The sequence below is a fragment of the Dreissena polymorpha genome, chromosome 5 (genome assembly GCF_020536995.1).
Source record: "Dreissena polymorpha isolate Duluth1 chromosome 5, UMN_Dpol_1.0, whole genome shotgun sequence".
NCBI classification, from domain to species: Eukaryota; Metazoa; Mollusca; class Bivalvia; order Myida; family Dreissenidae; genus Dreissena; species Dreissena polymorpha.
Window position 1 is genome coordinate 111,726,828 of NC_068359.1, and position 144,179 is coordinate 111,871,006.

Genomic DNA, 144,179 nt, shown 5'->3' on the forward strand with positions numbered 1-144,179 from the left:
CTTAATAAAACATTTACATGTTGTTTTTTCTAAATTGTTTGTTAAACAGTTCATAGTGATCACTTATGCCAAAAATAAAAAGTTTTGATTTTTCACTGCTTTTTTTGTTGTTAGCCACTTCACATTTTTCCTTGTTTAGCTATTTATAAGTACAGTGCACAATCTTATGCCAGTAACTAACAGGTATTCTACTATAAGTAGAGCTAGGTGGAGAATGGTCATAGAAATAATTTCACAATCAATCACCAGACAAGTAATGACCCCCGCCCTCTACCAACTCAGCTTACTGGCTCCATAAAATTCTGATGTTATTGGAACAGTTTATATTTAAAACAATATCTGTCAATATCTGTCAACAGCTTGTAATTATTATAATTATTATTTAATTGCTGTTTTTAATATATGCAATCAATCTAACATATTACCATCCAACAATTGATGTCTTATGCATTAACATAATGATATGAAGAATAAACAAGAGCACCGCATAACGGGTGCCCCGCTCGGCTGCGAAAGCTTGTCAGAATTATTTTTTTTAGAGGTCTTGACCTTTGACCTAGTGACCCAACAAGAGATGTGTTTGTCAGAAACACAATGCCCCCTACTGCGCCACTTTGAAATAAAATTTCTATTTATCATTTGGCAGGTATAGACATCATCTCCCTTGAAAGCTTTATTACTTCCCTTGGATTTTGTCCAATCCAACTGGGGGGGGGGAGGGAGGAGGAGGTCTGTAGACAGTCAAAAATGACTGAGTCAGACATCACTGACAACCAAGGCCTGTGGTTTATCAAAGAGATCATAGCAAGAGTTCATCATTTATGTATTGACATAAGTCCACTGGTATTTAATGAAAACTAGCATTCACAAATTAGGACAGGTAAAAAATGATAATTATATCAAGAGATGTGTTCGTCAGAAACACAATGCCTCCTATTGCGCAGCTTTGAAATAAAATTGCTATTTATCATTTTGCAGGTATAGAAATCATCTCCCTTTCAAGCTAATTACTTCCCTTGAATTATGTCCGATCCATCCGGGGGGGGGGGGGGGGGGGGGGGGGGGGGGGGGGTCTCACAGTCAATTATGACCATGTCAGACATCACTGACAACCAAGGCCTGTGGTTTAAAAGAGATCATAGCCAGAGTTGTTGATCATGTATCTATGGACATAAGTCCACACATATGTAATGAACATCAAAGAAATTATATCATTAAAAAAAACTTTGACAAATAAATCAGTTGAGTTATAAATAATCAAAATAATAAATCTGTACAGTAACTGTGAAAAGAACTTCAATTCTTGGTAAGGAAATATTTAATATGACATTTATAATTATATAAATTACTTCCCTTGAAAATAATTGTCTCTAACAATTCTCTATTTTTAGTAGCAAATAATTAAAAGCCACTACCGTGACTGTGATTGACCGCTCGAAATGTGCAGCTCCATGAGATACACATGCATGCCAAATATATAAAGTGGCAATATTGAATTATTTTCTCCCTTTTTAAAGCTTATTACTTCCCTTAAATTTGTATTTTTTACCGTAGACCGTAAAGGATGACCTTGACCTTTTACCACAATGTGTTTGTCAGAAACACAATGCCGCCTACTGCGCCGCTTTGATTTATTTAACAAAAATATATACGTGGGCAGGTCAGATAACTAGGTCAGATAACTATGTCCATTTAAAGCTTATAACTACCCTTTACTTTGTTTTTTCGACCCTAGACATTGAAGGATGATGTTCACCTTGAAATTTTACCACTCAAAATGTGCAGTTCCATGAAATACACATGCATGCCAAATATCAAGGTGCTATCTTCAATATTTAAAAAGTTATGGCCAATGTTAAGGTTTTAGCACGACGCCTACGGCAGACGTCGGACGATGAGCTGGCTATGACAATAGCTCGGGTTTTCTCCAAAATCAGCCTCGCTAAAAAACTAAGTATGAATTAAATATATCATTGAATCAGTAATTTACGCAAAAAGAGATCACAATGGACCAAATTCACCAACAAATGTGTAGACTGAAGTCCAAAAGTAAAGAATATTCTTTGATCTTTAATCTCCATGTTGTGTGATACAGTTTAATATAACATGGAAGTCAAAACGTCAGCATGTAACTACACATATCGTAATTAACAAGAGATGTGTTTGTCAGAAACACAAAGCCCCCTTCTGCGCCCCTTTGAAGCCATATATTTGACCTTTGACCTTGAAGGATGACCTTGACCTTTCACCAATCAAAATGTGCAGCTCCATGAGATACACATGCATGCCAAATATTAAGTAGTTATCTCCAATAATGCAAAAGTTATGACCAATGTTTAAGTTTTCAGACAGACTGATGGACAGTTAAAAAACTATATGCCACCCGTCTGGGGCATAAAAACAAAACATACGCAACTAAGTAGACTAGCATGTATAAACATGTATATTTAAAGCTGATTTTTTTCCTTCATCCATGTCTACTCTTTATTCTTAATACTAAGAATACTGGCCGAGATTAACTAGCTATAAAGACTGAATCAAGCGAGGAGTCTGACCTCTCTGTGCCCTTCTCCTGTGTGACCTTGTACTGTATAGGTGTCAGTCGCTCGCGCAGTTCATCTTTTGGGAATGACACAGGGCATGTTGCAGTGTCCTTACATGACTCTGAAATTGTATGAGACTGACTCATTTTGCAGTACAAAGTGACTGATCTCAGAAATTCAACTGTTCCTGCATGTGTCTGAACTTGAATGAGATACATATTGTAGTACAAAGTGACTGAACTAAGAAACGTTAACTCAAAGTTCTCAAGCAATAATACAATAGAGTCGTGTTCTGAGAAAACATGGCAGACGACACTTTCCGCTTTTATGACATTTTTCATTTAAATGAAGTCCCTTCTTAGCAAAAATTCAATTTAGGCGGAAAGTGTCGTCCCTGATTAGCCTGTGTGGACTGCACAGGCTAATCTGAGACAACACTTTACGCACATACATTATGCCCAGTTTTCTCAGAACACGACTCAATAATTAAAGTAAATTGACAAATAGAAACACAGTGAGACAGACCTTTGAGTTTCTGTATTTTAGGGGATTCCTCCTTTTTAGATGATATCAGATGCAGAATGTTCATGAAGACATGTAGGTGTATGATCACATGCATGGACAAAACCCCTGAAACGACAAAAAAACACACCCTAATATTAATCTCATTCGAGGCAAACAAGCCAATGCATGTGAGTGAAGTCTGCACATGCTATTCTGGATTTTTTTGTTTAAAGAAAATCTCTTAAAAACATACTCCAGTCTAGGCAGAAAGTATCGTCCCTGATTAGCCAGTATGAAATGCATAGGCTTATCTGAAGCAATACTTTAGGCACATGCATTAAAATAAGCCTACTTTTCCCAGACCCAAGCTTATATGTTAACTATGTAATGAATCCACAGGTGTGTGATTGAGGTGAAGTCCAAGGGGAAGGAAAATTCTGTCGACTAATTTTTACTACACCATTCACATGGATAATGCAATGACAAACCTAAAAACAGACATTTAAACAGGGCTTTCCTTAGACCTCAAATCTCAAGAGTCAAGGACTCTTGGGACCATATTTTCAAGAGTCAAAATCAAACTTCTGAGAGTCCTAATAATAACGCTGGAGAGTCAATGATTTTTTGCAATTTAAGCAAATGACTGAGATATTATATATAAAAAGCAACGAATAAAAAGATATATGTATGTTAACATTTATTTCTTACATTTTACTGTCACTACAACACTATGCATTTAAACACAATATTTCAATGATTAATAAATACAAAACATGTATTCTAATACAACATTAACTTCATGTATACAGCAGAGTAATATGTCATATGTTCTTAACAACATTTCAAAGAGTAATATGTCATATCATGTCTTACACAACATCTCAGAGAGCAATATGTCATATGTCCTACACAACATCTCAAAGTTTACATACAAAATATGTATTCTCATACAACATTTACTTCATGTATACAGCAAAACAATGTGTCATATGTTCTACAAACCAACAATCATTTGAGCAAATAAATAAATCATTCATGCATTTAAAGAGTGATCTCATTGTGTGTCCTAGTAAAGAAAATGTAATAAAACAACACTATGACTACACACACACACACAACTAGCATAAAACCAGCAAACAATCACTTTCTTCTCTTGCAAATGTCCTGAAACCTGCGCAGCACATTCTGGGATGGAAAGTCACTCACTGCGGGACCTTCCTCTATGATCCGGATAAGCTTGGCGACTTTTTCATGGGACATACCTGGTCTTGCTTTAGTTTTTAGTCTGTTCTGCATGGAAAACCCACGCTCACAAGCAACACTGATGAGCGGTGCTGTCAGCAGGTACTTTGCCAGGATGCAAAAGGTTTCTCTGCGACATTTTCCGAATGCACAAGCACAATTACACTTTGCACAATTACACTTTATCCAATAACTTTGTTTGACCGTTTCGCGTGGCAATTAAATTAAGAATGAAATACAAAATGTGAAAAAAAAACACATTTCCGCTAGCTATCACAAAAAAAACAACAACATACGGGTGGTACCTAAACACAATAGCCTATATAAATCAGTAAACTATAAAAGGAAATTATTTCTACATGCCGATAAAGGTGCCTCCGTATTTAATCCCATCAAAAATGCCGACGCCCTTTAATTATTTCATGTGCCATCTTCACTGAAGACGTGCGACAAACACGCCGTTTTCTATGCCTTCTCAAACGGTCAATTATTACGCCTACATGTTTTTTGTAATCAATTAGCTCATGCAAAAATTGTCACTTTGCCACAAGGTCAGTTATATCAGTTCTATAGTTATTTTTAACAACGTGTGCAAAGCGTGTAATTTGACGTTGTAGACAGTACATATGCCAGCATAACTTTCGCGCGTCTTTGGACTGAGCAATCATGAAGTAAAACAGTGATGGGTGCATTCAGCTTTGGAAATACATTCTGACATACTCTGGAAATATCTCAAAATATGCTTTATGTTGTTCTGTGGATATGGATGTTATTATTTTATATTGAATATTATTAAAACTGACGCGGATGAGTCCATTCTGTTTTGGTGGGTTTATAGTTCTTCTTAAATGCATTGAGCTTTTATGAGTACATATGTACAGCTCAGAGGGTCAATAGCTGGGAGTTGGATTATTGCAACTAGGTGGGTTTAATACACGTCTTTTCCGCAAACAGCTCATAACAAACGCTATGATAAATAATGGAAAGTTAATACATCGAACCAGCAGTGTTTTAATTGGTCAATACTAGATTTCTTAATTAACCAAACCCCGCCTACTGGGTGGACTTGTGCTTCGATGATTGGAAAGGACGTTAACGTTTAGCGTGTACTAAATGAGTTACTCCGCCCCAAGCCAATTATCGCCTAGTCTTAACAACTTTTGATCTCGTTGACGCAAGTCGGTATATTCCCCCGGGTCAAATGTGACGCATGACGTAATTTTCTCAAGAGTCAAAAAGGGGTCTTCTGTAATTTTCAAGCGTCAAAACCCGGGAGCTCGGGTCAAAGGAAAGCCCTGTTTAAATGAAAACCTTCTTAAACTTCATAAATAGATTTATTTATGAACACCTTTAAACTTGACATTTATCATATTAATTATTGTGCAAGGTAAACAGCTAGTGATAAACACAATATCAATATATTAAACACGAAAAAACAAAGTTCTGACAAACCATTCAAAGTTACAATCAATAACGTATATAACAATTTAAATATATGGATTTTAAGACATCAAATAAAATAAATATCACAGTTATTTTCAAGCAATGTCTGATTTTTTGGTTACGGTTACGGCAATTAACTGAAATATAATCAAGAGCACCGCATAACGGGTAACGCACGCTAGGCTGCGAGTGCATTTTTGAAGAAATAAAAGCTTGTCAGAAATTTTTTTTTTTTTTTAGAGGTCACAGTGACCTTGACCTTTGACCTAGTGACCCAAATATGGGTGTGGCGTGTAGAACTCATCAAGGTGCAGCTACATATGAAGTTTAAACGTTGTAGGTGGATCGCATTTTGATTTTAGAGCCAATGTTCAAAACCTTGACAAAATGTTAAGGTTTTAACACGACGCAGACGGCGGACACGACACAACGACGAACACAACACGACGAGCTGGCTATGACAATACCTCGGGTTTTCTCCAAAAACAGCCGCACTAAAAATTCAAATATTGTAAACTTTAAAGTCAGGGTTCGACATAAACTTTTTTTACAGCAAGACCGTCGGACCAGTTCCTCTTAAAATGTACTAGCCCGAACCTGATGTCTACTAGACCACAAATGACATAGCAAATAAACACAATTGTGTAATGTAACTGTTTAATCAGGATTTATCAGTAAATAATCAGTGAACACCAGATTTTTTTTATGCATAGAGTAAAACAATAAAATAAAACTTGTTTTTGCTTTTCTCCGTCAAATTCAATCCATGAGAACTGACTCGATTTTCCATCTAGGACGTTTTGGTGTTTCTTCATATTTACGTTTCGTGTTAGTTTCGGCGTCGGAATCTTTTTTATTAACTGATTTGTCGGACGAAAATCCGAACTTTAACAAAGCCATTCTTTAAATTACATTCTCTTGTCTGCTACGCAAAAATGTTTACATTGACGATACCAATTTTGGATAGAAGTCGTTAAATCATGCTCTACAGATTTACGACACTGCAGAAAATAAATAATATTCATGACAACTTGACCAATGGAAACAAGCAATTTCTGCAGGAAGCTCTCCTTTGTGTCTAAAAATAGCGACGAATCATGTGAATGCTCCGCGTTTATTTAAATACACTAGTTTTGTTTTAATGTGAATAACGGATATGAGAGTAATGTTACACATTAAAAATAAAGGTTTTCACAGCAGTTAGTTATAGTTATATGAATCAGTATAGATTTTTTTATGTACGACCAGTCGGACAAGCTAGCCTGCAGTTTTACTAGCCCCGACCACCGATCTTACTAGACAATGTCTGTCTGAGGTGCCTTAGTGTCGAACCCTGAAAGTATGACTTTTACGACATTTAATTACCAAAGATCGATTCATACTGGTAGTGAGAGATGTTTTCTGTCAGATTTGACAAGTAGGTCACGCAGATTGGTTTATTAACAAAAGTCAAAACCCAGAGAACGCTAATGAAATACCGTGAGTTAACCCGACCTGCAAGTTAACCGGGTTGGAGTATACATCCAATACATCAATTGAGATGTAACACTGGCCAGATCATGTAATGAGCATCATTATCCCACTGTTGCTCGAGTCTGTTATTATTTTTTTTGTATGAATTAGCAGACACTACTTCGTAAGTTAAATTATTCCATTAAGTTATGATTCTTCAAATTCATTTTTTTTTGCAATTTTGGAATTAGCTAAAGAAACTTCAGCATACAGTTTATATAGTATTGACATACCTGTCGCGCCAGTCAAAAATCATAAAAAGCGACATTTAAAGTTATGGTAGCCAGAACTATTATGGAATAAAAAGAAAATTACCAAATTAGGATATGTTGAAATACAATATCCGAAATAACAGACTAAATTGGCATTAATTTTACGAGGTCAATAGCAAAAGAAATGTGCTGAATACGTTGACAGAGAGAAACCTGTGGCCACAATACCGACCTTCTTTGGTAGAAATCAAAACAAGTGTTAAAAAAAAACGTATATACGATCGGGTAATTATTTACTTGGGCACCGGTTACATAGAAGTTGCCTGCTAAAAACAACGTTGTCGATATCTACACAAACACACCCAAAGCTTTAACGGATTTTACAAAATCATCGTCAATGAATATATATACATTCACTTTTTTACGTTTAAAACAAATATATACACTTATTGTGATTGTGTCTTAACGTCACTATCCTTCTTTATGTAAAAACTGCGTTTACAACAATTTGCCCAAGTTAAATCAAAGGTCAAAACGCAGGCCCGTAGCCAGGGGTTTGAAAAGGCGGGTGCGAATTATCCCATCAACGATTATTATTGAGCAACGAAGTGGCGAAAGGGGTAGTTGCGGGAGGGATGCCCCCTCCTGCAATGGGGGGGGGGGGGGGGGGTTGGAGGTTCTCCTACTAGAAATTTTTGAAAATTAAACGTAAAATCCTGCATTCTGTTGACAGTGACTTTTTATCTGTTTTTAGAGACTGAAGTTATAGAGCATTTTTATAAGAAATTTCACTTTCATTAACCATACTCAGTGACTGATCGACATGAATATGATATAACATACATGTATTCCCCATTACCGTTTTTCAATAACCACCTTTTCGATCAGTCACGGTAATACATCATTTAATACGGTGTTTAACCCGACACTAGTATGCGCACACACGTTGTTTACATATGCAACACCAATTTTATAGAATGTAAAATCAACAATAAGAACGGTATAAAATATCATTATTTGTTAGAATCTTGGAATCTTGATAAAATTGGTGTGTTTTACCATTCCAAACTTCTACCATTCATAAATCGAGCAAATTAAATGGAAACATTTGACTTTTTTTCAAATAAATTGCTTGTCTGCTACTATGGATAGTATCAGAGGTCTAGCATTGCTCTAAACGTGCTAATAGTGTATTGTACAACAAACACTGATGAACAAAACTGGGCCTTCTCTAATCTGCATCAATACTTAACATAAATCAGAACGATATAACTGGTTACTTTATTTTTTTTCAAACTATTTTTAACAAATTAGTATATCTTTTTCTAAACGAATTTAAGAAACATATAACAATTAAGGCTACAACCACAAACTACTGGCTCTATGGTCTCAAGTCAATTATATACGTACATAGATGGTGACGTCGATACGTTATTGTCAGTAAGACCGATGTGTACACAATGCTCAAAGTCCTTAACACTGTATACCAGGACGTTAAAGAAAAATGATGGACTTATTTGCCCATTATGCTCAAGATCCGTCACAGTTAACGCACATTAAACGTTAACGACCACCTGATCATATGTTATAACGTTTTAAATCCATTATAACAACTGTTTAAGAGCAGGACATATTTTCTAGTGTCAAGTTTGACATCATTAAAACATTCTGGAAAGTTCTGTATGTGGAGCAGAACAGATTCCATTAAGTGTTGGTAAACTACAAAAAAGGCTACATTGCTTTGTAGAAATGATTTGTTTTCTTGTCATTCAACAAAAAATATCCTGTCTTGAGCATAGGTGATATTGTTTTGCTGAAAAACCCTTTGGGGGATCCGAAAATGGTTGTACGGGGATATAACAAAAAGACAACGCAGTCTGTCAAAATGCTATGCACAATGTGTAATTGTTATAAATCGTGGTATAATGCAAAATTATTATAAACCAGTGACTAATTAATCTCCGGCAATAGTCGACAGGGTGTCTTTTGATTTCAGTCATTTTCGGAAGCTGACATAACATTCCATTAATTATCAGAACAGAACAGAACAGAATAGTTTATTTTTGACTTAAGCATGTGAAGCTCATCGTCATTAACATACATATAAATAACAGCATGCGTTGAAGTACACACAAAAACACACATCATTTTAAAGAATAAATAATCTAAATAAACACGAAATAAACATAGTTCGTGAACATATTTCGTGAGAATGGTACATGGATGGGTTTAACACACAGTGGTCACACAATGTTATGCATATTGGTTTACAAATATAGGTGTAATTACATATTTATGACCTTATTTTTTTGTAAAAATGTATTTCTATTTAACACTACATATATATATGACATTTTCTCTTATTTTAAAGCATGTTAAACAATACATGGCTAGCTTTCTTAATACAGTTTTGTTTGAGCTATTAAGTAGTTTAATAAACTTGAACATATTTGGCCGGATTCTATAATATTTCGGAATAAATGCATTCCTAACATCATTATAATAAGGACATTTAGGAACAAAGTGAAATTCATCCTCGATGTCATTAAGGTTACATAATATACATTTGCGTTGATCTCTGTCAATATTCTGGTGTCTGCCCGTTTCTATGGATAATTTGTGAGAGGACAAACGTAATTTTGCAATAATGTTCCTATGTTTTTTGTTGTCAACAATATCAAGATACGATGATCTTTCAAAAACCGGTTTGAGTTCCTTATATAGGATCATTGAGCTACACGACGTCACACTGACATCCCAGTTGGTAATATACTGGTCTCGTAATCTGTTTTTGAATAACGGGATAAAGTGATCATTGTTAACAGATTCGGGGAATAGCCATACATTATCATCTAATATGTATTTCCTTTTTTATAAGCTTATTTATTCAAGTTAATCAAATTGTTTTTCTAGCCATTTAGATAATTGTCGAAAAGGGTTATTGGACTGGGATTTCAACCCATAATAAGTAGGTTTCATCATTATGTTATGATATCTATCACAGTTATAACTTTAACAGACATTAATGAAAAAAATTACAAAAAAAATCATTTAGTATCAAATATCTATAAATTAGTATCGATTTTATACGGATTAGAGTGAATTATACAGAAAACACATATCTGTTTATAACAAAGATTCAAATTCCATTTTGCGGGACCGGCTTCTTAGATCTTCTCACACTTTGCTGTCAAAACTTCTGTTGATTTTAACAACTCTTATGTTAAAAATTGAAAATAAAAATCACGCGCTATCTTGGAAATGACTTCATCGAGAAATTAATTATATGGTGACCTGTCGGTTGCTATATTGAATACAACATTATTGTAAAGCTTAAATACGAAAACTCACTGGGTTCCTGGAAAAGATAAATAATCGTTTTTGCGTCAAATAAAGTTGGGTGTAACTTTAAGTACAGTTTTCTTTTAATAATCAAAAAAAGTTGGGTGCCAACGAACCCAACGCACCCAACGCACCCAACGCACTCCCCCCCCCCCGGCTACGGGTATGAAACGGCGGTCTTCATTGAAGCAATTCGTAAATGGCAGTATTACACTGTATATCAATTCCGATTTCTGGATCTTCTCCTGTGTAAGAAGATTCTGCCGTGTTCCATTGATTCGGTCTTTTAAAGACGTGACATTATATTTACACGTCGGCGTCTCTGCGACATTCCGGTAAACTGTAGTTGGAATCAAGCTCCATGACCACGTCGCTCTGTCGACATTCCTGGATCGCTGTATATTATTCGTCATTATGCAATAGCGCATTTTGGCGTCTCCGTATTTGAGTCCGACAGCCTGCAATTCGTGTGTCTGTTCTTTATTCGTTTTGTTTCAAAAATTTTGTTTTTCTGACGTAATACCTTTATTTCAGATTTGTTATAAGTGGAAATTTAGTTCCTGTTTCCAATCGTACCCATTGTTCAGTCCCAATAGTTGTTCACAGACACTTTCCGTTTTCTAATTTTGCGCATAGCTCTTTCGACGCATTTTACAAAATTTATTTTTTACGTTCGTGTTATATTATGCATATATAAGTCTATAATTAAAGTAATTTAATGGAGATTGTGTGTGCAGTTCGAAGTTTATGAAGTTCTGACGTGCATGAAGCTGCATTATGAGAGAAATCGAAATGCGCCCAAGCACTCGATCCATCCTTTAACATATTCATATTAGCGCGGCTTTACTTTGTGCGGAAAACCTGTGTAACCTCCAAATAAACTCACATGCGGTTTGAGCGATAATTTATCCCAAATTGCCTTGGTGTGAATCGCGTGTACCAACCACTGTGCAAACTGGACGGCCGAATTGAGATTTAATATATATTCCTGAGTTATATACTGGTAATCGAGCGTTGTTTAAATATGAATTTGCATATTTTATCTTGACAATCGCACAGTTTGCTGATAATTATCGAATAATTGAAAAGTGCTTGATCGGAGCTATGTCTATAGGATTGTATGGTTAGTATCCTTTAGACATATGTGACGGCAGGTAATGATACATACGAAACAGATCAGAGTGTTGAAAAGTAAAACTTACCTTTTGTGTTAATTGCAAATCAGCTAGTTGTGCACGAGGCTTTAATGAATTAAACATTGACAACATAGTAATGATGGTTTGTAAAACATTTAGTTCACACAACTAGCATAATCAGATTAAAACTGCAAGAAATACACGCTTCATTGAAACTGTCCATAAATAAGAAAAAAAAAACACTATCATACACGTCTCATTTGAAATACTTAAAAATTCAAATAACCACCATATGTGCAAACATTCTTTTTATTCTAAGCTTGATCAAAAATAAGAACTCAATGATAATCGAAATACATACACTACTACTGCTACTCCTACTCCAGTCCTACTCCTACTCCTACTACTACTACTACTACTACTACTACTACTACTACTACTACTACTACTACTACTACTACTACTACTACTACTATTACTACACTACTACTACTACTACTACTACTACTACTACTACTACTACTACTACTACTACTACTACTACTACTACTACTACTACTACTACTACTACTACTACTACTAATACTACTACTACTTCGACGACGACGATGACGACTACAACTGCGACTGCGACTACGACTGCGACTGCTACTACGACCACTACTCCTACTGCAAATATCCGGATGGGAATATATCTGCATGACTGAAATTTGGCGATAAAACGAAATGACGCATGCACTTTGAAATGCAAATACCTGTGGGTTTGTGACCTCTTAAATAACAACAATGTTATATTGGGTGTCCTAGAGTGTAACGATGGGAATGCTTAGTCGATGACGATATAAAGTTTCGGAAATGAATTATGTAAACTAGAAACGAAAATGGTAAAAACATAATAAAATTCTTATTTTTTGATTTGTGTGTTGTCGATATAGTTCACCTTTGTTAACTGTCATACTATTTTTATTTCAGAATAAGTTAAAAAGTTCGCAGAGGGATAAAACTAGACAGTTTATGGCATTTACTCAGGCAACAGAACGAACGAGCATCCAGTGTCTCAGCTGTCACGATTGGAAATTGGATGTCGCAGTTGATAATTACTTTCAAAATCCAGATAAATATAACGAAAGTGTCCGTCCTACTGTGGATAGAAAACGCATCGATGCACTTTGGCTTAGATACAAAGGTACCCTGAACTAACATCCATGTCAGTGTACAAACATGCTTGAATAATGTAAAAGCACAAAGTGCTCAGTGTGAGTTGTTGCGATCATCTATGTCCGTCTGGTCCGATGTGTGGTGAGCAGCGACAACTTCTAGATTGTCATCACTGTAGAGGCAACATTTAAAATATCTTATCTTGATGAAGATACTTGATCAGAATATTTATCTGAACAATATCTTGGCGAAGTTTGAATTCAGGTCATATGTGTCAAACACTAGGTCACCAGGTCAGACAATGTGACCTTTCTACAGGGCTTTTTTTCCTTCTTTGAGACTGGCCATGGACGGACTTTTTGACATGGACAATTCATAAATGTTACAGGGCTGCGATTTAAAAAAAAAACAACGGACATTTTGTGCTCAAAACTGTCAAAAACAGACATTTCACAATTTAAATTAAGTTTCATTTCACCGTTTTTATGTCCTCCACACACTATATTGGGGGACATATTGTTTTTGCCCTGTCTGTTGGTTGGTTTGCACCAACTTTAACATTTGCAATAACTTTTGCAATATTGAAGATAGCAACTTGATATTTGGCATGCATATGTATCTCATGGAGCTGCACATTTTGAGTGGTGAAAGGTCAAGGTTTTCCTTCAAGGTCAGAGGTCAAATATATGTGGCCAAAATCGCTAATTTTATGAATACTTTTGCAATATTGAAGATAGCAACTTGATATTTGGCATGCATGTGTATCTCATGGAGCCGCACATTTTAAGTGGTGAAAGGTCAAGGTCATCCTTCAAGGTCAAAGGTAAAAAAAAAAAAGCGGCGCAGAAGGGGACATAGTGTTTTTGACAAACACATTTCTTGTTTATTTAGATTTTGCAATTTTTGTTTACTAATCGTTTAAATGGCATCGATCTTTCCATTGATTACAAACGTAATCGATTAAAAATTTAAACCGGTGCATATTAGTTTACGCGCCGCCGATCAACCTCACCATTATCCAAACAAAGTAGCGCCGCGCAACTCGCGGTACTATGCAAACAAGATAAAAAAACACACCAAATAATCCAGATTTATTGAAATTCGGCATACGGTAACAATCAAAAAACCGAATACTTCTTCAGAAGGGTAAGTGTTTTACAATGCACTATTAAAACCACAGGGGCCAGTCAAAAAAAAATAAAATAGTATATATAAGAAAAAGGTTCCTTTTTCTTATATATATGTTTTTTTTACTGGCCCCTGTGATTAAAACGGACATGGATTAAATTATGAGGGAAGTAATTTGAATTTTTTAATGCAAATGAAAGCTTACCGAGAGCGAGACTTGTTATTCTATATCTTAACCGTTTGTATCTAATTGTAAATATTGGTTCAAATAAAGTCTAACTGTAATCCATTCACATGAACATGTTGAACAGTTTCATTATTATAATGTTCTGGGAATGATATAATTAAATTAAGATACCAACTATTTCTGAAATCAAAAGTAGGTCTTTCACTCGATGTACTATATTTCAGATATGTTAAAATTCGTACATCTAAAGATAGTGATATTTATGTGTTGATTTGTTGTTGACAGTTTGTAAAAATATGTTTTGTGTTATTTCAGACAACAAGAATGAATGATGGCAAGTATCCTTGGTCTTTCTGTCAAGAATAAGATGTGAAAATTATTCATTTCATTGAACCTGGAAATTAACCACCACAGCTAACAGAACACCTTTTAACAATAGGTGTTGTTTTAAAATTTGTGAAATTTGAATAGCAGAAGTTTGATTTATAACATGTACAAATGACCAAATGTTACTGTTAAACAATTTGAATTGAGAAGCTTTATTTTCTGATGTTTGATTTATTTTTCCTTTCAGATGATGTACATTTGTGTGAATCTAGTTTTTTTATAAATAATTCTGAAACATTGATGCAGCATACTGTTACATCATTGTTAACATTATTATATTAAGTTGATTATCTGGTTAATCAAGTGGAAAAAATGTTATTTATATAAAAATAAAGCTTATTAACACTTATGAAGGTACTTATTGTTATTTATGTATTAACATTCTTCAAGTAATAAAAATATAGTCAATGCCATTATTCATTAATGTACTATGGTTCCTTTATGATTGTTTTTATTATTGAAGTCGGAATAACCGGCGGTTTTCACACCGCGATAAAGTGGCGACAACTTTTTTTGGCCAGTGAAACCCCTGAATATAGTATCCATACAAGGAAAATATTATTTTATTACATTATTTAAGGAAATTTGCATAATATTTAAGTGTTAAACAAGCTTCTACTATACTTTTGCATTGATTTCTGAATTTCACAATTTGTACAAGTTCGCGACTTGTTTTTCACAATTTTCTGAAGTTCGCGACTCATTTTTTCACAATTTTGGAAAGTTCGCGACTCATTTTTCACAAAATGAGTGGGCCAGGGCCGCTTCACAAAATCAGGAAAAAAAAGCCCTGTTCTAGAAGCAACTTGTGTGACTCAATGTGTAGAAATATTTACTCTCGAAAAGGTAATGTTCATATGCTCAGGACAACTTTCTTTTTCAAATTTAACCATAGAACAGTTGCAAAATTCCTGTCTCTATAACTTTGCCATATATTGTTTGATTTAAAAATAACTTGATACAAATGCAAACCATCATAACCTGAGTTGTGTTTTATTAAAATGCATCTAAGTTTTGTTATTCATCATTCTATTTTAAGATATCTTACTACACATTACAACCATGAGATGACTACATCGCATGTGTAACATCTGTCTTCTCAAAGTTCAAGGTCACACTTAAGAGGTCATGAGTTGAATAAGGCAATAAAGCAACTTGAAAATTCCTGTCTCAGCTATAACTTTGCCATTTTTGAATGGATATTAAATAACTTTGCAGAAGTGAAGTTCATCACAAGACAAGTGTTGCGTGTTACTTGACTCTGTGAAACATCAAAGTTGGCCATACAACTGCTTTTTTACTGTAATTTTGTCACTCATGATATATATTTTAATATAACTTCTGGTTACCACTTCTGACAACAATGAGCAGGTTTTTTTCTGCTATGTAAAAGGGCCGTAAAACGGATCTGATCCCAAAGCAAACGGACTCGATCCCAAACCGAAATTGGAGAAAAAAAAATCAATTAAAAAAAAATTTTTTTTTTTAGAAAGAAGTGTCTTATGATTATTAGATCTATATCTGAATTTTATTTTATAAACATCTCACAAAGTATATAACTATAATTTATATGATTTGTTTTCCAAAATGGCCAGGAAAAGGCCTGATGTGTAAATGTTTGTTGATTAAAAAATCCTGATATGGTCCACTTTCTCGAAAATCAATTCCCAAATTTGCCATTTTATCGATTAAAAAAATCCCAATTAGACCAAACTCCTTTTCCCAAAATGGCTAGAAAAACCCCTGATGAGGACTTTGCATTTTGTCTCCCTGTTTCTGTCTCCCTATCATATAGGTCATAGTCACACTTTCAGGCTAAATGTCATATTTGGCTGTATGTATATCAGCTTTTTCTGGCTGTAACATTTTCATTCATCATTCAATTTAAAAACAATTAACTACGAATGACTAACATGAGGAGACTGAATGTTGTTGTATCACCTGTTGTATTACCTCAAAGGTTAAGGTCACACTTTGAGTTTGATGTTAAAACTATAAAAGTCAATATTGGCCATCATCAGCTTGTGTTTGACATAAGCAGTGTTATAAGACTAAATTGGAATATGTGGGCATCCATGCCCTATGAAGACTTGTCTTGTTCATTTAGGATTATCATATTGTTCTTTTACTAGGTTTGTGCCTTTAGGCCTTTATCAGGTAAAGTCTTCAACACGCAACCTGTGCCTATGAACTCAAGTGAGCCCTTAAGGGCCATCATGGCCCTGTGGTTTTGTTAGCTCATATATTTTTTGAAAAAAAAATTATGAGCTATTGTCATCACCTTGGCGTCGGCGTTGGCGGCCGGTTAAGTTTTGCGTTTAGGTCCACTTTTCTCAGAAAGTATCAATGCTATTGCATTCAAACTTGGTACACTTACTTACTATCATGAGGGGACTAGGCAGGCAAAGTTAGATAACTCCGGCGTGCATTTTGACTGAATTATGTGCCCTTTTTATACTTAGAAAATTGAAAATTGTGGTTAAGTTTTGCGTTTAGGTCCACTTTTTTCAGAAAGTATCAATTCTATTGCATTCAAACTTGGTACACTTACTTACTATCATGAGGGGACTGGGCAGGCAAAGTTAGATAACTCTGGCGTGCATTTTGACAGAATTATGTGCCCTTTTTATACTTAGAAAATTGAAAATTTTGGTTAAGTTTTGTGTTTAGGTCCATTTTATTCCTTAAGTATCAAAGCTATTGCTTTCATACTTGCAACACTTACTAACTATCATAAGGGGACTGTGCAGGCAAAGTAATGTAACTCTGACTGGCATTTTGACAGAATTATGTGCACTTTTTATACTTAGAAAATTGAAAATTTGGTTATGTTTTGTGTTTAGGTCCACTTTATTCCTACAGTATCAAAGCTATTGCTTTCATACTTGCAACACTTGCAAACTATCATAAGGGTACAGTTAAAGGACAAGTTGCATAACTCTGGATGTCATTTTTACGGAATTATGGCCCTTTTCTGACTTAGTAACTTTGAATATATGGTTAAATTTTGTGTTTCGATTCACTTTACTTCTTAAGTATCAAGGCTATTGCTTTCAAACTTCAAATACTTTCATGCTATCATGAGGTTACTGTACCTGGCAAGTTGAATTTAACCTTGACCTTTGAATGACCTTGACTCTCAAGGTCAAATTATTAAATTTTGCTAAAATTGCCATAACTTCTTTATTTATGATTAGATTTGATTGATACTTTGACAAAACTACTCTTACCTGACATACCACAATAGACTCCACCCAAACCATCGCCTGTGCCTTCCCCCCCCCCCCCCCGAATCCCCCCCCTATTTTTTTTTTTAATTTAATCACACAAATGACCACCACACCCTCACACTATACCCCCACCCCCACCCCACCCCCTCCCCAATTTTTTTTTGTAAACGGTTAAAAAACAAAACTATTTATTTTGATTATTTTATGTTTGAAATACCGTCCAACCATCGCACCCAAGAATCCCCGCCCCCACCCCCCCTCCCACCACCGAAATCCCCCCCCCCCCCTAAATTTTTTTTTTTTTTTTTTTAAGATCATATCACAAATTACCACCACACCCTCACACTATACCCCCCCCCCCCCGCCCCCGATTTTTTTATATATTATTCGCATTTTTGGAAGATAATGTAATAAATAATAAATGAATGTGCAAAATTACTTCCAGAAATTTTTCAAATATTAAATTAATATTATTTCTTAAGCTATTTTATTATTTATTGTTAAATTAGCATATAGGATCAAATGTTTGCAATCATGTTTGCAAGTACAATATATAATTATTCCAACACTGTGGAATTAAGCTAAAATAAAAACTTCACAAGTACTACTGAAACAAGTTTAGGGTAAGCACAAAAGTTAGAGTTGCTCAAGAAAAATTAAATAAACAACTTTATATATTGCATCAGGAGTAAATTAAAAAGCAGTAGATCTTAAGCTGCAAAAATGATGCTTCAATTTGTTGATCTGTTGTGTAACGGTCTGCTTCCATACTCACAATATTGGAAATTAGTTTAACAACTGTCAGTAGAACATTTGGTTTGCTACATAAAATGTTAGTTTGGCATTAATTGGAAATTCCAATCTGTATATGAAAACAGTCAAATACATGTAGGCCAGCTAATTTCTTATCAGTGCTGAATCTGAATCATAATACAAACACTGATAATGTCTAATAGTCTAGAAATCACAGCTGTAAGTATTTTGTAGCAATCTGTGCTTATGTTTTAATATTCAATTTTCTTCAAAAAAAGTTTATTCAAATTGTGATTTTGGTATTGGATGTCATCATTACTATAATGCACCTTAATTTGAGACGTTTTTTTGAGACACATAACAAAAGAAGAATTAAGTAGGTCATTGTTATTTGAAATGATTCTAAACCTTTCGTATTTGTTAACTTCAGATCCAAATGAAGAAAACAAGATGACGGTCGATGGCGTGATGAAGTTCTTGGAGGACCTTAATTTAAGTCCCGAGTCAAGAACAGTGCTTATAATTGCGTGGAGATTTAAAGCAGCAACTCAGTGTGAATTTACTAAAGATGAATTCATGAATGGCATGATAGAGCTGGGGTAAATTTAGACACAGCATTAACTTTGGAAAATCCTTAAGCAGATATCCACTGTTTGATAAAAAAAGTCATGTCAAATGTGAGCTTTGTCCTAAATGCAGCTTTTTAACCAGGTTTTCCGAAGGAAAAAACTGGTTATTAGATTGGCGAATGCGGGCGGGCTGGCTGGCTGGCTGGCGGGCTGGCGGAACAAGCTTGTCCGGGCCATAACTATGTCGTTCATTGTCAGATTTTAAAATCATTTGGCACATTTGTTCACCATCATTAGACGGTGTGTCGCGCGTAAAAATTACGTCAATATCTCCAAGGTCAAGGTCACACTTTGAGTTCAAAGAAAAAAAATAGCCACAAATGAGCTTGTCTGGGCTATAACTATGTCATTAATTATGAGATTTTAAAATCATTTGGCACATTTGTTCACCATCATGGGACGGTTTGTCACACGAAAGAATCACGTCAATATCTCCAATGTCAAGGTCGCCACAACTAAAAATAGATTTATTTAAAACAAACTTACAAAGGGGGTTAATTTTGTTTGTTCATTTCAAAAGTTCAGTTTGAGTTGTCTCCCTTTATCAGATTTTTTTTCACAATGAAAACCTGGTTTTGTGACAATTTTGTCCCTTGTCTTGACTGTAAATTTGTAATTTACCATGCAATTTGAAAAATTCCTTCTGCATATGTCCAACATGAGGAGATTATTGGTAACATGTCATACCCTTTCTCAAAGGTAAAAGTCGAACTCAAATGTAAAAGGTCAAATTGGCCGTGCCCTGACTAAAGCATCATCATTCATCATGCAATTAAAAAAACTAATCACATATGTTCGCAATGTGGAGATGTGAGAAATGTGCATGGCTTATGACAAGTGTGCGCATGCATTTTTGGTCACATGAGTTGTTATTAGATTGGGCAAACAAATTCGTTTAACTGCCAATATGATTAGTTTTATAGAACTTTTTTAACCAGGTTTTCCGAGGGAAAAAACTGGTTATTAGATTGACGAATGTCGGCGGGCAGGCGGAACAAGCTTGTCCGAGCCATAACTTTGTCGTTCATTGTGAGATTTTAAAATCATATGGCACATTTGTTCACCATCATTGGACAATGTGTCGCCAGAAAGAATTACGTCAATATCTCGAAGGTCAAGGTCGCCACGACTAAAAATAGATTTATTTTGAAACAAATGGGTTTAATTTTAAACAATCAGTTCAGTTTGACTTGTCTCCCTTTATCAGACTTTTTTTCAAATTGAAAACCTGGTTTTGTGACAATTTTGTCCCTTGTTTTCTTTGCTTTGTAAATATAGAATTATTTGCAACCATATGGACGAAGATACAAACATTATTTGCATCCAAGTTATTATTTTATGCATATAGGAAGCAGAAATTTGTGACCCATAAAACCCTGTGTTTAAGGTAGTGCACCTCTAATGATTTCCCGCGATTTCTTCGAAGGTTGAAGAGCCTACTATTAGGTGCCGTAGCCTAGTGGTTAAGGCGATAGACTAGAAATCTTTTGGGATATCCCCGCGCAGGTTCGAATCCTGCCGACGACGTATACTTTTTTGCGACGCGTTTTATTTATTTTCTAACGTAATTTGATTTAATATGGCATATAAGCTATATTTATTGTTAAATATGTTGCAATTTTTATGCACATTCTTCAATTATTAAAATTAAAACACCGTTATGGCGAAATTGGGTGATTTACTGTTGAAAATACGAACCATGCATGTTGCATTTTTATTTTTATTTCAAAAAGTAAACGGTAAATCTGTCTATTTCTTGGTATTTTTGCTGTATAAAGTGTTTCGATAAAAACCAAGTCTAAAATATGACTTAAATGATACTATTTTGAATTTTATGACACTTTGTTTTTAACCGACCCAATTTTTACTTGGCTGAAATCACTTACATTTCATGGTGCTCTTCCATAGATAAAAATTTGTAAAAAATAAATGTCTGTAAAAGAATACTTATTTCATCTTGTTTAAACTTTAAACACCTTTACAGCATCTGTACACACCAACTGCATGCCCATATTTGGAAATTTAAATGAATTATGGAACTTTTATATACCCCAGGGGTGAAAATAAACTGGACAAAAGCCGAGCGTGGGGGTGGTTTTGAAAAAATCGGTATATTTTTTTTAAAAGCATGGAAAGCCTACCTACAAATTTGCATGTAGTTCAATGAAATGATGCTGATTAAGAAAATAATTAATTAGATTATATTTGGATATGTGCCCATTAGAGGTGCACTACCTTAAGCTGATATAAAAATCTAATTAAAAAAATCCTATGGAATCAAATTATCTACTTTTCAGGTGTGATACTCCAGAAAAATTAAAAGTCAAGTGCCCCAGTCTCGAACAAGATATACGAGATCCTTCGAGGTTTAAAGACTTTTACCAGTTCACTTTTAACTATGCCAAAAACCCTGGTCAAAAGGGGTTAGGTATGTATGAACATAGTAGTAGAATAACATAATAATCATAGTGGAATTCTAAATTACCCATGTACTTATTGGAGTTGTTACCACTCCTACTTAATTGCAAACTCTGAAACACGAAGCAGATGAAAGTTTAGTTAAGCAAGCAAAGTGGTTCCTTGTTTTTGCATTTTTCAATTTTAAGCACAGTGCCAATGCGACATCAAATATATCAACATGAGTTTAGCATCTTACAGCATTGAATAGAAGGCTTTTTTCCTGATCTGGGAATAATTCAGCTCTGAAAAAGAGGAAGGTATTGACACAATTTGTTATTCAGAACTCCAGTCTGGGTTTTTCAGATATTTGAGCACGCGCGGTAGGTACAAACAAAAGCTGACTAGCATATTTTAAAAGAGAGTGAATCAATAATTTCTCTTATCGCTGAATAGTAAACACCACTTTTTCTGCTCAAACATTCGTTATAGTTGATAAAAATACCATGATTTAATCATTTTTCTTTAGATGAACTAATCTCGATCGTGTTTAATTTGTAAGAATACTACGTAATATGATATAATGCTGCATGTACATGTAAACAGCTTCGGTCACGTAACTATGTCATTGAATATACTGTGGGTAGGCCTGGGCATACAGTTTTAATGGAAATTTGTCAAGGAAACTACCAAGACATTGACTCCATCGTATATATATTATACTATCCAAATATATTTAAAACCATACAGACAAGTAACAAACAACAAAAACCTTACTATCCTCAGTCCATTCGTAGTACTAGAACTAATATATTGTTCCGTATCAGTTGGATATTTATATGTCTACTGATATAGTTCTATTGTGATGCTTTTCTTTAATCTAATCTGAAAAGTAAAGAAATTTTTTTGCTAAAGACTAAGACCTTACAGTCTCTATAACGCTCAAAATCAACGAAGATTTCGTTAAGTATTTCGTAAAATTAAGTTAACACCTTAACAATCAGTGTTCCTTATAGCAATAGCCAAAATTTCAACGCTAGATGTGGTACATAGATTTTTGTAGATACAAAATGCTCGTTTTTATTTATTGTGGCCACAATTAATTCCCGCGAATATATCTATTCATATGACACACAAACACCATTGTAGTGTTCATGTGTCGTATGAATAGATATGCAAAACAATAATAAAAACGAGCATTTTGTATCTACAAACATCTATTGTACCAGACCACATCTGGCGTTGAAATTTCGGTAATTGCCATAAGGAACACTGATTTTTAATTGGTTAAGTTTATTTTATGAACAATTGTACGGAATTTTCGTTTATTTTGAGTTGTAATGTTACTTTAAGATTAGAAGGACATCACTAACGAGCTTTACCATGCATGACTTATTTATGCGATAAAGCATGCAGAAAAATCAAGAATATGAATAATGTTTTTCAGAAGAAATATTGCATATGTCAAGCCGTTTGTATAGGTTCCTTCATTACCATACAGCTGACAAAGTCTGTTATTCATGTCTTTTAAGGATGTTAGCTACTGGACCCATTCGTATAGGCAGCTGTACATCTGAACGGTGTATTTAGACTTTAATCCTATATTTAACATTTGACATACATGCATATCAGTATTAGATTTGTTATGTGTAATTATTAATAATAATAGTAATAACAACAAAAGACTTGAATTTTGACATTTCCTAAAAGAAACACTACTGTCGTTTAAATACTTATTATCCACTACTGAATGGGAAGCAAATCTGATATCGACGTTACTGGTCATTACTGTATTAATGACAACGTTTGTACCTCCCGCGCGTGCTCAGAAATCGGACAAAGCCACAGCGCACGAGTTCCGAATTAAATCTATTAGACAGTTGTCAATAAATATTTTAGTTGACCAATCTTTTGTATTTGTAAAGAAAGGACATGATTAAATAATCCAATAAATAAGCTGTAAACCAAGCGTCCATGGTTATCTTGAAATTTGGGATAAGTGCATTCTTTAATTGAAATTCTCTTAGATTAAGGGTCCTATATTTAATCCAACCCCTGCTTTAAACAGAAAAAAACATTCTTGCAATAAATGTATTACCTTTACATTACTTTGCAATTACTTAGCACTATTTGAGTTGTGTTCTGAGAAAACTGGAATAATGCTGACTGCACAGGCTAATCAGGGACGACACTTTCCGTGTTTATGGTGTTTTTAGTGTAAAGGAAGTCTCTTCTACACGAAAATCCAATTTAGGCGGAAAGTGTCGTCCCTGATTAGCCTGTGCAGACTTCAAAGGCTAATCTGGGACGACACTTGACACACATGCATTATGCCCAGTTTTCTCAAAACACGACACATTTTTTTATGGTTCTATTTCAGATTTAGACATGGCCATTGCATACTGGAACATAGTGCTGTCAGGGAGATTTAAATTTTTGCCATTGTGGTGTAAATATTTACAGGTACTAGTATATATGAAATGTCTTACACTCCATTATTGGATCCTATACTCCTAAATACAGACAAAGGAGAACTTATGATTTCCCTATAACCGCATGTTTAGTCCAAGTATTTTAGACCCCCCCCCCAAAAAAAAGTTTGTGATAAGATAGATGTTTCTCTGTTCGTCAGTTTGACAATTGTAAGTCTTCATAAAATGTAAGTTTGTTGCACAAACTACTTCCAAATAAATCAATTTGAAATTCAAACTTCAAATATGTCTTGACCTTGAAGTGAAGACATGTAAGAAACCTGTCTACTCTAGTCATCCACACATTCCTTATTTGCCCTTGAACATAGCTGATAAATAGATTTGGTGGTATTTGTCACATTTACATTTCTGACACAGCTATCTAAGGGTATTGTTCAAATGTACACAGTTGAAAAAAACGATAACGCGATGTTGGTAACATGTACATAGTTGACATAGTAATGTATTGGTTTCATTTATATAGCCGACAAAGCAATGTGGGGATTTTGGAAACATTTATATAGCTGACAAAGCAATGTGGGGATATTGGTTTCATTTATATATCTTACAAACAATGCAGACATATTGGTTACATTTATATAGCTGACAAAGCAATGTGGGGATATTGGTTACATTTATATAGCTGACAAACAATGTGGGGATATTGGTCACATTTATATAGCTGACAAACAATGCAGAGATATTGGTTATATTTATATAGCTGACAAACAATGCAGAGATATTGGTTACATTTATATAGCTGACAAAGCAATATGGGGATATTGGTCACATTTATATAGCTGACAAACAATGCAGAGATATTGGTTATATTTATATAGCTGACAAACAATGCAGAGATATTGGTTACATTTATATAGCTGACAAACAATGCAGAGATATTGGTTATATTTATATAGCTGACAAACAATGTGGGGATATTGGTCACATTTATATAGCTGACAAAGCAATATGGTGATATTGGTCAATTTATACAGATGACAAAGCAAAATGGTGCTATTGGTTACATATATTTATCTTAAGAAGTAATGTTGGGGTATGGGTCACATTTACATGTACTTAGCTGAAGAAGTAATGTGGGGATATTGGTTGCATTTATATAGCTACCAAACAATTTAGGGATATTGGTTTCATGTATATAGCTGACAAAGTAATGTGGGGATATTGGTTGCATTTATATAGCTACCAATCAATTTAGGGATATTGGTTTCATGTATATAGCTGAAAAAGTAATGCGGGGATATTGGTCACATTTATATAACTGACAAAGTAATGTGGGGATATTGATTACATTTATATAGCTGACACAGCAATGTATGGATATTGATTACATTTATATAGCTGACAAACAATGTAGGAATATTGATCACATTTACTTAGCTGACAAAGCAATGTGGGGATATTGGTTTCATTTATATAGCTGACAAAAAATGTAGGGCTATTGGTTACACTTATATAGCTGACAAAGTAATGTGGGGTTATTGGAAGCATTTACTTAGCTGAAAAAGTAATGTCTGGATATTGGTAAAATTTACAAAGCTTACAAAGTAATGTTGCAGTATTGGTCATCTTTACTTACACTTGTAGCTGACAAAGTAATGTGTGGGTTTTTGTCACATTTACATATCTGACAAATAGTTTCTAACGATTTGGTCAAAATTGTGACAAAGCTATCCATTTTATTTATTTAATTGCCAAGGAACACCACAAGCGTTCTATACCGAAGGACACCTGGAACCTGTTGTTGGACTTCTGCAACATGATCAATGAGGACATGAGCAACTATGATGAGGAAGGTGGGCATACGGAGGCTTATAGCAGCTTAGTTTAACCCATATTGGCCTAGTAGACTCTCCCATCCTTCTAAATTGGATCAATTTATTTCCAAAATTAGGGATGTCTAGTATATTAAGTTCTATATTTAGAAATATTTTACAGAAATTCCTTTAAGCATCATGCGGCGTCTCTTCTGAGTCTACGCTGTTTGCCAAGACCTTATTTCTAGAGGCTAGGCATAAATGGGTTAAACATGGCTTAATGCATGTGCACATAGTGTCATCCCAGATTAGTGTGTGCAGTCCACACACGCTAATCTGGGATGACACTTCACTAAGACTTGATTTTTGTTTTAAAGTAACTTCGTTTACACAAAAAATTCCATAATAGCGGTAAGTGTCGTCCCTGATTAAGCCTGTGTTGACTGCACAGGCTAAAAGGGGACACAACTTTATGCAAATGCACTACCCCCTTGCTCCAGGAGAGCAACTCATTTATAGCATGAACATTCTGTTTTGTTTCCTTTATATTATAAAGAAGTGTTAGGCTCTCAAAGAAAATGTTCTTCGAAGAAATCCAGTCCTTCCCACTATTTTAATTTATTGCCGGCCAGGAGGTCCTATAATCATGCAGCCTTTGCCGGCCCGCGCTGATCATTTCCGGCCCAAAAATAAAAATGATTATGAAGACAAAAATGCTATTTTTAGCTCGACTACTATATATGAAATATATATAGTGGAGCTATCCTACTCACCCCGGCGTCGGCGTTCCCGTTAGCGTGCAAATGTTAAAGTTTGCGTACTACCCCAAATATTTCCTATGTCCTTTGACATATTGCTTTTATATTTTGCATACTTCTTTACCAACATGACCCCAATCTATAAACAAGAGCAGACAACTGTATCAAGCATTTTGGCAGAATTATGGCCCCTTTTATACTTAGATAATTGAACATTTTGCTTAAATTGCCATAACTTCTTTATTTATAATCACATTTGATTCATACTTTGACAAAACAACACTTACCTGACAAACCACAATTCAATCCACCCAAACCATCCCCCATGCCCCACCCAAGAATCCCCCCCCCAAAAAAAAATAAAAAAATAATTATTATCAGAGGCGGAGGGATATTGTTTTGGCGTTGTCCGTCCGTCTGGCTGTCCATCGGTCCGGCACTTTTGTGTCCGGAGCCATATCTTGGAAGTGCTTTGGCGGATTTCATTGAAACTTCGTATGAGTATATATATGCATAAGAGGATGATGCACGCCAAATGGCATTGTACACCATCTGTTAAAAACAGAGTTATGGCCCTTTGTATCTTGAAAAAATGCTTTTTACTATAGGCACTTTTGTGTCCGGAGCAATATCTTGGAAGTGCTTTGGCGGATTTCATTGAAACTTGGTTTGAGTATATATATGCATAAGAGGATGATGCACGCTAAATGGCATTGTACACCATCTGTTAAAAATAGAGTTATGGCCCTTTGTATCTTGAAAAAATGCTTTTTACCATAGGCACTTTTGTGTCCGGAGCCATATCTTGGAAGTGCTTTGGTAGATTTCATTGAAATTTGGTATGAGTATATATATGCATAAGAGGATGATGCACGCCAAATGGCATTGTATACCATCTGTTAAAAACAGAGTTATGGCCCTTTGTATCTTGAAAAAATGCTTTTTACTATAGGCTCTTTTGTGTCCGGAGCCATATCTTGGAAGTGCTTTGGCAGATTTCATTGAAACTTGGTACGAGTATATATCCCCCGCCAGAGGCAGAGGGATATTGTTTTGGCGCTGTCCGTCCAGCTGTCCATCGGTCCGGCACTTTTGTGTCCGGAGCCATATCTTGGAAGTGCTTTTGCGGATTTCATTGAAACTTGGTATGAGTATATATATGGATAATAGGATGATGCACGCCAAATGGCATTGTACACACTCTGATAATAACAGAGTTATGGCCCTTTGTATCTTCAAAAAAATGCTTTTTTTAGTGTCAAATATAACACTTTTGTGTCCAGAAGTGTATAGGCGGGGGATATCAATTCAACGAATTTGCTTGTTTTCCTTATTTTTGAAAGATCATCTATTAAATGACCACACCCCCACATTATACCCCCCCCCCCCCCAACTCCATGATGGCTTACGTTATACTGTCAAGCACTCGAATAGTAGAGCGCGCTGTCCTCTGACCTCTGACAGCTCTTGTTGCTAATACTATTTAATAACAATAGTCATAAATGTCACTAACAAATAATGAAATTTAATTCCTCTTAATCAAAGAATGTACTTCTGAAAGCTTCACAATATTTATTCAATTGGAAGCAAGTTAATTTAATGAAATATTTGTTTCTATGTTTGTTTATTTAATTAATGTTACATAACTGTATTGTAACTCCTGTGTTAATGTTGACAGTTTGGAGGAATGTCACAATGACCTTTATTTATGCCCTGTTAGATAACGAATTAATCTGATAAAACGGGAACAAAAACACACATGGTAGTCAGTTTTGATTCGATTTTTCGGAATGTACTCACATAGTGATGACGTAGTGTGTTATTAGCTTGACAACGCCGAAAAAATCTTCCGATACCATATACTAGTATACACTAAGGTTATTTAGAAAATGCAACCAATGCAAAAGCGTTTTACATTATTTGAGTATTCATTAATAATTCAGTATATTTTAACTTTATAAGCTTTGAAACTTGTCAGAAAATAGCATATGGAATTCCAAATTACGTTTAGTTTTATAACCTGAAAGAAGGTCCTGCAATAATAGAATCATTTCCTGATTTGCCAAATTATTATCAGAAAAATCTGAAGACCAATGGTATTTCGAAAAAAGTGTAATTCCATACCTGCAAAATATGGAAACTTGACCTAAAGTGATAAAAGAACTGAGGGAGCTTTGACATTTTGAATTATTCAAACAGAAGTTGACTCATAATATTTAAAAATTTACATAATATATTGTATAATTTTATTGTAAATTTAAAATTACACGAATAAATAAAATATTTACGTGTAAATACCGCAACCACTTGGTTCAAATGTTATGGTTGTCTAACAATAAATTTCTGGGATATTATTATTGATAAGTTTATGTACCCGGTAACTGTCCATATTGCAATTAGCCATATGGATACATGTATTAAAACAATTAAATAACTTGAAACATGTAGCTAAACTAATGTGATTTTGAAAAAACACACACTGCTTTTGTCCCCAAAAAATTAATAGGATAAATTGTCCTTCAAAATAAATGATCTTTTGCAAGTATTTGACCCACTAGGCCACTAGGCAATGCTGGTATTGTTTTTTGTTGCAGGCGCGTGGCCGGTGTTGATTGACGAGTTTGTGGAGTACGCGCGTCCTCATATCCCAACCAAGTCCACGATCGTATAGCAGTGACCCCGTGTATATAGTGTAGTATAGAGGAGTGTAGCGGTTAGGGACAGTAACCTTGCAGCCTTTGCCAGCCACAGTGCTCCACCTATCAATGTCTCTCCCCCTCTGGTACGAAGTGGCAGCCATATACGGGTGTTTAGATTGACTGATAGTGATTCTCGGCAGTTGAAGATAATAAAGCATTCAGACTGAATCAGGTTAGGGTTTGGGGGGGGGGGGGGGTAATGGGCTGTTTCAATATTAAAACATAGTTAAATACCGTTCTCATTCTCGGTTTTCTGATGCCATTTAAATCTTCTAAGATTACTATCTATATTGTCTCCATGTGTTCTGAGACTTTCAAAAAAAGTAATTAAATAAACATGGAAACCAATTTTTGCATTATTGAAAATTTAATTAAATAAGTTTACTTCACTTAGCATCTATGGTAGGAAAGTAGGCTCCACACAAAGAGTAAAATTCTGTAGGTAATCACTATGCTGTGTCTCTGGGAAAAGATATTGATAGGTATATAAGACATCACAAATTTCCAGTGTGCAAGGTAACCAATAGTGACCACAAGGGCTCCTCATTTCGACTGCAACGTGGGTTGAAAAAACTACTGGTAGAGCCCTCATGCATGGGATCTGCATAAAAAGTTTAAAAGTTGAAAGGTTTAATTGCTGCAAGAACAAAAGAACAGTTTCACCCCGAATTGAGTGTTTCTTCTATCACATCCCTAGCATATGTAGTACTGGTAAACCTTGTTCTTTGAAATCTGGGCTAAATGCATGTGCATAGGGTGTCATCCCAGATTAGCCTGTGCAGTTCACACAGGCTTATCAGGGACACAGCTTTCTGCTTTAACTTGATTTTCATGAAGAAGAGACTTACTTTAAGAAAGGCGGAAAGTATCGTCCCTGATTAGCCTGTTGGGATTGTACAGGTAAATCTGGGATGGCACTTTTAAGTGCATGCATTTAGCCCAGATTTACCAGAACGAGTCTCTAGTATTTGTATGAAGTTGAATACTTGATTCATCCTTTAAGTTTACAGATGAGTGAGCTGTCACTGTATAACTTAATACGTTTTGATTGTGATACAAACAATTGTATTATGTTAATTTTTATTTGTAATAAGTAAAATGGAAAGTTATTCTGTTTCGACTGTACAGTTGCTTCATACTATAACCATATCAGTAGCTAGATCTTTGATTTAAAACAAAGGTTATATTGCATTTGAGTATGATTTAACGTTTTGTCTCAAATATGTATTGAATGTTTATTACTGATTATTCTGTTTAAAGTGTTTTTTTTTAGCTCGGCTGTTTTCGCCATGCTAAAACCTTAACATTGGCTCTAAAATCAAAGTGCTTCCACCTACAACTTTGAAACTTCATATGTAGATGCACCTTGATGAGTTCTACATGCCAAACCCATTTTTGGGTCACTAGGTCAAAGGTCAAGGTCACTGTGACCTTTAAAAAAATAAATTCTGACAAGCTTTCATTTATTCAAAACTGCACCCTCAGCCGAGTGTGGCACCCGTTATGCGGTGCTCTTTTTTTTCACTTTTTATTTTTTACATGTGTATCTGAAACACAAGGCAGGTTAAAAGTAGATGCTTCCCAAAACAGTTAAATTGATTTTTTTTTTATAAATTATCATTTCAACATGTTAGTGTAAGTAACATGTTAGGAGGGTAATTTTTGCGTTACAGTGGGTTGAATCAGAATTTAGGGAAACATGAATAAAAGCATACATTGTCATTTTGTGGTTATGTTCAAGCTCCTTGATCCAAGTTATACAATGCAACTCATTTATACAATTCCTTTCCAGTCCAGTGTGGTACAAATGTTAGTGTGTTTATCTTCAAAATGTGCTTCCATGTTTGATTATTCACTGCAAAACTGATTGATCAATAAAGACTATGTCTTACACTACACATCCAGAGTTTTATAAAACAAGATGTACCTTTGTTTTACCCATTTACCTGTATGCCTAGCATCTAGAAAAAAGGCCTTGGCAAACAGCGTAGACCCAGATGAGAAGCTGCATCAGGGTCTGCCCTGTTTGCTTGAAGGAATTTCTGTAAGAAATATTCTAAATATAGAAATAAATATACTAGACATCCCTAATTTTGGAAATAAATTGATCCATTTTAGACGGATGGGAGAGTCCACTAGGCATAAATGGGTTAATCTCCTATCAGCAACCCCCACAGTAGTTCAGTCACATACAGTTTTCATTTTTATTGCAGAAAATGTTTTAGGTCAAATGGGAGTCGTAATAACATTCATATTATCTTGTAATTGCTATATGTATGGCTTGTTTATATAAAATAATGATTTACTAGTATTTGACAGTATAAATTGTAATAGCTGTGTTTCATTAAGTTAAATATTGTGGACATAAAAACTATTTTCCTACCAGTGTATCAGTCCAAGTATTATTGTAAAATTGTCATCACTTGTAAGCCATTTGGAGATTAAGTTTAAATATGCTGGTGGGAAATATCACACTAGTGTATGTGTTAATTTGTTTGTGTAAGTTCCTCTTAATGTAATAGTAGTAAATGGTAATAATACGATTTTGCTATAATTATAACTTAGTAATTTTGTATCAAACAGTTTTTTAGGTTTTGAAAATTGCATTCAATAATTCAGGGTGGTGTTTGGTAATGTAACGTGAACATATTGTATCTATGATATTTTGGTTAAAATTTGGTGTATGTTATTGATGAATACATCCTTGTTTGTTGGATTTGTTATGCTTACCATACAATGAAATTAAAATGTTAATATTTTGTATTTTCATAAAAGTTAAGTTGTTGGAAATTTTGAGCTATTGCTATTGAGCTACCATCATTTATATTAAGTAACACTGCATGGGCAAGCTCACTTGAAGAGTGTTTGCGTTTGTTAATATGCATTTTCTAAGAAGGATGCAATAAAGGTATGTTTTAACTACATCTGAATTTGTTGATTTTTTTCCTCACTATTCACATTTTTAGCTCGGTGTTTTCGGAGAAAACCCAAGGTATTGTCATAGCCAGCTCGTGTCACCAGCCGTCCGCGTCGTGCTAAAACCTTAACATTTTGTTAAGGTTTTGATTTGAACATTGGCTCTAAAATCAAATTGCTTCCACCTACAACTTTGAAACTTCATATGTAGATGCACCTTGATGATTTCTACACGCCACACCCATTTTTGGGTCACTAGGTCAAAGGTCAAGGTCACTGTGACCTTTAAAAATAAATTAAAAAATTCTGACAAGCTTTTATTTATTCAAAACTGCACCTGTTGCCGAGCGTGGCACCCGTTATGCGGTGCTCTTGTTACTTATATAACCGTTCAAATGCTGTCCCAGTGAATTGAATGTTGAAGCTGATTTGTTTTATTCATAAAAGTTTTGTATAAAGTATTGTTAAATATAAGAAACTAAGCAAGGGATTTCAGTCGATTTTGAAAACCAGGAGTCAAAATGACCCATGGTCTCAAAATAATGAGTGGTCAAAATAAAAATGATAATGGTCAAAATACTTAAGTACCTTGAAATGTTCCTAAATGCAAGTTTTTGTAATAGCTTACTTATCTTAATAATGAATAAAACATTTCAAAAAAGCTTTATTATTTTCATAAAAGATCATTTCTGGTCCTTTTTTTAAGCTGGATTGTGGAAAACAAATGCGTCAAAATGATGCAAGTCTAATTTTTTGCAGGAGTCAAAAATGAGAAAATTGCAAGTTGCTTGAATCAAAATGAAGGATTCTGCTTCATTTGAAATCACTGAGCTGCTATTTATATCAACCAATCAATTGTTGCCTTGGTATCATGTGATTGTTTAATAAACTTTGTATGGGACAGTATGAGTTTAAGCGAACATTTCAGGTATTACTCGTAACATCTTCTTGACGTTTAAACTATAGACATTTGCAGATCTGAAAACACGCTATTACCAGTGGGTATAAGCAGAGCTCGAGATAAGAGTCTTATCTGCAAAATTACGCATTGAAAAAAAAAACGCATTAAAAATCGGCCCAGTACGTAACAAAACGCAATACAAATCTTGGTACATATTTTAAATCGAGTAAAGTGCGTAACCGGTTTAACCAATAATCTAATCTGGATTACCTGCCCATCATGTTTGTGCATTTAAGTGACCATTTACTTTGTCAGTTTTATATGGAAATGGAAAATACCCCTAAATATTCCTAAATACCCTTTATGGCTGAAACAAAGGAGTAAAATACGCTTTAGCAATAATATCAAGGGTTGAAATACCCTTTAGACTAAATCCTTATCTGGATCTCTGGGTATAAGTATCAAGTATAAAATTATATGCTTTATTTAGCACTCCATAATGGGCTTATACTCCAGAAATATTATGAAGCTAACAAAACACAACATCATAAATTACGTAAACACTTTAAATGTGGTATGTCAGGTGTGTAATGGTCAAACTTTTTTACTGTATTGTGCACAACACAGTTAAATGACCTATTTCTATTTTGATATATAGAAGATACAATGAATACTTTTAGATCATGACTTGCAGATAACCCGTATTGATTTTCAGGTCACTAGGTCAAAGGTCAAGGTCACGGTGACTCGAACCAGTAAAATTGTTTCCGGATGATTACTCAACAAGGCTTACGCCTAGGATCATGAAACTTCATAGGTACATTGATCATGACTGGCAGATGACCCCTATTGATTGTCAGGTCACTAGGTCAAAGGTCAAGGTCACAGTGACAAAAAACGTATTTGCACAATGGCTGCCACTGCAACTGACAGTCCATATGGGGGGCATGCATGTTTTACAAACAGCCCTTGTTTGATTTTCAAAGGAACTATAAACGCATACATATCTAAGCGGTATTTAAAAGCGTTAAACAAGATAAACATTGTGAGAACGTTGCACGTAGATCAAGTGAAGAAATGTAGCTTAGAGAGTAGTTTTTTCTAAGATTTGACATGGTTGTTTGGTTTTGATGAACCTTGGTTAGAATGTTAATCTGGACAAGATCTGGGCCCAGATCAAATCTGGGTCATATGCGTTCCAAAACTAGGTAACCAGGTCAAATCTTAGAAAAACTTTGTAGTATTGTCAAAGCCGCATTTATGAATCGATGTTGAAAAAAAACTTTTGTCAGTATGTTTATCTTAAAAATATCTAGGCCGAGATAGAATCGTGGTCATGTGCAGCCAAAAACTGTCACATGGTCAAAACCTTGTTTTACCTTTAGAGGCCATATTTATGATTCAAGCTTCATGAAACTTGTTAACCTAGACACTTTTTTTTTGCTGAGTTTGAATAGGGGTAATATGCATCAAAAATGTAGGTTATCGGGTAATGTTAGAAACCTGTTAAACACTCAAAAGGCAACATTTGAGTCAAATTTAACCCATTTATGTCTAGTGGACTCTCTTATCCTTCTAAATAGGATCAATTAATTTCCAAAATTAGGGATTTCTAGTATACTTATTTCTATATTTAGAATATTTCTTACAGAAATTCCTTTAAGCAAACAGCGCAGACCCTGATGAGACGCCGCATCATGCAGCGTCTCATCTGGGTCTACGCTGTTTGCCATGGCCTTTTTTCTAGACGCTAGGCATAAATGGGTTAATAAAACAAGGTCAGAATGTTTATCCTGACAATATCTAAGCCAAGTTTCAATACGAGTCACATCTGTCCAATAGTAGGACACCAGGTCAGAGCTAAGAAAAAACTTTTTGCATCGCTAGAAGTCAATCTTGATGAAACTTGGTAAAAATGTTTTACCTTGACAATACATCAATGTATCTAGGCCGAAATGGAATCTGGGTGATTTGTGTTTAAAATCAAGGCCATCAGGTCAAGTTTCAACTATTTATTTTCCTCGAAATCAGATAAGCGCTTCAGAGCCATTATGGCTTTCTTGTTTACTTAATTTACTGTTTATCTGCTTGGATTTGTTTCAGTATGATCATATACTAGTATACAATCAGCTAAAGCTACTGTTCTACAAAATGCTATGCATTTTTTAATGGTATCATTCTTAATGAAAAAAAATGATTATGGTTCGTAAGAAATATTTTGTATATGTTAATATTTGAAATGGCATATACACTGAACTATGTGAAAAATCAGAACGTAGTGTACTAACTAGATTTACTCCAGCTGTTGTGTGTCTTAAAATGTTGCTTTCCTTTTTTGGTCTGGAAGTATAACTTACAAAATAATTCTGCAGTGTTTTTACATCATGCAAGGGGGGTTTAATGCAATCAAGAACAGTCAATGTTTGTGTAGCTTTTAATAAGTACAAAATCAAATATACACATCAACAAGCATTAATAACAGCATAAAACACAGTACACTGGAAACAAAAGGGCCCAAATCCCCAAGTCGCTCAACTGAGACCCGAAAGAATGGAACTGTTTTGATCAGCTCTAGCCAAGTTTTAAGAAACATTTAAGAATTTTGCAAAGATAACATAAGTACAAATATTCTGAGCAAGTTTCAGGATGATTAGACAAAAATTTCTATGAAAAGCTTTTCAGTTTATTTGACTAAGCAACTCAACGATCCAGTTTCGAACTCAGCCAAGCTATAATTGGGACAAAAGCACTGAACAAGTTTTATAACAATTGGGTAATGAACGTTGTCTTTTGCATTAAAAAGCCTTTTCTTATTTGACCTAGTTAGTTATACATCCCAAGTGATTAAGTTGCATACTGGGCAGAGATATCTTTGGAATTATTATTTTCACCAAAGTTCATGAAGATTGTGCTATAAATGTGGCCGCTAGAGTGCTCACAAGCTTTTTCTTTAATGTGACCTAGTTTTTTACCATACATGATTCAGTATCAAAATCAATCAAAATATCATTGGAACTAATGTTAACAACATGTTTCAAATAGATCGGGCTTCTAGAGTATGCACATATTTTTTATTCATTGACCTTAGTGACCTTGATTTTGACCTCATGCAACCCAGTTAAGAACTCAGCCAAGATATCATTAGGACAATCGTTCAGTGGCAAAATTAATGATGATTGGGCCTGAAATGGGATCTAGAGTGGTCAGAATGTTTTATTATAGCCCTATGAGGAAAACTGCCTCACCCCCTTGCGGCAATGTTTTCCAAAGAACTCTTACCATGTTTGAACTCGGCCAAGATATCATCATAGTAAATGTTATGATATGTAAATAAAGAGTTCTAGAGTGCTGTCCCGTTGAATTGAGTTCTAGAGTGTTAACAAGGTTCACTTACGAGATAACACGAAATTAGCTCAATTGCATATAAAGGTGAAGGCTTATTTGAAACGCTCCCAAATCCGTTTCCTGGGACTAGAACCTTGGCGTCTTTGGGTGAGATCTAAAAACATCTCCCACAGTGGGGATGATGCATGATTGACTGTTCACAAACGCAAGACAAAAGGTGATCACAATAGATGTTTTAACAGACAACTATGCATAACTATCAAGTTGCAATTTAGAAAACAAGAGCACCGCATAACGGGTGCCAACGCTCGGCTGCGGGTGCAGTTTTGAATAAATGAAAGTTTGTCAGATTTTATTATTTTTAAGGTCACAGTGACCTTGACCTTTGACCTAGTGACCCAAACATGGGTGTGGCGTGTATAACTCATCAAGGTGCATCTACATATGAAGTTTCAAGTTGTAGGTGGAAGCACTTTGATTTAAGAGCCAATTCTAAGGTTTTGGCACGGCGGACGGCAGACGCTGGACGACGAGCTGGCTATGAAATACCTCGGGTTTTCTCCGAAAACAGCCAAGCTAAAAATGACATTGTGATTATCGACAATAAAATCCAGCACAAAGATGCTGAAACATAAGCCGTGTTGAAACAAGATTTAACAGGAATTCAGTAATATCCAAATCAGTGTTCTAACATAAAATCCTTTTTAACAGGAAACTGTGCTGCGGTTTAAATGCATTTTTTGCTTATGTTGAATAATTTGCTGACAATCAAAATAAAAGTTGAAGTGTTCCGTTCAAATTTTTTTATTCTGCAGCATTTCTGAACAGGGCCCTCAGTGCTCGCCTAAGTTCAAGGACCACCTTTTGTTAAAGTTATGGCCAACGTTTAAGTATTTTTTCTGGACGGACGGACGGACAGACTGACATACTGACTGAAGGACAGTTCAACTGCTATATGCCACCCTACCGGGGGTATAAAAATAAAGATTTAACCTGCTGACCTTGTTCTTTGACACACTTGACCAAGATACAAACCAGGCCTAATGATGTCAATATAAACATTCTGACCATGTAATAAAGATTCATCAATATTGCATGAAAAATATTGCTTCTTGAGAGATAAAAAAGGTAAATTTGACAATCCAATGACACACAACTCAGAACAGAGACTGATCCCAAGAGCTCACCAGGGGCACTAAGTGCTCAGGTGAACTAAAAATGCGAAAAGGTAAATTTTAACTAATTTCTGAAAGGAAACACTTTGACATTTTACAGAACACAACATATAATTAATGCTGTAAAATCCAGTATAAAAGTATTAAACTATACAGCAAATGTTCATGAACAATGGGGCCATGATGCCCCTTTAGTGCTCACCAGAGTTCAGGGACACCAATTGTTGAAAACTTTACCTGGTTATCTACTTTTTTACCCTTCTTGACCCAGATTCATTAATGGCCTTCAAGTTTTATCATGCTTAAGTCATAAATGTTACAGCTAGAGTGTTAATTTTTTAAGACTTGATATTGTGACCTAGTTTCTATCTGAATTTAAATGTTGCCTCTAGTGTATTAAAAAGGTTTTTCTAAGACTTGACCTGGCAAACTTGTTTTTCACTCACATGGACCAGATTTGAACTTTGAACTTGGTCTAGATATTGTAAGGATAAACATTCTGACAAAGTGTCATCCAGGTAGAGTCACAAATGTGGCTCCTAGTGTGGTAACAAGGTTTTTCAAAGATATTACCAGGTGACCTAGTCTTTGACCATACATGACCCAGATTCCAAGTTGGGGTAGATAATGTCAAGATAAACATTCTGGCCATGTTTAATCAAGGATGAAACATGTGATCAGTAGAGCTGTTATGAGATAAAAGTTCATGACAAATAATACACAGATGACTCACATATAATGCTGGACATAAGGTGACCACCATAGCTCACCATGAGAACTTCCTGCTCATGTGAGCTAAAATCACCCGTGTTCCATATTCTTAACAATTAATTGTCAATTTAAATTCTATACACTGTATTCTATCAAAGTATAATAAACAATACAAGTTGCCAATAACCATGACATTTTGTTTACCAATATAATACACCAAAAATCCTACTATTATGAAATAGTTTTGTAATTCAGATCTCCATAATATCAGAAAAAAGTCATCTTAAGATACAAACAAGAGATGAGTTTGTCAGAAACACAATGCCCCCTTCTGCGTCGCTTTGAAGCCATATATTTGACCTTTGACCTTGAAGGATGACCTTGACCTTTCACCACTCAAAATGTGCAGCTCCATGAGATACACATGCATGCCAAATATCAAGTTGCTATCTTCAATATTGCAAAAGTTATGACCAATGTTAAAGTTTTCAGACGGACAGACTGACGGACAGTTCAAAAACTATATGCCACCCTTCGGGGGCATAAAAATGGAGACCCATTTTATGTAGGAATGGAAATGTCATTCAGAGTAGTATCATTGATATGGTATGTGATTTTGAAAGGGTCTTTAATTGGTAAGTTTGGCGTGTAACCCCCGATAAGTGGGTGTAACCAATATGTTGCAAATTGAGGGTAAGTTATTAGAACACTTAATCTTGCATGAGTTTGTGGATTTGTTTTCACCTGATAAGTTCTCAGAGAGCTAGAACTCACTTCTAAGTACAACACCACAATAGGTCAACAATCAACTATGGCAGAAGAAAAAATTGTTGTGTTTCTTGTGAACCTGCTTTTCAGATATCTATGCATCAATGCTTTGTTGTATTAGTTTTGCATTAATAAAAATAAGAACCGCAAGTGACGTATAAAAAAATATATAGTCTTGTACTCAAAGTGGCAAACGTATCTTCTTTATCTTTAAAGTGCTTTTCATGTACTGACATCATTCCTTGTTTCTTCAAACAAATCTTGCAAAAGAATTATTTGTACAAGTAATTTAAACCCAAAACAACCACTAAACCCAACTTGGAAGTTTCAGTTGTACCACAGGAAACACAACTATTCTTGGTTCAGCCTCAATCACAGTCAGTCACAGGGACACAATCCCTGTCATTTGTCCTTCATAAACAACTTGCTGACCTTCTCATCTCCAAAGTTCACGAACATTTTCACGCACATGGCCTGTGTAAGACTCATTCTCTGGGGTGCCTTGATTTGTCGGGCCCAGCTGTCCGTTTCTGGGCTGTATCCCCACACCTCGTCCTCAGTGGCATTGTGGTGCTCGTGGCCCAGGGACATTATCACATCCTCGTGTAGCATGTAGTGACCCACGGACCGCCCACTCAGCGTACTGGACAGCAGTGTCCATTGGTTGGAAGAGTGGCTGAAGTACTCTATCGGTATCTGACCATGAAGAGGAGTTCCTGTCCGTGGAATTCCCCCTAGCACATAAACACGTTCATTGACCAACACCATGTCATGCAATCGTCGAGCGTAAAGCATCCCCGGCAAACTTTCGTAATGTCTTGAGGTAGCATGGTAACAAAGAAATGTGTTCATGGCTTGCCTGTCCGGCCCGTTTCCCATTAACACTACTCCCCCACTGAGGTATACTTTGTCCTGATACTTTATCCCAGCCATGGAATGGGTGGCACTAGGTAACGGAGGTAGGTCTTCCCACATATTTGCAGGCACATTATAGCGCTCCACTGAATCTAATATAGCAAACTGGTCCGTGAGGCCACCGAATACATAGAGGAATTTTCCCACAGCCACGAGTGCAAAGTCGAGACGTAACCGTCTCATGGGCTTCAGTTCATGACCACACAAATGCCTGGGATCAAACCTGAACACTGAGCTCATTAAACTGCCGCCACCGAAGTCTACCACCCGGCAGGTGTACAGAAAGTTATCCAGTACAGCCACTCTGCAGTCCCTGCTCCCATTCACATCACAGAACAAGCGATAGAACAGTTTGCTGCTCTTGTCGTAAGTAGTGATTTGAAATGGCATGTAGGATGAACCATAATGAACGAACACAAGTGATGCCTGGTCACTGCGAAGACTGGACACCTGCTCAATATAAGGGTGACCCTCCTTGGATTCCACGTGATACCTGAATCCCTTCGCGAGGTACTGAATACCCTGAGGACAGTGCTTAATAATGTCGCTTTCCTGTAACGTGGCAAGCTCAATGTGGGACATTAAGGGAAACCGTATGTGGGACAAAACTGCCTGCCCATTGGCCATGATTCGGGAACTGTTGTAATAAAACCATTTCTCAATGCACCTGAACAACTTGAACTCTGTCGGAGTGTTTAATGTGTCCTTTGATAAATGCTTAACAAGGTCAGCAGGGTTCATCTTGAGGAATTGCTGGGTTTGACTGAACTCGAAGAACTTGGTCTGTATCATGTGGTCCCAGTGGTCGTTGACTTTCTTCAGGGAGTAGGTGTCCGCGATGTTGAGGAAGTCTTCAGAGTTGTCAAACGTCATCAGGGAGATGATGTAATTGCTGCACAGGTCCAGGGCTGAATGAACCTTAAATATGGACAAGAAATGTAAGCAAATAAAATGTTTTTAATATTTATCTTTATTTTTAAACCTTTCCCCAATAACCCTTTCTTTTTTATCTTCATTTTTAACCCTTTCCCCAATAAAAGGCAAAGTGAAAATGGCTTTTGCAACCAGCATAAAACCAGAACAGCCGGCAAGTAACTCGCAGACTATTCAGGTTTTATGCTGTTTGCTGCTCACCAGTAACTAAGGATTGGAAATGAAGCCTTTAAAACTTGAATTTAGTAAGAAAGGTGTTTAATTAAATGAAACTTTCTAAGGGACTACAAATGCATCAAAAAACGTATCTATTTGGTAAATGGTTAATATTGTTTAGGCTTTCTTATAAATGTAGCTGATAGCTTTGCACCAGCTTGATAACACAGGCAAAAAACAGGAATGTGTGGGTCATTTGGAATGATGAGTGTCATGCACATCTACACTTCATAGTGAGGACATAACATAACTGGATGTTTAATTTCAATAATTAATTGGAATGCATGTGTGTCATTTGCTTGACAGTCTGTTACAATTTTTATGTGGACTGGCCTGCAGAAAAACTGACACAGTACCAGAATAAAAACTGGCCCAAACCAAAAACAATTTAAGTGAATATTGATGTGCACTCTTAAGTTGTCCTTTTAAAAAAGCAGAATTAAGCTGCATGTATTGTTAATGTAGTTCCATAGCAACCAACCTGCAGGTGGCTGGCTGTGTTGATGACCTCGGTGAGGTTGTCAAGGTGCAGGTACATCTCCCCGCTGTAGATGAAGTCCAGCACATGCTGAAGGCCTTCTACCGACACAGCTGGGGTCCAGAAATACATATCAGCTCAGTTATTTTGACACTAGTTCTCTTTTTGATAATGTTTTTCACAGTTTTTGGAATATACCAAGCATTCATCACAATTTTAATGAAAATAGCTTTTTCACAATTCTTTGAATAAAATTCAAAATTTGATTTAGTATGTTATTTTTTTTTTCAGCTATTTTTTTTCATAACTTGCGATATGAAGACAAAGAAAAATGTGTGAATCACACAAAGAATGCAAAGTAACGTAAATGTTGAAAGCAGGTAAGTTCATTAGTTTGACAAAGCTTGTGGTTTAGATATTGTAGTCATATCATGGAGGATAGTTAGCCTAATCACACTTTTACCCGGTAAGTCTCCACAAGAGAAGTGTTCGTCAGAAACACAATGCCCCCTATTGCGCCGCTTTGAAATAAAATTTCAATATATAATTAATCAGGTTTAGAAATTATCTCCCTTTTAAAGCTTATTACTTCCCTTGGATTGTATTTTTTTACTTTTGACCTTGAAGGATGACCTTGACCTTTCACCACTACAAATGTGCAGCTTCATGAGATACACATGCATGCCAAATATCAAGTATCTTCAATATTGCAAAAGTTAAGGCCAATGTTAAAATTTTTGGACGGACAGATGGACAGACTGACTGATGGACAGTTCAACTGCTATATGCCACCCTACCGGGGGCTTAATAAAGCTGGGTTGATCTGTGATAAGGTCTATTCGACCGCTCGACTACCACTTGATCTCACAAACCTCCACATGACTGACCGGCAATCAATCAACGTTAAGGGCCCATTAAGAGAAAACTCCGAAACACATACCTTTCAAGTCCACCAAGTTCTGCTGACTTTCTGTGTTGACACCACTTAACATCACTCGGAAATAGTCGCTGGTAGCTGCTAGTAAACACTTGTGGACCTACAGCCAAGTGATTTAAACGGCTATTGTTAGTGATATTCCATTTCTAGATTGGTGTTGCTAATATTTTTAAAATGTTACATCTAAGGGTCATATGCTGAAATAGAATTGCTTCCTGTTTTCCAGAAAAACTTGTATTAATATCCAAAACATTTACACCGTATTTCAAAGTCGATGTCCATGGATTTTTTTTGCATTCACATAAATAAACAAATCATTTGATATTTAGTTAGCTTTTTAAACAAGATTTGAAACTCCAAAAGATGTTTTGAGTAGAGTCCACAAATATCACGTGAAATATTTCCAAATACTGTAAACATAACACTTTTGTGTGAATTTGGTTAAAATTGAGAGTATAATTAAATGAATGGTCTGATGATGGTTATGAAATGCCTATTTAATATAAACATCCAGTTTGAGAAAACAATTACTTGCAGATTCAGAATGACTTAAAGCATCCTGATGCTTTAAAACCAAGGGCTTGGATAGATGGTAAAATGGTAGCATTTCGTTTATTGCATTTTGTTTGAAAACTTTACCCAAAACTGTACAAGTGAGACCCATGTTTTCACAGGAAAAGAAAACAGACACAATAATCATTTTGTTCTTCTTGCAAACAGACGAGGGACTCATACACAAATTGTTGACAACAGATACAATGATTTAGGGAAGAATAATTTTATATTTATATTTGTATTATTTAAATGCTCAATTCAAAATTTGAACAGTAAAACACCATAATAAACATATGAAATCGGTCCTTTGAACCCTATATAACTTCTAATTTTCATTGATACCTAGATTTCTTGGAAATATAAACAGCTCTTTACTAGTAATTGGAAAACAGTGCTTTATGCATGTGGCGAGATGTGCATTTAGTCTTTCAAGATGCACAGGCTTATCTGGCTCAAAACTTTCCACACATGCATTAAGCCGAGTTTTACCCACAACAATCAACACAGCTCCAATGTAGAAGAAGCTAGACAACCAACTAACCTCAAACACATTTCCATCAGCTGAGACCTTGAAGTCACAGAGCTCTGACCGTTCTCGAAGCTGACTGAGACTCTGCAGCACCGCACTGCCGTAGTTATCTGACTTGACCCTCCGTGCATCCCTGCCTTCACTCATCGTCCTGGTTACCGGTACCCAGCCAACTGGCCATACTGAGCTCTAACTGCAGTTTATAATATGCTGTTTTTTAATGATTTTATAGTTTTGAGTCCTTATAAAAATATGAAGGAAATATAAAATGTATCTCACAGGCAGCCATGCTTTTCATCAAACTAGAAGAAATTTTTAACTCCACCGAGAAGTCATAAGAACAAGTGTTCTGACTAAGTTACATTAAGATTGTACGAAAAATGTGACTTCTAGAGTGTTAACAATGTTTTACTAAAGCCATATAAGGAAAAATGTCCCGAACTATGGCCATGTTTTTGGACGAAACCATAGCCATTTTCGAACTCAGCCAAGTAATTAGAACATCTGAACAAGTTTCATATTTATATAAAGATTGGACTATAAAGGTGACTTCCAGAATGTTAACAAAGTTTAATAGCAATACAAGGAAAAATGCCCGCCCCCCTGGTGGCCATATTGTTCAATAGACCGGGACCATATTGGAATGTTACTGGCTCAACTCGTGTAAAAAGGATTTGAGGTCATGAGTGATGCACCCAAAATTTGATTTGGAACTCTCGCTATTGAAAAGATGGAGTGAACAATTGATGCCATAAGAGTATTGCCAGACTTCCTAAAACTTGATCGGATCTGAAGACATGTCGGACATAAACTTTCAAGGCAGGGTTCGACACTAAGGCACGTCCGACAGACATTGTCTAGTAAGATCGGTGGTCGGGCTAGTAAAACTGCGGGCTAGCTTGTCCGACTGGTCGTACATAAAAAAATCTATACTGATTCATATAACTATAAATAACTGCTGTGAAAACCTTTACTTTTAATGTGCAAAATTACTCTTGTATCCCTTATTTACATTAAAACAAAACTAGTGTATTTAAATAAACGCGGAGCATTCACATGATTCATCGCTGTTTTTAGACGCAAAGGAGAGCTTCCTGCAGAAATTGCTTGTTTCAATTGGTCAAGTTGTCATGAATATTAATGATTTTCTGCAGTGTCGTAAAACTGTTGAGCATGATTTTACAACTTCTATCGAAAATTGGTATCGTCAATGAACATTTTGCGTGCTTGTTCAAGTTCGGATTTTTGTCCGACAAATCAGTTAATAATAAAAAAGAATTCGACGCTTAACGGACACAAAATGTAAATATGAAGAAACACAAAAACGTCAATTTTATCCTAGATGGAAAATCGAGTCAGTTCCCATGGCTTGAATTTGACAAAGAAAAGCAAAAAAAAGGGTTATTTTATTGTTTTACTCTATGCCAACAAAAAAATCTGGTGTTCACTGAGTATTTACTGATAAATCCTGATTAAACAGTTACATGACACAATTGTGTTCATTTGCTATGTCATTTATGGTCTAGTAGACATCAGGTTTGTGCTAGTACATTTTAAGAGGAGCTGGTCCGACGGTCTTGCTGTAAAAAAAGTTAATGTCGAACCCTGCAAAGGCAGAGCGAAATTCTGAACTCTTCAGACAAAAATGTCTGATATAATATTTTCAGGTTTTCCCATGAAATTAAAAGTTTTTATAGAACATTCGCGGACTACACACTTTGCAGAACATCACATACGATTATACTTGCTGATGAGTTAACCTGCTTTTGATTGGTCCATTAGAATCTCGGCTAAAATTGGGATTATCCGACCAGAGCTCCAGATAAAAATTTGGTCAAATTCTTATTTACTATTTAAAAATTAATTCTTATTTTACCCCCTATTTATAAAATTAATTCTTATCAATATATTACCAAATAATTTTGTATTCATTGTTTTTGACACATCAACAATTCAACATTTTGGTTTATAGTAATGGAAATGGCTTTTTTTGCCTTCCACGCTTCGATACACTGCTTCGGTCATTTTGATTTTTTATGTAAAACGGTCACTGACACTTCGGCTTAGGTCATAATGGCCTTTTGGTTGCCCTTAAAGTCATATCAAAAACTATATTTAACATTTAATTTTAATGACATTTTGAATAGGTATACAGTATATTACTTGTGTATAAAAATTACGAAAAGTGTAATTAAAAAGGTACATTAAACAGTAATGACTCGCCTGCAATACTAGGAGAACAGAATTGAGACCGTTTGGCCTTTCGACCATTCTTAGGTGTGGCTCTTTCTCACAGCAAACGCTTGAGTGATGTTTACTTTAAGATGCAGTTTTAATTGAGCGCCTAGACGAGTCAGAACCGGGATGAAATGTTTACCGTATATAATTTACTACTGGAAGTTTTACGCATGTTCGAAAATTTCGAATCTGTCTTTTATTTTTTAATGCGTAACTTTAAGCAAAGATTTTAAATCTAAATCGTTATTAAAGAAATTTAATTTGTTTTTACGCCTTTAGGCATGTTATCTGGAGCACTGTATCCGACTGTGTTCTGATATTTCGTCAAATGTACCAACATTTTTTATGGAATGGTCTGATTTGGACCTGAAAAATACTGGCATATGTGCTTGAATGTTGACGGAATAATGTGATACTCCAAACATTATGATTTGGGTTAAAATGATGATAAAACCATATCTCTGAATTTTTAATGTTTTACTTTTTTTGCATGATTTCATAATTGTTATTTGGTCTGACAGAATAACCTAAGGTCTGACAGAGAACAATGACCAGTCAGACCAAATATCTGACAGAAGGCTGTTGAGTTTCAGGAAGTCTAATTGCAAGTCGCAATTTAGAATGACTAGTTAGTCGCAATAATCCAACTCCCAGCTAGTGACCCTCTGGAGCTGTTCATATGTAGCGATACTCATAAAAACACAGCACATTCAAGAAGAACTAAATGAAACATTTTCAGCTTTATTTATCAAAATCGTCTTGCAATTTCTCTTCAATACAAAGTTATTTAGAAATAAATGAAATTTTCATAACATATAGAGCTGTCAAGAAAATAAATGTCAGTGTATTATAACGTTCAATATACATTTTTAACGATTTTCGACATCTTTCCCCACCCACCGTCTGAGGCTGTTAACGAAAGTGGGTCACCATGTCTAGGTATAATATTTCAAGTGACAGCTTTGTTATTGATCGTTTGATAGCTGAATTTTGTTTATATTTGTACAATATATCTCTAGGGTTCATTACGTAAAATACAATCTTCGCAGAAGACTCATTAAATAGAAAAATATTTACCGCAAAATATTTTTATTCCAGACATGAAACCTCCAAATTAAAGACGCACGTTTACATGAGATTAAGCCTAAGAAAGAATACTAGTTTAATATTAGGCTACAAATAGTCATTAGAAATGAAGGATAGGAATTGAATATAGAACGAATATATACGGCGTCAAAGGGAAACTACACATTTTATATATTACAAGAAAGCAAATGATGCAAAGCATGATACGTGCGCAATTTAAAGTTTTCGATGCGATGAAAAAATATTATCGTATAAAAGATAATAAATCTATCAATATTCATCATGATGTGTTAATTCAAAATGACGAAAGAAACGCCCATATGTTGCAATTTAGCATGAATTTTAAATCCCGTACAGAAAAAAAACATTCAGAATGTAGCCATTAGGCTTTCATAAAAAATGTCTTTGAAAACAAACATATTGAAACAAGAGCTGTCACCATATGATGACATATGCCCCCTATAAACGCTTTGATAGAAGTTATAGCATTTTATGAAACCTAAACGCAGATTTCGAAACCTAAACGCGGACCCTAAGTTCAAGGTCAAGGTCACAGGGGTCAGAATTTGTGTGCGTATGAAAAGGCCTTGTCCATATACACATGCATACCAAATATGAAGGTTATATCTCAAGGGACATAGAAGGTATGAGCATTTTTCGAAACCTAAACGCAAAGTGTGACGGACAGACGGACGGGCAGTCCGATCACTCTATGCCCTCCTTCGGGGGCATGAAAATGGAACTTAATGTTGAAACTCAACAATTTGATGAAAGAAAGCAACACTTTACCCGGTACAACTTTATAGCGTAGAGTGTATAAATGAGATAATTAAACGAAAACTGATACAGACTGTACACTTGTTGCACTTTCAATTAAGATGTAACATGCTTTTTTAATTAGAAGATTGAGTCCTTATGATTAAATGCTCCTTGCGCATCTGAACCATTATTTTCAACAATTAATACGTCATGCTTTACACTTAAAAAAGTTAACAAGAACTGTTCCTAACATTTGAAAATGTCCTTTACTGCACTAACGGGAATTTACAATTTCACATAAACAGCTGAGAATTCAATATGTACTGGAAATAAATAAATTTACCGATATCCTCTTGTAAGCTTTTATAATTCAGTGGTTCCATTCCTACTCTAGATCATATTAACAAAATATAATGGTGTTGATTTTATGTTTCATGTTTCAATGTGTTTGTTCATTTGGCAACTACCTTGTGCACAAGTGACAGTTCCTTGTATAAATACAATCTTTCAGAATAAAAACACACAGTAGATATAACACGTTTCTGTAAGTTATCTCTTTCACCAAGATTTAAGCTAACCAATAGAACTGACTGCATGATTTTCGGTTTACTCGAGAGGCACTACTCGTGTGTTTTTATTTCACAATACCGGCATTTACAAGACGTTAGTCTTCATCTGCTTCATCTGTCGAAATGTGTTTTGTAAATGTCAGTTGTATGTTCGAACGTGTGACCAGGAATATATATATAAATATATATATATAAATATAAATATATATATATATATATATATATATATATATATATATATATATATATATATATATTTATATATATATATCTATATATCTATATATCTATATATATCTATCTATATATATCTATATATATCTATATATATATATATATATTTATATATATATATAAAATAAACATAGTTATGTCATCAAATTTTCTGTCATCACAATTTTGATAGGATGGGCTCATCGTCCTTGCAATATCGATTGCACGACGGGGATGACAATCACTACTCCAAAATAAATTGTTTCCAATACAGGATTATATAGATACATATAATAATATAAAAAAAACAATTGGTTGAAAGAAAAAAAAACACATCAATTTTAACACCAATACGTTCTTTCGGCCCAACATTCATCCGCATTTTAGTCCAGCGAGGTATTTTTTGAAAACGGTTTGCTGCGTGTTGAAAACGCTTAGCGCGAGCTCTTTTTTGGCATAATAAATTAATTGCTAATATATGAGCATTTATACGCTTTAAACATATTGCAATAAAACAACTTTCCCCGGGCCCTTATCTGGGACGACACTTTACGCACATGCATTTATCCCAGTTTTCCCTGGGCTGATATGTCTGTGGTATATCACTGATATGTCTGTGGTATATCATTGATATGTCTGTGGTATATCATTGATATGTCTGTGGTATATCATTGATATGTCTGTGGTATATCATTGATATGTCTGTGGTATATCATTGATATGTCTGTGGTATATCATTGATATGTCTGTGGTATATCACTGATATGTCTGTGGTATATCACTGATATGTCTGTGGTATATCACTGATATGTCTGTGGTATATCACTGATATGTCTGTGGTATATCACTGATATGTCTGTGGTATATCACTGATATGTCTGTGGTATATCACTGATATGTCTGTGGTATATCACTGATATGTCTGTGGTATATCACTGATATGTCTGTGGTATATCACTGATATGTCTGTGGTATATCACTGATATGTCTGTGGTATATCACTGATATGTCTGTGGTATATCACTGTTATGTCTGTGGTATATCACTGATATGTCTGTGGTATATCACTGATATGTCTGTGGTATATCACTGATATGTCTATGATATATCACTGATATGTCTGTGGTATATCACTGATATGTCTGTGGTATATCACTGATATGTCTGTGGTATATCATTGATATGTCTGTGGTATATCATTGATATGTCTGTGGTATATCACTCTTACGCTGATATGTCTGTGGCATATCACTCTTACGCTGATATGTCTGTGGTATATCACTCTTACGCTGATATGTCTGTGGTATATCACACTTACGCTGATATGTCTGTGGTATATCACTCTTACGCCTCATCGCCGTTCACGTACATAAACAAAATAAAATACAAAAACAACAACAGCAATTCCTTACGAAACATTTAAATACACCATCGTCACAGAACAAAACAGTTTCAACAATATGATTTATGATTATGACAAGGAATACATGTTAAAGTAAGGACCATTAACAAACGTAAAATAAGTATTTTAAGCAGCGCAGCTTTATGTCGTGTCTATCGTTTTAATCTCGTTTCTTACGCCCTATCAGATGTAAAGTATCATATGTCGTTGTACGGATGTGCTTTAGAACTGAAGAGCAAAGGAGAAAATTATATTGTTTTCTCGAATACGTTGTAAAAAAATGAGTGCATGTAAACACATCGAAGACACAAACAGAACGTACATGTGCAAACACGAATCATAATGTTTACACCTTCCATTAAGAGGTGGTTTAAATTGTATTCGCAATTCGAACAATAACAGAAACAGAAGTACTAGAGCTTTCGCTGAAAATGTTAAAGATGATAAATGAGTCGAGTTCTAGAAAAACTGGGCTTCATGCATGTGCGTAAAGTGTCGTCCTTGCACAAAGTTTGCAGTTTGCACAAAGGGACGACACTTTCCGTGCTTGATTTCTCGTTAACAAGATACTTCATTTAAACAAAAAATTCCATTTAAAAGGAAGTGGTTGTCCCTGATTTGCCTATGCGGACTGCGAAGACTAATCTGGGACGACACATTACACAATAGCACAGTTTTCTAAGAACGCAACTCAAATGCACCATCACCTCTTGGCACTTGATGCAGAGCTCTGAAATTACGGTATATCAAAGGTAGTCATTCGGTCTTGCACGAGATACATTTTCTTTAATACGCTTATGGTGTGGGAGTTTATTCCTAATCCGTAAATGAATGATGCCGTTTGATATCTGACATGTCATTTTGATACAAGTATGCACGAGGTTGAGTTCTACATTAATTTATATAATCGTAGAAACCGGATTCTTGTGGAATGGGCAAAGTTACAGTGGCACATATGCTTATTTTTTTAAGTAATTCGTAAGTACGATTTAGTAACTCGTGCATACGACTTGGTAAATCGATAAAATAACGAAGTCTTGGGATCGACCTGGTAATGCTTATTGAACGTGTTAGTAAGTTGTTGCCGTGACACAGCCCACCAGTGGCTACTACATAATCAGCCAATCAAAGATGCATTCATTTCTAACTCTTTCTCCTGTTGGTTCTAAGTTCATTTTGAAATAAGTAATATATGTCGTTATTGCTGGGATTAAACCAAATCCCTGACGGTATCTGCTTAACAATGACTTATAAAAGCTATAGACAATACAGTTTTCCATAGCATTTTATTCATACAAATAATATGAATAATAACATTTAAAGTAAGTGAGTTAAATATAGTCTTAGAGTTACTATCTGGGCGTGTCAATGCAAAACAGCTGGCCGTGAAGTTTTCGTCCGATATCTGGTAACGGCACAAGCTTGTTAAATGGATTCGGCTTCAAAAAAGTCCAACTGCACACGTCCTTTAGTTGCACGTGCTTCTGTCCGTGTGTGCGTTGTCCATGACGTTTCGCGGCTACAGCTGTCGCCACTTCAGGTAATTTCTGTTCACGATGGCTTTCATAACAACCTACGTTTGCGTTCGCATTTGTGTTTCCTCTCGAGACGGTTTCAGATCTTCTGTAGATCCCGAATGAAGGACTACCTAAAGCATCCCCTTGTCGTAGGCCGGTGTTTGTCTTGGATTTTACATGCCTGTATTTACTGTAATTTTGAATCCTGGTTTGAGGGATTTTCACAGCAACGTTTATAGTTTGCTTTGATATTTTCTTTGGTCTTTTTCTAGCTTGCAGACCAGTATTGGTCTCATCTGCAGAAGTCGAAAGCGTTTTCGAAGTCACAAATCTCACTTTTGGTGGCACAAAACCGAACCCAATTTTAAAACGGCTTTTATAGGCCAGTACCGCTTCTTTGCTCCGTTTCAGTCCGCTTTCAGAAGACGGGTATCTCTCGTTTCTTGGCAGCAAGCTATTGCGATCATAGTCGGTTCTTTGAACAAGTTTTGGTGGGCTAGTGTCAAAAAATGTGAATCTTATCTCGTCACGAACTGTTGAGCCGTACGGTCGAATGATTGGGTAAGGAATAAGGGTGGGCAGAGAGCGAATATTGTGACCGTGTAAATGGGATAGCGCTTTGTGTTGTTCTAGGCGCAGTTCTCGAAGCGCTGTCATGACAACGTGTTTCGTCAGCGATTCGCTGCAAGTGAAATGCAAAAAAGATCTGTAAACATCATATCGTAAACGTTTTACGAAATCATTAAACGCTTAGAATGAGCATAGCCGTGTGATAAATTTAAGCATTAACATTATTCATAAGAATTAATTTATTTTAAGGAAGGTATCCATAACCGATACACAGATAATTGAATACAATCCCAGGTACATTATAAAATGAACACAAATGTCGAATATAGAAATAATACTTACTACCAATTTAATAATATACAAGAAAGTTCATCCTAACCTGCAAACCATTAGGGCTCTTTCGCGGAATCTGTTGCTATCCTCCGGTCTCCTGGTGTAATCCTCGATGAAGAATATGAGGTCTCGAGGATTGAACGTATACAACTGTCCTGAAAAGTATTAATTCTATGTAACTCGATTGTATTATATAATGAATAGCTGTTTATGTTGTTACAATCCGTGTTAAATATGATAATGTATTTATATATTATTACATTAAACTAGTTTTAATAGTTAATGAATAAAATACCGTTTTTTGTATGCATAGAAAAATTGATATGTTGTTCTTACTACTTTTTTCTGTGTTTTTATGTATATTAATAAAAGGATCGTCTGCCAAAACATTATTTTTGGAAGCCCCGACATTTATTTCATTGTGTACATGTATTATAAGTTGCTCAACAAACTGACCTGCATCCCGTTTGATTAATTCTTTCTTCATTCCAAGTTTATTACTGAAACATAAAGGAAACTGACCAGTCATAACGTTCCTATTTGAAAGCTACAACAGCAGAATTTAAACTATACAAAGGTTATAACCCAGATTAATGATGTTGTGATAATTAATAATTAATGAAAAGTACATGGTTGTGGAATTGAACGCTGTTAATCACAATGCAACATTTCAATTAAATTATTTTCATATAAAAAATATCAAAGCTGATGGTGTTCAGATTTTTAAATTAAATTAAATTTCATTTTACCTTGGCCGACATCCCTTCCCTTGTCCTGTGTCTTTATTCAGTGTTGAATCCATCTGGCAGACCGGAACAGTCCCAGCGTTCTTCTTTGACTTTGAATCAGACGCACGGAAAGTGGCCGCACATTTCTTTTTCGAATGAAGTTCATACCCCTCCAAAGCTGTCAAATTCAAAGGTGGCACAAATGGCGGTCTGACTTGTGTCATTGGCCTCGGACAATCCTGTCCGAAATTATCTCTTGAACGATGCAGATTCACTGACCTGTCAGTGGAAAGATCAGTGCTATCATCTAACACTTCAATACATCTGTTTTCATTTCTGCCTACCGGAGAAACTACTATACTCAACCGAGGCACGTCATCAGGCCGTTTGTGAATAGCTACGGCATGTTCTTGCAATAGCTGTCTTTGTCCTGGACTAACAATTTCCGCCTCTATCCAATTCCCACCGCCATGTTTTGTAATGGTGTCACAGGGGCCATATATGAGTTCGTCGACCCGTGGTGTGGACCCCATCAAAGGGGTAAATCGGGAACCACGCGAGGTAAATGCGATCCCTTGCATACCATGTAAAGGTCCCATGGAACTCCGGGCGTATTGAATAGCATTGTCGGCATGGTTATCGCAGCTGATGTTGAGAAATCTCGGCGTGCATGCTTTTAAGTCGAGATCTATTCCACTGATGTCCGTGATCTCAACGGGCACCGGAAGGCGACGCTCGGTGCAGGGCAGTGATCGTTCACTTCCTAATGATTCAGGCTTTAATTCGATAGAAATGTCGACTTTGGCGAAATGTTTGCCACTTTTTAAGCTTGTAAGGACATTTTCAATCATGTGCTGAACTGTTGCTACAGTCCTTTTATGGCTGTCACCGTCTTTATTGATCTCTTGGTCAATCCGGCTTTTATTTTGTCGTGCATATTTCGGATTGACTTTAATTTCGAACTCAACTTTGGCAGGAGTCGAAGTACAACTTCTGGGCTCTAACGATGACTTGAAGCTAGTTTCAGACTTCATTTGATGTGCGGTTTTTGCAATGAGTGTCGACTCAGTGGTCTTGTCGGTGAAAGACGGTTTATATCGTGGGGTATTTTGTTTACTTCTCAAAGGGATGGACTTCCAAACCTTTCCGCTGTTAGGAGAACTGGTCTCGGATTCCGAATATATTGGACTCAACGCCTTCTTACCGGTTGAAGAATGGCCTAACCCTTTATCATCGTGAGTGGGTTTCATTGGACACCGGACTGTTCTCGTGCATTTTGTTCCAGTTCTAACTGGCTTTGCTGAAGTGTTCACGCTTTTCACCGGGATAGGAATCCTGGAGCGTGGTGGGTAAACACTTCTAGTTGAGCTCATTGTGGCTCTGGAACATTATTGTGCATTTGATAAATTTTGTAACATTTTTTTATTAATTTGGTTTCGCCATTTTATTAAATATAATTTCATACATGCATTTTTGTTTTAATAAAAATAAGAAAAAGTTCACATTACATTAACAAATCTTGTAAGGCTGAAAACAAAATCTTAACAGGTCCAACGCAACTGCAATTACACACACACACATATATATATATATATATATATATATATATATATATATATATATATATATATATATATATATATATATATATATATATATATACAACATGTATACCGGTATATATATTTTTTTCCGTACAGTTGCATGTTTAGCTATGAATTTCAAATAAGGAATGACGTTTTATATTGATAAATACTTAAATTTTACCTGTTTCACGCTTCGACATCATAAATCAGTATATATTACTAATCGTGGTAATTTCTTTACATATATAATTGGTTTGTCTTCAGCAAATATCGCATAGACAATGTCCTTAGCAACGTTTTACGGAAGTGACGTTTTGACGTTACGGCATGGCGTCATAAGATGATCGATTTTACGCTACGTCATGACGCCTTCACAAGAACGGTTAATTGTCACTAAACTAGCGAAATAACGATCCCCAAAATCGATTACCGGTATTCACTGTCGGCACAGATAAATTTATTTAGTATCTGGAAAACAGTGTTGGTTACACTTTGCTGGTGCAATTGTATTCATAACTGGACGAGCAGCGGATTCGGAGTAAAGGGTTCGTGTGGTTGCTTTGAGCATTTGAACCCATACTCTATGGTCTTTGCTTGGATGTGAGATTTGAAAAAAACATATATCGAAATGAAACTTGTAGATCTATTATATTTTATTTTGAAATATTTACAGATGTACAACTAGTTAACGGGATTCTTCATCAAATAACGTAAGCTTTACAGCGCGTATATATATAGGGAAGACAACCATTAAGATTAAGGTTACCCAACAACCGTTAACCCAGTAAGAAGTTGATCGTTATGAGGGTTTTTACTGTACAGTGTATATCAATCATGCACAATACAATCAGTATAAGACAAGGATTTGGACGAAATAAATGTATATCAAATAGTTATATAGTTGCTCTCGTTTGAGAAAGTTTTTTTTTTTAATTGGTAATCTTTTCAATCATACTAAATAACAAAAGATATATGCCAAATATAACAGCTATACTTGGTATACATGAAAAATGTTGATAACACATTTGAGGATGAAGGATTGTTCATGCAATGACTAGAAAATGAGTCATCGACTACTCGTGACTGTTTCCTGGATTTTTTATATATATTTTGTTTGACACGTAGACATATTTGAGAATTGTCTTTATCATCGAGATACAAACTTCCAAACATAAGTGTATCAAGGTCAAAATAGTAAGTTGTACTAGAATGTTGGTAATTACTAACTTGCAAATTTATTTGTATATGAAGAAAAGTGGTTAGATACAACAAAACAAAACGGTGTTCATTAATTGATTTGATCCTGAACCGCGTGTTTTTACTAACTCAGTTTAGTTTGGATGCAAAGATATCCAAGGATTAACTACTTTTAACAATTTCTGGTAAGATGTTCCATTTTCGGATAACGGTATTTCAAGTAATTAATTAGCACAATTATCAAAACAAAAAAATATAATACTAATATACATTTACAGAACTAAAGTATAATAACATCTCCTAGTCAGGGTAAGACACAAACATATCATTCCATAGACATGTTGTAGAATCAATGGGGTTTTCAGGGGTTTACACACGGGCTGGACAGAATAAAAACACACCGTTAAGAACTTTATTTTTTTCAAATATCTCAAGCTATTCATTCGCAAAAATCGTTAATGCATAAAAGACAGTTTTTCTTACACTTTGTACCGATCTCTTAAGGTATAAGAGTAAATCCTCGAATACGTCTGAAATCGGTGACCAAATGTCGAGTTGCGTGAAGCATAACCGTATAAATAAATGCAGTAGTTACCCTTCGATGGGTAATCATTGTTTACCCTTGTGGCGGTTCTCTATCGCCCATTATGGCATTCTGTACATTACTTGTATGTTTACATTTACCAATATGTTTTGTTTTTATATGAATGTACATATTTTATACACTATTTTGTTTGTATTACATTCATTGTTCTAGGGCATCCAGTTTTAAATGCCCTCACTTTTATGGCATTAGTAATAAATGCCCTTTTTCAATCTCTATACAGTGTTGGTTGTTTACTTCATGCCATACTACTTTCAATCGGACCTATATAACTCGCACTTTAGGAACAATACATAAAACCAAGTTTATGCACACATAAAGTTTTTTAGTGTCATTGTGATAATTTTTCTTGTTTAGTAGAAGTTCTCTTCAATACCTTTGTTAACATGCTAAACTAGTGCAGTGTTACCTTGCACGTTTAGGTATCAGCCAATCATTGTATATTTCAAAGTCATGTGATATGTTTATCCAATCAGAATGCTCCCAAATTATTTCCAGTAATATTTCGGCGTGTGCAGTTACACCGCCAAGCTTACGCTTCAAAACCATTACCTCCCCAACCTCCGCCACATATCATTATATTATGTATGTTTACGGGCGGTTTTCTCGCCCATTATGGCATTCTGTACATAACTTGTATGTTTACATTTACTATGTTTTGTTTGATATGAATGTACAGGCGGTTCTCTATCGCCCATTATGGCATTCTGTACATTACTTGTGTGTTTACATTTACCAATATGTTTTGTTTTTATATGAATGTACATATTTTAAACACTATTTTGTTTGTATAACATTCATTGTTCTAGGGCATCCAGTTTTAAATGCCCTCACTTTTATGGCATTTGTAATAAATGCCCTTTTTCAATCCCAATACTGTGTTGGTTGTTTACTTCATGCCATACTAGTTTCAATCGGACCTATATGACTCGCACTTTAGGAACAATACATAAAAATAAATGCAGTACATATATAATTTTGAACAAGAACACACGCTTATTAAATAAAGTAATTCTGGTGTATTTCACATTGCCATAAGCAGCATAACAATCTGTATTTTATGCACTAGTTGAAATTCGTAAGAATAATTGTTTGAAAAAGATATTCGAAAAAAGCACCATTGATCGGTTCCCAAAGTCACGTGATCCTTCACCATGTAGAGACCGCCGCACTGAAGTACAACGTCCAATAAATGCGGTGAGTGCAAACTAGGTCCGTGTATATACTACACGGACCAAACTATACATTTAAAAAATGAATGTTGCTGTAAGTCAATAACTACTCGGTGTTACTATCATCATTTTGCTGTGCATCGCCTGTGACATATTGTCACTTTGTCAGTTGTTTATTTAATGCCACTTGTAACTATTTGGTGTATGCGCCCGAATGAATATTACATCAATTTTATTTATTTGTACGATTCACGGTTACACCGGAAAAGGACTTCACGTTCAACCCCGGTCAGTCCGTGTGTCCGTCAATTCGTTCGAATCTCGATTCTGCGATAATTCAAAAAGCATGTTAGCAAATTTGATGACACTTGGTAAAGGGTATATATTCTTATGGGAAATATGCACGTTATTTCAGTTTTGTGATTCATATAAAAAGTGTGGTTCCTATGGTTACATAAATGATTTATAAGTACAGTGTTTACCCTGTTATGGTTTAAAAGTACATAGGCTAGGTAAATGGCACTTATGGAGATCCTGACTGTTTAGTCTGTGACGGGAATCGATTTTCTGGTTCCTGTGATAATTCCGAAAGTTTTTTAACTGGGTGGATGAAACATTGAATTTTGATAGAGAGGCATATAGGCAATATTCAGTTTATTATCCCCCGCCATAGGCGGAGGGATATTGTTTTGGCGTTGTCCGTCCGCCCGTCCGTCTTTCCGTCCGTCCGTCTTTCCGTCCGTCCGGAGCCATATCTTGGAAGTGCTTTGGCGGAATTCATTGAAACTTGGTATGAGTATATATCCTTCTTTCCTATTGTTTCATCCATTCCTATAGATTCATCCACCCCCTTATTTTGGTAAAGTTAAGTTAGTTGTGCTTATTTAAAAAAAATCTATAGATGTTGTATTTAGGTTAAACACATGTGAATTTTGATTTTTTAAGGTGAAATAAAATTTAGTTTAAAATTAAGTAAAATCGGCTACCCATGCTGTGTAAATACCAATAATTCTGAAAATATTCACGTTTTAACAGTATTTTTGTGTTTATTTGTCTATAAGAATATTTATTTATATCCAAATTACTTAACAAGTGTTATGTTTTCCTATAAAATTGATGACTGAACAGATTAATAGGAAAGATACCAACAAATCAGGGTTGCTAGGCTGTCCACCTAGAATTCGCCTGTTACTAAGGAAATACCTGCGTTGTAAATTATTTTGCCATACTTTTGTGGGGAAGATATAAAAGTTTAATTAAATGTCTCACTTGTGCTAAAAATCTTTTTATTGAGTAGAAAAAGTCAATTTCACTCTTAAGTGGCCGAATATACAGGAAAAGAGTCTATATATATATATATATATATGGATAAGAGGATGATGCACGCCAAATGGCATTGTACACCATCTGTTAATAACGGAGTTATGGCCCTTTGTATCTTGAAAAAAATGTTTTTTTGAGTGTCAATTATAACACTTTTGTATCCGGAAGCATATTGGCGAGGTATATCAATTCAACGAATTTGCTTGTTTAATTTGTGTCCGTCCGTTCATTTGTCTGTCCGTCCGAAAAATCGGGATACTGCGATAGCTCGACGCAGACAATACTAACGTTTAGTTGATGATATTCAGTATGGGAACAGGTACATATTGAGAATATTCATGTTATTTCACTTTCTTTTTGTCTGACAAAAAGCCTGATAGCTATAGCTATCGAAATAGTTTAAAGATAAAATCTTGATCCGGCGACAACTCAAAAAGTACGTAAGCCATGATAGCGATACTCGGATTGGAGATAGATGACCATCTGGTGAATCTGCAAGTCTGATATTAGATAGATGACCATCTGGTGAATCTGCAAGTCTGATAGTAGATAGATGACCATCTGGTGAATCTGCAAGTCTGATAGTAGATAGATGACCATCTGGTGAATCTGCAAGTCTGATTGTAGATAGATGACAGTATGGTGAATCTGCAAGTCTGATATTACATAGATGAACGTATGGTGAATATGCAAGTCTGATAGTAGATAGATGGCCATATGGTGAATATGCAAGTCTGATTATAGATAGATGACGGTATGGTGAATCTGCAAGTCTGTAGTAGATAGATGACCGTATGGTGAATATGCAAGTCTGTAGTAGATAGATGACCGTATGGTTAATATGCAAGTCTGATAGTAGATAGATGGCAGTATGGTGAATATGCAAGTCTGATTGTAGATAGATGACCGTATGGTGAATATGCAAGTCTGTAGTAGATAGATGACCGTATGGTGAATATGCAAGTCTGATTGTAGATAGATGACAGTATGGTGAATCTGCAAGTCTGTAGTAGATAGATGACGGTATGGTGAATCTGCAAGTCTGTAGTAGATAGATGACCGTATGGTGAATATGCAAGTCTGTAGTAGATAGATGACCGTATGGTGAATATGCAAGTCTGATTGTAGATAGATGACAGTATGGTGAATCTGCAAGTCTGATAGTAGATAGATGGCCGTATGGTGAATATGCAAGTCTGTAGTAGATAGATGACCGTATGGTGAATCTGCAAGTCTGATTGTAGATAGATGACCGTATGGTGAATATGCAAGTCTGTAGTAGATAGATGACCGTATGGTGAATCTGCAAGTCTGATAGTAGATAGATGACCGTATGGTGAATATGCAAGTCTGTAGTAGATAGATGACCGTATGGTGAATATGCAAGTCTGATAGTAGATAGATGACCGTATGGTGAATCTGCAAGTCTGATTGTAGATAGATGACCATGTGATGAATATCAAGTCTGATTGTAGATAGATGACGGTATGGTGAATATGCAAGTCTGTAGTAGATAGATGACCGTATGGTGAATATGCAAGTCTGATAGTAGATAGATGACCGTATGGTGAATCTGCAAGTCTGATTGTAGATAGATGACCATGTGATGAATATCAAGTCTGAATGTAGATAGATGGCCATATGGTGAATATGCAAGTCTGATTGTAGATAGATGGCCGTATGGTGAATTTGCAAGTCTGTAGTAGATAGATGACCATCTGGTGAATCTGCAAGTCTGATTGTAGATAGATGACCATCTGGTGAATCTGCAAGTCTGATTGTAGATAGATGACAGTATGGTGAATCTGCAAGTCTGATATTACATAGATGAACGTATGGTGAATATGCAAGTCTGATAGTAGATAGATGGCCGTATGGTGAATATGCAAGTCTGATAGTAGATAGATGACCGTATGGTGAATATGCAAGTCTGATTGTAGATAGATGACCATGTGATGAATATCAAGTCTGAATGTAGATTTGTTAAGTTAGGCTGATGACACTTAGTTTTTGGATAGAGTACCGTTTGGAGAATATTTAATAAGTTATTTCAGCCTTTTCTTTCCGTCCGTCGTCTGGATATCTGCGATATCTCGAAAAGTATTCAAGCTTAGTTGATGCATCTCGGTATAAGGGCAGAGGGTTATATTGGAAATATGCACTAATATATAGTTGGAAACATAAATCTCGATTAAGCGACAACTCAAACGTACTTGAGCTACCCCGGTAGGTTGTTAAAATTCGGAATGGGGATAGATGGCAATATGGCTAATATGCACGTTTTTTTTTCGGCGTTTCATATTATAACAACGTTGCTCTTCACGATGGGGCTTAATTTTAAAACGAGTATGCGCTCCTATGATTAATCAATATTTTGTATTTGTGCTATCTAGAGAGATATAAATGTTTAACTATACACATGTTAGACCGAGACAGCACTATTTAATTCTATATTACACAATTATTTTCAGCATTTAAGCTTTCAAGTAAATGTTAAACCAACACGTGAACATGCGCACCTCAATCATTGTTTCTGCTATTGTCTCGACATGTTCCTCGTATGATCCTTTTAGCACAAAATAATACAAATTATTTTTTTAATATAATAATTATTATAATAATAATACTAATAATAATAATGATAATGATGATGATGATGATGATGATGATGATGATAATAATAATAATAATAATAATAATAATAATAATAGTAATAATAAAAATAAATAATAATAATAATAATAATAATAATCATAATAATAATAATAATAATAATTATTATTATTATTATTATTATTATTATAATAATGAAAATAATAATGATAATAATAATAAAATATACTACTACTTCTACTACCACTACTACTACTACTACTAATAATAATAATAATGATAATAATAGCACAACAAAAACATGATTTTGTTGCGTACTCATAACAAATTGCAACTAGAGGGCTGCAAAATTAAAAACATATTTACAGCATGTACACTTGTGCATCTCTTTGATTTCTTTAAAAAAAACAACACACAGAGTTATAGTCCTTTTTAGTATCGAATGCGATTATTTGATCTTGTGTCGCGAGAAACTCAAAGATATTGCTGCTACAGTGATATTAATTATTTTCGGCAAGTGAAATTGTGAGACAGTGAGATGTGGGCTCACCTTTGTACTACGGGCACGTGACATTGTTTTAGATATGAAAGTTCAATTTCAAACTCAGTATCTGTGTTCTTATAATTTTCAACAGCTCCTTTTAGAAGAGATTTGAGCATAACAAATATATTTTTTAAATTAACATAAGCGAACGTATTTCGAGGCCTGATATCCAAATTCCAATTAAAGGGGCCTTTTTCACAGATTTTGGCATGTTTTAAAGTTTGACATTAAATGCTTTATATTGATAAATTTTAACATTGGATCTAAAGAGCTCCAGTAAAACATCAAGAATAATATTAAAAAAGAAAAAATATAGCCCGCAGCAGGGCTCGAACCAGTGACCCCCGGAGTCCTGAAGTAAAAACCAATAAGACCGCTCGGCCATCCTGCCAAATATGTATGAGAGACGTATTTTATAGTTTATATAAGCAATCTTTGTAGTTTCACAAAATTAAACGACAACAACAGAACTCTCCAATATATTCAATCGTTTCGCGTTGCAACGCTTTGTAATTTTCAGGTTTTTAAATCGTCAAAAGATGCATATAATAGCTATACTAGACTATGGTAAATGTTCAGAATTACTGTTTCCTCACAAATATCATAACTAAAGCGAAAACTTGCGAATCTAAAACAACTTTTTTTAAAAAATTTGTCAATTTACCAAAACGTGAAAAGATCCCTTTAATGTATTGGTTCTTTGAAGGTCTATTGTATATAATACATTTTGAATAACTATTGTTATGAACTTTATTGTATGCTTATTTGACTTAAAACTTTTAAAACCCCGAGGTTAATTACTTGTAAAATCGTTTATTGTATTTCAAGAATATAGGTTTACGGATAATGTATGTTTATTTACAAAAAGTAAAATTAAACGCCTGTCTATTAATGTTTACTTTTTAAATACTTTATAAAGTACATAACTTTGTAAAGTACAAAAATGATGTACTCTTCAATAATGGTCAAACGTAAGTCATTTCTGTTTTGAAATAGCATTCATTTCCTCTCCATATTAAAATGAACGTAAAATAAAATAAATTAAAAAAAGTTAAACGCCCGAGGCTCATCTGTACTCATAACATGCACATAATGGTTTATAATTATTTGTACAGTGTCCACAATTTTATTAAATTATGAAACCTTCCGGCTAGACGTTCTGACAAGTAATTGACACAAATGACTTGCGTATTGCACAATACACATACCTACCCGGAAACAAGGGTGTCTGAAGATTAGTTCCGGTAAGGTTAAATATCTGTTCCCAACTTGTAATTCTTAGTTTTCATTTTTACTCCGACGTGAAAGGTATGTTAAATCATTTTTCGTTTACAAATTATTACTATATTTTTCTCGTTTCACTTTTGATAGGTTTCTCTATTGCCTTAATGTTAGTATGCTAAGTATAATAACGACTTAGTTAATCTAGAATATTGTTTATGAATGCTATTTTTTCTTATTGTCCCCTATCAAACAGGAAATTCACTTTTTAAATTGAACAGAGATTTATAGTTTGAATGCATATATCGAAAAATCGCACTCTGCATTTACAGGAAATAATTGTTACTGATGCTAGATTACTTTTTTTATTAGAGATTCTTGAGCTTTTTTTAATTACAGAACTGAATCGTTTTGAACATGCATTTGAATTCCCTGCCATGTCTCACCATTCCCTAATTTTGCAAGTTGTTCACAAATATAACTAAGCATATACGATAAAGAAACTAATGTCATTTATAATTAATCATTAATTTTCGTTGCGCCTCTTCTTCAGTCAAATCATGCGGACGATCATCATTGTTGCCGTCTCCATGGCAATGGTTCTGGGACTGGTGCTTGGCGACGGATACGGCTCAGGCTACGGTCTCGGCTCAAGTTACGGACTTGGTTCGAGCTACGGTCTTGGTTCGAGCTACGGACTGTCAAGTGGCTATGGCTACGGGCTAGGATACGGGCTGGGTTACCCTGGAGGCAACATCAGCGGTCAACAGAACGGTGGATTTTTTCGTGAGTAGACATATCTGAATGTTATATAACTTAATGAAGTATATAATAGACATATTCCTTGACGGCGCTGCCTTTAGGAAAGTGGAATCAATCTAATGTGTACAAGGAGCGAATAAATTTTGATATGAATCATTGTAATTTACATACAAAGTGTCTTGGAAACGAATTAAACTATGGAAAAAATATCGGTGTATATTATCTCCAATACATGTTTTGTTGTACATTTGATAATAAGGATATATATGCAGGTCTCCGGGAAAGCCGGGCTTGGTACATGTGCGTTAATTGTTGACCCGCATTAAACTGTTCAGAAAAGGAAGTCTCGTCCTAACGAAAATTTAGAACAGGCGGAACGTGTCGTCCCAAATTAGCCTTTGCGAAATTCACAGGCTTATCTAGGACGACACTTTACGCAGATACCTGTTTTCCAAGATATCGACTCATATGTTTTAAAATAGGTAGGATGAAAGAAACAAATACACACACACACACACAAACGTTTTTGCGTGACTATTTCAGATCGTTCAAAGATTTGGGAACTGTTAATTTTCCGAATTTTTGCCACAGATTCCTACAGTTGAATAAAAGAATTGTTCAGCGGAGCGAAATAGCACAGTTTTATTCATAAAAAATCAATAAAAACTGAAACAATTGGTATCGTTTTAGCACGTAAGGATAGCACAAAGTCGAAAATAACAATTTCAGACATTATGATGTAGAAAATGTACATACAAATTAAGTCCAGATTTGTGATCAAGTCATGACAGATAGATTTTTATTTGTTTTTGGAAATATGGAAATAAATAATCGTAGTCACTGATTCCATGATACATACTATAATATTTGAAAATATCAAAGGGTATGCAAATTGAATATTTTAACCAATTTGTGTTGAATTTGGCGACATTCTTGCAGAAAGTTCATTTATGTATGATATTGCACTGCATTGTATAAAACTTTGGGCAAAAAACAACAGTTGTAGAACCCCTGATAAGCAATAAGTGTAATTAAAGAGTTAAGAATCATTGAATTGATTAAATTAAACTAAGCGTGATATTCTGTGTGAGTCAGAATTTTGGTCAAAGTATTCAGTGCTCCTAAAGACAGGAAACGAACGTCATACGTTATGGAACGAACGTAAGAGTCGATCGTCATCAAGTAACTTTCCTATGACGACATGGATTTATGTACGCATCGGTACAATAAATAACACAATGATACCCCACCTTAAGGGTTTCATTACGGGGTTGCATTGTGAAGCGCATGCGCAAGCAGGCCGGTTTTCCTGTCTTTCAAATCACAAGCCACACCAGTAGTTATCCATCGGTACGGTGGTGTACTCGAAAGAGTATAATTATGAACTATGTGTACTCAATTATTTGCAATAAAGGGAGGTAATATCTAAGGTAGGCCACACAACTCTTGCACGACGGTTGCATTACATTCATGTGTATGAAAGAGCATGGAACGATAACTCTGCATGGGGATTAGGTTGGTCACAGGCATATATGTATATTCCTTTACTGCAGTGGCTCTGATCGGTTTCCTGTTCATCTTCATCCTGCTCATTTCACGTACCACCACCACACCCACCAATGTCACCATCGGGTGATCTAGACGGGGTAAACGTGACCTTGTACCGTAACATTGCACCAGAGTAAGTATTAGTATTGGAAAAGTCGGGACATTATTTAACCGTATAATTTTTATTCGCTTTTGTAAGAATACCTGTTTACCGGACACAATTTATGATGATTGGACTATTAAAAAATATTGCGTTATACAGAAAAACACAAGATGAATAAGTCAGTTGCCTTCACCTGGATTTTTTAACGTTAACGAAAAATTCCTATGTGTATCTTATACACTGTAACTTGACGTGTTTTTGTGTGTAAATTTAATTAAAAAATCAATTGCGCACATTTATGATCGTATTTTTTTTCGTTTCAGAATCCTGTTCAAAAAAAATTCACACAGCCTGCACCGTGGTGTCATTTTGTGTGCTATAACCTCACTTCTGACAGCAATAAATTGTTTTACAAAGCTCATGTATTCGACTTGTGTTGCATTTTTATTGGAAAAGCTCTACGGCCTGACGACGTTCTGTAATTGTTTAACGATCTGCTAAAATACATACATGATTATGTGTACGACGGGCTAGCGGTTTATAAAATACTCGTATAATTATTAATAATCTGGACTGTGTTTTGTTGGTTTCGTGAAAATTATATGGAAGTAAATAACCGTTGTCTAATAGTTAGTCTTTGAATATGAATGATATGGTTTTGTCTCCCAGGCGAGACTTTTTTCTTTTGAATATACTTTGATCATTGGTTTCCCGTCAATTTGAGATGCTGAAGATCTAATTAACACAGTTAGATGTAGATGATAATTCAGTAATTATTACTTATTCACGTTAGTTTTGTTGTAATTTGTATACTAATAAACATATTTCCCGCGTGACTATGGCGTATAGTATCGCAGTGATTTGCATAAATCCGCGACATAACAAATATGTTGTTTCTATTTTCGTTGAGTGTCTTGCTAGCTTCGAACATAATACTGGAAATAAATAAAATCTTCTCACCAATCTATTCAATACTTACATGCAACATTTTGATTATCTCTACTATTTAAACAGAACTCTATCTCTGAGCTAATGCGAGTTGATTGTGAAACTATTTTATCTTGTGAACAAATATTCAACACATACAACAGCTTGAACTTAAGCATAGCTGTTCGCGTCATTTGGTGAATTGTAGAAAAATCCATGCTATGGCAAACATTTTGTAGGATTAAAATTAATAGTTCGCAAGCGAAAGGCTGACTGGTTAAAATGTGATGTCATATCGAGCGCGACAATCTAAACGCAGAGTTGTCGTTCCTTGCTCTCACATACAATCTCTGCCATGTTTTGTTTTGTTTAAGTATTATATTATGACAAGTAGTTTCATTTTCTTTATAATTTGAAAATAGTGTATGTTCATAAAAAAACCATATAAAAGAGTAAAAATAACAATGGTCCATTACTGTAACGCGTTGCTAGGCTATCATCACGTGGTTGGTTATGAAGGCAGAGAGTTGATCCAGCGAAGCTGGTTCCAGTCAAATCCTTGCGCTTTTCCCCCTAATACTAGCTGCAGTTTTCTGATAAAATCGATAAAAAATACACATATTTTCTGTTAACGTTTCCATTGAGTGTATTTAAAGAAATCGCCCACTACCATGAGACCTTTGGATGCCGAAGTGACGCCATAAATAATAGTGTACAATCAAAGCAAACAGCGGTTTTTTATTGAACATTTCTTTCAGAATCATTTGACTGCTACAAATTCAAGTTCCGCGCCAGATATAAGAGTCTACCGAAAGATTTTAAAAAGCATTAATGAAAACTTCTCCACTTCGTTTACGGAAACGAGATCAATTTGTTTATCAATCAGTTTTGTGTACTTTTATTAAAACATAATTTTATTTTGGAGACTATACAATATCGTACAATGTCAGGTCGCTAATAATTGAACTCAACTGTGACTTGTGTTATTTATTTATTATCATCTCTTTGATCTCAATTCGAGTTTTTCTGTACATGGTGGAAAACAAAGTACATGCGCGAGATAAAACATGAATGTCTGTGTATTTTGTTAACAACAATTTACAGCAAATGGTAGCACCAACATTGAATACATCCATGAAACAATTAATACTTTTCAAAGTTACACATCAGAAGACTTAAACTCCGCGAGTTGGATGTGTCGCCTGATGGCAGCATACCTGTGTTACTTGTTTACTATTATATCGGGGATGGGGATTAATTCTTAATGTTGTTACAATCAAACTTTTACATTTTTTGTTCTATTTAGTAACATATTGAATATAAAGCAAAACTTTTTTTAATGAATGATTAAAATAATTTTGTATGAATATTGAAAATCTAATAGCAAACAGATACAAACACACAGACAGACCAAACACAATATGCCCTCCTTTGTGCTATAATTTGTGAATTCTCTTCAATTCTAAACTGCTATCCACACAGGTTTGTGGTGGCTGCAGTACGTTTCTAGTAAGTTCACCAACATCTCTATAACTGTCAAAGTTCACAAATATCAAATTGTTTATTATTATTATTATTATTAAAAATGCTTAAAGTAAAGCTTACGACATAGTAGTTAAAAACCTTTTTTGGGTCGTGGTCGCAGATTTCGAAATATAAACGCGGACCCTAAGTTCAAGGTCAAGTTCACAGGAGTCAAAACTTTTATGCGCATGTAAAGGTCTTGTCCAGATACAGATGCGTGCTACATATGAAAGCAATATCTGAAGGGACACAGACATTATGAGCTTTTTTGAATCGCGGACGCAGATTTCGAAACCTTAACGCCGACCCCAAGTTCAAAATTTTTGATGCGCATGGAAAGGTGTTGTCCAGATACACATGCATACCAAATATGAAAGCAATATCAGCAGGGACACACTTAGGTATGAGCCTTTTTCGAATCGCAGTCGCAGATTTTGAAACATGAACGCTGACCTAAATGTCAAGGTCAAGGTCACAGAGGTCAAACATTTTATGCGCATGGAAAGGTGTTGTCATGATACACATGTATACCAAATATGAAAGCAATATCTGAAGGGACACAGTATTTATGAGCCTTTTTCGAATCGCGGTCGAAGATTTCGAAACCTGAACGCTGACCTCAAGTTCAAAGTAAAGGTCACAAGGGTAAAAAAATGTACGCGAATGGAAAAGTGTGGTCCAGATACACATGCATACCAAATATGAAAGCAATATCTGAAGGGACACAGAAGTAATGAGCCTTTTTCGAATCGCGGTCGCAGATTTTAAAACCAGAACGCTGACCTAAAGTTTAAGGTCAATGTCACTGGGGTAAAAAATATATGCGCATGGAAAGGTTTTGCCCAGATGCACATGCACACCAAATATGAAATCAATATCTGAAGGGACACAGTAGTTATGAGCCTTTTTCGATTCGCGGTCGCAGATTTTGAAACCTGAACGCTGACCTAAAGTTTAAGGTCAATGTCACAGGGGTCAAAAAATTTATGCGCATGGAAAGGTTTTGCCCATATACACATGCATACCAAATATGAAAGCAATATCTGAAGGGCCACAGAAGTTATGAACCTTTTTCGAAAAGTGTGTCGCCGCGGACGCCGACGCCGCCGAGCAAGTAACAGCTATATGTCCTCTGACCATAGTCAGGCGACACAAAAATGGGTTTGTTTCGTAGGCTAACGGTGCTTTAAATATGCAAAAACACATGTAATTACAGCTGACAGAACTGGTTGCGGAAGTATAATACCCGTCATCACTAATTGTTATATATATAGTGTACCTACTTATATCATCCAGTCATCAGGCATCAGTACCACGTGAATGTCCAATATTTCACCGTATTGGACGAACGTATTGGTTAATAGTGTAGTGTAACCTGCGTTGGGTTCACCTTTCTTTTAAGAAACAAAAAAAATTCACTTACTAACTATTCTTTTCAGCAGAGAAATCCTAAACCTCTTTGTAAGATCAGGTATTGAGGCAACTTACACAGAGTGTGCCAGTATTTTCCATTCTTACTGTCATAACAGATCTTGGCCCACACTTTGTTTTTTTGTCACGTATTTTCGCGACCTTCAAAAATTTTCTTCGACCTCTAAATTTTCGTACTTGTACGATACCTGAAGACAATTATGTCTGCATATACTCTGTGTGTGTTGGGGCTATTGCTCATCCCTCTTCATATTACAAGTGAAGACCTTGCATCTAGTTACATGAAAAATATTCATGAAGTGACAGACCCATCTCACAGTCACAGTCTTTGGTTAAACTTTGCTAAACAGATACCGACAAAGCAGGCAGTAACTTTATTGAACCAATTTTTCCAGTTAATTAACCATCATAACCCAAATCCAAATCTTAAGGTATATTTCGGGCTGTGTTCAGGTCTGCTCACTAGAAAAAAGAGGCAACTTTTTGGCATACACCGTCTCACTTTATTCTACTTATGTGTATTACTCATCCTATTAGGAAATAATACAGAATCAAATCCAGGTCCAATTAGTTCAGACTTATGTGGCACTTGTAATTCAGCAGTTAAATGGCACCCAGATAGAGGAGTCGTTTGTGAAGACTGTTATACATGGTTTCATGCAGAATGTCAGGGCATGAGTTCACTAAGATATCAGTATCATTCTGATCACTCAAATGAACCGTGGCAATGTACAAACTGTGGTGTATTTCATTTTAACTCTACTTTCTTTGATCACACAAAGTCTATGCAATCAGATCATTCATTATCACATGTCAGTACAGACAACTCATCCGTCCTTACATGTATGCAATCCCCAGGCTCTGGGCAGCAAGCACCCTTACACTGTAGCACACCAGTCAGTAAACAAACATGCATAACTACAAACTCTCATGAGACACAACAAATTACCAACTCACAAATCACAGTATGTACAACACTTAAAAATTGTGACTGTAAACTGTCAATCTGTTAAGAAGAAAAATTTAACTTTCCAATCTATGCTAGCTACTGTAAAACCTGATGTTGTTCTGGGTAATGAATCATGGCTCAAGCCTAAAATAAAAAAAATCAGAAGTGTTTCCATCTGATTACGATGTTTACAGAAATGATCGAAAAGGCAGGACAGGAGGCGGGGTTTTTGTACTTCTTTCAAATAAGTTTAGAAGTCTTGCTCCTGTGGAATTAAAATCTTCATCGGAAATTATTTGGGTAAATATAAAGCAAAATGGTAAAAAAGACCTGCTGGTCTGCAGTGCATACCAACCTGACAGGGATTTTACATGTATAGACGAGCTGGATCGTACCATCAGTCTGACTGATAAATTAAATAGTACAACCCTAATTGGGGGCGATTTTAACCTTGGGGAAATCAATTGGAAAAATAAAACTGTAGACTCTAATGCTTCACACCCAGAAGAATGTAACACAGTTTTAAACTTTGCAGTTACTCATTCATTAAACCAAATAGTTGATGAACCAACAAGACTATCTGATACCACTAAGAAATGTCTTGACCTGTTTTTCTTGTCTAATCCTTCTTTAGCCGAAACAGTTAAGGTCATTCCAGGCTTTAGTAATCACTGCATCCCTTTTGTTGATATTTTATCCTCTGCTTTAATAAATCGGAAAGAGAAACGGAAAATACTTCTGTTTGACGAGGCTAACTGGTCGGAAATCGAAACTGGTTTAATAAATTTTATAGATGTAAACAATATTAATGATATGAATGTCCAGAAGCTTTGGAACAAATTCAAAGTCTGTCTTAACACACTTGTTGAAAAATACATACCAACTAAAACTGTTTATGGCAAGCAGCATCTACCATGGCTGAATTCTGACATTAAAAAGCTAATGAAAAAACGTGACCGGAGTTATAGCAAAATGAAAAAAAACTAAAAATTACACTTAACTTCCAAAAATTAAGAAGATCATATCATTAATACAAAAGAAAATTCGTAACTCTTATTGGGACTACATGAACAACATAATATGTGATGAAACAGAACATAAACATGGGGCAACTAAACGTGTTTGAGGGTTCATAAAAAGCTTAAAAAATGACTCATGTGGTGTAGCACCCTTGAGGGATGATGGGGTCTTAAAATCTAACCCCAAGGAAAAAGCTGAAGTCTTAAATAAACAATTTTCTTCTGTTTTTACTGACACAAACAGCTCATATCCATATCTTGGTTATAACCCGTATAAAAACATGCCATCAATTAATATTACGGTAAATGGTGTTAAGAAACTCCTACTCAAACTGAATCCTTACAAGGCCGCAGGGCCAGACCAAATCAAACCCAGAATCTTACGGGAATGTGCAAATGAAATTGCACCTATTTTTACAATTCTTTTTAACAAATCACTTATTTCTGGTTTGCCCCTTCTGACTGGTCCATGGCTTTTGTAGCTCCTATTTTTAAAAAAGGTGAAAAGTACCAAGCTAGTAATTATAGACCAGTCTCATTAACATGTATTGCTTGTAAATTGCTGGAGCATATCGTTGTATCTTAGACCATCTTGACAACTTTAATATCCTGGTGGACAACCAACATGGCTTTTGAGCCCGGCGGTCTTGCGAAACCCAACATGTGGGTTTTATCCATGACTTAGCTTCTAACATGCAGAGAGACCAGATGGATGTTGCCATCATGGATTTTAGCAAAGCCTACGTTGTTGTACATCACGGTAGATTGTTGCTGAAACTAGCCCATTATGGCATCACGGGCACTACACACTCTTGGATTAAGCTTTTCTTGGTAACCGTAGTCAACAGGTTGTTGAAGATAGGGCAACTTCCACCATAGTCCCTGTAATTTCTGGCGTACCCCAGGGATCAGTTCTTGGGCCTCTTCTGTTTCTGCTCTACATTAATGATCTACTTTCGTCTGTGAAGTCAAACGTCCGTTTATTTGCGGATGACTGTGTCATGTACAGATCCATAAAAACTTTGGCTGACACTATTCAGTTTCAGAAAGATCTAGAAAGTCTATCATTGTGGGAGCTGAAATGGAAGATGTCTTTAAGCATTGAAAAATATCCTGCATGTTACGAGAAGCCGTAAACCATTAAAACAGCCTACACTCTTCACAATCAACCTCTGTCTGTTGTAAACCAAGCCACTTATCTTGGCGTTGAAGTAAGCTCAACTTTAAACTGGTCACCTCGCGTAAATAAAATTAGTAGTAAAGCAAGCCAGAGCTTAGGATTCTTAAAACGAATCATTCATTCTTCTAAAATGGAAACTAAGGCAGCGGCATATAACAGCATTGTTAGGCCATCCTTGGAATATTGCTGTAGTGTGTGGGACCCTTACCATCAGAAAGATATTGATAAAATTGAAAATGTTCAGCGTCAAGTCGCCAGATTTGTAACGAATAATTACAGCAAGACACCGGGCACGGTCACAAATATAATTAAGGATTTGAATTGGAAAACCTTGCAACCAAGAAGACAACGAGCTAGACTCATTTTGTTCTATAAAATAGTATATACAAATGTAATCATGTTGATGTCAATCACCTTCACTATCTCACTCCATACATTAGACACTCACGCCATCACCATCACATGGCATACCAAATACCACAAAGTACAGCTGATTACCACAAATTTCTTTCTTTCCAAGAACAGTTGTACAATGGAACGCACTTCCATCTTATGTAGTCAGCGCTGATACGATCCCTGGATTTAAATCAGTGCTGTCTACATCAGTGCTCCTTCCTTAGATCACACGATTTTGCTTTTATCCTGTTTTTAACTCGACTAATATTCTCACCACATGCACAGTTGTATATGTATATATTTAAGTCTTAAGGGTTTAAGGTGTTAGGTTATGCATTTTTTTATCACTGTTGATAGGATTTTCCTGAGTGGATTGAGTAACTCGGGAAACCTATCAATCTATTTCTTTTTTAACCCCCACGCATGGCCATAATGTATCAGTATTGAACATAACCATTATTATAAAAGAAGAAAAGAAGAGAAAGAACGTGCGGTCAAACATATTCCGTAATTGGAGTCAAATCCGAACGTATAATTCACGAAAAAATCTATATAAGCTACATCGTGTTTAAACTAGACATACATCTACTTATCTGTAAAAAGCTAGTTCATATGAAGTCCTATAAATAAAGCATACTTAACATAACTTTCTAACTAATCTATACTGATTTTTTTCCTCTCGCAAACGATGTTTATAACTAAAAAGACACAATAACCGAAAATGATTATACATGAGTGACACCAGAAACCTAAATAAATACAAGTCACACGTAGTTTGTAGTCAGTATCAAAAGTCAAGGAAACAAAAATGGAACAGTTTGCATGAAGAAGACTTTTTTCCCCCAATATTCCTTAAGCTTTAAATTAGTTTAGCAGAAATGTTCAATAAAGTACATGTATTGTGTAAATTTTCAGCGCTTTCGCCTGCGTCTTTTAATATGAAACAAATGTAAATAATATTTCAATTTGTTTGCACTTTTCCCCTCGAATATCTCACCATAACATCAAGTGCTTAGCGGTTAAAAAATTGTAACAAGAAATACTTGCATTTTTTGCAAAATGCTCAGGGTAATTGTAGTAATTCTTTCGGGATCCTTCCGGCCAACGTCGTCACTGATTTCAGCTGTCTGAACGCCTCGAGGAATATGACGTTTCAGACGCTTAACCGGTAGTCACGTAACATATGTGACGTGATAGTAGTTACGTAATTGTTCCTACAAACTACACGAAAAGATGATAGCGACAAGCACGACATTTCTATCGCTCAATCAGAAATTGATGTTGTTAACCTGTACTTATAAAAATGTGAAGGGGCCACTCTATTTAAAGATGTGTTATTGTCGAAGACAATTAAAAATCATTCATAATGTATATACTAAATTAACTAAATATTTTGCATGTATTGTTATTTTTAAGATGTAACGTACTTGAACTATGCTGAAAAATATTAAATAAGACGGAGGCAAGAAGACAACTTCTCAAGCGGTCACTTCGCATACACTGTTGTCATGCTGTTTATACACGCATACTTTTATGTTTACTGAATGCTCATAATACGGTGCTATTGTTGAGACGAGAACACAACTGACATATCATCTGCGGAGCCGAGTCAAGAGCTACCATGTCCGCCATTGATATCACGAAACCTTGATTCTTTAGGGTTCAGCGTAGCTTCTGGCAAGACTGCGCTATTGCGCGGGCTGGGCTAGAGCTACGCTGGCCTGATATGGCATAGAACCCATGAATCGGCTCTTATCGTTCTGCCATTTACCGGTAATAAACGATTGGTAAACATTTCAAAGGGTAATTCAATTCTTAGGTACACTTCATACGTTCAATCGACTTTAAAACGTGTACAAATAAGGCATTTGCACAGTCGTTTCCAGACGTTTACTGCATTCTTATAGCAAAAACAAATAAAAACATAAATAGAAGTTAACACAGACAATACGGCTGATTATACGATTTTAATCCATTTATGTCTAGCTCTATAAAAAAAGGCCTTGGCAAACAGCGTAGACTCAGATGAGACGCCGCATCATGCGGCGTCTCATCAGGGTCTAAGCTGTTTGCTAAAAGGAATTTCTGTAATAAATATTCTAAATATAGAAATAAATGTACTAGAAATGCATAATTTGGAAATAAATTGATCCATTGATCTTACATTTAGAAGGATGTGGGAGTCCACTATGAATAAATGGGTTCAAATAGATCAGTATTTTAGACATGAATAGTTTTACCATTTTGTTGCGCGTCATATATACGACTCAACGAGTTTGTGACGAAATATGCGGTTTTTAACCCATTTATGCCTAGTGGACTCTCCCATCCTACTAAATTGGATCAATTTATTTCCAATATTAGGGATGTCTAGTATTTTTAGTTCTATATTTAGAATATTTCGTACAGAAATTCCTTTAAGCAAACAGCGCAGACCCTGATTAGACGCAGCATCATGCGGCGTCTCATCTGGGTATACGCTGTTTGCAAAGGCCTTTTTTTCTAGACGCTGTAGGCATGAATGGGTTAATAGTGCCATACTTGACTCAGGTAAGAGCAAGCAGACTGAGTATTAAAATAAGCATTACAAGAGTCCCTAAAAACAAATATCAAACAAACATGTAGATATTAAAGAATAAACACGTAAAATGATTCCCTGAATAATTATAGAAGACAGTCAATGCTGTGTATATTATTGAGATCAAATCACAAATAATTTCAGCGAAATGTAGTGGGACTATGATTCACCAACTGCTTTATTCACCCCGTATGACTGGACACTTGATCATATTGCTGCTTTATTCACCCCGTATGACTGGACACTTGATCATATTGTTTTCGTCGAGGCGGACAATTGAACAGCCATAAGTTGCATATTAACTGGTTTGTTATCATTTTTGGCCAACTTAGTGGTATTTATGTCTTTCATTTTCATCTTCTTTGTTTGAGTGTCCTGTATATTCAGAGACAGTCTAGATCTTTGCAGCTCAAGCGCTCGTTTGGCTCCAACCAAGCTTTCCAACGATACCGCTTGTGGCACGAATAGCTCTATGGGAAGGAAACCTACTCCGTGGCAAATCTATGGAATCGGCAAGTGAGTCGTTTCTTGATAATTCAAGGTTTCCACATGTTGTTCGTGGTTCTTGACATAACAATACGGCTGTACCATGATTACTTGCGCTCAGAATAGATAGTGATCCACCCAGAACGAAAGCCCACGTGTAAGTGTTCGTGATGTCGTACATCGCACCTGAGAAAACAATAATTTGTATAATTAGCGACATTATTATTCAGATGGGGTAATCACGTGATAGTTAAAATGGCGACGTCCATGCCGAGACAGTTATGTTTCATCGTTTTATAACCTTTATTTCTGTTGTTTAATTTTAAATGATTATGACGCTCACTTTCCAGCCATATCAGTAAACATGTGATCAGAGTTTATTTCGTATTAAAATTCGCTTTATATCTCGACTTTACTCCTCGCAAATTTTCTTAGTGGAGCTTTAATTAGGTCATCTCGCTAAGAAAATTTGCAGCCAGTAAAGTCCAGATTAAGAGCGAATATCAACACGAAATAAAGGAAGTGAGCGGCATTTAAACAATAAATACAAGTAATAAAGAGTATACAACGGCGAAAAATACCTTACTCGGAATAAACGTCGCCATCTTGACTATCACATGATTACCCCCTCTGTTACCTGGAAATAATATTTTTTATCCAAAGATATAGCATGATCCTAAAGAAAATAAACTAAACCCCTTCTAACCTGCAATAAAAGCTCCGATCAGCTGACCACCGGCCATGAAAAGCAGCAGACATCCGTAGCCGTTGGCGAACCTCTGGAGTCCCAGGAGCCGGATCAGAATGGGAACAAGCAGGGTACCAAAGCAGCCGGACATCAACCCGAAACAGACGGCGACCGTCATGAGAGACCAGTAAGTCGTCATGAAAGGAACGAGGCAGATGCAAACGCCAGCTAATCCGAACGAGCCAGCGTAGAGCAAGAATGGATTCATGGCTGGCTGTTGTACAATCGCACCGTATAAAAGGCGTCCAATGAGATTCGCAATGCCCAAACCGGAAATGAGCCATGCACTGCGATCGGTGCCCATTGCAATTTGCTCGGCATGCGAAACAGGTGAATGTATAATGCTGAGATTCCACAGCAGAAGAGAAACACGTTGACGCAAAGCATCACATAGCCGCGTTTTTTAAACGGAAGTAAAGTCTAAAACAGGTTGTTTCTCTGGTATATCCATTCTCTTCACAGGGCGGATCAAAGCGCCTAGTACGCATATATTTAGCGTCAATCCACCGAGAACAAGAAAACTGGATTTCCAGTCGAATGTTATCACGAGCCACCGAATGACTGGCGGATACAGAAAGTTCCCGACGCCCACACCGGAAGCCGCAATACCTGAAGCGAGCGGCAGACGCTCGTTAAAGTAGAATGATATAGCAGATATGGCTGGAATGTAGACGCTCCCCAATCCAACACCTGAAATACATATCGGTAGTTTGAAAGGGCGGGATACAACATATCGGTAGTTTGAAAGGCGGGATACAACATATCGGTAGTTTGAAAGGCGGGATACAACATATCGGTAGTTTGAAAGGGCGGGATACATAAATCTACATACAATACTTTTTGATCATGACGGTGACGCTTGCGTGTCCAAAAGGCAATAAAGAATGGCCTACTCATTTCCAACAATAAGAACATTATGCCTACCTGTTAAACACCCAATGTGAAGAAGAGGTAGTACAAGCTGGTCGCAAAGTAGCTGAGGCACAACCCCGCACTGGCCAGTACCCCACCCACCATGATCACAGGGCGGAACCCGAACTTGTTGGTCAGCACACTGGCGACAGGACCTAAATTTCAAATAAACACGTTCACATTATGCATTGCAAAAACTGGACTTCTGATAACGCCGGTGTCGCGTGAAGTCTGCAAGGACCGTGAAAACCGTCAGACAAAGCGGGTAACGCAGAGGACTGAGCATGCGCAGCGGAAGACAATTCTAACAGGGAGAAATGTCAGACTTGTTATCTTAGATAAGATTAATTTAGCAACGTTTCTCTCCATTATTTAAATATTAGTTCTATTGACACATGCCATTACTTAATGTAGAAAGACAATTTAAATTTACCTTAAAATTGACTATAATTCGTAAACGACATGTGGTGCACAATAAAATGCACTCAACGTTCAACGTAGAGACTAATTCGGTCACTTTAAGTGATGAATTGAATTTTGTTTTACTGAATAAAAACAATTTTGAACACAAGTGAGAGTGTAGTTAGGTTTAATGCACCCCGTACGATTTGAGTGATGGTTCCTTACTGATTCCTTCCTAAAGTAACTTGTCTTTTAAGAAATATTTAATATTTGAAGCTCTACAAAAAAGAAAAATCTAGCTAATCTAAAATTTGCTTTTGTTTTATGCTCTGAGACAACCTGCTTATATGCAGACCGTTTATTTCGCTTCACTGTAAATCAATTTTTTGTCAAAAACAGATTGACCCATGTTAGGGATGCACATGTGGCATTCACCCTCCAGCTGACACCAAATGTAAAACATTGTTTTGTTTTGTTATCAGATCTAGATTTTAACATGTGTTTTTGTGCAATAATATATATCATAATCGGATAATATTCTCATAAATTAATGCTAAATGCATTTGGCTAAAGATACTGCAGTTTAATAACTTCAACGCTAAACATGACGCGTAAACGTATTTATTAACAAAACAATACATGTTCATTACAGAATCTATAAAATTTAAAAAGTTTGCATGAAGTGTTGTTTTTTGTTGTAAAAAATAAGGTAACGTTCAACGTCCGAACCCCCCCCCCACAAATGTCCGAAATACTAGTAACTGAAAATGCTCTCGGGCCGATTCTAGACGTCCGGCCAAGCTCTGCCATGCGCTTTTGTCTAAAATTTTCCAAACTATTTAAGGTCACATTTCAATGGCAGTGGTCAACGAAAGTGACGTTAGCGTATTGAGGTCAGATAAGCTACAGAATAGTTACTACCGGCTGCGTACATCATCGCCGTCGGGAGCGACCCTGCCCACGCCGTCACTGACTTTGGCTGACCAAATGCTTCAAGGAAAATGACGTTGTAGACGCCTGTGATGAAATAAGTAGTGAGTTAAAGCAGTGACTTTACCTACCAACTGTGACATACACATAGTTTGCAGCATGGGGTCTCACTGCACGTTCTAACAGCATCTAGATTATATCCGAGTATATTGGCTTTGGGCTATTACTAGTATATTGACACGAATAGTGTTCCCCAAAAAAATATCTTGAATCTCTTTACAGGACCTGTTGAAAAGTATCATGAACAAGTTTTTTCTAATATTAAGAAAACAGATTGAACAACATCCATTGAAATACTGCCCCAGGTTATGAACCCGGGACCTCTGGCGGCAAAAGCTCATGCGCTACCAATACGCAGACTTTGGTATCCATGGTAATATAAACTCTATATCAGTATTCAACGTTATTCCAAATCATGGATAAAACGCGTTTTCATCTATAATTTGAATACCGGAATGCGTGCATTATCAACATACATAGTATATAGCTTTTAAATACTATGTTAACTAGTACGCGCCTGAATGTTACAGTGGTGGCGGATATATAGTGCTTTCAGTTGTCCAAGGTTCGAATCCTGGGAAGGCACAGTTTTTTTTCTAGCTATTCTAGTAATTCAAGACTATTCCAAAAAGAATATTTTGTAAATCTTGTTTTTAACTTAATATATTATTAAGTGAAAAAACAATCGGGTGTACAAAGTCTAATAGAAATCCCCTAAACATTCTTAACACAGACCTGTGCTCCATGCAAGCCCGTACGTCATGACGTGAATCAGGAAGGAGCACGCGGCGACCACCCACGCCCATCCTCTGTCAACGTCCTCTGATGTTCTCATGACGTTAGGTTGACGTTACGTTGACCTTAGGTCTATGGTTGCGTAATTTTCATCCTCACGGTCACGTGTAAAAGATCTGAGAAGCATGCTTTTCACTTATTATCAACCTTCTAAAAACCCCGAAGAATAAACGTTTAAACCTTCTTAAAATAAAGTAGTCCTTTAATTGTAATATGTCGCCGTACATTGCCAATTTTCATGAATACCGAAAAAATAATAAATAAACAATGCGTGTCGTCAAACTCGGCATAAACCACCAGCATTAATTACTTCTGGTCCGTGCGGGTCAAACTGGTCAAATCCGGGTAATACTACATTTTAATCGACAATACTTCGTTATCTTCGGGATTGACAATTATTCAATCACTGCACAAGGTTAAGTATTGTCTACAAAGAGACAGGCTTTAACCTTTATGTCTTGCAACTTCATGAACATACTTTTATCTCAAGTGTAATCAATACTGTTTATAATGCGTTTGTCACAAAATGGCAGTTGGACTTTTGGTTTATTCATACAATACTAAGCAATATTAGGCAGCTTGGTGTTATAGGGACACAGCATTCTTTACGTGAGATTAACCCATTTATGCCCAGTGGCCTCTCCCATCCTTTTAAATTGGATCAATTATTTCCAAAATTAGGGATGTGTAGTATATTTGTATCTATATCCAAGGCCTTTTTTTCTAGACGCTAGGCATAAATGGGTTAAGTTAAGTAGTCAGTTTTGTTCTTATTGGTTTTCCGGCTGTATAGATACAACCTCATGGTGCATAGTTTCTAAACTATCTAAACATAGTTTCTACTACTACTACTACTACCACTACTACTACTACTACTACTACTACTACTACTACTACTATTCTACTACTACTACTACATTACTACTACTACTACTACTACTACTACTACTACTACTACTACTACTACTACTACTACCCACTACTACCACTACTACCACTAATACCAATACTACTACTACTACTACTGCTACTGCTACTACTACTACTACTACTACTACTACTACTTCTACTACTACTACTACTACTACTACTACTGCTACTACTACTACTACTGCTACTACTTCTATATTATTACTACTACTACTACTACTACTTCTACTACTACTACTACTACTACTACTACTATACTACTACTACTACTACAACTGCTACTATTACCACTACTACTACTACAACTACTTTTTCTTCTATACTAGTACTCCTTCTACTACTGCTGCTACTATTACCACTGCTACTACTACAACTACTTCTTCTTCTACTACTAGTACTTCTTCTACTACTGCTGCTACTACTACTACTACTACTACTAATACTACTACTCCTACTACTACTACTACTACTATACTACTACTACTACTACTAATATACCACTACTACTACTACAACTACTTCTTCTTCTATACTAGTACTCCTCTACTACTGCTGCTACTACTTGTACTGTATTGCTATTATTATAATTATTTATAATGACTAACAAGGTGTTTTACCGAATAAGATAAGAAATAAAATGTTGTTGAATAAGACACTCATTAAAAACACACGAGTACATTGCTTACAAATATCACTGTACAGAAAGGAGAAAAAATATGTTCGTCAATTAATATCTTCAATATTGACACCAGTCAATTTAAATGTAATTGCAACCATCAAATAGCATAAACTGCAGTGATATTAAAACTTAACCTTTCAGTTCTTACTATCGGAACTGCATGTTTCATAAGACTTATATTTCAAACTATATCGAATAATTTTTTCAACACATGTTTTTTTTACAGCGTCAAGAAAATGCATCATAATTATAACGATTTACTTACAGATAGATAAATCATCCTTCCAAGTGAGATCTGTATTTGTTGATATTAATCAGGGCTTGCACTAAGCGGCGTACGGCCGTATATTACGCCCGATAATTGTTTCCATGACGTCCACTATACTTCCTTAAAATTGGTCATACGCCAAAAATAGCAACCCGTAACGTAAGCTGTCGATTAAAGTAATACTTCAATCAACACTGCTTTCTGCCGACTCAATGTGTTTTGCACACGTCTCGATCAGTCTTAACTTCGCCTCCTTATATTTGATACCGCCCGCAGGTGATTAGCAAGTTTATTGTGTGTTGTTTATCTAACGGTTACACAATTAACCCCCGCGCGGATCGCAAATTGACCGTGACCAACCAGTGGCTTAATATTGGTTGCTTTAACAACACACTCGTGCCTCTTTGCGCGTGTCGCATGTTGTCTAATGATTAGGAGATAATTGCTGGTTTGGGGCAGACGGCACGGTAAAAGAAAGACGGCAAAAATAATTAAAGAAAAACAAAACTGATCAAAGTTTAATTAATTACGTAGATTCACTACCGTATAAGTTCCCGCGAGTTTTCTCAGTTTGTTAATCCACCGATAATTACGAGTAATAACCATCTTATATAAACTGGAATCACAATTCATTTTCTATACTAACATGTCATTTTACTAGTCAGAAACATTCAGAAAACACATTTCCTGGATTAGATATAAATTATCCGAGTAGAATTAAATTGCTACGCCATGACCTTCGACATTGCAAATGGTAGTTCTGGCTACCATAACTTTAAATGTCGCTTTTTATGATTTTTGACTGGCGCTACAGGTATGTCAATACTATATAAACTGTAAGCTGAAGTTTCTTTAGCTATGCAAATGGCTGACCTATTGTAACATTCAACCCGCGTTCAGTTCAAAGCTGGCGATTCAAATTACAAGTAATGTTGATTCAATCAGAGACGTAGATGTGTGATGACGTCTCTGATTCAATAATGGAGAAAACATTAAATGGATTTAACAAACATTTGATAAGGTTTGTTAAACCAGATAACAACGAGGAAAGTTTGGATTATTAAAGTTAAACTGGTAAGGCATTTATAAAGTGTACATATTTCGGACAATGTATAGTATTCGGATAAACAGTAATAGATATACTAGATGCTCCATCATGACCATTCATTAAGATTGTGTTTTGTTGCAAATGCAGTCATAGGGGTGAGGATAATAAAATGACAATAAATATGTGATGAAAACTTGCAACCGCACATATCTCAAATTACTTAAATGTGTTGAATGACTTAAATGTGTTATGATTATTAATCAATTAATAAATAATTTAATTTAAGTAGATTTTAATGAGAATTTATTGTTTTTACAAATGAACATAGTAAAATGATAGAAATAATAAAAGTTTTGAAATTGACATGTTTTGTCGATATTGTTTGCACAAACTTATACCCTGATTTTCCAAACTTCTCCCTATTTTTAAAGCCTAGGGTAGTTTCAGCCTTGTATGATATATCTAGTTACTTTCACAGATGTACAGTGACCCAAAATGGATGGGAAGAGTTTGTGATCATTTACGCAGTTGACATTCTGTTAACATCAACATTAAAGTTGTTTGGACTTCCAACATTTTTGAGTGGGACTTCCATAAGTAAAGGGCAGGAAGTCAGGACTTCCAAAATTTATTTCTTAGTGCAAGCCCTGGTAGTGTTTTTCCCAGGAGGGCAAAGGGGCATGGCGCATTACTTTCAAAAAGGGCAATTTAGCGCGCAGTTTAGGCAAAAAAAGGCAAAAACGTTCCCTGAATACCTGAATTACTGGGAAACATGTAATCGCATCAGAAGCAGTTGTGGAAAAAATAACATATAAACAAGCACATTTAATGGTAATAGATGTATTTAACTTACTATGATTTATATTAATATATTTACCTTGCAACATACATTTAAGTTCCATGCTGTTTCAATAAACAGTACAGCACGACAAACATAATAAAGCAATATATGCATATGAATCTGATTATACACAGATCCACTAACATATAAATGAAACCATGTTTGTCCCATTTTCTAACAATAATCTCGACAGATGTTTAAAATAACATTGCGAGTAAATTGATCGCTAACAATATGCAAACACCCGTTTCCGTGACATACATCCACCGAGAAGATTACAAATAAATAAATAATGTTGTTGCTATCTAAAACATATTTATGCATCGTTGATTATCACAGACATTTCATAAATTCCTTCTTAATGTATAATATCCATTGTAAATTCGATCGTTTACGCTTTTATTTGTCACAATTTAATTTTGTATAGTCCGCCATGTTGATAGAATGTCAAATGATGTAAGCGACAGGTGCGCATAGCAACGTTAAATCATATTGGCGATTCGCATTTTGATAAATTGGTATACGTCTCAGTAATTATTTCAATAATTAGATCTAATTATCTTAAAGACGAAAACGATAAAGAATAAATTTGTTTGTGAATTTAAATGTAATTATGCGTAAAAATATATGTTTTGATGTAGCTGAATAATGCATGCAAAGCACGATTGCCACGAGAATAACATCGAGTTTTTCATCAAAAGTCTCAGAAGTAATGATTATATCGTGGAGGAGTACACATTGCCGAGCGAAAAGTGCGCTCGGTATAACATTGCTTCCGGCATTATCGATTGATACTGACACGGGGTTATTCACGCATGACTAATTCACAGCTTTGGAGCAGTCAGTAAGACCTACCTATAAATCGAGCATTGTTATAGATTAAATCTGCTCAATTAAATATAGTCGATTAGACGTTGACGTCTCTCGAGTAAATCAAGCACAGTCGGAGCGTCACAGACAATCAAGGAAGCTGATTTTGCGGACCAAGTTAGATCCTAAGGCAACAAAGATGTTATCGATAAGGGCGCATGGTGAAATTTGCCTTTGAAAAAAAGGGCGCGTGGCGAAATTTGCCTTTGAAAAGGGCAGTATGGCAATCCGGGAGGGCGGCGTGGCTTTTCGCCACGCTAAAATGGCCTGGGAAAAACACTACCTGGCATATGTGTTCTTGAGTTATCATCCGGAAACCATTTTACTATTTCGGGTCCCCGTGACCTTAACATTTGACCTACTGACCTCAAAATCAATAGGGGGTCATCTGCGAGTCATGATCTATCTACCTATGAAGTTTCATGATCCTAGGCGTATGCGATTTTGAGTTATCAACCGGAAACCATTTACTATTTCGGGTTACCGTGACCTTGACCTAGTGACCTCAAAATCAATAGGGGTCATCTGCAAGTCATGATCAATCTACCTATTAAGTTTCATGATCCTTGGCATATGCATTCTTGAGTTATCATCCAGAAACCACTTTACTATTTCGGGTCACCATGACCTAGAGCTTTGACCTAGTGACCTCTAAATGAATAGGGATCATCTGCGAGTCATGATCTATCTTCCTATGAAGTTTCATGATCCTAGGCCTAAGCGTTCTTGAGTTATCATCCGGAAACCACCTGGTGGACGGACCGACAGACCGACCAACCGACATGTGCAAAGCAATATACCCCCTCTTCTTCGAAGGGGGGCATAATAAATGTTAATCCACTAACCATACAGTAAAACAACTGTCCAAAAATATATCCAGATATGTCTTTTGCAAATGAAATAATATATGCACTTAGTTTGACAGCAGAAAATGGAAATTTAATGATGGTGGACATATGCTACATTTTGTAGTATGTAAGATTTCTGGAAAGTAGCCAAAAGGTTAGGTCAGTTACCTTTTATGTCCGTGTCAGCGGATAACCAATCAGACAATAGTAAAACAAGGGACAAAATTGTCACAAAACCAGGTTTTCAATGTAGAAAAAAGTCTGATAGAGGGAGACAACTTAAACTGAACTGATTGTTTATAATTAACCCCCTTTGTTTCAAAATAAATATATTTTTAGTTGTGGCGACCTTGACCTTGGAGATTTTGACGTAATTCTAAAGTGAGATACAACGTCCCACGATGGTGAACAAATATGCCAAATCATTTTTAAGTCTCACAATGAATGACATAGTTTTGGCCCGGACAAGCTCCTTTATGGCCATTTTTGACCTTTGAACTCAAAGTATGACCTTGACCTTGGATATATTGACGGTATTCTTTTGAGCGACACACCGTCTAATGATGGTGAACAAATGTGCCAAATGATTTTAAATTCTCACCAAGAACCACAACGTTATGGCCCGGACAAGCTTGTTCCGTCCGCCCGCCAGCCGGCATTTGCCAATCTAATAACCGTTTTTTTCTTTGGAAAACCTTGTTAAAAAGACCAGGAAAAATCCATACTAAGCGCACATGCCCGGCATGCCAATGAAGCAATTACAATATTTGTTCACACCCCCTTAAAACAAATCATCGGATTTACACTGATCTAAAATTCAATCCTGAATGGCTCAAATCGGGATTTCCAAATAATCCGGACAATTAACACCCTTGCAACATGCATGGGTTGCTAAGTTACTAAATGTCCTACATATAACAAATTCAGAATTTGTGTACCATCCCACTCACATAAATAGCAATTGCAAGATGATGTCCATTACAAACCTGTTTGTTATCATTCTGACCTTTTTGTACTTCTATAGTTTTTCAAATTTTAATGTGATTAAAGTGCAAACACCTGATTATAGAAGGTATACCTAAGATCATATTGCTTGCCATGAGTAATAATCCAACAGATTGGCTTTGTTTGTATGCCAATAGATAGAGCTTGCACATTCTTTTTCAATATGTGGTTATGGACAACTGTAAACATTACTTCATGTATTTTAAGGGGCCTTTGCATTTTTTGGTAAATTGACATAATAAAACAAGAGCTGTCACCATAGGATGACTTATGCCCCCTATAAATGCTTGATAGAAGTTATGAGCTTTTCCGAAACCTAAACACAGATTTCGAAACCTAAACGCAGACCCTAAGTTCAAGGTCACAGGGGTCAAAATTTGTGTGCGTATGGAAAGGCCTTGTCCATATACACATGCATACCAAATATGAATGTTATATCTCAAGAGACATAGAAGTTATAAGCATTTTTCAATATCAAAACGCAGATTTCGAAACCTAAACGCGGACCCTAACTTCAAGGTCAAGGTCACAGGGGTAAAATTTTTGTGCGTATGGAAAGGCCTTGTTCATAAACAAATGCATACCAAATATGAAGGTTATATCTCAAGGGACATAGAAGTTATGAGCATTTTTCAAAACCTAAACGCAGATTTCGAAACCTAAACGCGGACCCTAAGTTCAAGGTCACAGGGGTAACAATTTTTGTGCGTATGGAAAGGCCTTGTCCATATACACATGCATACCAAATATGAAGGTTATATCTCAAGGGACATAGAAGTAATGAGCATTTTTCAAAACCTAAACGCAGATATTGAAACCTAAACACGGACCTTAAGTTCAAGGTCAAGGTCACAGGGGTAAAAATTTGTGTTCGTATGGAAAGGCTTTGTCCATATGCACATGCGTACCAAATATGAAGGTTATATCTCAAGGGAAATAGAAGTTATGAGCATTTTTCGAAACCTAAACGCAAAGTGTGACAGAAATACGGACCGACAGACGGACAGTCTGATAACTATATGCCCCCTTTTCTTTGAAAGGGGGCATAAAAATTGTTTCAGACTTGCACATTTTTGTTGCAGTTATGATATTTGTGAGAAAACAGTTATACTTAACATTAACAACCTGAAAATGATAAATCGTTACAAAGCAAAACAATTGAATAATTTGGAGTTCTGTTGTCGTTTTTGTGACACTACGAGCTTTGCTTATAGAAACTAAAAGTATAAAATATTGTATGAGCATGGATGGCCGTCTTAGCGTTAGACTTTTACTCCAGAGGTCAGTGGTTCGAGCCCAGATGAGGATTACTTTTTCTTTTAATTTGTTCTTGTTTTTTAATTGAGCTTTTTAGATTTAATGTTTACATTTATAAATATAACGCATTTAATGACAAACTTCAATACATGCCATAATCTGTTATAAGGTCCCTTAAATACCAAGATGAGTATCAAGGAACCTGAGTAAAACATTTTATTTTATTTCGGATATATACAGGACTGCTTATTGGAAACAAAAAGTTTGCTCGATTCTTGAATGACTTACAAAAATGTTTATCAAATCAAGTAGGTTCGTTTATTCTTCGTCTGTTGTCCCATCTCGCCAACAGACAACCAGCTCCCTCCAGGCTTGTCAGTTCCAGGCGAGTCTCTCTAGCTGCCCCCATTTTGGCCCATCTGCTTAGAATCTGCATCCAGGTCACTGCGCCAGGTGTTACTGTATTTGAAATAAAGTAGGTTGGATGCCATTAAATGTGACTTTAAACACCATAATGACAGACAAAATAACAGGTTTATTTCCCTTCAATTAATAACAAGCAAATTCATTGAATTGATATCCCCCGCTAATTAGCTTCTGGACACAAAAGTGTTATATTTGACACTCAGGTAAAAAAGCATTTTTTTAGGTTCGAAGGGCCATAACTCCGTTATTAACAGATAGTGTACAATGCCATTTGGCATGCATCATCCTCTTATCTATACATATACTCATACCAAGTTTCAATGAAATCCACCAAAGCACTTCCAAGATATGGCTCCCAACACAAAAGTGCCGGATGGACGGAAAGACGGGCGGACAAGGCCAAAACAATATCCCTCCGCCTATTGCATGGTGATAATAACATGAATGTAAATTAAAGCCAGCACATATATGAATTAACTGCCTAGATGGGTGTATTAAATATAATTTAGGGCTGTACAATACTTACTGATATGTGAGCATATATTTACTTTTAGAAAATATAAATAAATGTAACAGTAATACTTACACACTTGTGACTGTGAGTTTATACATGTAACTAAACTTCCTTTATAATTTTATAACAGTTTTTTTATTCCTGCCATAGCATAAAGAAGTCACTTGCTCAATAACACATTTAAGCATGAGCTGTTTTTTTTAATCTGCATACATAAGAAAACATCGAAAAAAACACAAGAGGAGCATGTATCCGAAAGTAAATTACGTCCGAAATCAGGCAAGTTAAGCATGCGCGAAATTCACCAAAACATCGATTAAATATGGTTTAAACAGAATCATATGTAAAACGTGAATGATAAATTAAACATTATCCAACAAAAGCATGCAGCTTTAACCAAAAAACAACAGCAAAAATCAGCAATATAGCGATGTTGTTGAATAACTCGGCGAAGGCTAGCAAGAAGAGAATTTTCCAGGGGAAACAACTAAAAAAGTAATGCAAACGGATTTAAATGGCTCATGCACGAAAGTTTATAATATAGCAACAACACATGATTTAGCTATAGAATTAGAATGCGAAAGATTTTTTTTAACTATTACTCGAAGATTCCTTAACTAAATAAAATATCAATAAAAGTTAAAACTTTGAGTTTGACCTACTTACTAAGTAACTTAGCAATCAATGGTCAAAACAACCTCGAAATAGCTTTTTCTTCATGTCAACAATACAATTGTTGAGTTAATGTTGACGTAATACTAATAATGATAATACTATCCATATTCTCTACCTAGAATATTCATCATATTAAAATATCCAATAAATGTAGTGTATTTCTTTTCACGCTAACATTTCAAGATGGCTTACAATCGGTTTTGCTTGGGCATGCGCATTGCAAGCCTATTTGGTTTGGTCCCGCCTTTTTCTCCATATATGGTCATTTGAGCTTGTGGACGGCCGTGGACCATCCACCTACAGACGTAAACAGTCGTTGTAAGATAACTCGAATGGCGCAAACCTGTTTTTTCGCGGTTATATAGTCGTCTGCCGGGCGGTCGCTAAGCAGTCGACAAATTCAAGTTTTCGATTGGCCAAATTCAGTCAGGTGACGAAATCCGATTATCCTATTGGCTGGTTTATATAGGATTTTGCATAATAATATCCCCGGCTTTTTGTGCGTTTCATGTAAGCCGGGATTTAATTCCGATTTGGCGGTAACGTGCAAGCACATGAACCATACTAATTCAAATTCCATCCCACGAAATCCGATAAATACGTTGCGATAGTATTGTATCTTGTGCATAATGAGATATTAGATAAGACAGTATTGGGTTGTGTTTCATTTGCGCGGGTCGATACAGGCCGGTGGTCATTTCAGACATCAGTGTTTATTGGAGCGTTATTTCGAACGAAAATCATGTACGGTCAACGTAAACGTACCGATACAACAGTATCGAGTGTAATGTCAAAAGGTTTGAAGTAAACTATGCCAAGTTGCCAACCACATTAATAAATGAATAAGTATTTCAAAAGATGAAAAAGCACGTAAGGGGCCGTCCATAAAGTATGTCACGCTACATGGGGTGTAAGGAAGTGTGACAGTTTGTTAAAGGGGGAGATTGGAGTCAGGTCATGTGTGACGTCAAACATTTATGTTTATAAAAAAATCTAATTTACCCTTATATATTTTTTTTTTAATTTTAATAGCTTTACAAAGTAATTTTTTTAAAGTTTAACATTTGAATTAGTTTTATGTCACATACTTTGTAATTTGTAGGTTTTTTTTGTCAATTTGTTTTGTTTTGATTTTTTTTCATAACTGGGTGAGGTCAAGTTTTCGCTATTCAACTTCTTTTCCAGTATTAAAAAATGCATAATCGTATGATTATCTTAACCTGACTTTACCTATTGTTAATGAATGAGAAGCAGATAAATGATGTGTAGAATTTAATTTTTCAGTCTATCGTTTGCAATTTTGTTTTCAATTCTGCCTAGAATGAAATACTGCTTCTATTAATATCTGTGACAACAACTGAAAATGAACTGTTTTACTATTAAAGTCATTTTAATAATACTTTTAAGTTAAATATATATATGTTTATAAGTAAAATAGTAAAGAGTGTTTTAGATTAAATTTTAGTTCAGTGTTAATTACAAAATGTTCGAAAACGATCGTATTTTTTTACTTTTTGTTTTAGGGGGGGGGGGGGGGGGCTATCTTTGACAGTTAAAAACAAGTGGGAGGGAGGGATGGGTAAAAAAAGGTCAAACAAATGTGACTTACTTTATGGATGACCCATCAGCAGCATCACAACATGAATCAATAATTTATTAGAGGCGTGTAACTACGTACTGTGAATAGTTGTAGTCTCATATACAGGCTTACACGCATAGTCAGATCAGTCACCCTGGATGTTTCTGCTACTCATCAATTGACTCATTCCTTCATAGATATTAAACTAAGAGTATCAGCTTGCTGTCCGCAAGGCATTACTTAACAACAGCTGCTGTATATTATTACTCATGTATTGTTCAGTGTACATGTAAACCCGTGTACATGATGCAGCGAGTAGTTACATAGCACGACACATCAGTATACTTCAGTGTTATTCGTCCATTGAAGTTTTATTCACTGGTGATAAGCTGTTCATTACTCTACCGTTGTAACAGTATTGAACACATGAACATGTCTCCCCGAAACTGATCACTATCGCGTATCCTGTAGCAAAGTTTAGCGTGTGTGGGGATAGGGGTGGGGGTGTTCAAGTTGTCTTAGCGATCGCCAATTGCTTAATTCGAACACCCACATGGTACGTGTCCATTCACTGATAAGTATCTTTGATGTATTTACTGGATTATGTTTTTAAAGGCCTGAAACGAGATGAAATATTTTCCTGTAATAAAACACTTCCTCGTTTAAACTTACCACTACGTACACTGTCGCGGGGGGTAGTGCTATAAGTGTGAAATAAGATCGCTTGTTAAATAGAACATTGTAGTTATTAATAGCATTAGGTTCGCCATACATTTAAATGGCTTCAAACAATTCAGTTGATCTTCGTGGTTTGAATAAATTGTTTTCTGGAATTACGTCATCTTGTACAGTATCATGTTTCGATATCACGGTACAGGGCGTAGCGCAGCCATTTGTTTTGTTACTGTAATTTGTAAATATTAAAAATGAATAGGACCGCCGTTGGATTCATAGCAAAGCCGTATTGAGGGATTTATGTTGGTGGAACCAGTGAAGAATACTATCGACGCATGACTTATATTCCGTACATGGACTCGCTGATCCAGTCTCTAGGAAGCCGATTTTGATAATCTAATATGCCTGCATTTATGTTATATCAACTCCATCCACATCAAAATTCCAATCGATCAGACTATAAAGATACAGTCCTAACCATCGACGAATTTTATCAAATCGATAATTTTGAACAAGACGCAATGTCATGGTACAACAGGAACAAGAAGGAATCCATCAAACAGAATGAGTAAGATTTTGTTGACATGGTCAAAAACGTTTTTTTTCCGGCTGTGCGTTAGGTGATGATTATATTATTAACCCTGCCCCCACCACTTGTACGTTGGAATGATCATTTAGCACGCTGAGACGAGTCAAGACATGGCTAAGATCCACCATGTCCGATGACAGGCTCTCAGGATTATGCATGATGAGGTTAACAGGGATCGGATCAACACCGACAGGAATATTTTTATTCAAAAAATCATCGAAAAATTTGGCAGAGACCCACATCGTCTTCACTTCCTATTTAGGGATTGAATAAATGTTCATTGTTAATAAATTGACTTCTCCGCACGAATGAATGAATCAGGTTTAAAACAATGTTTTGAGAGTTAATAAATTGTGCAATAACCGCATCCATGACTTGTTTACATGTAAATGGGAGTTAATGTTCGTGTGAAACTAACCAGGGGTCATTCTGACCCAAACTGTTCAATTCAGGAATCATAATTGTACACGTATAGATTTTTCCATATTCAACTATCTTTTTCGCTCATCGATTTTCCAGGGGGGGGGGGGGGGTCAGCTGACCCCATTTGCCCCTATGTGCGGACGCCCATGGTTATGAATGATCAGTCCGGGTTAGTTAAGTGGTTATATACATTGCTATAATTTACCATTTAACTGCGCCACGTGTCGAAGTTGGTGATTCGACTAAAGTACATAGCATAGTTACGCATTCATATAGCGCGTTTTAGGAGCATTTATTGTGTAAGCGACGATATGCTGTTGCTTTCTAGATATTCCTGCTACTCTTATAACAGATGATAAAATTATGCGGGCTGCACCTTGTTGGTATGAAGTAAAATGTATGCATATTGTTCTGTAGTCTGTTCTTTCATGCAGTCTATTTCTGATACAATATGAATAACGAGATGTTTACACGCGTAACAAGAGACCAAACTATTGGATTATTACAAGAATTGTGCGCAGTCTATCATGATGCAGGGTCCAACGTATCAAGGCAGACAGACATTCGCCTCTATGTGGCACTATTTATTCATCGATAAAACTATTCCGTAACAGATTTGACTGTTCGGTGTGTATTATTGCGTTTGAATCACGTTATTCGTCACGTCTTTAAGGGGCCTTTTCACAGTTTTTGGCATGTTTTGAAATAAGTCATTAAATGCTTTATATTGATAAATGTAAACATTGGAACTTAAAAGCTCCAGTAAAAAATCAAGAATAAAATTTGAAAAAAGAAAAAAAAGACGCCGAAGCTGGACTCGAAACAGTGACCCCCGGAGTCCTGGAGTAAAAACGCATTAGCCCGCTCGACTATTCTGTCAAGCATACTTGGTTGAAGTATTTTATGCATTATATGAGCAATCTTCGTAGTTTCACAAAATTTATCGACAATAACAGAACTCTCCCAATTATCAATTGTTTCGCGTTGTAACGCTTTATAATTTTTAGGTTTTTAAATAGTCAAAAGACGCATATATTAGCTATATTAGACCATGGAAAATGTTCAGTAATACTGTAATACTGTTTCCTCACAAATATCATAACTAAAACAAAAATTTGCGAATCTGAAACAACTTTTTTCAATTTTGTCAATTTACCAAACGATCCCTTTAATATCCACACAAGCGTTAGGGTTGTGAGTGTCGAAGCAAAAGCATGTCAACTTAATGGCTTTGCTGAATTGTATTTTAATAATATACCAAACCAAATCATTGATTCCATTTACGTTAAAGAGCATTGTGCCGTGGCGACTCCAGGACTTCGGGTTTGGATCTTATAAAACACATCATTAATCTTATTATAATTAACAACAACAACAGCAACAACAGCAATAGCAGCAACATCATATATATACATGTATACATATAACCAGAATAATAATGGCGGCGAACCGAGCCATGTTTCTGTGGTGGGGTTCGGGTTCGTGCCCCTCGTGGAAGCCCATGTTGGTCCTCGGAGAGAAGGGGCTGTGGGAGGGGCTGCCCAATAAGCAGATCTCCTTCGACAAGAACGAGCAGAGAGGGGCGGACATCATGGCCGTGAATCAGCGCGGGCAGGTGAGTGTGCGGGTTATGGTATAATAGAAATCATAACAAGCACTTACGAGCAATTTTTTTTATGACATCGTTCATTGAATATTACAGAAACTTTATATATAAAAAATATCGATGTGTTTCCACGACTTTCGTGTTCCAAAGATGTTGTAATGGTAATTATAAATCATGTGAATCAATCATTATAAAATTGAGTTTTGATGTTAACTTGTTGTACGCCTAAAATGATCAGAAAATCGTTAGTTTGAACCCCACGCGGTTAGAGTTCGAAACCCAAAAAACCATAAAGAACTCGAGTGTGGCTAAAAAAATCTACGGCTTCCGACAAAATCGAGCTCAAATAAAATATATGGCATTGGAACATAATTATAATAATACCTCTCAACTATTAAATGTAAATATTCACTTTAACGATACTATGTTTAAATAAAGTTTAGTATGCAATTAGTGCACAATTACATAACAGACGCTTGACCAATTCTTTAAAGCATTTTTATGCTATTACCCATGATACATTTTTATTGAACAGGTGCCGACGTTCAAGGACGGCTCCCTGGTCGTGAACGAGTCGAACGCAATATGCATGTACCTCGAGGAGAAGTACAGTAACGACAGCAACCGGCTACTCCCGGCCAGCGTCGAAGAGCGCTCGCAGGTCTATTGGCGCATGTTTGAGGCCGATAATTTGCTTTCCAGCGTTATAGGTGCATATATAGCATAAAATACATATCGTTAAAATGCAAACGAGCGGCAGAACTCAAATAACTACACTTAAAAAACACACGCTCGCGCGGTCGCCAACGCACTTACATGATAACGCGTGCACGTCTTGTAATCTATGTTTAGTACGCACTAAATCACACGCATTTCCGATAACACATTCTCTAAATCACTCATTGCCGCAATCAGTCTTTTTTAGACCACAAATATCTTAATACCACAACCTCGCAAGCTCTCAATTTACCCATTTCATCTGAAATATCATATAGTATATAATGGTCCCCTACCGGTGAAACCGGAGGGGACTTATGGTTTGCGCTCTGTGTGTCCGTGAGTCTGTCTGTCTGTCTGTCTGTCTGCTGTCTGTCTGTCTGTCTGTCTGTCTGTCTGTCTGTCTGTCTGTCTGCCTGCCTGCCTGCCTGCCTGCCTGCCTGCCTGCCTGCCTGCCTGCCTGCCTGCCTGCCTGTCTGTCTGTCTGTCTGTCTGACTGTCTGTCTGTCTGTCTGTCTGTCTGTCTGTCTGTCTGTCTGTCTGTCTGTCTGTCTGTCTGTCTGTCTGTCTGTCTGTCTGTCTGTCTGTCTGTCTGTCTGTCTGTCTGTCACACTTTTTTGGATCCTGCGATAACTTTAAAAGTTCTTCATGTTTTTGTTCATGAAACTTGAAATATAGGTAGATGGCAATATGGAGATTACGCACGTCATTTCAATTTGTTCCTACGTCAAGAATTCTGGTTGCTATGGCAACAAACTTTATTTCAAAAATAATCTGACAATGGTGGAGTTTCACCGGTAGGGGACAATATTGCTTGGCAATCTCTTGTTATTACTGTTTTCTTTGTCTAAAGCCGTTGATCTATGAGCGCTGGCTCATGTCCGCAGACGACTGGAACAAAATAGACGTCACCGCAAGGGTGAACAGGGCCAAAACGGAGCTTGGGTACTGGGAGAGGGTACGTACAGGGTATCCACATTCTGAAATATTAGTGGATCCATTTAGGGAACTGGTTACTTGATTGTTTTAGGATACCAAGAGGTTATAGGATGAAATCTGGGTACTGGTAAAGGGTTATCATAGGGGTATCCAGGAACTTGGAGAAGTTGCGTACATGTAATTCTGGCAAGTATAGAACGTATCGGTTATCCGGATGCTGGCATAGGGTGCGCGATTGATTTCTCCAGATACTAGGATTTGGAAGAATGTACAATGATAAACCGGATACTGGGAAAAGTTAGTTTATATGTTCTCGTATCCAGAAACTGGGAAAAGTGCTTAAAGTGTATCCGGATACATGAGAGTGGGTATTTAAATGACGGTGTATCCAGATATTGAGAACAGGCGTATCCGTGTATTAAGATACCGAAAGGTGTTGACATCGCTTGAGGGTTAGTTGCTCTCAATTGTGTCTTTACAAGAGAAAGACATGGCTTAAATGTCCATTCAGGTGAAAATAATATTGCTTTAAAAACGCAAGAAAATTACTTTCCCCAAGACAGTGTCTTAAAATCAATAAGGGTTGCTGGAAGACTTAATATATAAATAATTTAATGTCCACTTAGGTAGAAATCTTACATGGTTTGAAATTTGCTATAGTATATCTGTATGGAAGTTTTTCCTGGAACGGTAATACACTAAACAACTTTAAAATATTGACAATTTGAATCATGAAATATATTAAAGTCCCCGTTCGCGGAAAAGATCGTTGTTTTGCATATAAATGGTATAGCGATAAATAAACTTTACATAAATTCATTGAGATATATTTTTTATCGAGGTTGACATCAAAAACCTGGTCAAAATCGAGTTTGAATCGATAAAATAATATATAAATGATCATAAATACACGCAAAATCATTGCAGCGTCGCGATTTATGCAAATTATATCTATATATTTATCTTTCGCTAAACATTATTAAAATATGGAAGATAAATACATAGATTTAGCAAAAACGTAGCGTTGCAACTCAGTTTCCGTCTGTAACAGATGTATTTGCATTTGTTCTTACCTTCTATCCGCTAAATTCGCCCGTATCCGCAATTTTGTTTGTTTAGTTTCGAATTAACGTGTCGAATCATGAATATTAATTAGGTCGTTTTCGTACTTTACCGTACTCAACCCCAACATAAAAATCGTTATATTTTTGGTTTCAACCGATTTCAACCGGAGTTTCAGTGATATCCTCAGTAAAACACGTTTTCTTACGATTCTGCCCATATATATCTCCGCGAACGTGGACTTTAAATGAACTGGGTATGTCAGCTCAGTATGTAGGGCGCTGGACTAAGAATGCGAGGATCGCGGACTCGATCCCCGGCTCGACTACATAATGTGTGTGGGGATTGGTTAAAAAATAACTTCTTTAATGTTCTCGCCCTAGCTTTGATTTTAGTAGGGAGTTGTCAGTTACTGGATTTAGTATGTGCACTTAGAGCTGGTAAGCCTGCTAGCACAGTGTGAGTTGGTTGACTGAGTAATGCAGTCGAAAGTTACTTGCATGTGTACCTAGAACTGAAAAACAAGCAATCCGAGGATATGTGAGTTGGTTAGCGGACTGCCATGATACATCTTTAACGTGTAATGTTACAAAGAGAGAGCAATCCAACCAACCAAACACACACATGTAGATAATATAAATTGACATTAACGAGAATTGCAGATTCTTACAGACCTACTAAATGAACGGCTTGTTACTTCAGAATTCACAATAGTAGTTTCCATTTAGAACGAATGTCAAATACTTTAATATGGTATATGAGACTAACAAACGATGGTTGAGTATTTGTCAAAACACTGTATACAGACATAACACAATAACTTAATGTTTGAATAACAACTTATGTGTCAATAATTAATAAATGTTATTCTCACCACGGATTTAAAGATTTACAACATACACAATGTAGTTCACTTATACAAATACTAGAGTTAATATTAATAGTGTTTAAAACAGATTTGGGCTTATTTTATTGTCATTATAAGCGTTTAACAAGAAGCAACGCGATGAAATACTCCTTATGAAGACTCCATTAATTATTAATAACTCCCATGGTAAGATTAAATGCAAAAGAAATAATAGAAGGGAAGCAGCTCTTTAGAAATTCTCGAACAAGGTTGTGTTAAATTACCTCCCTTTTAACAAGTTTCTTGGATGACTTATTATTTAAACATGGAGTGAACATGGTGATAAAACCACAGGAGGGAAACAGAAACTTGATAAATATTTTTTGACCATGTTGCTCTTCTTGATGATAACATTAAATCAATAAATAAGTAAATAAATAAATAAAAAAGAAATAAGTAAACAAGATTTTTATACTACGTATATGTTCATCAAGACTACGTATATATTCTCCAGACTCTGACCGGAAGGAGGTACCTTGTCGGCGACAAGTTCACTATGGCTGACGTCTGCTGCTTCCCGTTCGTTGCTTTCATAGTGAGGCTGGGAGCCAAACTGGACGAGTTTCCGGCGCTACGCGGTTACTACGAGTTCTTAGTTAATCGACCGTCGGCTCAGCAAACATGGCCCCCGCATTGGAAGGAGGGACCGTGCGGTGATACGCATTTTATGGAGGGATTATAAACTGATGGATTTAATCGTTGCGTTCGTTGAATAGTGTATACATGTTTCTGCTGTTAACAATATGTTTGTCTGTGATTATTGATAAACTACCGAACAATTAATTTAAGCGAACCAAAGCAATAAACTCACGAAAATGCTGTTTCCAAGAAAACAATTATGAAGTAGAAATGACATGTCAAAACAATAACAACAACATGAAACGTACGGTGTAATTTTCCTGGAATTTTCCATATTTTCTTACATGTTATTGTAAATTTTAAATCATTCTGAATCATCATTATGTAATAAAAATAATAATTACTACAGTTGACTTATAAAAAACAACAGTTGACGGATCAGATCGGAAACACTTTTAACTTGTCCTTGTGACTTCACCAATCATATATTGCTACGCAGCAAATACATCTGATGATATTAAATGAAGGATAAATCTTTAAGCAATAATTCTGACCCACAGAATTTACACAATTCTGATCCAGTCAACTCGTTGCTGTAAACTGTGAGCTATGCTTTGTTAATCTGTGTGCCTAATACATCCGAACACTAACTATATTTATTCTAGTTCCAGTCGTTTTTTGCCATCAAAACCTTGGGGCATCTCAAAATGTGTTTTATCTGTTTAAGTACTGTAAAGTAAGTATTTTACTTGATAATGCACCCATGAAAGGTGTTACATAGTAATTAATTCATTAATATGAATTATTTATATACAACGAATTACATGATTAATTGAAATACTTGTTATTTTCATTGTAATATGTTGTATTTGATATATATTTTTCTGTCCTTCAATTGTTATTAAGTGACATCATTGAAAATTAAGATTATAACAAAGTACTTAAATCATAAATCATACACTTGAGAGAAAATGCACATTACACCGAGCCCCAGAGGTAAATATCAGGAAAAATTTAACTATTGATATCTTTAATTTTAAATCGGCCTTACTCCCATCATATTAAATTGTAACGTCATACGATACAGTGTGTTACAACCAGCAAATACTGTAACAATTTACATCGTGGGATTTAAAGAAAGCACAACACTAAATCAACTTGATATGTTACACAACGCAATGTTAGATTCTGTTTGATTTGTACACATTTAACATTAAAACTTAAATTTCCATGACAGATCTTAGTAAACTTTTAGAAAACATATGTTCAAGAACAATATTAAATATTGTTTCTATTAAAAGGGCCTTATCAAGTTTTGGTAAATTGACAAAATAAAAAAAAAGTTGTTTCAAATTCGCAAATTTTCGTTTTAGTTATGATATTTGTGAGCAAACAGTAATGCTGAACATTTACCATGCTCTAAAACATCCATTATATGCATCTTTTGACGATCTAAAACCTGAAAATTATAAAGCGTTGCAAGGCCAAAGGAATGAATAATTTGGAGAGTTCTTTTGTTGTCGTTATTTTTGTGACACTACGAGGATCACTTATATAAAGAATAAAATACATCACTCATGTATGAGCAAGGATGGCCGAATGGTCTAGGCGATACACTTTTACTCCAGAGGTCCGTGGTTCGTGCCCAGTTGAGGGTTACTTTTTTCTTTCTTTAATTTTATTCTTGTTTTTTACGAGAGCTTTTTAGATTCAATGTTTACATTTATCAATATAAACAATTTAATGACAAACTTCAATATATGCCAAAATCGGTGAAAAGGTTCCTTAAAGTTCATACGCTTGTTTCGAAACTGGAAGTAAACCCGGCATTGGTCAATTCTGTGTTTCTTTAAAATGACTGGTGTAAAATGCCTATGTAAGTGCCTGCTAAATTTTCCTATATATAATATTGCCGTAACAGTCTAACTTCTATGCGATATAAAAACAAAGTCTGGGAAAACAAAAGAATAGAACACCGCGTTTACATTGTTAAATGAACACCACATGTTATTACTTCGTTTTACAAATGGTTTCATTTGATTGGGCCATAACTTTATGTGCAGATATTAAGCCATGCTTCTCTATTTCGTATAGGAAACACATAACAGTGGAAGAAACTTCCCGTTCGGGAATCTTGGGGAATCCCCATATTGTTTTCCTGATCGGGAAACTCACGGACAAATTTTGCATTTTTATTCCCGATCGGGATCATTTTTATGGTGGGTTCAGAAAATGGGCTGGGGGAAAACTTTAATATACAAAAAATCTGTTTTCAAACCACCTGTCTGTAGAGGAAATACATATCTAAATTTTTACCGTGCAAAATGTTTTTTAAGGCCCTGGTTTTCTTTCAATGTAGTTGCAAAATTTGTATTATCTTCATAAAAATGTTAAAATCAGTGGTTTCCCGAATTAGAAACCAAATTTCCTGATCGGGAAACTATTCGATTTGACAGTTTCGGTGGTTTCCTGATTGGGAATCATTGTTTCCTTTTCACGAAAAAATAAATATGTATCCAGTTATTGTATGCATGTATTATTTCTAGACATAAACACAAACATGGCATCAAAAGTTGAAGGCGGATGTTTTCCTGAACAATGTGGCACTAGTTCTAGATATAAATTCATACTGGAAATTTCAGCCTTTTCAGAAAGTTGTCCAAAGAACTAAGATCAGAAAAGTACGAAAGCACACAAGTACCACTGAAAAAATCGTATTAACGCAAATAAAGGCGTAACTACCATAACAAACACATACACGCAAAAAAAAGCATTATAGCGCTAATAAACGCGTAATAACGCTAAGAAAGGCGTAATAACGCCAAAATGGAAGGCTTTAAACGCGTAAAAGGTGTAATAACGCTAGAAAATTTCATAGGCGTATAAACGCTTTAAAAAAAAGTCGTAATAACGCCTTTTGTACTATGTAAAGTGATGGCATCTTTGAAGACATTAAATCAAATCGAAACGTTATGGATACAGTAGAGTTTATTGCTTTTGTAAAGACAATTTCAGTCTTTCTAGAAATCGTCTTTATAAGCCAGAATAGGCAACCGACGTTTGTACGGCATCCTGTTAGTACAATCCCTTATGAATAGGTTGATTTTATGCCTATTATATTACTTTATAGTACGACGATGCTGTTAGTGGAACCATCCACATAAGAGAGTGACAGAACATCAAATGAAGTCAAATGATCACATGAACACGTTTAAATCATTTTTTACTAATGACTGAGATATTCAAGTTTGAATAGTGTTGCGTTAAAAAACTTTCCAAGTGTACGTTTACGACAGCTAATTCGCGGAGCATTCAATCGTCTATAACGACATGTGATACTAAATAGATCTATTGTGACTTGAAAAAAAAACCACTTTATTTTCTGTGACGTATCTTTCTTTTTTGCACACTTTTAATTTATTCAAATGTTTTAATAATATGATGCCTTTGCAATGTATACATGTATGTCATATAATAGCAATCTTCCTGGATGAGTGATTTAGAAATATAAATAGTGTTTCTTTAATTGGGCGTAGCTCTTTTACATCGTGTTTGACGTAGATGACTTGCGAAAAATTTATGCAGCAGGAGCATTGAAAACTTATCGAATTAGGAAAACGCGTGGTGATTAATATTTTTATAAGACACGTATAATCGAGCTAGCAGTTACGCAGTTAGTGTTTTATACTCAACAAAAGGCTTTAATGCTATTGGGTTGTTGTTGTTTTGCAGAAAGGGTCTTTTAATATACATGCTGAAAATGTGTTTGTTAAGTATCATCCCTCTAGCAAAACTACTATTGAGTTATGTGTTACACAGTTTTACAGTCCTTTTGTGCTAAATATAAGCAATAACTGTGCATACGTGATTATGATCCAACATATCCAGACGCGCAAGTGTACATGCTGATTAATATATGTTTATACAATTCCATCGCTCAAGCAGCATTACGTATCGTATTACGAGCGACACACGTTCAAATTATATTTTAACTGAAAAAGGGTCATCTCTAGTTATGTTAAACAAGAAATACATTTGAAAAAAGATATTTTGCGTATATCTTGATTTCATAAATTTAAGTTTACAATGTACGTTTCTAAATAATTAAGTTGATTTCAAAGATTTAATTGTCGTTTTTCAGTTGTTAGTTGCATTCATCACATACATAAACTTGTATATTTTATTTTGGTTTATAAATGAAAAAAATCTAGTCACGATACTTAAGATTGAAATTGAAATCAAACAATGTACGCCTTTAAGTTTGGCGTTATTACGTCTTTTTTCGTGTTTGTACGCCATTAAGTTTGCGTTATTACGCCTTTTTAGCGTTCGTACCTTTATTCCTTTATTTCGCGTTATTACACGTTTATTGGTGTTATAATGCTTTTGTTTTTCGATATTACATGTTCATTTGCGTAGAAACGCCTTTTTTCGCGTTTATACGTCTTCGCACTCTTTTATTAAAACGAGAGCGCCGATGGCGCTGAAAGCATAGTTGCAAGATACAGGGAAGTTGCTGCTGAAGTAAATGTTTAGGTCAAAATATACTAAATAGTTTCATTATATGTTTCGATGTAAAAGCGACAACTTTGAGCGAAAATAAATAAAACATTTTGCACATAGAGACCCCCATAACCATACCTTTTCTTGACGGGCATTCTAAGCTGAATCGATTTAAGCAATAAAAAAGATTTGTCATGTTCAAACCAAAAACAAATTCGACTCAAATCAAAATCGACTGTTTTTGCGCCTTTTTCGGCCGTTTTCTAGTGGATTGTAACCTTTTGCAGTGCCATTTTTTACTTTAATCTCCAACTTTATCCTATTTCAGGGATTAAGTAGTGAACACCTATGCTTTCCCTATCAATATCTCCAAACGATAAAACCAGAACAAAGTGTATAACATGCCTTCGAGGAAAATATGATGATTTGTTTAGAAAGTACAGCCCTTCATGACTCGATTATTTAGTATATTGTAGCCTTAACGATTGCTGACATCACGAGTCGCCCCCCTTGTTAACAAAATGCTCTATTTTTAGAAACGGGAATTCCAAATAGTGACGAATGTGAATGGTTACAAAATGACATAACTATGAAAATAAATACGTAGAATTACATTATTTCACGCATACCATTATGCAACCATCCGTTTTCTTTTCCGACTTGATACATTTACAGCTTTCCATTTAATATTTTAAAGACACAGCACTCGTCCAGAATTCGCGCGAATCCATTAAATCCGATGCCACATTTAAACCGTTACTCTACTCGTAACGTAAATTTCTGGCTCAAAGTAAATCATTTTAACTTCAATTAACACATCTCTATTACTTTTAAACTCTACTTCATCAAATCCATAGAAAGGCACGTCAGAATCCATGTCATAAATCAGAAAACATTCATCGTACTCCGCCATTTTTTACACATTTTCAAAGAATAAAAGTGCTTTATGCCCCACTTCCTGCTGAGAATATGTTTTAATTTCTATTTATAATTAACCGATGAAATGTTACATATACTTTAACCAGGGCCTTATTAATTCAGTTATGTAAACATTTGACCTCTCACAGAACAGTAAACGAAGGAAATAGAAATTGGGATCCCATATAAATTAGGTGTGAGGTCACTATCAACAAGAACAGAATTGTTTTACGAACGAAATTTGTTTTAGGTTATAAGAAGATTTTTTGACATAAAACGGTCTTAGAAAAATTCACTAAAAACGGTGTCAGCAATATTCTTGGAAGAAAACGTTAGAAAAACGTTTCCCCCAAAAAAATTGTAAGAATTACCATATGCTAAATTAAATAGATATTTCGTCTGATTTTTGATCAGGTAAGGCTTCATAATGGACAACCGATGTATGTGGATTTTCGAAATGTGGTATATACCATAAGCATAGGTGCAAGCACCTATGCTAAAAACTAATAGGCTTTCGTAGAAAAGAGAAATTGTCAGTGCTAGATTAAGTCCACAAGAATAAACAGCAATACATTCAATTTTGATAGTTTCCCGATCAGGAGATTGGGTTTCTTATTCGGGAAACCACTGATTTTAACATTTTTACTAGATTATACAAATTTAGCAACCGTATTGAAAGAAAACCAGGGCCTTTAATAACAATTTGCACGTTAAAAAATAAGATATGTATTTCCTCTACAGAAAGGCGGTGTTAAAAACAGATTTTTTTGTATACTAAAGTTTTCCCCCAGCCCATTTTCTGAACCCACCATTAAATTGCTATTTTATTTCCCGATCGGGAATAAAAATGCAAATTTTGTCTATGAGTTTCCCCATCAGGAAACCAATATGGAGATTCCCCTAGTTTCCCGAACGGGAAGTTTATTCTACTGCATAACGGCTACCTTTCTTAGTTTAAATTGCAAGTTTGCGAAATTAACTTCCCATTATTGATTTACACGCTAGTGATCATAATTATATACAAATGTACATGCTACAAAATTAAAACAAAAACAAAACGTTATCAGTTATATGATAACACAAAAATAGAACATATAGTCAATAGTGAACTGTTTTTGTAAAGGGGGGCTACATTCTAGAACATTTCGATGACCTTGACCCGAAAGTCTTTACTTTCGCTTTAGGCACTTAGTCGGATACCGCTTGTTACAAGGTAAGTTTAAATACAATGTACGATCTAGCAGAGTAAGATAAAGCAAACTTCATAGGTTAACGTTTTTAAACAAATCGCATATTGATGCAGAATACTAATGGGCTTTACTTTTGTCAAAACTGTTTACTATACTTGTAAGTATTTTATGTCGGTGTTTTCGATAACACCGACATAAAATAGTATAGTATACAGTTTAAAAGTTTAAAGATACAGTGGCTTGATTAGACAAATCGTTTATGCACCAAAGTAATCATAGTCCCTTGCAAGTGGTTTGATGTTAAGTAACCTTCAGTATGGTGGAATATTAGTGTCACACGAATACAATGTAATGTTTAAATTGAAGAGCCTCGAGACGTCCGCACACGTTACGAGTTAAAACGTCTCTATTTAATACACAATATTCGCATGTCAAAAAACACTGAGTCCTTATCTGCTGCGGCATGATATGTTGTACGAATGAGAGTGGCTATATATTTCACAGAGATAAGAAATGGCTGCCAATAAGGACATGTTTCTGTGGTGGGGTTCAGGCTCCCCTCCCTGCTGGAAGCCCATGCTGGTTCTGGCGGAAAAGGAGATGTGGGAGAGTCTGCCTAACAAGCTAATCTCATTCGACAAGAAGGAAAACAAGGAGGCCGATATTTTGGCTGCCAATCCACGTGGACAGGTGATGAAATGGGGTTATTGGAAATATTCTGTAGGGTTACGCTTGATACAAAGTTGAGATATATGGCGTACCACTTGGGTTAAAAGTCAACATTATCTACTAGGTAAAAAGAGCAATGTACTTCGACGTACAATATGTACGCCGAAGTACATTTTTTTGTACTTCGACGTACAAAATTGTACTTTGAGGTACAGTTTTTACCGACCCTTGAGTGTTAGCCAATCAGAAGACGCCTTACATCTGTCGCTTTGATCCGCATGTTAAACATTAATTTCTTCATCAAACTGTTCAGAATGTTCACCTAAATGATATCGTGTTAAAATTTGAACATGGTTCACATGACTTATTTAACTAGGTCAAATTAAAGAAAGAACGACGTTTGCGCTCAAGTTACTGTTTCCTTCATTGGTTTGTTAGTGCAAACAACATTAATGACTAAGTACCCAGCCTTACTCAAGTACACCAGCAGAACGTTATTCATAGGTATCCGCCTACACCCACCCTTCAATCCAGATACATATTGACGGTGAGTTCAATGTATAACATTCATTAATTATTTTTCTTCAATTTCGATATTTATTTTTTTTGTCCTCAATTTAAAAAGTGATTTTTAAGATTTATTATGAATAAATCTGAAGGAAAAGCGGCTTAAGAGACGAGTGTTTTGATTTGCTGTTCAGAAAATTTGTACATGCATGTCGAAGTACAAATATGTACGTCGAAGTACAAATTGTACTTCGTGGTACAAATATATACTTCGATGTTTATTTCATATTTGTACTTCGAAGTACAATTTTTGTATTTCAAATTACAACATGTTATTCGAAGTACAAATTTATGTTTACCTAGAAGGCTACACAGACTTTCGACCCAAATGGTACGCCATAGAGATCGACATAAATACGTGTACATCCACCCTCACGTGGACATGTGGTGATAAGGTGGGTGTACGGGTGGTCGTGTCGAAGATTAAATATGATAACACGTTGAAGGCCACATAAGATAGTGGTGGGGCTGGGATGTTTTATATTAAATACGATGTTGAGAGACATTTATAACGCGACCGCATTTCCCCCAGCACTATTGAGTGATTGTGAACGGTACCTCGACTCGGAACATTTTTTAAACGTATTTAAGATCTAACAACACAGTTTAGCTACGACGGGTTTTGATCTAAACAATAAAAAAGATATGTATGTTCAACATGTTACTGAAATGATGGTTCTTTGCATGTGTGCTGTATTAAAACATACAGAAGCTAAGTATGACTTTGATATTCAATAAAACGGGTTGCTTTAGAGCAACGTTCATTTGTTTCTACCAACATCGCAAACCAAGTAGGGTAGGTATATGTTGGCTAGTTTTTAGCTCCGCTGGCCAGAGGCCAGCGAGGCTTATGACATGGTCCTGTGTCCGTCGTGCGTGCGTGCGTGCGTCCGTCCGTCCGTGCGTTAACTTTTTCTTTAAACATCTTCTCCTAAACTACTGGTCCAATTCTGATGACATTTCTCAGGAATGTGTCTGGGGTGAACCTTTTCAAAATTTGTTCAAATTATTCTCCTGTGGGTCAAATTTGACACTGCCCCGGGGGGTCAAAAATTGAAAATTTGCTTATATAAGGCCTATTTTGTGAAAACTTAAAAAATCTTCTCGTCCATAACCATTGTGCCTATGGCTACCGAACTTGGTATGTAGTGACATCTTATAGTCCTCTACCAAGTTTCTTCAAATTATGCCCCTGTGGTCAAATTTGACCCTGCCCCGGGGGGTCAAAAAATTGAAAATTTGCTTATATAAGGCCTATTTTGTGAAAACTTAAAAAATCTTCTTGTCCATAACCATTGGGCCTAGGGCTAATAAATTGGGTATGTAGTGACATCTTATAGTCCTCTACCAAGTTTCTTCAAATTATGCCCATGGGGTCAAATTTAACCCTGCCCCGGGGGGGGGGGGGTAAAAAAATTGAAAATTTGCTTATATAAGGCCTATTTTGTGAAAACTTTAGAAATCTTCTTGTCCATAACCATAGGGCCTAGGGCTCCCAAATTTGGTATGTAGTGACATCTTATAGTCCTCTACCAAGTTTCTTCAAATTATGCCCCTGGGGTCAAATTTGACCCTGCCCTGGGGGGGTAAAAAAATTGCATATTTGCTTATATAAGGCCTATTTTATGCAAACTTTAAAAATCTTCTCGTCCATAACCATTGGGCTTAGGGCTACCAAAGTTAGTATGTAGTGACATCTTAAAGTCCTCGACCAAGTTTCTTCAAATTATGCCCCTGGGGTCGACTTTGACCGTGCCCCGGGGGGTCCAAAAATTGAAAATTTGCTTATATAATGCCTTTTTTGTGCAAACTTTAAAAATCTTCTTGTCCATAACCGTATGGCACAGGGCTACCAAATGTTGTATGTAGTGACATCTAATAGTCCTCTACCAGGTTTGTTCAAATTAAGCCTTTGGGATCAAATTTGACTGTTCACCAGGGGTCACAAAATTGAACATATGCTTATATTGGGCCCATTTTGTGCAAACTTTAAAAATCTTCTTGTCCATAACTATTGGGCCTATTTCTACCAAATTCGGTATGTAGTGACATCTAATAGGTCTCTACTTAGTTTGTTCAAATTATGCCCCTGGGGACAAATTTGACCCTGCCCCGGGGGTCACAAAAATGAACATATGCTTAAATAAGGCCTATTTTGTGCAAACTTTAAAAATCTTCGTGTTCATAATCATAGAGCCTAGAGCTACTAAATTTGGTATGTAGTGATATCTAATAGTCCTCTACCAAATTTGTTCATGACTCGCAAATGACCCCCTATTGATTTTCAGGTCACTAGGTCAAAGGTCAAGGTCACGGTGACCCGAAATAGTAAAATGGTTTCCGGATGATAACTCAAGAACGCTTATGCCTAGGGTCATGAAACTTCATAGGTACATTGATCATGACTCGCAGATGACCCCTATTGATTTTCAGGTCACTAGGTCAAAGGCCAAGGTCACGGTGACCCGAAATAGTAAAATGGTTTCCGGATGATAACTCAAGAACGCGTATGCCTAGGATCATGAAACTTCATAGGTACATTGATCATGACTCGCAGATGACCCCTATTGATTTTTAGGTCACTAGGTCAAGGTCACGGTGACCCGAAATAGTAAAATGGTTTCTGGGTGATAACTCAAGAACGCTTATGCCTAGGATCATGAAATTTCACAGGTACATTGATCATGACTCGCAGATGACCCCTATTGATTGTTAGGTCACTAGGTCAAAGGTCATGGTCACAGTGCCAAATAACGTATTCACACAATGGCTGCCACTACAACTGACAGCCCATATGGGGGGCATGCAAGTTTACAAACAGCTCTTGTTATATTTTAAGATGATGCTTTACAAGGAAAAATGCTACTATTGTATTTGTTATAAAAGTGTGAAAGGCTCTTAAGAAGGAACCAGAGATTATTAACCCTTTGCCAAACACTAACAGGATTTTACAGGTTTGTAGCTGACGACTTTATGAATAATTGTGATAAAAGGAGAAATTGCTCAAGATGAGCATTTTCTCCTTTTATCACAATTATTTCTACCCTACCTGATCATTTCCTTCAGATTCCATTACAATTTAATTGTCGTCTGCAACCTCTTTCAAATTGGGAAAGTCCAAAATGTGTCGTTTGGTAAAGGGTTAAGGCATTTTGATTCATATGGGTCTTGTGAATCTGTTTCAAATCAAATGCATAGATTTGATCTTCAGCATCTAAAAATATGTGAAATAGAAAGAACGACAATATCTTTTTGAGAGATAAATGTACCTACGTTGTAAGCAAAGGACCTGTACAACAATTCCCGGGGTTAAGTCTGTTTAGTTAACACGTAAGTAACTTTTTCCATATATAAAAATGCTCACCCTTCCAACTTTAAGCGCCCAGTGGGACGAGGGATAGAAAGAGAAAGTCGCATGCTTGAGTACATTTCAACCCATGCGCATTGCACGTTTTTTTCGCATAAAAAACAGTGGAGCGATACAGGGCCATCATAGCCCTCTTGTTTTATTGTGGTGTCATATTTTTAACAATTGACTAAAAATATGTAATAACATGCAGAAATATTTCATTTATCTATTAAACATTTTTAATTATTTTTAGTTAATTTTAAATTGATTTAGCGAATATAAACAGTTATTTTAGCGAATTAATAAAAAATGATCGATATCCAAGCGCGGAAAATATCAAAAAGGCAAAGGTCGGCTTATGGAACGCGACAGCTTTTTTCACCTAATTACATGGTCAAAGTTAGTTTATTTTGACATGTGATGTTGATGAGATAGGGACCTAAAGAGAAATACTTACAAGATAAGAGGGGTATGTTGTTGATGGCTTATTTGGAAAAAACTATGGTCAATGCACTTTGGATTGGGCTGTATTTATTACGTTTGAAATTAGTTTGTCGCTTAACTCCGACTAACAGCTTAAATGGGCACAAGATTTCTATTGTTGTGTGTTTTTATGTCCTGACGAAGCGGTGTGTCAAGTAAATTTGAAACGCTTAAAACAAACAAACACCATATACCAATGGCAGTTTTGACACCGTTTAACCTGCTATATACAATGTATATATATTTGATTGTAAGATTTTATATCTTCTCACCAAGTTAAGATGACAGCTTTTTGCTATAGAAATGATGGGAACATGTAGGAAAACTTGCTGATCAAAGGGAATGCCGTAAGGAGAAACGAACATGCTTTGTAATTTTGACATTTTGTAATAAAGATGGTTTGGAAAGTATATGATTAGAACTGAACACTCAGACTTTTGACCAATTTCCTTTGTTGTTGTCGAAAATGAGTAATTGGCAAAATAATAAGCCTAGAGACACAACCTTTATAATGTATTCACAATATCATGTTTTCAAAATACAAACATTGATAATCCTTTTCCCACTCAAAACTGTAATACTTTCCGTTCAAATGATCGCCATACTATTACCTTTGCCTTTTCAACTAATTATTTCGCAAAACTCTGCGTTGCATTTTACTAGTTGTGAAACCGGTAACTAAAAGGAACGGGATTTCACCTGTTTATCGCCGTGTTCCTCTTAACTCAACTTTCAAGTCGTCTAAAGGTGATGGACATGTGGTTTACTTAATGAACATGTACTACAAACACGCACACCTATTTGCTAGTACTCGTATCAAGATTTGGACCCACATGACCTCCTTGTTTGTCAACCAGGTGCCGACGTTCAAGGACGGCTCCCTAGTCGTGAACGAGTCGAACGCCATCTGCATGTACCTGGAGGAGAAGTACAGTAACGATAGCAACCGGCTACTTCCTGTCGACGTCGAGGAGCGCTCGCAGGTGTATTGGCGCATGTTCGAGTCCGGTAACATTCAGAGCAACATCACAGGTATGTTCGAAAACAGCGTTTGAATTGTACAACGAAGTAGCACAGACGAGCAATGGTTTTAATGCCCGCCTTGCGTTTGGATTATTGTAAGTTCGATTACAAAAAGACCTTGGTCTAAGTAATCCACTTGAAAAATCCTAGCTTGATAACCGGCAAAAGAATAGAACTGTTATTAAACGGTGTTCCCCGGTTTCATACAAAATGTTCTTGAAGATATCTGGTATCTCGCTGTTGTGATATAATTAACACTATTAAGTATCCTCTCCTCGCTACGGCTTATTTCGTGTGCTACATGCCGGGTTCCAAGCTTTGACCTATGGAAAACGCTATATGTATCTGATTCCCTGCTTCAGCACTTATACACCTATACATTTACTATATGACTGGTTACCTGCTGAATGACCTATTTTATCCATACTTAATATCTGGTTCCTGCTCTAGCGCCTATATTGTTCATGTTATACAAGCATGGTTCCCTGCTCTAGAATATATGATTCATTCTTACACAATATGTGGATTCCCGCTGCAGTGCCAATCGTGTACTCAATATGGAATACGAAGCCCGAGGACCGAAACCAAGCTGAACTCGATGAAAAATTCACGAAGGCCAAGGAAGAACTCGGATACTGGGAAAGGGTAAGCGCTTTGTCAAGCACGCGCACGTTGTTATAACTTTCAATTCATTCATTGCTCTCACATTATCGTATTAATCTTACATGGTATATTGATTACATAGTTTACTGGAAGTTATTTTGGTTTACGTGTAGGACAAAAACAGAGAAAGGGCTGAACATGGAATATATTATGCAAATTGTGCACATATACATTGGAGAAGCTGACCCAATGTTGTTAAGTGTTATTGTACCCCTGACCGATAACATGTATTTACTAATTTTCAAAGTTATTATGTCCTTGACCGATAACACAAATTTAGCCCGCCAACTTGTGAGATTATTATGCTTATCTAAAATTTTAAGTCACTCGTTAGTCACGTCCAGTTTTATTTATGTTTTGAAGAAATGTAGTTAAAAAGTATACACAAATCAGCCTGGGTCAGAGATTTCAAAATTATTCAAGAGTTTTGACGAGTAAAAAGCAAAAAAAAAGCCCACTGACATACTAGTACACGAACTAGTACTTGTAATAATAAGAATTGCCATATTTTAATCAATCAGGTGAATACTGTTTCAGCAATCGACATCTTAACAGCTAACTGTAAAACAATATCGTGCATGTTCAAATTCAAAATTTGGTTATAGGTTTGTCTTGGTCCACAATAAACAACCATCGACGGTGATAATAAGTGTCAACTATTTTTTAGCTGGCAGTTGCGCTGCAACAGGGTTACATTCAACTGCATAATTGTGTTTACGATGTTGCTTGCAGCCTTATATTTCCAAAAACGTTCGTAATACATGTAGGTAATAGCTTGAGTATATAGTAAATATTCGATAACAGACTCACGCTTTGAGAATTCCACTGGTTGTGACAATTTAGAATCCATTTGATTGCTTTTTGTGCTTTCGCTGAGTTTTTCCATTTCACACTTGAACCCAACCGTTCATGTAGACTGCAGTCTGCTGCCTGCGTGTTTAAATAGATAAAATGATGCAATTCTATTTCTGTTATATTTATTCTCAACCTTAATCAAATTAAATAAAATATTAAATCTCAAGCATAACTAAAATACTAAAAGTTAAGTCTTTCTTGAAATAGTCAGTTAAACTCGCTCGTACCTGATACTCAGATCTATTTTCCATACACAGCCGTTTCATGGGGTTTATTATATACCTTAGCTTGTTAACACTAAGTAAAATCCCAAATAATACAAAACGATTGTTTAACAACAGATGAAGATGTGGTCAGACGTTTGTATGAAAGACGGAATAACAATATGGACATGAAATGGATTCATAGAAAAAAGTAATATTCAAACAATAGCCCTGCATTGGCTCGTGCTGCGAACTCGGGCTTTGTGTCGGGCGTATTAACCCATTTATGTCTAGTGGTCTCTCCCATCCTTCTAAATTGGATCGATTCATTTCCAAAATTAGGGATGTCTAGTATATTTATTTCTATATTTAGAATATTTCTTACAGAAATTCCTTTATGCAAACAGCACAGATTCTGATGAGACGCCTCATCATGCGGCATCTCATCTGGGTCTACGGTGTTTGCCAAGGCCTTTTTCTAGACGCTAGGCATAAATGTGTTAAGGCTAGATATACCTTAAAAAGGTTTGTAAGTCCATTAATGGCGAACATATGCATACACCGGTACCTTAAGATGTATTTCGACTCCGTTACCATCGAAGTTGGTGTGTCGCATATCTTTCACCGTTACCATAGTCAGAATGTTCTTCAACACTTGTTCACTCAAGGGAGCATCGTACTAATACATTGTCCTATTCACAATGGTAGACACATTTTTTGTACACGATAAAAACAACTTGAAATATTATAACCGACAATGCTCACTCTTTATAGACGCTGACCGGTCGTTCTTACCTCGTCGGCGACAGATTCACAATGGCGGACGTGTTTTTTTACCCGTTCCTCGCTTTCCTCGTGCGTTTGGGGGCCACGTTGAGGGAGTTTCCGGCGCTAAAGCAGTATTATGACCTTATTTCTCAGCGACCCACGGTACAAGCGACGTGGCCTCCCCACTGGAAGGAGGGTTCCACCGCACCTATTTTAGCTGCCCTGTAGCCCAGTCGGTGAATAGTGGGATCGGGCGACGGTTGCTTTGATTTACTGACGCCCGCCAGCGGCAACTATGTTCTGAGCATCTTTACTTAGGGTACATTAATTGTAATCCATCCACTATATAGGAAGTGGTGCACACATACACACTTTAAATGAGACATTTTTCATGTATTTTTTATATGTATTAACTATATGTTAAGATACACTTTTATGATTGTTATTTGTATTATTCGGCTGAAAACTCCACTATTTTCAGCAATATTTCTATTTGTTGCCATAGCAACCATAATTGTTGACGTAGGAACAAAATCAAATGACGTGCTTAATCTCCATATTGCCACCTATCCATGTTTCAAGTTTCATGAAAAAAATATGAAGAACTTTTTAAGTTATCGTAGGATCCACTATTTTCAGCAATATTTCTAGTCTATTTGTTAATATTTCTAGTCTATTTGTTGCCATAGCAACCATAATTCTTGACGTAGGAACAAAATGAAATGACATGCATAAATTCCATATTGCCATCTATCCATTTTTCAAGTTTCATGAAAAAATATGAAGAACTTCTAAAGTTATCTTATATTCCAGAAAAGTGTGACTGACAGACATAGCGCAAACCATAAATCACCTCCGGTTTTACCAGTAGAAGACAACAAGAAATTGTTGGATGAGTAACTCGTTTTTTTGACATTTTTATCATATGCCAACTTGCCGTGGTCAGATGTGTGATCATATACATACTTATGAGTTGTATTGTAGCATTGTAGTCTGAACATTGCTGTGTGTGTGTGATTTAGCTCTTTGTGTTTGGTATTCATAGAGAATCAAACACGCTGCACGATGTTTTTTTTTTATATCCCCACGTAGTAGGAGTATGCAGTGGCGTTTTCTGTGTGCAGACGTGTTGTGGGGACATATGTGTCTGTTGCCCATTTTTAGTTTTAAACTAAACCAGAATTTAAATATCAATCTGAGACAATCAAGAGCACTTTGAATATGTTTAATTAGCAATATAGATAATACTAGTAATTATCAATAGTCGTATTCTACTGAACTTTGTTATACATACAAATCCCGTAAATAAAGATGACAAGATGTTAGTGGTTAATACAGCTATGTTTTTCTAGCGAGGATTAAACATCTGAAGTTAAGATTTTATGCCGCCCAATAAACATATTATAAGTTTATGTATGCGACACGTACTCTCTTATTTCTTTATCCCAATCAAATATGTCCCGATTTAAAGTTTTGAATAAACGGACATGAATCACATACGAATGAATATATTTCAAAGTTTGTGTTTTTATTAAAGTAGTGGATAAGAACGAGAATTTCGCTCTAGATTGTTTTTCGAGTTTCATTGTTTGCTTAGTTGTTTTAAAAAGGAGAACAGATGCTTTACTTTCCATTTACACCAGATGTATATGTTTACTACTTAGTTTATCAATATAGAAGATAAACAATCCACAAAGTATTCTCATTTAATATCTTCATAAATTCAAGTTGCACATAGATCAGTAAAGGCACAGTTTTGCGTTTTGCGCCCTAAAGTACATAACTAATCAACCATGTGGTCTTGAAAAACGATACTTTGCTGTCTTAAAACATGGTCAGCTGTTGACTAATATTATTAACAGTACCATATTGCACCATGTTCACCGTATTGTTGGGCGGATATATATGTACATGCGGAGTTGGCCACTTTCATCTGACTCCGATTGCTCAAAAATGATACAGTCTTTTTAAAGAGGAATATCTGAAGATAACTTTTATTATATTTCGATAAAGTGTGCAGACATTGTACAATAGTACAAGCTTTAAATTTACCTGTATAAATAAAATAACAATATAAATACTGTTTGAACAACTAAAGCCGCTCTTAAAAAGAAATACGAATCAATGACATTAACGACTTTAGCAACTTATTCTTTAAAACACAATTACGAATTTCTGAGATCTTGGGGCTTGTTTCTTATAACCAAGCCAACAATTTAAGAAAACCAGAAAACCATACCTATTTTAAATATGCAACTTTGCAGAGACAGTTTCGAATGGACAAATAAGGGATTTACATACAACAAATCGCTTTGAAACGATGAGAATAAAACAAGTTATGTTGATCATTAGTGGTTATGATAAAGCTGGTGATACCTCGTGAGTAAATGGGCAGCGTCGTGATAAGATGGGTATCATGCCATATTCGTCTTGGATTTCTACAGGCTAGCATGGACATATGCGCAATATGGGCAGGAGCTGTCCCGCCCGAACTAAAATCACACAAGAGTTCGTGGCTTTATTAGCGGACATAATGACTCCTCGTCCGCGTAGATAGTTACAGAGGCGTGTCTTGAGCACCACTGGTCCGATATGTCATAAAGCCCATTTTCACATGACGCTTCTCAAATGTACGTTGCGTGTAGTTCGTGGCAATGGACCGTCTTCAACCGGAATGATTGTTAGTGTCGCGTTCTTTGAAAACTGTGCATAATGCATGTGCGTAAAGTGTTGTCCCAGATTAGCCTGTGCAGTCCGCACAGGCTAATCAGGGACGACACTTTCCGCTGTAATGGTATTTTTCGTTTAAAGGAAGTCCCTTTTTCCCAAAAATCTAGTTTAAGCGGAAAGTGTCGTCCCTGATTAGCCTATGCGGACTGGACAGGCTAATCTGGGACGACACTTTACGCACATGCATTATGCCCATTTTTCTCAGAACAAGACATATTAAAGCCACACACCTTGAAATGAACTACATGGCATAGTAAATTTTAGTATAAATAAGAAACATATTTTATCTATGCCAATTAGAATATATCTGGTGGTTACAAGGTAGCTATCCTTTTTTTTTGCGCTTTAAAGCTTAAAAATAATCGCGTTTGTCGAAATGGACGTATACGTCTAAAAATTCTACTTTCGGTTTAAAAAGCGGTACCGTTTGAAAAATAATAAATAACTTGCTAACAAGGCTATACATTTAATTTTATCTATGCCAATTAGAATATATCTGGTCGTTACACGGCAGAAATCCGTCTATTTTGCGCTTTAAAACTTAAAAATAATCGCGTTTGTCGAAATATACGTATACGTATAGAAATCTTACTTTCGGTTTTAAAATTCAAACAAAATGATAAATTACTTGCTAACTTGGCTATATATTTAATGACAAATTTGTACACTTTCAAATTGCATCTATATGTATTGATTAACGTGTATTTCATTTCAAGGTGTGTGACTTTAAATAAGATTTTAAAACATTTCTTCCACAAGAGCGCATAACTCCGGCATCAGAGTCAGAGTCTACATCTATTGTGGACACCAAAACCAAATGTTAAATGTAGGAAAAATACTAATGATTCAGCTATGTGTTATATCACAATTCCGTTATAATGTTAATGACAGTGGATATCGTTACTAATACTGTTTTCTGTCGGTTGAACTCTTATCACTTCTGTTACTTCAAAATGGATTTTTTTCCCTACATGTTTTACCTTTAAAACATGTATATTCATATTTTTGTGTGAAACATGTATCGTCAATATCGTGCAATGTAATACATCATTAAATAATCAATTGGCCTCACTTAATAGCAATATATCGCTCTGTCAGGGACGCGTTGAGTAGATTATAATGCGACGACATACGTGCAGATCCTTTAAACACGAATAATCAATATCATAGAAACAAGGACATGCATATTATATAGGTAATAGGATACCTATAATACGCAGAAAACACTATTTTAAACTCATAACAGGGAATTTTTACTTCCTTACTTCCCTGTTCAAGGAAAATTCGATAGTGTTACCGCTCGCTGTACTTTTGTTTTAGTTGTAGTTAAGTTTATTTTGATGAACAAAGGATGACCATGTCCCATGGAGAGTACCGCAAAGTTGGTTGCATCGGAGAGGGCGGCTTCGGAAAGGTCATTCTGCTAGAAAACGCTGACAATGAGCAGGTAAAATGCTTTAAACCTCGGATACAGTATATAATGCGTTTGGTGAAATCGAAACTATAAATTTACAAATGCGAACTGATCTAAATATACAATGTCAACTAGCCTAAGATAATGTTATCTGTTTCTCCAGACTAAATCCTAGTTATATCCACAAATAAACCATATTATCAGATGTTAATGTAATCTTTTTTCACTTCCTGTGGATCAAAATGATGTTTGTTTGGACGTTCAAATTCAAAAATTAAGGGAGATAAAGGTAGATAGGCAAACAATGTGTGTGTTTTTTTACTTGTAAAATGTGAAATTACAGTTATCTTCACAATCCCTATAAACATGTTTTTAAAGTAAACTTTGCAAATATAATCGAATAAATCAAAACGATCGAACACTTTACCTGAAATTGAAACGTAAGTTTATGGTCATCATCGGGATTCACGGTATACAAAAGTGGTTGTCACCACATTACAAACCGTGCCTTTTGCGTATTTTGCGAATCGAAAAAGTCAAATGCATTGAATACTAACGAAATTCTACATTTTTTCGGTGATTGTTGCTTAATCACGTGACGAGAATTTCATTCAACTAATTTCGAATCGACTTTTACCACGTGATCTGGATTGTCAACAACCCTATCGTTTTCCGTAATGTATCAATTGTTCAATAACTCAAGACTTACCTGAGAAAACATTGTTTACATATTTATCTTCAATATATTATTTAGTGTCCATTAAAAATGATGCTATTTTCATAAAACAGGTACTAGCAATGTAAAATTCCATAGAATTATGTTTTTTCCCCCAAAACATGACAAGCACTTGTTCTTGTTACTTAAAAATAGGTTAAAATCACATGACTGAAAAATATCGCGGGGATATGAATTAACAAATGAATTCGATTTTGACGATAATCGCTACATTGTGTAACGAAACAGTTTAAAAAGGTGTATTTATACAGTATTTTCTAAAAAGTATGCTATATAGGTGTAAATATTGTCATTCTATACAACTCTGTGGCCTATTTGAGTCAGTTTTGATAAAGAACTGTTTGTGAGATTTGATTGTGATTGTGGATCAACTGTCCCATGCTGGTAGACTTTTATGGGGTTGGGTGGGGTGGGGTAGGGTGTTCTCCCATAACCTTATACGCGCAAAGTCAGAAAATATAAAAATAATAATTATAATGTTATGAAAGCCATAACTATGTCTAGCGTTGGTGTTTTTTTGGATGGATAAACTGAAAAAGATTTGAAATAACTTCAGTACGGAAAACATGCCTCGATTGCTCGATTTTATTTTTTGTTTAAATTTACTCGGACGCGGCAGTTTAATGTTTAGCAATGGGTGGAGAGCATTGTTCAAAATCAAATTAATATAAATACGTGGTTATTATCTTCAATAAGTAGCTAAATATTTATAATATATTTATATAACACCATATCAGGTTATTTTCATGTATAAACTCTATCTTTGATGAAAGAATTACAAACTAAACTAAAAAAATAACCCGTTGTTCATAGTCACGTGTTATGAAACAGAAAGGAAAATGCGTGTCTCATTGTAAATACAATGCGTAGATTAATATTGCATTGGATAATATCTTGGGTAAGTGGAGTTGCTTTGAATTAAGTGCTGTGTCGTAATGTTATTACTTTGCGTATTAATACACGAATAACCTAATTATAGCTGCCAATATCTTCCGACAGGAGGAAAGAACATTTACCCGGTTACCCAGTTATTAGGTCAATCTTGCATGTAGAAACCGAATAAAACGGTAATTATTGTGACGGTTTTAAAACGCGTCATTTGATATGTTGCATTTGCCTGTTTAAGGTATTGGTGCAAATTATTGCAAATGCCCAATAATCGTTATCCAAGAAACTGTTACTTAATGCTTGTACCATTAGACGATATCGGAAGGGACTGTTGGGCCATTAAAATAAAAATCTTCTGTTTACATACGGATTTGGTTATGGATGGATAGATCAATAAATAGGAGATAACATCTTATTTATTAATATATTCAAACAGTGGATTGGTCGGAGGTGGCGTAGTGGATATGGTGGCCACCTAGCGATCGGGAGGTCACGGGTTCGATCCCCACTGTGGGAGCGTTCATTATATCTCCCCGGACTCGAGAGCGTTTCAAATAAGCCTTAGGCTTTCTATGCAATCGAGCTTAAATAAATAATTAGAAAACAACAAAATAACAACAAAATAACATCAACAACGGATTATTGACTGCCAAAATTGACATGACACGATACAAAATTCAAGCCGCTGTTATCATTATAGATACTTTAAAACACGTATAGATACCGAGAGATACCTTTCCCTCACTTATAGATACCGAGAGATACCTTTCCCTCACTTATAGATACCGAGAGATACCTTTCCCTCACTTATAGATACCGAGAGATACCTTTCCCTCACTTATAGATACCGAGAGATACCTTTCCCTCACTTATAGATACCGAGAGATACCTTTCCCTTATAGATACCGAGAGATACCTTTCCCTGAATATCGAAACAAAATTTAAAACTGCGTTTGCAAAACTCCGCAGTGGTAATCATAAACTCAAGATTGAACGTAGTAGAAGTTTAAACTTACCACTCGAATCACGTTTATGTACAAATTGTTCAAAGGGCGATATCGAAATAATTGATTGCGAATACCACGCTTTTTTCATTGTGATAAGTATTGTAATATAAGGAATTTATATTTATATTCGTGGTACTCATCTGGAGAGACATTAACCGATTTGTACAATATCATGACTTCAAATAATGATAATACTATTATGAAATTAACTTGTTACCTTTTCCATCTTTTACAGGCGATAAACACTTATATATGTATGGTATTATATTAATGAAAAATATGACACAACTTTGAAATTGTATTATATTATGTTATTGTGTTATGTATTATGGGTCTTAGGCTTTGATTTACTAAATAAACTGTTTTGTTCTGTTTGCTATAACAATAAAGAGGAATATCGTATCTGAGTGACACGTTGGTTTTCACGTTAGGGTCGTTACTCAAAAAATACGGTCGGACGGGTCATTTGCAACACACATTTTAAGTAGGGCTTAGTGCATTGCCATTCTTGCCTTTTCAGATTGTTGAACATGATTTCTTCAGTTCTCTTAATTAATTATCAATTTGCTTTTACGACTAAAGGTGGCATTGAAGATTGTGGACCTTGCAGGCAAAGATTCCAAGGTTGTTCAGTTGGCGCATCAAGAAGTGAAGCTCCTTTCAAAACTTAAGCACGAGTACATCCTAAAGTTCATACACGTTGAAAAGGACGGAACGACGTTGAAGATATTAACAGGTCTGAAATAAGTTGCTGTTCTGTCCATTCATTACGATTGCAAATAGATAGGAGGTCGCGAACAACATAAGACAAATCACTAAATAATATTAACAATATTTGATGTTTAACAAGGGAAATGATATTTGTGTTGACTTTAAAAAATGGTAAACTCTAATGGTGTACTTCGCTTGTCTTTATACAAAATATGTTTAAATTTGTCATTTAAATTTGTTATAGCATATATGTTATATCAGCATTACAGTTTATTTTCTTCGCAGAGTTCTGTCCGAATGGCGACCTGTCTGGCTACATTGAGGCCCACCGTGGGCAGGTGATGGACGAACAGCGGCTGGTGGAGTGGACGAGACAGATTGTATCTGCTTTACAGGTCATATCTCACTTATTGTGCTTACACGTGTATTAAGGATGTCTAATATACATAAGAGTGCACTCTATTGCTCTATTGGAATTGTGAGGTCTTGTATTCATAGTCAACGGACCTGATAGCGGAGTTAGTACAGCGCTGAAATACAAGTCCGAGGATGGGGATTGGTCGTGATATTTTTTCCCTATCTCTAATGCAAGTATGATTGTAGTCAGTAAATGGCAAAATTATGTGCACTTATTACTTGTAAACCATCTTTACATGGAAAAGTGCGTGTTGGATACCCGACCACCATGATATGACTGAAATACTGATAAAACGAAAAACAACAACAGAACAAACACGCACACATTGATATACTAGTACTAGTATTCTATTATCTTCCGACTACGTATTGGTTTAAGCATGAGTCGACTCATCAGTCTGCGTTTGATAAAGGTTATGACCATATTGAAATAGGTTTATGGCGTCAAACCCAAACGCATTTGCGAACCCCCTCCCATTCTCGAGACCGTCCCCGATAGTACGTAACATGTGCTATTTTGAGGTGTTGAATATGCTTTAGCGATAGCAAAGTTGTAAGGAACTCCGACGTCAGATCGGATTTAAAGAAACAGGCCAATGTAATGCAACAGATATACTTGGAATTACGAAGACATTATGATGAATAACGAACAACCGTTTATTTAACCCATTTATGCCTAGCGTCTAGAAAAAAGGCATTGGCAAACAGCGTAGACCCAGATGAGACGCCGCATAATGCGGCGTCTCATCAGGGTCTGCGCTGTTTGCTTAAATGATAGACATCCCTAATTTTGGAAATAAATTGATCCAATTTAGAAGGATGGGAGAGTCCACTAGGCATAAATGGGTTAATTTACAAAAACGTTGCAGTACCTGCACACTCTCCCCAAGCCGGTGATTCACCGAGATCTGAAGAGCGCCAATGTTTTCTTGGACGCAAACTGGGACACACGGCTCGGGGATTTCGGGGTTTCCAGAGTGATCGAGTCTTCGACAGACATGGCTACTACCCATGTGGGAACACACATTTATATGGCCCCAGAGATGTTCATGGGCATACCGTACACAGAGAAGGTACCATCTTTGCATTTTACTTGCAACGCGCCAATAAAGAACATACTTCATGCTAGTTTGAAGAATGTCTGTCCCCTTAATGTTGTATTTTTCTCAGTGCTATTATCCACCATAAGCATGTCTAATGTTTGATGATGATGACCTATTTATGGGTTTGCTGTACTGTTTTTTCTATGTAGTAATATCCGCTTATAATGGTCGCTTCACTTCGAAGTGCCCACAACAGGGGGATGGTTTACAGCGAAAAATCACTGAATTAATAAATAATCACAACCCTATGACCGCAATAATAACAACAAAACACGAACAGCACGTTTTGAAAAAAGTGTTTCAATATATTAAGTATATTTGGAATATATCAATAAAAAAAGGTTACTTTGATGATTTTCAGGTTTACTGTAAGGTTTTCCAATGCTTGTTTGGTCAACCATAGTCTGTCAACGGCGATGCTCTGTTAAGATTCCAACAATGTACAAACATTGTGTCCATAATAAATCCTGAACAAAATGCCAATATACAGAGATATAAATAATATTAAGTAAAGAATGATGGGACTTGTTCTTTTCTTCAGACTGACATCTTTTCCTTGAGCATACTGATGTACGAGATGGCTTGCATGCAGAACGATGCTTTTAAAGAAATGCTGCCTCAGATGATGCTTTTTCGGATCATCCATTTTGGGGTAATGTCAATGCGTTATACGTGTAAGACTCCATTTTGTGGTAATATTAATGCGTTATACGTGTAAGATTCCATTTTGTGGTAATGCCAATGTGTTATACCTGTTAGACTCCATTTTTGGGGTAATGTCAATGCGTAATACGTGTACGATTCTATTTTGTGGTAATGTCAATGCGTTATACCTGTTAGACTCCATTTTAGGGTAATGTCAATGCGTTATACGTGTAGGACTCCATTTTGTGGTAATGCCAATGCGCTATACATGTAAGATTCCATTTTGGAGTAATGTCAATGCGTTATACCTGTTAGACTCCATTTCGGGGTAATGTCAATGCGTTAAACGTGTTTGACTCCATTTGGGGTAATGTCAATGTGTTATACGTGTAAGACTCAATTTCGGGGTAATGTCAATGCATTATACGTGTAAGACTCCATTTTGGGGTAATGTCAATGCGTTATACGTGTAAGACTCCATTTTGGAGTAATTTCAATGCGTTATATGTGTAGGACTCCATTTTTGGGTTATGTCCATGCGTTATACGTGTACTACTCCATTTTGGGGTAATGTCAATGCGTTGTACGTTTTAGACTCCATTTTGAGGTAATGTCAATGCGTTATACGTGTAAGACTCCATTTTGGGGTAATGTCAACGAGTTATATGTGTTAGACTCCATTTTGGGGTAATTTCAATTCGTTGTACGTGTAAGACTCCATTTTGGGGTAATGTCAATGCGTTATACGTGTAGGACTCCATTTTGGGGTTATGTCAATGAGTTATATGTGTAAGACTCCATTTTGGGGTTATGTCAATGCGTAATACGTGTAAGACGTGTAAAATTGTATAAAGTATTTTTATGGACATTTCATTTTATTGAAAACGAACCAAAAATAAATACATATTTTCAGTCAATAATGTTATGCTCCCTTTCTTTAAAATATAACGATACCAATTTATGTGTTGATATGGGAGAGGCCTGGGTCTTTGACAATACGTTGTGCAAACGTTACGTTTTGTTATCTTTTGCAGTTTCCTACAATGCCAGATGGATACAGCTCCGGTTTGATAGATCTCATGAAAACGATGATGCAAGTTGATCCTGACAAACGACCTTCGGCCACTGACCTTCTCCAAGAGAGCATCTTTAAAACTACTGGAAAACCACTGCCAATCGTACGTCTTACAATCATGACCTACTGTTGCAAATCAAATGTGATATTTCTGAAATGACCCATACAGGATGAGGTGTGCATTGAACCAATATGAATTCATGTGTAAAATACAAATCATGTGTAATTGATTAATTCATACAAGTACTTTGCATACTGGAAATCAACTTGCCTTAATGAACAGACATGTTGCACTTTAGTGTGCTAATCACCTTTTTTATGCTTCTTAGTAGAATTCTCTATCTGAAAAAAAAACATCATTCAGTTGTAAATAATTACACTTTTAACCAAACTAATTTTCATTTTTATCTCAACAGATAAATTCCAGGTTATGTGGAACTGATTTTTAAAAATAGTTTTCTAGGCAGATTCCACTAAAAACGTAGTTCTGGAAGACACCGATGATCAGGTTACAACGGAATCACTTACCTGGGTAGAAAGCATCATTAATAACGATACCATAACGGGAGAAAGAAGATCCCATGATGATGAAGGGCATATAGATTATGGACCTGTGGATGACACAACCGTCGTCGAGTTGCTTTCAGAAAATCCCATGATGGGCTTCGTTACGCGGGTCCTGAATGACATGGTACGAGCCATGGAAAATGACTTTGTATTTTATTTTCAAATGTAGTTCCATAAAAATAAATATGAAAATGAAGCACGCTCCTGATAGAACTGGTTAAACAAAATACATGTTCCTTATCAATAGTGTGGATTCCGTTTATCATATATACTACTACAATAATAATTCTTACATAAACAATTACAATGGTACGAAACATTTGAAAATGAAATTACATTTGAATGAGTTGTTTTTATTTGACATTTTGTATTTTTTTTGTTTTAGGGGAAATCACAATTGGTACAAGGTAAGTTTGAGCTTTTTCCCTTCAATGATTTTTTCGTTTAATACGTTCGTTACATTAACTGAATTTCAAAGCTTAGATTGTAATTTGATTAATATTTCACTTTTTTCCTTATTTCAGGTCGCTCCAAACTAGAGAAAAATGCAGACATGCTGAAAATGTAAGTTATCTAACAACCACAGTTTGCAACTTTGACACATATTCCAGATTTTCTTTGCGACATATGTCTCAATTTGTGCCTGCTGCTGGTTAACTAAACCGGTCGGATTTCCTTCACATTTCAAATACATGTACTTGAAAAATCTCTCCAGGTACTGCCTTCAGTGCATGGATAACAACAAGGAATTATTCCTGAAGGCGAGTGCGGCACTGACAGCCAGTCATGACGAAGACCAAATTGAGGCGTGTTCACGTTTTATTTATTTTCCAGAGAATAGTATATATTGTTAAGGTTAATCGAATTAGTACATTTGATGCCGCCATCATTTACATGTATTCAACAAGAATGTATGAATTAAGCAACATTTAAAAACACAACAAAAATTGATAATCGTATCGCCCATAGTTTCGATTGGAATGTCCTTAGCGTATTTGTTACTGTATACCTCGTTTATACAACTTTCTGCGTTATGTTTTAGGAGACCCTAATAAGAATCCTGGGACATGAACGATATGGCCTCTGTGGTGAACAGTTTCTTCACTACAAAAACTACATGTTTGTGATGAAAAACATGTAGTCATCGGGCAACGGCGAACATTCATCGCAAATAGTGCATAAATGTACATGCAACATCAGTATGTTTATTTCGTTCGATTCTGTATACATGTATTTGAAAAATAACATATAAAGGAATGGTGTGCCACCTCACAATTTTTGCATTTAGCTTCCGAGACTTATATGAGTGAATTGATGTTTGAATAGAGTGTTTGCATTCACTATAATAAGAATAAAGGATTAATCTCTCTTGATTTATGTTATAGGAACGGATGATTTTGTGAATAGATTATTTCTCCTACACTATAAATATAAGGATTTACTTTCTCTTGATACTTGTTATATTTTCTCGAGCTCATCCTCTTTTACACTCGGAGGACTCTGGTTGTGAGCCCTGAATGAAACCAAATAAAATGAAGCACTATGTGTTTTCTGTGTAAACGACGTAACTTAACTTTTCGTAAAAGTGAAAGATTATATGCATCACACTTATATGAGAATCTTAATTGTCTATTAAGATTCATCAAAATGGCGGTTTAAGAAAACATGCATCGAATCGCCAATTTTTTTTTACAGTGATAACGCGTTTAGTGCTACTAATCATTTTGTCATTTCTCTATGTATTAAAGTGTTTTTGCAAATGTCCAATTATATACATATTTCTTTATTCCAGCATTTTTCTTTTGTTGTTGTCTTTAATTATATGTTTTTCTCATTAAATGTGCACACTATTTAATATTTTGTAAAATTTGCGATTGATAATTATATTTAGTTATTTCTCCCTCAACACTGGTTTTATGTACACAACTATTCGTAGCAGATGTGAATAATCCTAAACTTATCAATTAGTAGGACAAATCGATATCTCAGTCTTTGTCAGGTACGTTTCTTATATGACGAGGTAGATAAAGAGAGGTTTAAGTGGAAGCGTAATTAACTTCCTGTTGCAAGGAAATCAAAGGTGTGCTATGTCGACAGCGTAGTGGGAATTTCTAACGGTTTAATTGGTCTATTGGCATAAAATAAAAATAATCGATGGCTTCGGACGATGGGGGGTACCGGGTCGCAGGCTGTATTGGAAAGGGGGCCTTTGGAAAGGTCCTTCTGCTAGAAAATTCGGCTAGGGATCAGGTAAACATAAACTCAAAAACTAGGAGAAATCGAAAGTAGACAATCAACTGAACTGAGCTGTTGAAATCGAAATTGGATGTAGAATATAATTTATTTAAAATTTTATAATAATTAAAACATCAGATACATATGTGTGTGTCTGCCCTGTCGTTATATATACACAAGTGGTTAGCATTGATTATTATATGTAAATTAATAAAGATCCTAAGGTGCAATATCAATCGTCATGACCACTCACTAAGAAATATATATTGACATATATCAATTAAAACACGTCATGTTTTAAAACGTCTACCGATTTATTAAAATGAAATGTTCAATATAATCCAAACATAATTTCATATTCAATAATATAATCAGTGAATAATTATATCTTCGTGCATTTAGTACAAGCATTCGAGTAAGTGTAAATTAGAATTAACATTTGAGACAGCCATTCAATAAAGAAAGTATTAAACTAATTATATTATGGAAAGGCGGTTGTAGCTAAACAAACACACAAAACAAAATGTATTGAGATTACGACGTGTGATATCAATTAAGAAGCAATTCATGAATCTTATTCATTCCACCAACGAAATAAAAAAATAAAGATGGTCTAAACGACATATAATATGTTATAAACTATAAAAGCAGTTATGAGTACATTTGTTACATCTGACATAATAGATGTAATTAAAAACATAACAATTCGTGAAGTACAGCATTTTTGGCGTAAAGACAAAGATAATAATGGCAAATGACATTTAAATGCAGTTTAGACAGTACATTCAACACGACCGGTTTACACAGACATGTCAACACGGTACGTATAATGTTCCCTTACTTAAAGTGATATTATTGGCATTTTGCACTGTTGAATTGAGCTGAAAAGAATTAACAGGTCAAAAGAGGTAGTTAAAATTTGGTTACTGATCAATTATCTGCAACTCATCTTGCTTCCAGTTGTGTATAAAATATATTTTATATTCGATATTCTTACGTGACCCACCCAGTCCTGTAAGCCGAAATGATCCGTAAAACAAAAATGTGTCTTTGTGTCGTATAAACGAATCTGCACTAAACCTAAATTAAGGTTCAAATCTTAAATGCATGATCAGTTGTCAAACGAAAGTACGGTATACAAATGCATTATTTTTCTCTTTCCGGGATATTGTTTTAGTATGTTGATGCTACATTAACAAATATAAGTGTATATGAAGTGAAAACACCAAAAATAAACAACGGTTGCAATAGACACCTATAAACTGTTAAATGCCCATAATATCACTTTAAACGATTTAACATGTAACATCATATTTTGTGTAGCAACTTTATTTTCAGTAATTCGATGACTAGATATAAACATAGCTTTTTTAATAGTGCAGTACATGATAAAAACAATAAACGTTACAATGAGATATATGGAGAATACTAGGTTAGCGTTGAATAGGGAGAAGTTTATGTTGCGAGGCTTAGAACGCTGGGGGCGCGAGCCTTGGCGAGCGCTTTCGGTGTTCGAGCCGAGCAACATAAACGTCTCTGTATTCAAGGCTAATCCTTGTATTATATTTATCCCATTTATTTTTTTCAACGTGACATTTAACATAAATAGATCTAATAACCTTAACAATAATTTAGATTCATTCTTAAAAGCGCTTAAAATCTATATCTAACGACTGTAACCATGCGTAGTGATATAGAATGTATTTGTTCTGGTACGCAAAATAGTATTTAAAAAATTTTACAACAAAACTGTAAAACGAGAAAAAATATCACAATAGGCCTCGATTCAATTTTACGCAGCATGCAAATTGTAACACATTACGGACCGCGAAAAGAAAACTGTACTTTTATATAATTTATTTTATTTTCGAAAATGATCAAAATCCAATATGGCGGCGATTGCTCCTGACAAAATGATGTCGATGTCAACATACATGTTCATGTAGCTTTACACACACAGTCGTTCTAAACATAAATTATCAACAACAAAAAACTATATTCTCTTATTTTTTTCATGGACGCTGCAGATTTTGATGGCGTCTAGATATAGCCTTCACATCATTTAGTTTGTGACCCAAACACAAGATAATCCGTAATAATTCTATGAAGCTTTGACACACTTGTTGCAAACGGGTTATTCTTACTAAAAAGACTTTCTTTGATGAAATAACAAAGACAAAGTTTATTCATCAAAGAAAATACCCTTACGGTCACTTACATCCAAAAGCAAAACAATTCGAATAGACTTCTGAACCAAAATACACACGCATCAGTATGTTCTACACACACAATTTCACATCGAAATAGACACGCACATTCTAAAAATCAACAGCCCGAATAAGCTAGATCTACATGTAGATCTAAATCCTTCGTCTCACCGGTTCCATCCGAGGTAAGTTGTCCATAGAATATGCACTTTTTCATAATTACATCCAGGATACATTAACACGAAAAAATGCGCGTCTTCAATGTTTTATTCCCAGACATCGCATACAAGTTTCGTGTACACCAAAAGATGACATCACATATTATTGGAAAAAGATGCAATAAGTATGTCACTTTACGACGCCGTCAATCAGCTGATGCATTATACGGATGGCGAAAATTTATGTCCCTTGACTAGATCTAAAGGTTGAAGGTCGTATAATTTAAAGCTTAAGTTTTCTCGACTCCAGAGATGTCTTATGAAAAATCATTCAGTGGTAGAATAAAAAGTAGTCCGTGCACGCGACAAGTTTATTCAACAAGGTAGGATAGAGGCTAGTCCATTCCATGGGGTGTTGTACCGTCAATGTCGGTATAAAAATTGGATAAATGAGGTAAATACATATCAGTCTGCATTAAGTAGATGCTTCAAAGGTATTTTTCGAACACCTCTGACCTGAAAGGAGTGATAACTATAAAAGCTAAAATGATTTAATTAAATTTCATTTCTTGATGTTATTATCTCAATACATTTATACATACTTGATCGTTGTATGTAATACAATGGAATATATTTTGATCTTAGTTCCGTATATTATAATATTTAATCTGTGTTAACTTTTATACATGGTTTGTATTTAGGTAAGGTTGAAACTGAAAAACAGCGATATGTTTATAAAAATGTATTCTAGTAGAAATGTGAAGTATCTCATTCCAATTCTGAACAAATGTATCGCTAATTCGCATTACGACTGATATTAACATATTTTCATCTTCAACATCTTGGAAAAGACAAGCGTCATAAAATCCCAAATAAACTAGACTTAAACTGAAATAGATTTTAATAATGTGAACCTATTTGTCTTGTGTGGGTACTGTCATTTAATATGGTCAAATATATTTTTTGCTATATTTATTATCTGATGATCTTATATTAAAAGTTGTAGCCAGTATTTGATTAAGTAAATATATCTCCTTTTTTGATAGTTACACGTCCAATTTCACGATATACAAAATCGTTTTGAGTGCATCTCTTGACGCCAAGTATTTGCTTACAATATTGCAAATGAACCCTTTCAATTGGCAAACCTTTGACAAAACCCCACATTTCGTTTCCGTAGTTAAGAATTGGAGTTCTAGTTTATTACCAACTGGATGTCTGTAAAGGTGTACACATACTTTTTTATTTAAAAAGGTTTTGAGAACCTGCCCATACGTCGAAAATAACTTATAACGATACATATTCTTTCGCGTAAGTACAGTACTGACAACAGTAGAAGCTTAGATATATGCAAAGTCACACTATATTTCGGCATTATAAAAAGCTAGTATGTATTGCTGAAGGGGCTGAATATTGTCCAGTGATACTTTTTATCAGTAGAAATAAAAAAAAATAAGCAAGAAAAGGCAAGTTTTACAACTTAATTTCCAACCCCTTATATCAGACTTAATAAATAATATCACATCATTATATAATGTTATTTCATCATATAACGGGCTGATTTATAATTATGTCTTCACTGTTTCTACTCTAGGTGGCACTGAAGGTCGTAGAATTGGCGGGAAAAGATCTCAAAATCATCGAATTGACTTTTCAGGAAGTGTGTCTGCTAGCTACGCTGGATCACGCGCACATCTTGAAGTTTCTAGGCAATGAGCGAGATGGATTGACCTTGTTGATTTATACAGGTTTGTTTACACTGTCGATTACAAAAGCAAGATACTTTGTTTTTTTATTTTTATTTTGATATTGTACAAATACTTATTGTACTGCAGCCCCTCCTGTTGATGCCGATGTGATTGATAATACACCTGTCCCATGAACGTTTGATTGTTCTATTTCTGACTTCACAGATTGCCCATGTACATATAACCTCATATTTGTCTATGTATAGTGAGTGCTTTAAACCATATGTTTATTTCTGACATAATTCGTCAGTACACATGCAACTATATATATACTTATTATAGTGCAACTTATCATAATGAACTAATGCTTCATGATAACATCGCGCAGAATATTTCCCCAAAGGCGTTTTATGAAATGCTTGTCGTGATATAATAATTTACTTACCGGTATAACGTGGTGTCGCATACTTCACTAGTGGTACATTTTGTAGAGTATTGTCCGAATGGTGACCTCTCTGGTTACGTCAGCAAACATCGAGGTGAGAAGATAGACGAGAGACGCCTGGTGGAGTGGGTTCGCCAGATTGCGTCTGCTTTAGAGGTCAGGTATTCTTCTCAGACTCCACATAATAGTAGTAGATGAATGAAGATAGCACTGTAAGTTGATCCATGGTCTTCTTGATATTAAATGCAGTTTAAATAAAATTGTTATAAAGTATGTTTAGATGGTTATTTTTAAATTGTAATATTGCTATGGATGTTTCTTTGCCTTCGTTATTGCAACAACAGGAGTCCAGTTTCCCTAAAAATTAATCATTTTAATACAAACCATCGAACCTTATCGAATCAATGTATTGTGATTTCCCCATGTATGGTCTTTTGACATGAGAAACCCCATTTATAATGCGCCCATCGAGTTCCAGAAGGTGCTCTCCGCCCGTGTTAAAAAAAACCCGCATTTATAACTACAAACAAAGCATTCAAGTCGAATCCATTTCAGTACCTACACAATCTTCCTAAGCCGGTGATACACCGCGATCTGAAGAGCCTCAACGTTTTCCTGGACGCGAACTGGGACACGCGGCTTGGTGATTTCGGAGTTTCCAGGGTGATTGAGTCTTCGACAGACATGGCGACTACTCAAGTGGGGACCATGATGTACATGGCTCCAGAGATGTTTAGTGGATTGCCGTATACTGAGAAGGTACACAGTTTACGTCTGGTCAATGTTTCATCTGCTACCATGTTTCATCCACATAACAAAAAATAGTTCTACTGCTTACAGCATCTGAAGATGATAACATTCACAATAAATACGGGGAAAACACAACAGTAGTATGCTTTGTTGACTAGAGTAAAAGACTTGATTTAATTTTTTTATGCATATTCTATTATGATGAAAGTAATACGCTCCGTATGAAGCAATGTATTCAACACCAAAACTGTATAGGTAACACATTTACATGTCAGCTACATAAACGTCAAGTCTACTGTTTATTTCATTTTCTATGTTAATTAATGATAAGAAAGAACACTATATATTCAAAGGTGTAAATTGCATTTACTTCGAGAACTTAAAACTTATTTTGTTGTTATACGCCTACGTAATTGTCAGTTACGCCTCAAGCAAAATTGAGCATCAATGATCTCTTGATTTACTGCATTATTAACGTAAGAAATTGAATTCAAGCACATACTTAAACAAACCAATTTGGTTTTTACGAGCGAATACTAAAAGATATAAACATAGATTGAAGCGTAACTTGTTATGTATTAAAGGTTATACATCTTGCGTTTTTATGTGTTCTTTGTATTGTATTCGGTTTATCCATCAATCTAGTTCAATTGTTATAATCTGTGAGATAAAATAAGTATGTAACACAATGTTATCCAAATCTGTTTTACATGTATATGAGAACATTGGAATTTGAAATCTACAAATATGATGCATTAAATCGTTTGTGCCTATTATGCATTAAAATGTATTTAACTTTTTGTTAAACAAAAACTTTAAGAAAAGTGTACTGCCTGCTCATTAACCTTATTAAATAAAAGTCTTTGCTTTCTTTACAAGAAATGTCAAATGTTATTTTGTTAGAAATAAATCCGTTTCATTTCACATAATGTATGCGCCTTTAACAAATTTTCTGTCCGAAGACATAGAGCATCTTTAAAAGAATCCAACACTGCTGTTCATTTTGGTCCAATAATTACATGACTCTTTGTTGACGAAGTAGTTTGTGTCATCAGTTTCAGACATAATCAGTTTTAGAAACCCCATACTTCTGATCCTTAATTTAATATAGGCATTATTAAATTGTCCAATAATTTTCTAACAAATGTGAGTACGTTGCATTATCGACTGCTTCAATTCAAATAGCGGCTCAAGTGCCTCGTATGGCACCTGATATGTTATTATTCTATCGGAGTTTTATAGCTGTTTGAACTGGGGTCTTAATAATTATTCTTTGAAATAAAGAGCGTGTTATTCTATCCATCAAGGATTCAGCGCAAAACTACGATATATATGTTAGTGTAACTCATACAAAAAATGCTCATTAGTTTTAATCCACTTAACATTCCCAGACTGACATCTTTTCCCTGAGCATCCTGATGTATGAGATGGCTACAATGGACAACGACTCCTTTGAGAACATGATGGAACAGAAGCAGTTCATTATGATGATCTTCAGGATCGTACACTATGAGGTACAAGAACAATTTAAATCCATAAAAACACTCAAAGTTTCATGTCAGTATTTTATTTTCTCAATATTAAATAAATACATGAACATCAAAAAAGAAAAAAAGAAATACAATTACAAAATTTACATTTTAAACAATTATTTATAATTTATAATATTAATGGTTCCATAAATAACATGTTATGTACTTCAATGCCATTTACATCGACCATGATTACGGATTTACCGACACGTTTATTCTTATTATTTTTGCAGAGCCAAAATTATGTATGTGTGTCGAATGAAAAAATAATCTGAACAGAAAAGCGGGGATTTCCTTATAGTGTACATGTCATCTTGAAACACATGGGTTTTTTACGATACAAATGAAAAGTATTTTACCGTTTAAAACAAATAAATAGCGTCGATGTTCTAATATTACAGCTTCTTAAATTGTAATATAGTTTGTTTTTCGCACATGTTGCTTTGGCTTTGAAATTATTTTTAAAGCGTCAATCATGATATTAATTTTGAGTTCCAATGGTATGTATTTCATCTCCCTTTAAAAAATGCTAAATGTTTCACTTGTTTCATTTTTGTTTATGATTTATGATACCATAGTCTGGCGGAGTCCTTCTTTCCTGTTTGATTCATGCTCGTTTTAAAGGAGTTTATAAAAAAAAGATCCATTGGACCAAGCACAAAAGTGCGATTGTGAATCACTGAAAAATTGATTTATAATTGGTGGTCAGCTCGACACGTGATAAAGATTTATATTTTTGCCAATAAGATTTATAAAATAAAACATTTTAAGGTTTTATATCGATTTCATAATCGACTAAAATATCACCAACGTATTCTTTTGATCAACAAACAAAGTAAGTCCAACAGAACTTTGATTATTTATATAAGAATGCAGCAATGCGATACAATATTAACCTTTATAAATAGTATGGTTATTTTTTACTGTACAGGTCCCGACGATGCCGACCGGCTACAGTGCTGGAGTTACGGATCTTATGAAAATGATGATGCAGGCGGATCCAAGTAAACGACCGTCGGCTGACGAAATACTCCGACAAAAAATCTTTAAAACCACCGGCAAGCCACCGCCCATTGTAAGTCCCTTAACTGGCACCTTATGCGTTCTTAGCTCAAATGGATATTCAAGTTCATATAAACACCAGCGGGTCATTTCTTACTGAAATTTAACCAGCACTTTTTGATCAGTAAGTCCGTATTTTCCAGTATTGATTGGTTATTTACGAGAAGTAGTCTAACATATAAAATTGAAACTTGAAAGATATAAAATGCGATATTTTTAATCGATAAGGATATACGCGAGAATTCAAGTTTCATTTTACACAAGAATGCTCTTGCTTTATGTATATTAGTAATCATAAATGAACAAAGCGTCAATAAATGATTTGCGAATGTTCCTGTGGCGTTTAATATTCAACCAATAAACAAAGCAATAAACAACTTCCTGCAATATGATTAATAGATCCATAACGGCTTATGATCTTGCGCAAAATGTCCTTTGTTTCTGTTTTTTCCATAATTAGAAATATCCTTTTTAAGACTGATCCGCCCAAAGTGTTTGACATTGAAGACGACCATGACGAGGATACATACCTTTCATCGGACACCCTCACATTGATAAACCTCAGTATCGATGGCGGAACGTCGATGGGAGGGAAAGCAAAACCAGTCGACGAAAAAAAAGATGCCGGGGCTGTTGGTGGAAATATGATTGTCGATTTGCTGTCTGCAAACCCCATTATGGGCTTGGTGACAAGGGTTCTTGATGACATGGTATGTCCTTCTTTTCTATAGATTCGGCGTTAAAGGGGCCCTTTCAAAGATTTTGGCATATTTTGAAGTTTGTCATTAAATGCTTTATATTGATAAATGTAAACATTGGATCTTAAAAGCTCCGGTAAAAAATCAATAAAAAATTAAAAAAAGGAAAAAAAGTAGCCGGTACCAGGGTTCGAACCAGTGATCCCCGGAGTCCTGGAGTTAGTCTGAAGTCAAGGCGCATTAGTCCTTTCGGCTATTCCGCCGAAAATACACAGATTTAGTATTTTATACCTTTTATAAGCAATCTTCGTAGTTTCGTTAATTTAAACGACAACAACAGAACTCTCCAAATTATTCAGTCGTTTCGCGTTGCAACGCTTTATAATTTTTAGGTTTTCAAATCGTCAAAAGATACATATAATGGCTATATTGGGCTATGGTAAATGTTCAGTAATACTGTTTCCTCACAAATATCGTAACTAAAACGAAAATTTGCGAATCTGAAACAACTTTTTTCAATTTAGTCAATTTACAAAACCGTGAAAAGATCCCTTAAATGTACATTCAGCTGCCTAATTATTTTTGTATATACAACTTAATTTTCTGTATATAGAAAATAATATCTTGTCGAAGTTTTTTGTTTGCATAAATTTACCTGTTAGATTTTGTCTTTTTATAAAAAAAGTAAAAATCATGCCACACATTCCGACAAACCCCATATTTTTCACATTTAAACAGGATTTTGGTTTTTATGTTTTCATTTGCTTTAGATTTGCGTTTAGATATTGATGTTGGTTGCACCCGTTTCTTGTTTTATTCTAACTTATCATGATTTGTTTCGTTGCAGGGCAAAACACATCTTGTTAAAGGTAACACTTTTTCTGTTTTATTCATTGACAGTATAGCTATTTTTGCATTATCTGGATGAATATTAACGACCATTTCTTCACTATGTTTTGATGACAAATTTCCTTAGATACTCCGCTAACTAATCATCAATCATATTTTTATATATGGACCTTATTTATTTCTTTTATAATAACTTTAAAATCTTTACCGTAACAATTGTTTATATTAACGATACATACGACATTAAAATGTGTTCTAATTGATTTGCGCGTCACATTTTGCATTTATTTTTTCATTTTCTGTCAGCAAGGGTACACCTGACTAAAATTGTATTGACGCACGGTGTAATTCCGGAGCATGTGTGATGTCTCGTTAGTACTCAAACCGGTTTAAACCCATAATTCTTGGCATTGATCGTTCTTAGGCGGCGATTCCAGTTTCAATCATTTTATGTTTATAATCAGTGTTTTGCTATAAAAGTAATGGATAATAAGAATTGTTCTACTAAAATAGTGTCTGGGGTTTGATTATTTGCTTTATTGTGTACGCATAATTCTGTAATTGGAAGTATATTTATGTTGGATGATAGAGTCGTAGTATACTCGCTGTTTGACCTTCAGGTCGCTCGAAGCAAGAGAAAAATGCTGAATTGCTGAAAATGTAAGTTATTAAGGTAGAGCTACTGTAATGGGCACCTTTCCAAATATAATCTAATGTATTATTTTCTCAATCAGCATCATTTCACTGAACTGCATGCAAATTTTAGGTAGTCTTTCCGTGCTTTAAAAAAATATAATGATTTTTACAAAACCAACCCACGCTCGGGTTTTGTCCAGTTTATTTGCACCCCTGGGGTATATGAAAGTTCCATAATTCATCCAGATTTCCAAATATGAGCATGCAGTTGGTGTGAACAGATGCAGTAAATGTGTTTTAAGTTAGAAAAGATGAAATAAGTATTCTTTTACAGACATTTTTTTTTGTAACTTGTTATCTATGGAAGAGCGCCATGAAATGTACGTGGTTTCAGCCAAGTAGGAATTGGGTTGGTTAAAAACGAAGTGTCATCAAATTCAAAATAGTATCATTTTAATAATATTTTGAACTTAGTTTTTAAAGATACACTATATACAACAAAATACCAAGAAATATACAGAGTTACCGTTTACTTTTTGATAATTTCGCGAGCGCATGACGCTAGTGAAAATATGAAAATTTTGTACTTCGATGCAAAGCTTGGTTTATACAGGTCGTTATTGCAATTTGTGTGTTATTGCTGGAAAACCGGACTACTAGTTAACAATAAACATAGCTTATATGCTATATTAAATCAAATTACGTTAGAAAAGAAATAAAACGCTTCGCAAAAAGTATGCGTTGTCGGGAGGATTCGAACCTGCGCGGGAAGATCCCAAAAGATTTCTAGACTTAACCACTCGGCAACGACAACATAGTCTCTGCTTATATTAGATATCCGTGAAAAAACAGCTGAAAAGGAACTTCGAAGAAATCGCGGAAAATCATTACAGTGGTTCTACCTTAAATAGTCTTTGTTTATAATTAATAGACATTTGGATTTATTATGATCTTACATATGTTCATCAAAACACAGTTCAGTTTGCTGTTGGGTCAATATACATTATATGTATATACAAAAGACTGTGCTACATTATGAAACCTTAATTATATTATGTTCACAGTTGTAAATACAGTAATCCTCTAGATTGTATCGTTCATAGGATATATAGGATATATGATTTCTGCCGTATACGGAGCGCCAAAACTTTGTTAATTTAATACGTGTTTAAGATTCAACTTAACGATTCAGTTATTGTTCAAAAAGCGTGTTAACTGACCACTTGAGAAGACGGAACAGAACATCATTACGAAAATAGTTCTACCCTGTTAAAAGAATTACACTAACTGGAAGCTGGACCGTTTTCCTAAGATGGCTTCTAGCAATTTGAGAAACTGTAGAACTTGTGTTCTTTGTATAATCCAAAACTTTCTCAGAACATTTCATTCAACGAACAGATGATCGTATAATTTATACCACTTCAGGTACTGCCTCCATTGCATGGACAACAACGAGGAGTTGTTTAAAAAGGCAAGTGCGGCACTGACGGCCAGCTATGACGAAGATCAGATCGAGGTTAGTGTAAGTTAAAACCAATCATCACTTGTTCGCTGTATTAGTAATACCCTTATGTTGATTTTTTGAAAACCGACTATAGTAAAAAACTAGAACCAGAAAAAGCAACAAGTAGTGAAACTCTTCAAGAGAAGTATGCAAATCGATTTATAAAATAAAACAAAAAAAAAAGAACACCACACGTAGGAATCACACACATACAATTTTTTTTTTACAGATAGATCTGTTTTGTATGTACATTTATTCGTAGGTTTCCTTTTTCTTGCGAATTTTTTACTCAGCTTCGTTTTATTTCAGGAGACGTTGATTCGAATCCTGGGCCATGAGCGATACGGTCTTTGCGGCATGCAGTTGCTGCATTACAAAAATTACACGTTTGCGATGAAAAATATGTAGACTTTTTAGTAGGGTTTTACAGGCCTCGTTCGAACCATTTCTTAGTTTACATAATTGTTGAAATATATTGTGCAAAAATGTATGCGTGTTCACAGAAAGGTTTTTAGGTTTAGACGGGCATTTTTTAATGCTTTTCTTCACAAGCGTTTCAACTATTTACCTAAAACTTCATGGGTTGATTGAACTTATTGAGGGTAAAGAACAAAAACTTTTACTACATAAAATGAAACAACCTATCATAATTCCGCGTTATACATAGATATTTTATATCAAGACCTCGCTTGGTATTTGCACATGGGCAGTGTATCGCAATTCGGTTTCGTTTTAGATGGCAGCAACAACACGTTTCATCCATGCGTGCCCAGGGAACGACATAGCCCAATATAATGAGATAAATGTTTCAATCACTCCTCCTTCAAACAAGCTTTTATTCAGGAAGTCGTATACATTGCTTGCTGCCATATTTAATTGTTTACAAAAAGTGCAATTTTATTGTTATTATTAGCATATTAATCCAAATGGTATGCATGTGATAATTTACTCTCCATTTTTGTTTATTTTCCACAAATATAAATAGCATAATGACCGATTACCAATATGTCACAATACTCTTTTGCAATAATGCGGTTATTTCCAACCAGTGACCTGTATTACGTTAGATATTATGTACACTAGTTATTACTGTATGATCACTTCCTTTTCACATGACCGTTTTCTATGCATAATATAACATTGTTCAGACTGACGATGAACTTGTACAAGTCGTAATAAATTTCTTTTTTTTTCTGTCTTAATCTTTTGACAAAGCTCCGGTAAAGTTTACTATATAATATATAATTATAGTCAGGAAATTATATGTGATACTAATTAAATTAGTATATTATTTATCAAAATAAATATCAGATAAATGCCTTAACATTGTTAAATTGTTATTATTATTATTAAAAAAATATCAATATTAGTATAAGTTTTATTAGTACAAGTAGTAAACGTAGTATTAGTATAGTAGTAGTAGTATTAGTAGTAGTAGTAGTAGTAGTAGTAGTAGTAGTAGTAGTAGTAGTAGTAGTAGTAGTAGTAGTAGTAGTAGTAGCAGCAGCAGCAGCAGCAGCAGCAGTAGTAGTAGAAGTAGTAGTAGTAGTAGTAGTAGTAGTAGTAGTAGTAGTAGTAGTAGTAGTAGTAGTAGTAGTAGTAGTAGTAGTAGTAGTAGTAGTAGTAGTAGTAGTAGTAGTAGCAGCAGCAGCAGTAGCAGCAGCAGTTATATTATATTATAGTAGTAGTATAAGTAGTAGTAGTAGTAGTAGTAGTAGTAGTAGTAGTAGTAGTAGTAGTAGTAGTAGTAGTAGTAGTAGTAGTAGTAGCAGCAGCAGCAGCAGCAGCAGCAGTAGTAGTAGTAATAGTAGTAGTAGTAGTAGTAGTAGAAGTAGTAGTAGTAGTAGTAGTAGTAGTAGTAGTAGTAGTAGTAGTAGTAGTAGTAGTAGTAGTAGTAGTAGTAGTAGTAGTAGTAGTAGCAGTAGTAGAAGTAGTAGTAGACACGAAAAACTAGACACACGTGTACCGCATTATTTAATCGGCAAATAAAATGAAATAAATAATCACTGTGGATTTGCTTCGCGAATGATTGTGGTTATGGATATCTTTGATGCAAAGCGTTGCTTCAAGCAGAAATTTAAAAAAAGGATTAAGAAAAAGAAAATTATGCGACAATTCATTTAGTCATGTTTAATTACATGATAGCAAAATACATTGTAGCTGTTTTACTATTTTCTTTGTTAATCACAGAATTATAAACACGCCCGCATAAAAGTTAAAGATGTATATAAGTCGTTTTATGCACTTTTATAAGCTGTCGTTGATATGATAAGACACAGGGATCTTTAAACAAATACTGTTAATATATACAAGGATACAACTGCCAAAAAATCCTATTTAACACCATTGTCTCAATAAATGCCAATATTTCTCAAAGGAATGCAATGAACGTAATGATTACACTGAATATCAATAGCCAATAGTTGAATGTACGTGTTGTATTAACATACAACAAAGCAAGTTTCTTAACCAAATGAGACGAAATCTTACTATGACACTGATGTGCACACGGCGATGGGGACTTTTGCATAACTACCTGTATTTGTTTGAGCCTCAGTTGAGCAGACGCACACGCCCGCAAATTGTAAACAAAATAAGAGTGGTTGAAAATTTTGAATAAAGCAAATAAGTAAAATTTCGACATTATTATCTTTCGTTTTTATTGTGAGTGCTACGGCACAGATTTGCGATATCATATTAAATGCAAATGATTTCCAGTAATGACAAGCTGTTGAGTCTGAAGATCATACCTTGTTGATGTTTGAGTTTGCTGGCACAGGGAAATCGTATGTTGAGTCAGAAGAAGCTAACATGCTACACTTTAAGGCTTATGTGTTCAACTGGCGTGTTCGATCGTGATTGTTAATGCATTATACGGTAATATGTTGTTTGTTTTCATATGCTGATTTATAAATTATTGTGACATTGTTTTTTATTCATATAAATTGTGTGTAGTAGTATCATTATAAATTCTAAAACTTTTTCATCAAATGATGATAATATGATAATAATCAAAGGTATCATATATAACCATAAATTGTGTTATTGTACTAAACATTTAATTAACTGAAATAATTAGTTCTAATCTGAATTGAGTTAAACAACATATGCACACTGTACACATACATAATTTATTATTTTTATGACGTACATAGCATTTTGCATTTGTAATTGAAATACCTTTAATGTTTATTTATATATTTTCCTGTAGTGGAATGCCATTTGCTGTAAAAACGTTCTTCGGTCTTTTGGATGGTAGACATAATCATTAAGACATTAAAAGTAATGAACATTTCAAACCAAGATATCAAACAGTTATTGAAAAATAATAAAAAACAGATTGTGTCATAATGGATGAATGTTTCATGTTAAACATAAAAAAAAATACTATGGACACCATTTACGGTGTTTGCAAAATTAAAAAGGCACAATGATCGTTCGGTGGTTTTCAAATTGTTATGTGTGGTGACTTTTTTCAACTTCCGCCAGTTGAACACCTCCCATATAATTACACTGGTGAATGCTGCTTAATATTATTTTGTTCGATGATTTATGTTTCAAACTCAAAATTTTACTGGAAGAAAAAATTGGAATCAAATCTGGATAAATGTTACTCGGAAATACAGTTAAGAGGGTTTTCCAAGGAAATTGCAGTGGTGAACTGATTGCATTTCTTAAATCAGTATCAATGTCTCTTACTGGAAACAGACTTGCACGAGCACAAAGCCACACATTCATTGGTTGATGACTTTAATAGAAATGCTATTGTTAAAGATTCTGGGGGAATTTGTAACAAAAGATCCTTGACATACACAAGATTTGGAATGAATTGCTGCAACCAAAATGATGTGGTTGAAAATTGCACGCCCTGATCAGCTATTTCAAACATTAAGTGACAAACTTGTAAATGGAATAACGGGTATTGTTCACACAGTTATCCCCCGTTCTCACAGAGCTGCGACTTGACGACGATAATACCGATCCAGCCACGATCTGAAAAATCTGTGTTCATCAAGAGAGAAGTACCAAAAATGCTATCCACATCTTTTTAGTTTGCTCGTTTTTAAGTTTTTAACGATGTTATGCTTTTGTCCATATCTTGTCACGTTAAAACTGTATGTGTCATTAGATTTTCACTAGGTTCAGAAATGTGAAATGATGACATTGACGTACATAACGTGACACAATTTAATTTATAATAGCTTATTACATGGGTATTGTCAAGTAATTCCATATCAATATCGACAATGTAAGTAAATGTCAAAATTTAAAGCCTCCAAATTGGTTTCATGTTAATATTATCATGATCGTAAATAATGTTCATCATAATTTGATAAAATGTTTTGGAAATTAATATGATATGTACAAATGCATGAGTCTTTTACGCAAACTCACAGTAAAGGTAGATTATACGATTGAGCCCTCATTGTAATATCTGCTCAATGCGTACTGTACCCTTTGAATGGCTATAATCAAAATAATGCGATTGTTAAGGTAAGCTAGATAACCTAAACAAAAACATGAGCCACTGATGCCAGGTCAAGGTCAATGTTACACTTAAAGGTCAATATTTTAGCATTTGTATCTTATATGGTTAATATAATAATGTTTCCACATATTATAACATTTTGAACGGGAAAAGAACCAATAACCAAACACAGTCCAAACATTAAATAAATCTCAGATGCATGATAAAAGGTACTATTATGTGAATTCTAGATGTTTGGCCACCACTTCATTGTCAAAAGAATATCTGCGGTTTAAGAAGCTGTGTCTTGGATTAAGGTGTAATTGTCATAACATGCATTTGTGTTATTGAATCATGGTTGAAACATGCATTTCAAGAATGTATACGTGTATTCAGTGACAATGAAGTACAACAAATAATAGTGCTACAGCTCCAGTTGCTGCTGCTGATACACATGATGGATTTGATGATGAATTTGATGACGTTAAGTTTTCAGTAAATACTGAAGAATAAACACAGAAATGTAATTACATGACTTCAACAACCCGTATTTGAAAGCAATTTGTTTAAATTTAAACATCCAGTACCCAACACAAAGTTGCAACTTAATTGTATTGTTGACAAAATTGACTACTCATATTTGACACAGTTTGTTTAAAAATGTATTTTAAATTAAATGACCTTTAAATGTGTTGAAAAGGATCTAATGACCAGAA

At 35.4% G+C, this 144,179-nt stretch overlaps 9 protein-coding genes across 17 annotated transcripts in view; 5 read left to right on the forward strand and 4 right to left on the reverse strand.

Annotated features, from left to right (window-relative positions):
* Positions 1-7,793, reverse strand: part of LOC127881834 (methionine-R-sulfoxide reductase B3, mitochondrial-like) — a 17,582-nt gene extending 9,789 nt beyond the window's left edge. For all 4 annotated transcript variants that reach the window (XR_008050307.1, XR_008050308.1, XM_052429975.1 and 1 more), the window contains exons 1-3: positions 7,689-7,793; positions 3,069-3,173; positions 2,556-2,664 (exon numbers count right to left, since the gene is read on the reverse strand). Coding sequence is in view for 2 of the 4 variants with exons in the window: in XM_052429975.1 (XP_052285935.1) it covers positions 2,556-2,664; positions 3,069-3,162 (203 nt within the window). In the remaining 2 variants the exon portion in view is untranslated. The remainder of the gene's footprint in view (positions 1-2,555; positions 2,665-3,068; positions 3,174-7,688) is intronic.
* A 4,951-nt stretch (positions 7,794-12,744) lies between these two features.
* On the forward strand, positions 12,745-32,428 carry LOC127881751 (DCN1-like protein 1). The gene is made up of 7 exons (XM_052429836.1): positions 12,745-12,818; positions 12,907-13,120; positions 19,208-19,376; positions 21,704-21,834; positions 24,184-24,266; positions 25,992-26,088; positions 29,402-32,428. The coding sequence occupies exons 1-7, from the start codon at positions 12,816-12,818 to the stop codon at positions 29,476-29,478; spliced, it is 774 nt and encodes a 257-aa protein (XP_052285796.1). The 5' UTR covers positions 12,745-12,815; the 3' UTR covers positions 29,479-32,428.
* Positions 32,429-35,743: 3,315 nt separating this feature from the next.
* On the reverse strand, positions 35,744-47,335 carry LOC127881750 (kelch-like protein 26). Of its 2 annotated transcripts, none has more exons than XM_052429834.1 (5): positions 47,201-47,335; positions 43,898-44,078; positions 42,805-42,901; positions 41,868-41,977; positions 35,744-41,155 (listed from the first exon to the last, which is right to left on the reverse strand). In XM_052429834.1, exons 2-5 carry the CDS (start codon positions 44,030-44,032, stop codon positions 39,725-39,727), a joined length of 1,773 nt encoding a protein of 590 aa, XP_052285794.1. In that variant the 5' UTR covers positions 44,033-44,078; positions 47,201-47,335; the 3' UTR covers positions 35,744-39,724. The 2 variants fall into 2 exon arrangements, with proteins under 2 accessions (XP_052285794.1, XP_052285795.1); XM_052429835.1 differs by having other exon boundaries at positions 43,898-44,095; positions 47,201-47,233.
* A 4,086-nt stretch (positions 47,336-51,421) lies between these two features.
* Positions 51,422-55,206, reverse strand: LOC127881931 (uncharacterized). Its single transcript, XM_052430158.1, has 5 exons — positions 55,068-55,206; positions 53,322-54,680; positions 53,029-53,072; positions 52,619-52,727; positions 51,422-52,351 (listed from the first exon to the last, which is right to left on the reverse strand). The coding sequence occupies exons 2-5, from the start codon at positions 54,671-54,673 to the stop codon at positions 51,505-51,507; spliced, it is 2,352 nt and encodes a 783-aa protein (XP_052286118.1). The 5' UTR covers positions 54,674-54,680; positions 55,068-55,206; the 3' UTR covers positions 51,422-51,504.
* Positions 55,207-75,347: 20,141 nt separating this feature from the next.
* On the reverse strand, positions 75,348-82,385 carry LOC127831547 (monocarboxylate transporter 9-like). Its single transcript, XM_052356528.1, is given in 6 exon segments — positions 75,348-76,649; positions 77,170-77,907; positions 78,147-78,278; positions 79,447-79,542; positions 80,251-80,426; positions 82,185-82,385. Coding segments are annotated over 5 exon segments (1,329 nt in total). The 5' UTR covers positions 80,351-80,426; positions 82,185-82,385; the 3' UTR covers positions 75,348-76,386.
* Positions 82,386-94,368: 11,983 nt separating this feature from the next.
* Positions 94,369-99,153, forward strand: LOC127831548 (glutathione S-transferase A-like). Its single transcript, XM_052356529.1, has 4 exons — positions 94,369-94,552; positions 95,079-95,246; positions 96,069-96,218; positions 98,623-99,153. Exons 1-4 carry the CDS (start codon positions 94,376-94,378, stop codon positions 98,848-98,850), a joined length of 723 nt encoding a protein of 240 aa, XP_052212489.1. The 5' UTR covers positions 94,369-94,375; the 3' UTR covers positions 98,851-99,153.
* Positions 99,154-105,223: 6,070 nt separating this feature from the next.
* Positions 105,224-115,350, forward strand: LOC127882438 (glutathione S-transferase A-like). 3 transcript variants are annotated; one of them, XR_008050536.1, is made up of 6 exons: positions 105,224-105,381; positions 105,863-106,048; positions 111,284-111,458; positions 111,988-112,094; positions 113,945-114,257; positions 114,752-115,350. XR_008050536.1 is itself a non-coding variant. In XM_052431075.1 (5 exons), the coding sequence occupies exons 2-5, from the start codon at positions 105,872-105,874 to the stop codon at positions 114,164-114,166; spliced, it is 681 nt and encodes a 226-aa protein (XP_052287035.1). In that variant the 5' UTR covers positions 105,224-105,381; positions 105,863-105,871; the 3' UTR covers positions 114,167-115,350. The 3 variants fall into 3 exon arrangements, 2 of the variants coding, with proteins under 2 accessions (XP_052287035.1, XP_052287036.1); XM_052431075.1 differs by having other exon boundaries at positions 113,945-115,350; XM_052431076.1 differs by lacking the exons at positions 105,224-105,381; positions 105,863-106,048 and adding an exon at positions 107,097-107,390 and having other exon boundaries at positions 113,945-115,350.
* A 2,234-nt stretch (positions 115,351-117,584) lies between these two features.
* On the forward strand, positions 117,585-126,604 carry LOC127880913 (serine/threonine-protein kinase Nek4-like). The gene is made up of 11 exons (XM_052428414.1): positions 117,585-118,115; positions 121,296-121,449; positions 121,710-121,819; positions 122,711-122,914; positions 123,486-123,596; positions 124,624-124,767; positions 125,128-125,355; positions 125,617-125,638; positions 125,756-125,795; positions 125,947-126,037; positions 126,274-126,604. The coding sequence occupies exons 1-11, from the start codon at positions 118,020-118,022 to the stop codon at positions 126,370-126,372; spliced, it is 1,299 nt and encodes a 432-aa protein (XP_052284374.1). The 5' UTR covers positions 117,585-118,019; the 3' UTR covers positions 126,373-126,604.
* Positions 126,605-127,266: 662 nt separating this feature from the next.
* Positions 127,267-144,179, forward strand: part of LOC127880911 (serine/threonine-protein kinase Nek4-like) — a 38,604-nt gene continuing 21,691 nt past the window's right edge. The window contains exons 1-11 of one of the 3 annotated variants that reach the window (XM_052428410.1): positions 127,268-127,481; positions 131,426-131,579; positions 132,011-132,120; positions 132,520-132,723; positions 134,106-134,228; positions 135,178-135,321; positions 135,785-136,018; positions 136,854-136,875; positions 137,476-137,515; positions 138,917-139,013; positions 139,305-140,319. In XM_052428410.1, coding sequence (XP_052284370.1) covers positions 127,386-127,481; positions 131,426-131,579; positions 132,011-132,120; positions 132,520-132,723; positions 134,106-134,228; positions 135,178-135,321; positions 135,785-136,018; positions 136,854-136,875; positions 137,476-137,515; positions 138,917-139,013; positions 139,305-139,403 — 1,323 coding nt within the window. In that variant the 5' untranslated portion in view covers positions 127,268-127,385 and the 3' untranslated portion in view covers positions 139,404-140,319. Of the gene's footprint in view, positions 127,482-131,425; positions 131,580-132,010; positions 132,121-132,519; positions 132,724-134,105; positions 134,229-135,177; positions 135,322-135,784; positions 136,019-136,853; positions 136,876-137,475; positions 137,516-138,916; positions 139,014-139,304; positions 140,320-144,179 lie in introns of those variants that run through there. The other 2 variants (XM_052428411.1, XM_052428409.1) reach the window with 2 other exon arrangements.

Coding starts and splice junctions, on each gene's coding strand:
- LOC127881751 (XM_052429836.1), top strand. Junction 13,121..19,207: donor ACTTTGGCTTAGATACAAAG/GTACCCTGAACT, acceptor TGTTAACTTCAG/ATCCAAATGAAGAAAACAAG. Junction 24,267..25,991: donor TGTGGTGTAAATATTTACAG/GTACTAGTATAT, acceptor TTAATTGCCAAG/GAACACCACAAGCGTTCTAT.
- LOC127881750 (XM_052429834.1), bottom strand. CDS start 44,032: ATGAGTGAAGGCAGGGATGCACGGAGGGTCAAGTCAGATAACTACGGC. Junction 42,902..43,897: donor CTGATGGAAATGTGTTTGAG/GTTAGTTGGTTG, acceptor ACTTGGCTGTAG/GTCCACAAGTGTTTACTAGC. Junction 41,156..41,867: donor ACACAGCCAGCCACCTGCAG/GTTGGTTGCTAT, acceptor TCCATATTTAAG/GTTCATTCAGCCCTGGACCT.
- LOC127881931 (XM_052430158.1), bottom strand. CDS start 54,673: ATGAGCTCAACTAGAAGTGTTTACCCACCACGCTCCAGGATTCCTATC. Junction 53,073..53,321: donor GGGAAGGGATGTCGGCCAAG/GTAAAATGAAAT, acceptor TTTATGTTTCAG/TAATAAACTTGGAATGAAGA. Junction 52,728..53,028: donor ATTAATCAAACGGGATGCAG/GTCAGTTTGTTG, acceptor AATACTTTTCAG/GACAGTTGTATACGTTCAAT.
- LOC127831548 (XM_052356529.1), top strand. CDS start 94,376: ATGGCGGCGAACCGAGCCATGTTTCTGTGGTGGGGTTCGGGTTCGTGC. Junction 94,553..95,078: donor CCGTGAATCAGCGCGGGCAG/GTGAGTGTGCGG, acceptor TTTATTGAACAG/GTGCCGACGTTCAAGGACGG. Junction 96,219..98,622: donor AGCTTGGGTACTGGGAGAGG/GTACGTACAGGG, acceptor TATATTCTCCAG/ACTCTGACCGGAAGGAGGTA.
- LOC127882438 (XM_052431075.1), top strand. CDS start 105,872: ATGGCTGCCAATAAGGACATGTTTCTGTGGTGGGGTTCAGGCTCCCCT. Junction 111,459..111,987: donor CATTCAGAGCAACATCACAG/GTATGTTCGAAA, acceptor TTCCCGCTGCAG/TGCCAATCGTGTACTCAATA. Junction 112,095..113,944: donor AACTCGGATACTGGGAAAGG/GTAAGCGCTTTG, acceptor CACTCTTTATAG/ACGCTGACCGGTCGTTCTTA.
- LOC127880913 (XM_052428414.1), top strand. CDS start 118,020: ATGACCATGTCCCATGGAGAGTACCGCAAAGTTGGTTGCATCGGAGAG. Junction 118,116..121,295: donor AAAACGCTGACAATGAGCAG/GTAAAATGCTTT, acceptor TTACGACTAAAG/GTGGCATTGAAGATTGTGGA. Junction 124,768..125,127: donor CTGGAAAACCACTGCCAATC/GTACGTCTTACA, acceptor ATAGTTTTCTAG/GCAGATTCCACTAAAAACGT.